Source organism: Leptidea sinapis, chromosome 9 (assembly GCF_905404315.1).
Source record: "Leptidea sinapis chromosome 9, ilLepSina1.1, whole genome shotgun sequence".
Taxonomy (NCBI): domain Eukaryota; kingdom Metazoa; phylum Arthropoda; class Insecta; order Lepidoptera; family Pieridae; genus Leptidea; species Leptidea sinapis.
Genome location: NC_066273.1, coordinates 481,634 through 625,812, shown reverse-complemented (window position 1 = coordinate 625,812; position 144,179 = coordinate 481,634). Strand labels below are relative to the sequence as shown.

Here is a 144,179-nt window from a genome sequence, read left to right as displayed (position 1 = left end):
AAAGTCCACATCAAGCAAAGAGTGGGTCCACATCAAGCAAAGTCCTCAGTGATAAGCAGTACTGTGCCCACTTTCCACTTTCGACTAACTCAAAATCAAATCGTGAATGATGACGCCTACGATAAGAACTCATTTATTAGACGATAAGTACTTATATTTTCTACTCGCTAACTAGTTAATGCATTACCTATATGGAATTATATAAAAATGGCAAATGGTCAAGAGTCTCGCGAGATGGGACGTGTTGAGGAAACCGTCCTTGTCCATAACCCGCAAACCACGCATTTCTTACAAGAAAGGTCCCAGAGTGTTACCACGTAAAACTGCATCAAGTAATTGATTCCACATAGTGGCTATGCGAGGAAAACAATACGAGTGATATTTGCGGTAGAAGATGCAGCGAGAACTCGCATCTCGTCGCAACGAAAAACATCAAGCTGTTCGGATATGCCTTGATTGTGGATTATTCGAGCAGCTCTTCAAATAAAATAATACGTTATAACGAGCAGCTCTTCGTTTTATGCGATTAAATAAAAGAAGATGGTAACGGGGACGCACGCCCAGTGGAAACAGTACCTACTCCATGTGAGGCCGAATTTGCGCCTCATAAATATGTTGTAAGGAATCAATTAATATTCCACTTCTGACAACATGTTTTATTAATAGAAGACTTAGTACATCCAGATACGTGTACCTTACCTACCATGAGCGTTTTATATTTAGAATTATATATGTAATCACCGTGCAAATGTTTTCTTTAAAAAGCCCCGAAGTGTTAATCAAATTCAAATATTTTTATTCAAAATAGGATGTGACATCACTTATTGAAAGTCAAAAACTACCACCAATAGCTACCAGCACAAATATTGTATTAATATCGGCAGCGTTGCCAGTTCTGCTACTGTATATCTATCTCATAACTATTTTATTATTTCATTAACTACTTAAAATAAAAATAAATCAGTAAAAATTCCGCCACACCATATTTGAAGTAGATGAATATAATGCGAAAACAAAAAACAAGTTTAATTACCAATCTCAAAATTATATTTTAGAAAGTATCAAAGCAATAGCCAATGTAGAGGAAAGTATTGTAAAACAAGGTTCATTAAATTTATGAGGTAGTTCGTCTTGTTTCACTGATTGATACATGATGTCGAAAAAAGCCGCTTGTATTTTATTCTTATATATTATAATTTCGCGAAAGAGGTCATTCGTCGAATCCAACTCGGATGGGCAGCGTTCGGGGAGCTCCGTTAAATCTTCTCATCTTGGGATGCCACAGTGCCTGAAGACGAAGGTTTTCAACCAATGTGTGTTGCCAGTGATGACTTACGGTACGCAGACGTGGTCGCTAACTATGGGCCTTATGAGAAAGCTCTTGCTCGGTCAGAGAGCAATGGAGAGGGCTATGCTCGGCGTTTCCCTGCGAAATCGAATCAGAAATGAGGAGATCCGTAGAAGAACCATAGTAACAGACATAGTCCAAATGATTGCCAAACTGAAGTGGCAGTGGACAGGGCATATAGTCAGTCGACGGACAGATGGCAGTAAAGTCCTCGAATGGCGACCACGTACCGGAATACGCAGTGTGGGGGGCCTCCACAAGATAAACCGATGATCTGGTCAAGATCGCCGGAATACGTTGGATGAGGGCAGCGCAGGATTGATCGTTGTGGAAATCCTTAAGGGAGGCTTTGTCCAGCTGGACGTCTTCCGGCTGATTACGGTGATGATGATATTATACAGGTTGTAATCGTTAAGTGTTTTTTTTATGACATTAAGAGACGAGACGAGCTGGACGTTCAGCTGATGGTTATTGATACGTCCTGCCCATTACAATGAAGTACCGCTCAGGATTCTTGAAAAACACAAATATTCTGAGCGGCTCCACAATTGCGCTCGTCACCTTGAGACAAAAGATGTTAAGTCTCATTTTCCCAGTAATTTCACTAGCTTCGGCGCTCTTCAGACTGAAACAATAATGTTTACACATAACTGCTTCACGGCAGAAAAAGGCGCCAATGTGGTGCCCATAATCTAGCTGGCATCCTGAGCAAAGGAGCCACTGGTTATTCCGTAAATATTACAGATATCAAAAAACTTTAAGCTGATAGCGAAAATATGTCAGTTGTTAGTGCCTGCCTTCTGAGCTAGAGGTCCTGGTTTCGAATCCCGAAAGAAGCAAACATTTATCTGATGGATATGGATATTTGTTTCCGAGTCAAGCAGTATGATAAAGTATTATGCCTAGTTTGGGGCAAGATAATTTGTTTTGTTTAATAGTGAGTCTAAGTTAAGTATCTTTTTGTCTTGATGTTACCTATCATTACATTTTTTTTTAATATTTAGATATTATGTATAATTTGCATAATTTTTTATAGTTTTATTTTTTATTTAGATATGACTTAAAAATTAATAACACATAATGTATATATATAAAAAATAATAAAATAAATTCAAATTCAAATATTTTTATTCAAAATAGGATGTGACATCACTTATTGAAAGTCAAAAAACTACCACCCATTCCAAAATGAATGCCTCAGGCCTGAGAAGAATGGGCGCAACAAACTCAGCGGGCTGTTTTTTCATCGAATAAATATGTTTACAAAGAAATATTGTACAATTAAACTTATTATTTAATAGCCTGAGGGCGGTCACTCCATTCCCAATCTGTGGTATCATTAAGAAAGTCATTTATGATAGATAAAGTAACCTTTACCACACAAACGTTTTTTAACAATTCTTTTGAATAACGTTATAATTTTGTTTTGAAGATTTTCTGGGATCTTGTTGTAAAAGCATATACATCGCCCCACAAAAGACTTACTAACTCGACTAAGTCGAGTAGTAGGCATCATAAGTTTATGTCTGTTCCTGGTGTTAACATTATGGTTATGACAGTTTCTGGCAAATTCACTTATGTGCCTATGAACATACATTACATTATGAAGAAACTTACGTTATCTAATAAAATTAATTAACTACATAATCATTACATTGAAAATACTCAGGTCTGTCAAGTAGCGATTTTATTAGCGGCCACTTGTCAATCTAATTATAATTAATTTGTTATGTTCTGAAAGTGATAACCCTTACTTCTAGGAATAATACACAAATAAAATTTAATTTGAAACATAATTTTATGAACGATGCGGTACTCGAACCAACGACCTCTCGCGTTCCGTGCGAGTGCTCTTCCAATTGAGCTAACCGTTCGAGTGACGTAACGTACATTTTAATTATTAATTATTATTATTACTTATCATAGAACACGCGCGAGTTGAATGCAGAGTTCAGGAATGCGATAGTGATGTGACCTAACTATAATTGATGACGATAATTATGAGTGTGTCGATAAATTTAAACAAAGCTTTAAGTTTACCATTTTAAACTAGGTTAAAATGATGAACAAATTATTTAACTAAATTTTTCATCATTCCTATCGATTAAATCTCAAAATTTTGTTTTGCCTTTGTCTACACACATATCTTAAAATATTTCGCCTTTTCTCGTGCTTGGTGATGAATAAAAACTCGTTTCTTGGAACGGACGTTTTCGTTTTGAACGGAACCTGATGGACTTGGATTAGTCGTTATTGAAATTAAATCACGGGATCGCAACTTTAGTATTACCGCGATAACACAGTGAGCAATGACTACGGCACATCATTACACTGCAGGCGCGCGAGGCGAGTCGTGCGGACAGCGGGGGGAGTTGCTCCCACTCTCTACCCCAGGCCCCGACTGCATTCAACTCGTGCGATAATTGTAACTGGTCTATCTATCTATCTATAAGTCACCGTGAGCATCAAGTGTAGTACTTTATTACATAAATTTCTATGAGTACAACCTACATATAAATACGTTGACTAGCGGTTCTATTAATTAGTTCCTACGCTAGAAAAATAATATAATTCCCGCGATGACCATTGCTTATGTTCCATGAAATTCCTAAATAAACACGCAAACGGTACCGTGTGTCACTTTTGCGATTGTATTCTGTGTCGAAACGATTGTTGACGGTCATTAAATTGTGTTGAATGTCAGAAGATATCCAGGAAGGTAGTATAATAGACTTTTATGGCTAAAACTATCTATAAACTATGAACATTATTTTTTATGTTACCCATAACAACTTGAACTTTTTATTTTTTTGGGTTCTGTAAGACGGCAACTACATCAAATATTATAAATAAGCCTTTATGATGATTGATGATAACATATATTTTATAAAGTAGACTCTGTTTCATGAAAGAAGTCCCGTGGGTATGGCGCTAGTGTCGCAAAGTAAAATTTTTAATATTTTTAATATTTTTTTCTATCTTACCTCTTTTTACAGAAACAATATCAGATTTAGATACAAATAATACATATTTAATTGATTTCCTACTATAATAGTCTGCTCCTTCTTTCAATGTTGATTTTTACCTTTTAGTACACTAGGTACTCGCCGCGGGACTACTTTCATGAAACAAAGTCTACTAGCTGGTGCCCGTTGAGCTTCACTTCATTTAAATATATGCATACCAATATACAAAATATCACACAAATTCGAGCTATGGCAATCTATGTTTCAAAAGATAAAAATCACTGCCACCAACGCCACCTATCCGACACTAACATAACTATGTCCGTTGGAGTGGTCACGTCGTCCTTTATTGTGTGCAAAGTGTCGTTTTAAATTCGGGTAACGGTCCTGGAGTTTTAGCCAAATATACACACAAAAATTCAGTAAAAAGTAACTGGAAAGGATGATTTTGTTAGGGGTTCCTTAATTAAATTTTTTTATTGTTTTGTTGATGTTACATTGGCAGTTGGCACTACTGTTTTTCATTGTGGCGCGGAGTTTGAGTTGCATCTTTCAGGAGTAAAACAAGGAAGTGCCAAGCAGGAGCTCAGTGAACCAGGTGACTGGCCCAATGCTACTCCTCAATCAGAAATATTAACGTAAGTATAATTTTAAATAAGTAAATTTATTTATATTTGTCTCTTATTTACTTATTATGTGCTATCAACCATCAATAATTGCTTGCAATAGTATACCTATCTTATTTCTATTATATTTTTAATGCGTGGGGTGCATGGTATCAATCTTATTATATATATTTCTTTTGTGCGTCTGTTGTAACTGAACTCTTCCTAAACGAGTGGACCGATTTTAATTAAACTTTCTGTGTGTCTTCAGGTGGATTCGACAATGGCTTATATTCACAATTGAACTACCTCCTAAACGGCTGGACCGATTTTGAAATTTTTTTTTTGTGTGTTCCAGTGAATTTGAGATTGGCTTAGATTCCCAATGACGTCCATATAATATAATTCTTCTGCGCGTGTGTATGTTAGTGAACTCCTCCTAACGGCTGGACCGATTTCAAATTAAGGACGTGTGTACAGGACAACGTCTGTCGGGACCACTAGTAGTTACAAATATTTTATGAACAGATATGAGTAGAAGGGTTATTTTGATAATACCCTTAAAAGCACACCACGCTTTTTTTTTACTAAAAATCATTTTTTCTTACACTATTTTTAATTCAAATTTATTACGATTTATTTTCTATTTTTTAGTGGGATTTTATATAAAGGCGTATTTTTTTAGTTTTTTAAACTATTATTTATTTTTCATTTTCTTTATATATTATCTATATTAAATTGCATTCGATCCTTAATAAGTATGCTAAATTTCGAGTTAATCCGACGATTTGAAGGGGGTCAAAATGATTTTCAAAGATTCCGTTACATACTAACATATATGTATGAAGCTAATAAAAGCGTATTAAAAACGCACTACATACTTAAAAACAACGCAGGCTATATTGAAATGATTTATAAGGTAATAAAGTGACATATTTTTCACTTAAATACTGCGAGACCAAGCTCTCGTTAAGTTGTATGTTTTAGTTCAATGTAGTGTCGATACCTAAAAGCTTTGATTTTACCCGTAACTCTTAATAGAAGGTGTTGAAAGCTCCTCGCTTGACGTTGTAACCACATTAATAATGCTACGGCTTGTTTGCAGCCACTTTTGCTAGTAAGTACCGAGCACAATGGTCACACGTTAAATTTAAAATCTCTTTCTCATTTTCATTGCTTTCCAAAATCCACTGCAATGATATGGTTATTACACGTACGCTGTGTTCCGATGTGATTCTTCATTAAACTACTTATTTTATTAAACTACTTACTAACAAACATAAATGATATTAAAAATACATCTATTAAAAACATAATTATTAGTATTTTAAGAAACGTATGAGGTACTTATACCTATTAATAAAATGCTATATAACAAAAAGCTTTATTTATGTATTCACATCTATCCAAACTTCAAGTTACAGCATTTGCATTGTGTAAATGTAATAGCTTTTTACTTAAACCGTCGTCGTACTATTTATTGAGTCCATCTATTTTAGGTACATTATTTGATTACTTTTTTTGAAATATCCATGTGTGTAGACAAAACAATATATAAAATACAATGCAATAGATACAATACCACAACCGAACGAGTACAGTACTGAGCGGGCGGAAGAAGTGTCTCGCAGCCGACCTGTGACGTCACGGAGCGGCTACCCCATACCCGTCCTCGCGGCAAAAATTATTCATGAATTTTAAATTTGTGTAAAATCTAAACCATAGGTATTTTGAAACGAAGCAAAGACAAGTGCATTTATATACAGACTTTATTATGAAAAATTTAACATTCTTCATTTCACAACTTCGAGTGCTACTTTTCCACATCAGGCCGTCAGTGTCACTGTCAATATGTTGTGTACCTATACATAAACTCGGAAATTATAATTCGAGATCAAAAATGTAAGCAATAGTGTTGCCAACAACAAATAATAAGCTTTTCCATTGTGCGTATTACAAGACACTAAAATATTATTTTAAAATTATAAATGTAGTAGTAGTAGCTTGAAGACGAATGCGACTTCTCAATGAGCGCTCTACTGATGGACATGGATTTTACACCTTGTGTTACAAAATAGCAATTTTATTACGGATCCCTAATTTTGAAAAAAAACATAGCCTTCCTCGATAAATGGACTACCCAACACTGAAAGAATCATTCAAATCGGACCAGTAGTTCCAGAGATTAGCGCGTTCAAACAAACAAACAAACAAACAAACACTGCAGCTTTATAATATTACTATAGATGCGAGGATAACTTTGTACTAAAACTAAGTTGCCTACCGCAACGGATGAATTGAGGCCTTATCGGCATCGTATCGTACTTTATCTCTTTTTACTAGCTCGTCCATCCTATGTTTTGCTTCTCGTCTCATTTCTATGAAATCCTGTAGCTCATCATCATCTCTATGAGTTAGCAATCGAATCGTGCATTCACTTACTGCAGTCGATAACAAGTAAATGTGAATCGAATAGTTTTTGGTGAAATTTAACATTGATAGGTACAATCACTTGCTAGCGTGAACTCGTTAACAGGTGTAGTTTTCTTGTCGTCATGTTGGTATTAATTAATACCTTAACGACCTTCACGTCTAAAGTAGCCGTTTTGTTCTAACTTGGAACCTTCCTTGCTCACGCTTTTCGTCTTCATTTGATTCCACCGTTAACATATTCCATGCTAAATAACTTCTGCCCGATATTATTTTGAAACAGTATTTCTCGAGAGCATCTAACATAATAAGTTACTCATGGTACCAATTTTCTATAAAAACCGCTGCAGAACATTATTCACTTGCAATAAGATTTCGAAAGGTCTTTTACGTTATGACTCATACTACCAAAATGAGTTCTCCAGGGATAGAGGCGACGTATAATTCTAGATACAAATCTTTACGAAGTTGCTAGGGACTCCTGTTACAGCCAATTAGCAACTGGATCGGTCTCTTACCAGTACTTCTAGACATTTTGCAATATAAGGCAAGTTGAACCTCAACTAGAACAGATTATAAGTTAAAACCGGCATTATCTGTTCTGACGGGCAGGTCCGGTACCCCGACAGGCTCCACTAGCTATTTAATGCAATTTAATGGACCACTCTGTACAAAACCTTGGAACTCTTGACCCGTGAAAGAAGTTCCTTGGTCAGAGATAATGTGCTTGTGTGTACCGAATATGTAAACGAAATTTTGCAATGCTTAGCTAGCGGATCGCGAAGTTAAGTCCTTAGCAGCTGTTAAATAGCAGAATTCTGTGAAAGTATCATTTACGTATTTCTTAGGAAGCCTACCTTGGAAGAGCATACGTCAACTACAGAATGCTTCTCATCTGAGCACGAACTTATCCTGACCGTATGATCAATTATCAACCTTCCTTTATTGTAGTTAACTAGCACAAATCAGCAGTAAGAGAGCGTTATCGCGAGCCCACTATACTCACTCTGATGAAGGACCTCCGAATGGTCTGAAACTAGTCGGTACCCACACCGATAAAACGTGAATAAAATCGTGCTGATAAATAAGGTTATCTCTGTCTCACGAAAGCGTTAATAATTTAATTACCTCTTTGAGATTGAAATAACGAATCTTTACTAAGACCAATACTCAAAACAACAGACAGATGCCCTGGCGCAAAATAGGCATGTCTATTTCTACCTTTTAATTTTTTTCAATTTACTAAACTTTACAAATTCTTTAACAAAATTCATGATTCGATGCGGCACTCAAACTTGCGCCTCTCGAGTAGAATATAATCATGCAGGACATATTACTCTTATATTCTAGAACTCCGACATATATATAATTAAATAGTGCACCACGATTTCTCTTTGTGATATAGCATAAAATAGATCCAAAAATTTTATTGTAAATTTATTGTGCAAACTTTGCTTTGACACTGGCAATAAGATAGAAGCTCTAAACATTTGGCTCGTCTACAGAAGAAAAACGTAAATAATGTTCTATTCTATTCTTCCTACTATGGCTCCTGTATCCTGTATCCTGGAAGGTATACCACAAGTTTGCCAATGACACGTTAAAGTAGACCACCAAGCTTAGAGAATTTTTGTATTCTAATTGGATTGGTAGTGATTGGTGCTAAAGATTGAAACAAGTTTTATTTTCTTATTTTATACATGAAACAAATATACATGTTGTTAGACTAAAAAGGACATACACATATATAATTACATAAATTATAACAAGTACTTAACGATATTTACAACTTAATCTTATTCTTTTTAATATATTTACACAAAATATTTACAAAAGGAGTGAAAACTACGGGGAGGAGACATTTAAAGGAAGTTGTGCGGGGAACTTCAGCAGGTAAAATAATTGTACAGGGAATTGTCTCTAATCCTAAGTTTAGCTAAGAAAACTGGGGTACACACTTGCCATATGTTTCAGAATGGTGCAAAGGTCATGAGAGAAAATTTATGAATATTCAAATTCAAATTCAAATATTTTTATTCAAAATAGGATGTGACATCACTTATTGAAAATCAAAAACTACCACCCATTCCAAAATGAATGGCTCAGACCTGAGAAGAATGGGCGCAACAAACTCAGCGGGCTTTTTTTTTCATCGAATAAATATGTTTACAAAGTAATATTGTACAATTAAACTTATTATTTAATAGCCTGAGGGCAGTCACTCCATTCCCAATCTGTGGTATCATTAAGAAAGTCATTTATGTTATAGTAACCTTTACCACACAAACGTTTATTAACAATTCTTTTGAATAACGTTATACTTTTGTTTTGAACATTTTCTGGGACCTTGTTGTAAAAGCATATACATCGCCCCACAAAAGACTTACCAACTCGACTTAGCCGAGTAGTAGGCATCATAAGTTTATCTCTGTTCCTGGTGTTAACATTATGGTTATGACAGTTTCTGGCAAATTCACTTATGTGCCTATGAACATACATTACATTATCAAGAATATATTGAGAAGCAACAGTCAAGATGTTAATTTCTTTAAATTTTGCTCTCAATTATTCTTTATGACCTAGGTTATAAATAGCGCGAATAGCCCTCTTCTGCAGCACAAATATTGTATTAATATCGGCAGCGTTGCCCCATAGCAATATACCATAGGACATAATACTATAGAAATAACTAAAGTATACTAGTCGCGCCGTATCTATGTCAGTTAATTGTCTAATCTTTTTAACCGCGTATGCTGCAGAACTAAGTCTGTTCGCCAATCCTTCAATATGGGGGCCCCATTGTAATTTGGAATCTAGAGTTATGCCAAGAAATATAGCAGATTCCACCGGTTCTATCACCTCTCCGTTTAACAAAACATTTGCATTTACATTTTTTACATTTGGTACGGTAAATTTAATGTATTTAGTTTTCTTGCTATTGAACAATAAGATATGAGCGCTAAACCAGTACACGATGTCAGATAAAATTTAGGTCACTTCGTCACCACGTGATTCGACACCACGTTTTAGCATGGATTCCAGGTCATTCAGGCATCCTTGGTAATAAAAATTCGGATTTCTGTGCGAGGTCAGCTACTCAAACCGCTTCTATTGAGCAGTGTACTAATTTAAGTAAAGATTTGGAATATTTTCCAAAAAATTAAACAATAATACAATAGGGGACTCCTCTAGCAGTGTAAAAACAAGTAATTTATCATTTATTAGAATAAGTAATAATTGTAAAATTGCAAACCTGATGCACCACAACATGCAAGGATTATTTGGTAAAGAACTTGAACTGGAGTTACTTATGGATCATAAAGATATACATATTTTATGTTTAACAGAGCACTGGCTCAGAAAATATGAGCTCATCTTTAACTTCAGTGGTCATCAGGTGGCAAGTGCGTTTTGCAGAGAAAAGGCTACACGTGGCGGTTCTCTTATACTTGTAAGTAAATTATTTAAATTCAAAGAACGTGAAGATAATGTAGGCCTCACTGTTGAACGTACCATTGAAATAGCCTGTGCAGAGCTTGATCACGCCATTGTTGTCAGTATACAGACCCCCAGATGCAGTATATGAATTATTTGAAAGTGTATTGGAGGAGGTTTTACTAAAACTTTGTAAGTCGAAGAAGTATATCATGATATGTGGTGATTTTAATATTAATTTATTAGAAAAATCCACCACCAGTATTAGATTCAGATCTTTGTTCAAATCATATGATTTAACCAATATTTTCTTAGAGCCCACTAGAGTAACCGGCAAAAGCTGTATTGATAACATATTCTCAAATTATAAACCCATTTCTCAGGCAATAATAAACAAACTGAGTTCAGACCACTTTGGCCAGTTAGCCTCTTTTAATATTGAGGTCAATAAATGTAATAAAATTAAAAAGTTTACGTTTGTTCCTTGTTCCATTTATATAGATAAGGAAGAGGAACGGTCCAAGAATAGACCCTTGTGGTACCTTGTGGTGGTACAAAAGGAAGGCGTCTTATAATATCTCGTATAGGCAGCGAGGACGGTTTTGTAGATGGAGCATTATTAATGACACGGGAGTGGGTCAGGGATTGGAAATAATACTCCGCTTATAGGAACGAGTCTTTATTTTCACTTATTCTGAACTTGCACTTCGCCGGTCTGCCGCTGTTCCTCTTGTGGGCGGCGGTACCTTCAACGCGTCACACCGCACCGAACACTAAGTCTCTTCTATCTTCTTCTTCTTGGAACACTTCCGCTTTTTACTACTTCTTCGTTTCTTCTTCTTCTTGTTTACACTTTCGAGTCAGAACTAGAACTGCCGTAGGCCACGCTTAGTACGGCTTATATACCCCCGGATCCGTTCTATTTTCAAAATGATTCTCCCATTCCATCTTTAAATTTAAATTGTACTAGAAAATTCTTTTAACTATTTTTATCCTGCTTACACATTTTCCATCCTTTTTTTCTGTTCGATTTGATCCTTAACTTACTAGAAATTTCCATTAACTTAACAAAACCCAAAAAATTCCATACACTGGTAGGTGTATCGAACCCGGGTCTACAGCGTCTAAAGTAAACACTTTTCCGCTGAGCTACGAGTTTTGCTGACGGAGCCGTTGAAATTAACAATGTCTTGAAGTTTGACACTCTCGTCATTTACGTTGCAGTGTTGCCACGCAACACTGCCCCCCCCCCCTTCGACATGATCGTTCCGACCATCGTTGCTTCCGTAGTACTTAGCCACCCGATTAACATGTACGATTTTCGGGGGATTTCGAGGGGTACGCTGGATCCTGAGAGTCACATCGTTTATCCTTGTAATTACTTTGTATGGTCCCTCCCAACTTGGTTGGAGTTTCGGAGACTTCCCCTTTTGCCTTACGGGATTGTGTAACCAAATCAGGGTTCCCTCTTGGAAACTAGGACTATTAGCTCTTTGATCGTAGCGGGTCTTCATCCGTTCACTTGCCTTAAGCCCAGTTGTTCTAATTTCCTCGTAGATGTCAACCATCTTGTTCCGTAACTCATCCACATATTCTGTTATACTTTTCGGAGTATGTGGTGGACAGCGTGAGAGTAAATCAGCTGGCAATTTCAATTCCCTTCCAAAATTGTCGTACGCAGGAGTCACCGTAGTCGTCTCGTGTATTGCGGATCTATACGACATTAGAAACAGTGGAATGTACTCATCCCAGTTATCCTGATGACTGTCCACTACTTTTGCCAGATGCCGCTCCAATGTTTGGTTAAACCTCTCCACCATCCCGTCCGACTGTGGATGATATGGCGTAATTCTGGTCTTATGGATTCCCAAGATCTTGCAAACTTCTCGAAATAATTGTGACTCGAAGTTCCGCCCTTGATCACTGTGCATCTCCAAAGGCACACCGAATCTGCAGAAAACTTCATTCACCAGCTTCGTTGTAACGGTGACTGCTTCTTGATTAGGTAGAGCAAATGCTTCCGGCCACTTCGTGAAATAATCCATCACCACCATTATGTAACGGTTTCCAGCTTTGGTGACTGGAAACGGTCCGGCTATATCCAGAGCTACTCTCTCCCATGGAGCCCCAACATTATACAACTTCATAACTCCTCTGTTCCGGGTCTGAGGGCCTTTGACAGATGCACAACTCTTGCATTTACGACACCAGTCTTCCACATCATCACGGCAATGCAACCAGTAAAATCGTTCTTTAATTTTTGTGAGAGTTCTTCTTATTCCCAAATGTCCACCTGAAGAACCATCGTGATAAGCTCTCAGGATCTCGTTCACCTTCTCCCTGGGAACGACCAGTTGCAGATGGCAATCCTTTCCTTGCGGGGTTTCCCATTTACGGCAGAGCAACCCGTCATGCATCACCAAACTGTTCCATTGTGCCCAGAGACTCTTGGTAGCCGTACTGTGTCTACCCACTTCAGACCATTTTGGCTTAAGTGATTTCAAAGTCATACTCTTGAAGTTGCTCAATCCATCTGGCCACTTGTCCTTCCGGATTCTTGAATTCTAGTAACCACTTCAAGGCGGCATGATCAGTCCTTACGAGGAATTTGCGACCCAACAAGTACTTTTTGAAATGTTCTAATGTCTTCACCACGGCCAGTAACTCCCTACGAGTTACACAGTAGTTTCTCTCCGGCTTTGATAAAGATTTGCTAAAGTTTGCAATTACAACTTCTTGATCTCCTCTCTTCTGAGATAGTACTCCACCAATTCCGGTGTTGCTAGCATCAGCATCCACTATGAATCTTCCCTCTGTGTCAGGATATCCGAGGATAGGTGATTCACATAGTCTTTTCTTCAACTCTAAGAAAGCTTGTTCGCATTCTTCATCCCAGGAAAAGGCTCTTTTCTCCTCCGTCAGTCAATGTAAGGGCTTAGCAACATCGGAAAACCCTTTCACAAAGCGTCGATAATAAGAGCATAGTCCTAGAAATGCTCTCACATGTGTCTTTTCTGTCGGCGTCGGCCAGTTTTTGACAGCACTTATCTTGGCAGGATCCGTCGCAACGCCTTGCTCCGAGATAACGTGCCCCAAGTAATTCACCTGACGTTGAAAGAAGGAACATTTCTTTGGACTCAACTTCACTCGACCGTTGACAGTTGTAGTGAAAACACGCGGTCCGTTTTTTTATAAAGTTTATAGTAATTAGTAGTGGAAAATTCTCACCGTAAAAGTGTAAAGTTAGAAAAATAAGTCATAAAAATCAAACAGTACAGTGTTCTCTTAATGAATTTGTGATATGAACTAGATAATTTATGATTTACCTTTGACGCTAACGAACAGCTGATTTGTGCGCAGCCATATTAAACAGCTGATTCAAGTTTCATAATTCATACCTCTGACTTAAAGTGTGTGTATTTTGGTTTACCTCAAACAAAGCACACCTAATTGTGAGTATCTTATAATTAGTCATATCAATTCCTATACATATTATTCTCCAATACTATGACAAATAAGTGTAATTCGTGTGGAAAGTTTGTGTTGTATGGCATAAAATGTAACAAGTGCAATGTCGTTTTACATAAATTATGCAGCAGCCCTGATGCACGTTATAATCCTAAGTGGATGTGCAAAGCATGCAAATCCAAACACGCAAAATCCTCCCCTGCCAAAGATAAGCCGGCGCAAACGCACGATGATAACACAATATATCAGAACGTTGAACAACAGCCGGAACATTCTCTTGTGCACGAAATGAAGATGCTTCGATCCGAACTTTCTAGTTTTCGATTAGAAATGTCCCGCCTGTCAACCCTTGTATCAACCTTAAGCACACGGTTGGATAGCGTAGAGGAGCGAGTGTCACAGTTGGAAGACGCTTCGTGTTCAATACAGGCGGCTAACGAGCAAGTCTTGCAAGATAGAAAAAGCATTGAGGTTTTGCAACAACAAATAAATGTATGCGACCAGGAGAATCTTTTAAATGACGTTGAGATCACCGGTGTAAACGAAAGCAGTGCAGAAAACTTGTTACACGTGACTATTACACTCGCTCAGAAGGTCGGAATTACTATAGACGAACGCGATATTGTCGTCTATATATATAGACATCTATCGTCGAGGAGCGCGACGCCTGACTGAGTCAACCACTGGCGAGCATACCCGAGCGCGGCCGATCGTAGTGCGTCTCACTCGCAGACATCTACGAGACGAACTACTGCATGCTGCTCGGGTGCGACGTGGTGCGGACACCAGTGGTACCGGAGTGGGAGGGGAGTCACGGCGTTTCTACATAAATGAACACCTGTCACACATGAACCGAAATCTTTTTTATTTAGCGCGGGAAAAGCTTGGAAGAAATAAAAACTGGCGTTTCATATGGACCCGGGGAGGACGAATATATGCTAGGCGCGAAAATGGTAATAAAGTAATAAACATTCGTTGTGAAAACGATATCGATAAGGTTTTTTGTATGTAAACAAGTTAAAACTTGTTACTGATCTCTGTAGTATAGCCTTTTCTTGTCTAGCTAATGTTACTATATTATTACCTCATCATTTAGTAGATTTTAACTATTTTTTGTGTATTAGTCGAGTATGTTTATTATTAATGTTATTCGTTAAATATTATTATTGGATACTATTGGATCTATGTAATATAGCCCCTTCGAGTCTCGCTAATGTGACCATATTATTACTTATTAGAAGGATTACCCATCATATAGTAGATATTAACTGTTTTCTGTGTATTAGTCAATAAAGTTTATTTTTAATTTTATTAATTAAATATTATTATTGGAAACCATCCTATATTAATCGGCTTGTTGACAGTACTACCAGGCAAATACTTTATTGCATTAAATTAGATCCTTTTCTCAATGATAACATAAATGATGATTTCTAGAAAAAAATATCTTATAGTTGGTTTCATAAATATATGTTCTCTTGGCACTGGACAAGAAGAACTTCATGTTGCTGTTAATCGTCATGATATTGATGTATTAGGACTAAATGAAACGTGGCTTAAAGACGGAGAAGAGTGTCGCGCGCCTATTTTTCGAATTATCGGCTGGCCCATATTCCACGTTCTCGGCATATCCGCAGCCGCGGAGGTGGAGTCGGGTTCTATATAAAAAATAATTTTAAGACTAGAGTATTAAAACATCCCAGCTGCAATGATATCGAACAAATGTGGATAAGCTTAAGCATTGGCGGAAAAAAGCTTGTAATTGGCACTAGCTACCGTCCACCATGGCAGAACACTGATGTTTTTATTGGAGCGTTGCATGAGTCACTTATTAGTTTCTCTTGGGCTGACAACATAATCCTAGTAGGAGATTTTAATATCAACATTTACAACTTCACCACTTCATCACTTAGACAAAAATTCTTCAGGATACAAGAAGCTGATGGACTTTTTAGTCATCACGAATCTGTCACAACATGTAAACAAGCCGACACACTTTTCAGTCCATGGGGAAACCTTATTGGATTTATTCTGCACCAATATGTCATTAAGGCGTGTTTCAGTGGAACACATTAGTAACCTAAGCGATCACTCTTTTATTTGCGAAGTTAATGTAGCGAAGGAAAGGATCATTCCTAAACACATAATTTATAGACCTATCAAAGACATTGATCCAATCCTATTCTTTTTCAGATGTTGAAAACTTAGACAGCTATGTTTCCAATTTTAATAACACCTTGCTTTCTATATTTGATATACTTGCTCCAGTTAAAATCATTAAAGTTAAAAATCATGACTATCCGTGGATCACGTTCAATATAAAGCAAATGATGAAACGTAGGGATGAAGCTTACCTAAGATCTAAAATATCAAAGAACAATGCACATAAAATATACTATAAGGAATTAAAAAATTGTTTTTGAAGCCATTGAACGTGAAAAAAAATGCTATTTCAGTACCTACGTTAATTCAAATAAGAACAACCCGCGCACTCTATGGAAGACAATAAAAAAAAATATTAAGATACACAGCAAAGGGGAAGATGTACTTCCAGAACACCTGTGTATGGCGGATGAAATTAACAATCATTTCCTGGATGTACCTAGAAATAAAATTGCGCCTGCTTCTGAAATTGATTATTACCTAAATCATAAGAGAGGGGATTTCACGTTCTCCATTACAACTGTGTTAGAAACTGATATTCTTAAACATCTTCGAAGTTTACATTCAAATGCATTGGGGTGTGATGGAATTTCATTAGACATGTTAAAGTTATCTCTACCATACATAAGTAAGATTATTACAGCTATAATCAATCACTCCATTGCATCTTCAACCTTTCCATCTGCTTGGCGTAAATCCCTTATAACTCCGCTGCCAAAAATTACAAATCCTTCTTCCTTTAAGGACCTCAGGCCAATTAGTATTTTGTCATATATGTCGAAAGTCCTAGAAAAAGTAATCTATGAACAGCTCAGAGGATTCTTAGAAAAAAATGACCTACTTCCACAATTACAATCTGGCTTTAGAAAACATAGGAGCACGACTACTGCATTATTAGATGTGGTAGATAATGTTCTTGAAGCCCAGGACAGAGGAGAGTGTACCATTTTGATTTAATTAGACTATTCCTGGGCTTTCGACTCAATTAACCACAAACTACTTTTAGCGAAACTCTCTTTTTACGGTTTCAAATCTGAGACTATTTGCTTGTTTAAAACCTTTATTTGTAATCGTTCACAAGTCGTCAACATTAGGTGTGAAAATGGTCTTAGCACTTGTATCTCTCGTTGCGCCCATGTTTGTAGAGGAGTTCCTCAAGGCTCAATTTTAGGGCCACTTCTGTTTATACTTTACACAGCGGAAATCGCTAACTGTATCAAGAATTGCAAATACCATATCTATGCTGATGATATACAGTTGTACATATCTTTTAAAGTAGGAGATTTGAATTCTGCTCTTGCGAAATTACAGTAAGACCTAAATCGCATTTCTATATGGTCAAAAAATAACTGCCTTGAGTTAAACGCGAAAAAAACAAAATATATGATATTAGGAAGTAACCATAAGTCAACACAACATCAGACCATAAACCCAAAATTTTTGGTGTCGCCAAAAATTGTTTTTATAGGTTAAAGGTATCGTATCAGAAATTCGCTAAGCGTTTGGGTTCGCAAAGAGTTATGTGAATCACTTATTCTCTTCTAATTCTCTCTAAATTTAACTACGCTAATACAGTGATTGGGCCTAGGTTGTTGGTGGCTTCAAAAAAACTTATACAAAGGGTACAAAATGCTTGCACAAGATTTTGTTATGATATTCCTTACCGTGCACACGTAACACCCTTTTTGAACACCAACAACATAATGAAGATGGAATTACGTAGGCAATTTCAGTTTGCCTCGTTACTTTTTAGCGTAGTTAAGTACAGAATACCATTTTACCTATATAAAAGGCTTAGGTGGTTATCGGACTCAAATGAGAGTTATCAGACGCGTCACGGCAAGATTCTCCTTGAAGTGCCTCTACACGATACCTACCGCAGCATTTAGGGGTAGCTTTAAATACAGCGCCTCCAAATGCTTGAATGATTTGCCGCCACCTATTAAAGATCAAAAATTTGTTCTCCTTTAAAAACAAACTGAAATCTTTTCTATTAGAAAAACAAAAATGTTCAGAGGCATAAAATCAAAAATAAACAGCATGAATAAATAAAATAAAAAAATCAAAATATGTCCTATTTAATAAAATTAAAATAAAAATATTTTTAAACTCGCTTTCCAATTCAATCTTTTAGTTTCTTTTATTTTTCTACTATTTTTGGATGGTCACTTTTAAGACCTATAACAAAAGGAACCGTGTTGTGTACAGCTACTGTCAACAAGTCGACTTGGTAGGTACCTACTGAAAATCAGTGTTGGAAATCATTTCCAAAAATACTGAGTGGGTGTCCTTTTCATGACGCCGTATTTTTTATTTGTTAATTTAACTATGTATATGTATTTTGTGATGTCATGAATAAATGCATACTTTACTTTACTTTACTTTACTTCAAGTTGGCACCCTGCAGTTTTGTGAAGACTTTTTCGAGCTTCTTAAGATGATCTTCAAAACTTCGTCCCATAATGATTATGTCATCCAAGTAGACAAGGCAGGTTTCTCCCGACATACCTGCCAGCACATGCTCCATCAACCTTTCGAAAGTAGCTGGGGCGTTGCATGATCCGCAGGGCATTGTTTTGAACTGTCATAACCCTTTTCCGGTTGAAAAAGCCGTCTTCTCCTTGTCTTTAGGGTCCAAATCGACTTGCCAGTAGCCACTTTTCAAATCAAGAAGAACCACGTCATGCCAAAAAGCGAATCTAATGTGTCATCGATTCTTGGCAATGGATGGATGGAACTGTCTTTCTTAGTTACATCATTCAAACGCCGATAGTCCACACAAAATCTAGTTGATCCATCCTTCTTCTTCACCAGAACCACTGGAGAACACCATGGACTCGATGACGGTTCTATCACACCATTTTCTTTCATATCCCGAATCATGTCTTCCACTTCTTTTTCACGTGCAAACGGAATACGTCTTGGTCTTTGCCGTATCGGAACAGTGTCTCCTGTGTCGATCTTGTGTTTCACCAAACCAGTTCTTCCGATGTCCCCGTCGTTCTTCGAGAACATCCCGGCGCAGCGTAGCAGGAAATTTCTCGCTTTTATTAACTGTAGCTTGGTAAGATTGTACTTACAGCCATCCAGAAGTTTCTATATGTTCACATCCTGGCTCGCAGCTACGGTCTTCCTTCCTTCTTCACACTTTCTTAACCAAGCTATCTCCTCACAAGCTCCGATCACTGTTCCCTTCCTAATGATTTGCATGTCCTCATGAGGATTAAACACGGGAACCATCGCAATTTGGGAGTTTCCCACAACAGTCCTGGCTGGGATCCATTTCGTGTCCGATTTCTCTCTTTCTATTAAAGCGCATTGACAAGGTCTTCCTCTGTCATCTCTTGGCAGGACTACCGGGACTGGGGTCTGCGATCTCGGATTTAAAGTAGTGTCCCGTAAGCCCAACACTTTCCCAAAAGTTCCGCCTTTTATAGAAATTTCTTCACCTCCATGCTTCAATACACCATGTTTCATGTTAATCGTACACTGATGATTTCGAAGAAAATCCAACCCAATGATGCAGTCATCTGTGATATCAGCGATTACCTCTTTTTGCCAGTACAACGTATTACCGATTTTCATGGCCACGATCTTCTCTCCCTGGACTGGTATGCGCTGGCCGGTAGCTGTTGTGAGTGTTAAGTTTGCATTTTCTCGCATATGTCGTCTTCCGATGCTCTCTAGTCTTCTTTGGCTAACGATTGTACGTGAGGCTAGGAAAGTGAAAGTGAAATATATATATATTGAAAGTGAAACGGCAAGATTTTCCATTTATCATTCCCTCTATAACTAAAGTGTTTCCGTCACATGTCTGCTTAACGAAGATCCTTGGGGCTTTGCTTCTACCAGCCAGCGCCCACCCCACTGCCCTGACCTTTTCTAGTTTTCCCTGCTGCTCCAGCGGTGATGTTGAGACCGCCGCATCCTTCCTACCTTGCGTTATGCTCTCACGCCTGGGGCAAGTGCTCCTAATGTGTCCTCGCTCCCCACACCCATAGCATACTGGGCTATATGCTTGCCTTCGGCTGGAATCTGCTGGTACAATTTTGCGGAGTCTCAAGGCCCGAGAATCGTGGCGAACCGCTTCCACTTCCAACGCATGTGCCACCGCTTCCTTCAAGCTAGTATGATGACTCAGTCGTACGGCTGCTCTTACTTCGGCGTCCCGTATTCCATCGATGAACACTTGGAGCAACATTTCTTCTATTGCAGCTGGCGACGACTGATATGCCTTACGCACTAGCTTCTCAGATTCGACGGACCACTGCTGCAGAGTTTCGTTGGCCCTTTGACTGCGGTCCTTAAGTTGCGCCCGATACACATGCTCAAGGTGTTTATCGCCATAACGTGCCTCCAACGCGTCAAGAAGGTCCGTATAGGTTACTTCCTCCTTCCCAGCGCCGAGTGCTTCCAATACGGAAAGTGCTTCATCACGGAGCGCTAGTGTGAGGGCAGAGTGTGCTTCTTGGTCACTCCAACCACTTGCTCTTCTGACCGTCTCTAATTATAGCTTGAAGGCGGCCCAGGAAGACTTGCCGTCGTAGGGGGGTACTTTCAAACTTCTGGTCGATGTGATTCCGCAGGTGACTCCTGGGTTGGCTGAAGGACACTCGACCTTCCTATTGAGCTGATGAATGGTTGCTTCCATCTCCCCCATCTTCCTTTCAACAGTGTCAATCCAGGCGATCTCCTTTTCTACAGTGTCAATCCGGGCGATCTCCTTTTCTACAGCGTCAATCCGGGCGGAGTTTTTCTGCACCACTGATAAAATTTCCTTGGAGAGGCCTTCATGCAGACCTCGCAGCTGCTCCTCCTGTCGACGTGCTTGCTCCTCCGGCAAGGCTCGCAGCTGCTCCTCCTGTCGACGCACTTGCTCCTCCTGTCAGCGCGCTTGTTCCTCTTGCAAGCCCCGCAGCTGCTCCTCCTGTCGGCGCGATTGCTCTTGCATCATGGCGGCCATCTGCTGCATGAGCGCACTGATGTCTACGGCAGGAGCCTGCGGTGCTGACACGGTCGCACTGAGTCCAGAGCCGGATGCTTGTTGTGACTCGTCCTCTGCCGCTGCAGCTGCTCCCGCTCGCGTGGTCACTCCCTTCTCGTTCCTGGGCACTAATGGCATCTTTCCAATCCCACTTCTGACACCAATTGACACGGGAGTGGGTCAGGGATTGGAAATAATACTCCGCTTATAAGAACGAGTCTTTATTTGCGTTCACTTAATCTGAACTTGCACTTCGCCGGTCTGCCGCTGTTCCTCTTGTGGGCGGCGGTACCTTCAACGCGTCACACCGCACCGAACACTAAGTCTCTTCTATCTTCTTCTTCTTGGAACACTTCCACTTTTCACTACTTCTTCTTTTCTTCTTCTTGTTTACACTTTCGAGTCAGAACTAGAACTGCCGTAGGCCACGCTTAGTACGGCTTATACACCCCCGGATCCGTTCTATTTTCAAAATGATTCTCCCATTCCATCTTTAAATTTGTAAAAAAATAAAAATTCTTTTAACTATTTTTATCCTGCTTACACATTTTCCATCCTTCTTTTTCTGTTCGATTTGATCCTGAACTTACTAGAAATTTCCATTAACTTAACAAAACCCAACAAATTCCATACACTGGTAGGTGTATCGAACCCGGGTCTACAGCGTCTAAAGTAAAAACTTTTCCGCTGAGCTACGAGTATTGCTGACGGAGCCGTTGAAATTAACAATGTCTTGAAGTTGGACACTCTCGTCATTTACGTTGCAGCGTTGCTACGCAACATTAATGTTCGAATCTAAAAAAAAAAACACTGAAAATTCACTCATTATGAAAAAGGGTTAAAGGGCATACTGCCACAGCTATTTGGCTAAACCAAGTCGGTATTTGTTTTAATATCCCTTACCACTCCTGAAGGTTAGAATCGAACCCCACAACTAGGCGACGGAATTTGCAAATTATTGAATAGCTCATATCCAAAAATATAAATTATGAAGAAAATATGATAAAAGCTCAGTTACTAGAAATCGTAAAAAGAGAAAAATTTAATTATCAAACTTTTTCTGGGGACAAGTTGGCTGCGGAAAATAAAATTTATCATAAAAGTAACCAATTTCGATTCGTCAACATCAACCTCTGCAGATCCCGAATCAGAGAGCGCATATTAATATGAAAATTATTTATTTTATGTTTGGTAACCATTATCAAATAAAGACATTTGTAAATATTTTATATGTATATTTATGTATTAATCAAAATAAGTTCATCATTTTGACAATGACATTTCTTTGTCTACATTTTTGATCTCGAATAAGGTAAATTTCCGACAAGGTAAGGTACATAACATTCCAACTAACAACCAACAGAGTTGAATGAAGTGGTTAAATTCTCTTTGGTTAGAGTTTGTAAACACAGCGGTATTTTTTTGATATATGTTAAATAATACTGTAAGACATAAGAATTAAATATGAGTAGTAAGCCGAACTCAAAACGTACGATTTATGTCGGTGGATTAGCAGAAGAAGTTGATGAGAAAGTTTTACATGCCGCTTTTATACCTTTCGGTGATCTTGTTGATGTACAAATACCGCTAGACTATGAGACGGAAAAACATAGAGGGTTTGCCTTTATTGAGTTTGAAAATGCCGAGGATGCTGCTGCTGCTATTGATAACATGGTAGGTAGTGTATTTTGGTCTCCAGTTATATCCATATATTTAAGATTAGTCTTCACTAATAATACTTTGTTAAGGTTAGGCAAATCAAGTGGCACAGCCATGCCATCCTTTTCTCAAAGCACTTCAGGCCATTATTGACCCCCTATTACTTCGTTGTGGATAAAACTAGAAACCTGAATTTTCAGTAGCCAAGCCGGTATTGTATAAACACAGTATATTTCAAATTTCTTTAAATTTAAACCCTGTTTTAGAATTACAACTAATCAAAGTTTCTTAATTTTGTCAATCACTAACTGACTGATCAATCATCAAAGCTCTAAGACAGAAGCTTAAATATACAATCTAATTAATTAATAATATTTATTAATTGAATGACACATTGTATTTTAATTTAAAGATACATTGTGTCATGTGAGGACCAAGTTAATCTTATGGAGTTAATTAAATATTGATATGGTCACTATAGTTCCAAGTTGCACTATAACTGGCAAGTTTAAAATATTAATTCAAGTTTAATTGTTCCTGAAAAAATAAATTATTTGCTTTAGTTTTAATTTTAGATTTTTTAATTTTTAAATTCACTATTTTTTGTGCTCTGTGCTCATAGAGAATTAATAGTTTGTAAACCTTCATATGATGCTGATAGTAGCACTCTCTGGGTTTCCACGGAAGACCAGCGTTGTGGATTCTTTCGAAACCACAACTATGCTTGAGTTGAGAGAGAATGTATAATGACATCAATAAACATTTTTTCTTTCTTTCTAAAAGATGTTGTTAGGTTAACTGATAATGTTAAGACAGAAGGACTGACTGACTTGGTATCATGTGAATCTCACAACTTTTTATAGTAGAAGAACTGAGTTGCAAGACTTGTTTTTTTTTTTTACAAGTTGTTTGCAATGATCATACAATATCTAGATTAAAATCTTAGTAGCTTGTGTAGCTTCATAATGCTCACAGTCTTTGATCTAGTAAATTTCCTGTTATTTATATGAGGGGTTAAAGTATGAAATTGCAGATTTGTACTGAAAAATTGAAATTCATTTATAACATATCTATTTAATCAAAATAACTACCATTATTATCTATATATTGCTGCCTAAACAACAAATTCATGAAAGCATTTTGTACTGCCTCCTGAGAAGAAAACTTTCAAGTTCCTCATTGATCATAAATTTCGTTTTCAAATTTTATTTGTGTAGCAATTTTAATATGTTCAAATAGTGACTAATCACTACATAATTATGTATTACCAGTAGAAGGCTCTTGCACAGGATATCTGGTAGACGGATACCACTGCCCGTTACTGTTCCTAAACTATCATGTGCAAGCACTTAATATATTTTGGTTTGAATAGTGTCTTAACCTGAGAATTCTGGGCTACTTACTACTGTGCTTTTTGCGCCTTTACTTCTAAGGTTTGAGGATCCTATGTGTGTTTTGAGTTGTAAAAAGACCTGTTAATTATTATACCAATACAAGTGATTGACACATATTTTTAAATTTTCCAGAATGATTCTGAATTGTTTGGCCGCACTATAAGGGTAAATGTTGCTGCACCACAGAGAATAAAGGAAGGATCAACAAGACCTGTTTGGTCGGAAGACAGCTGGCTTCAGAAACATGCGGGTGAAACACTTGGAGTAGCCAAAGATAATGAAGAAAACAATGAGACAAAGGATAAAACTGTTGCAATCAGTGTAAGTTTAGTTAGAATTTAAATTACAAATCCTAGATTGTACTACATTCATATTTCTTTCAAGCTTTAATTACTTTTATTATATTAGTATTTATTTTACTGAACTTATTGTTGGAAATTAAATAAAATTTACAAATGTAATATAATATAATCTTTATATACTATTATCAATCTATATATATATAATGAAAATGGTCTTTATTTGAGGGTCAATTATGACTAAACCACTAATCATATCGACATGAAACTATCACCATTTGATGCGAAATTTATACTAGATAGTTAATGGCTACTTATATTTTTATAGTATTTGTAATAATATGAAGAAAATTTAATTTAAAATAGATAAAAGAAGAAGATTGATAAAATTTAAAATGTACTAATTTAAAATGTGGGAACGGCTAGTGTATAGTACACAGTGTATTGAAATATGTATATATATTGCCTTAACAGCTTTGAAATAATGCTTAGTAGATTAATATTTTTTTTTGTATGAAGATCCATGGTATTAAAATTTTATGAAATTACACACATCAAGTATCAAAGGATTAATAATAATAATACCTAGAGGTAAATAAAAAATATTTCACTGCCCTATTGAAAAATAAAACTAATTAAAAATGCCTTTTAATAGATTGATGAAATTTTTTCTTAAATCCTTACTTTGAAATATGAAAAAAATTATATTAATAGTTATTGGCCAAAAAAAAAATATACTGCACTTCCAAGTAATATATTAACAACAAGTTAGTTACTCAATATGGCTTTATAAAAAACACTTTGCCCAATGGCTACACATATTCATTGTAATGGAGAAAACAGATTTTCTGGTGTATGTGGGATCCATATTTGGCAGAGCTTTTCTTTCAAGTATATCACATGCTGGCTTAAGGGTATTGAAGTCTGCAGATTAAGCAGACCATGGTTGTACCTCAATATTTGCTGCAGCCAGTGTGTTTGCAATAACTCGGAGAGTGTGAATGTGCTTTATTATTCATTAGAAGTGGTCTACAAAAGAATGACAACATCTGACAGTTGCATTTCAGTTTAAGTCTTGTGCATTGGCGTAGTCACTTGTCCAAATCTAAATATAAATTCATAAAATAATTGTTCCACTACTGTATGCATAGAATTTCCTGAATGAAACATTCTTGACATACCAGGTGTCTCCAATATTGGGTATATCTAGTATCTGATCTCATACCAAAGCAAGATTAGTCAGAACAACACATAAAGTGCACTCTGCTTCTGCCCAATTTCTGAACCCTTTAAGAGGGCCCTACCCTGTCCTGTGTATCTTCTAAGTGAACATGGTCAAAGAGCATGTTGTTTCATCCATTACATACCGGCTGTTGACGACAAGCAAGAGAAAATGATAACATTGAACGAAAAATAGTGTTAAACTACTCCCAAAAAATACGTGCTTTTGAGTAATCCTCACAAGAAGAATTTCCATCACTTGCGGGAGGTTTCTATTGCAATGTTTTCTTTACTTTATACTATTTATGAGTACATTATGAGTAGCCTTATAGTTCAGTTAATATTTGTTCTTAAATGCAGATATTTGGGGGGTACTGAATTTGTTTTGAAATATAGATATGTTGCAAAAGTTACATAACAGTGATTTTTTTTAGTAAAAATGCTTTAAAAAGCGACTTGATGAAGGCGATTTCTAGTGATTTGGTCACTTATTAACTTACCTTACTTATGAAGTTTCATAACCAACACTATCGCAGCCATTGTACTATTTCGTCATGCATGCCATTACCGATCTTTTGGGCCTCCGCCTATCAAATTATGCGAGCTCGTTCTCCATGACATTCTGCTGCTCTGCTAATGATGCGGTTACGTGTCCAAAGTCCGTCCATAAGACTGATTAGCTTCCAACCTGATTGCCACAACTTATTTCCCAGAACCATTTTCCGACCGTCCCATGTCATCTTCAATGTATCTATAGTAATGCTATTTTACATTATTTCCACTTACAAGTATGGCAGAAATTTTACAGATTTAGGTCCAAGCCTTTTGCAAGATTATATGGTAATATCTGTCTATTCCAATCGCATATGACCCAACTTACTAAAATAGTCGATAGATGTTAAAAAATATAATTAAAATCCTCATTCATTAAGAGTAAAGAAGTGCGTGATCTTAAGAGAGTAATGATGTTTGTACCTTGATTTTTTTTTGAAAATTATTGGTTATGCACGAATGTTATCCATAAAACTTGTACTGTACGTGTTATTTAAAATTACAGCCGGCTGCCCCTAAACCAACAGAGAAGAGAAACCCGCAAGTGTATTTCGATATTTGCGTGGGTAAGCAAGAAATTGGTAGAATTATAATGATGATCAGAGCAGATATTGTGCCAAAAACAGCAGAAAATTTCAGAGCCTTATGCACTCATGAAAAAGGATTTGGTTACCAAGGAAGTAGTTTTCATCGGATCATTCCAGACTTTGTATCCTTTTTATGTTTAAGTATAGTTATTTTTGAGTCTTACATTCTATGATAAGTCTTACACTGGTGTCTAGAGTCAAGGAAATCTAATAGGATTGAAATTTTTGGCATATATTAATACAGTAAAAAATTCGTCATTTCACTTCACATTTCATATATTCGTCTCATTCCACAATCTTTATAATTGTTGTAAAAAATGAGTATAAATTAGCGCATCACACGGTCAGTTACAACCTCACCCAGAGCTTTCACTAACTTCAACCTGATCACAGTTGAGATACATGCAGAAACACAAAATAATACTCACATAGCCTTCGGATAATGCTTCGGCTGTGATTATTTCTGAAAGAAAGAAAGAAAGAAAGACTCGAAGAAAGAAGAGAAATAATCTTTCTTTCTTTCTGATTATTTCTCTTAAACTATTTAAATATATTACGTAAGGTAGATGATCGTTATTGTCAAATCATGTTATAATTTAATTCTGTAATATTTAACTTTAAGTGGTGTTGTTGTCCCAAATAAAAACTATATTCATCAGTTTGTGGATGCAACTTATTGCATTTCATATATTGTATGCAGCACCTTACAAAATAAAATAAATAATAAAATACTCTTATTTGATTGAAAAGAGTGGCCGTTGAGTTTCTTGTATGTTCTTTTCACGAGATTAACTTTTTCCGCACAAATGATAGATTCAGTAATTTAAAATAAATATTTATAGTAACCATTAAAACTAAGTGCAGTTTAAGCCTAATTGAATAAAGTTTATTTGACTTTGACTATACCTAGGTAACACTCAAAATGTTTAGAAAATGAAAAACGGCTTAATGTAGAAAGTTGCCAATATTTTTATTGTTTTCGAAGTAATCTCCGTTCCTCTCTACACATGAGAAAAGCAGTGGGCCCATTCTTCCTTAGGGGCCTCTTCTATGGCATTTTCGTACGCTTTCACCGTATGTTCAGGGCTCGTAAAGCAAATACCTCGAATTTTATCTTTAGTTCTTGGGAATAAATAAAAGACGCAGGGCGCCAGGTCTGGACTGTATGGCGGATCACTCATTATCTCGACACCTGCCATAGTCTAATATTCAACAGTCCGCTTTGCGGAGTGCGCTTAAGCATTGTCGTGGTGAAGGAGGATCCTGCTTCGAGGGCGCTGCTGTTGAATTTTTTCCAAGACAACAGGCAAACAGCGACTGACATACCAGTCTGCAGTAACTGTCCTTCCATCTTCTAGCAGAACTGTCACGAAATGACCTTTTCATCACCTGTTGCCGTCGCATCGCCGTTGAACTTATCTAATATTGGGCGACACCAGTCCATGCGAAGGTGTTTCTGCTCGTCGGTTAAAGTATGGGGAACCCATCTGGTACAAAGCTTCCTGACGCCTAAATGTTCGTGTTATATTTTTTGAACTTGACTCATACCAATGCCTAGGCTTGCCCATATCTGCTGACAGGTCACTCTCTTATCTTCCTCTATCATGCCTCGCACAGTACTGATGTTATCTTCAGTAGTCGCTGTGATGCGGATCACCATTGAGATTGCTACGTCCACTCTTGAGCTCGTTAAACCAATTGTACATAGTGGCACGAGATGGGGCTTCATTAAGAAATGCTAATCGCAGCCTATCATAGCTTTGTTGTTGAGTAAGCCCACAACGAAAGTCATTCTTCTTCTTCTTCACACGGGCGGTTTCCGCAACTTGACGTCATATGCGCCTATTTTTCGTGCGAGGATGGTAGACGCTACTCCAACCAGCCTAGCTCCTCCAAGATGTCACCCAACTTCCTAACGTTTCCGAAGACTTCCCGAAGGGCGCCTGGTGATCCCAGGTGCTTCGCCCTGTAGTTTGCCACCTCTTTGCACTCCAGCAGAACGTGAGCGGCTGTTTCTTCTGCTTCTTCGTCTGCATAGGGGGCTGTCTGTGAACGAAAGTCATAGTAAATCTTTGATCGAAAATTTTCTCGCGTTAGGTTCATTTTCACGTGTAACAAGAGTTTTAGATTTGCCGCCAATTCACAAAAACAAATGACAAATGAATGCAATATTCTGCTTTAAGTTACCAAAGAGTTCTAGAATAGAAATTCAAAAAAGTTTTCATTAGTAAAGTTTCTAACCGGCCAGTTCAAAACATTTTCAGTGTTACCCACGTAGCTAATGTGTGGGATTTTGTTTTCTTTGATATTTTATTTTTTTCTATCAAAAATAGTCTTAACATAATACAGATGTGTCAAGGCGGTGATTTTACAAATCACAATGGAACGGGAGGTAAATCAATATATGGAAGGAAGTTTGAAGATGAAAATTTCGTATTGAAACATACAGGACCCGGTATTTTAAGTATGGCCAACTCCGGACCGAATACAAATGGATCTCAGTTTTTTCTTTGTACGGCTAAGTAAGTTTCAGTTTGCCCGTAGGGGTTAAGTTACCACCCACATCCACATTATCTTGCAATACCAGAGTAATCACGAGAGCCGTTGCCGGCTTTTAAGGAAGGTGAACATGCTTTTTGAATTTATTTTGATTGAATTTATGTCCTCATATATATTTTTTATTACAACAAATTAAGTTTCCTTATTTGTATGGCCGCTTAACTGTGGCGGCCATACCTACTGCGAAAATCGGCGCATTTCTAAACCACTTCAGGTTGGTAAAATGAATATAATATTTATGTACGACCTGGTTACATTATCTCTGGACCTGACGTCGATGACGTCACATCGTAGCTTTGTTACGGTGTGCAAAACAAACATTACTAGGATATTATTATTAATAAATAAACAACGATGTGTATTTTCAGACTATAGATTGATGTAAAGGTGTTGTGTTGTAATGCTGGTTATTATTATTATAAAATGATGAAAAATCATTAAAAGATTCTGGGTTAGGTAAAGAAGTATTTATTTTCTGATAGAACTATTATAGCGATACAAAACAGCAGAAACTACAGAAATATTAACAACTAAAGTCAAAACGTAACAATGAAACCTTCAATAACAAATCAGTGATAGTACGAAAATATCACGACATGTACCTAACGGTAATGAAACTGCAAACCGTACTGACGCAACAGGACGAGCGTGAGGGTGAAAGGGGAACGGGAGGGGCTTCACGTTCCAGCGACGTGCAGAGATAATGACGCTGTGTAGTAGTTTTTTTTTTAATGAAAATAAGGGACGAGACGAGCTGGACGTTCGGCTGATGTTAATTGATACGCCTTGCCCTTTACAACGCCGCCCAGGATTCTTGAAAAACCCAAAAATTCTGAGCGGAACTGCAACTTCTCTCGTCACCTTGAGACGTAAGATGTTAAGTCTCATTTGTTAGTATTGTTAATCGAAGGCCAATTATTAATTGTATTTTCAGGACAGATTGGCTTGACAATAAGCACGTGGTATTCGGTCACACAATATCGGGGCTGGATGTTATCAAGAAAATGGAGAGATACGGCAGTAAGAGTGGGACAACCTCAGCCAAAGTTACCATAAGCAACTGTGGAGAATTACAGTGATATATCTATTTAATAAATGTTTTTTTTTCGACTGATTGGAAGCTGACATCCCGTGGATAGAAGTACAAGTTTATCAATAAACTACTACAACTTTCACAATAACAATTAATAAGGGCTACAAAAAATCCTTTAATTAATCCAAATAAAATTAAGATTTTTATTTCAAATTTAATTAATTAAAATTGATTTTTGGTACTCTCGACCTAGTTCCTCAACAGTATTTATAGAATATACCTTAGATAATTTATACGTCTAGATACACTGAGACAGCTGTGAAAACGTCGAAAAAATAGTGGCTAACCGTTAACCTCTATTTTCAGTAAACACACGCACAGTGCACACACTAAAACAAAGTGGAGTATCGCGAGTGTAAGACATAGCTGTCATGCATACTAAATATATTATATTTATTATTATCATGGATATTTAGGATTGACGTCACGGTTGTGTCACGGTTCACGTCGGCTCCGCAATTAAAAACGTTTTAAAATTGTATTAAAGTTGGTTCAGATAAATTAACTAGTTTTATAAGTTTGACGAAGTGTGTGACTCATAATAAGTATACTATTTTCAAAGTAAAACGTAAGTGATTACAATTTAAAAAGTTGTTAAGACCTAGAAAAGGCTAAGCGGTTGACAAGTGCTTCGAAATATTTAATTTAATTTAGCTTCTTTGAATTGTGTAAATGTTTGTAATGTGCAGTGTTTAGTGATTCAAAAATTAATCTAGAAAGAGTGGAAAAAGTACTAGGGGCGTATAGCAATCAAACAACAAAGTGAAAGTGTTAAAGCAGTAAACAGTAAGTTCCATACGTCTTAGGCATAATTACTTAACATTTAATTTGCACTAATTGTTGAACTCACGGATCATTTAACTATACAAACACTGATATAAAAAACTGATACCGAAATAAAATACATAATTAGTGTGATAAGTGTAATACATCAAGTGTACAAATAATGCTTTAAAATTGCAATACACCGTCAAAAAATAGAAACTTGTTCAATCTTGTGACATTATTTATAATATCTAATTTACAATTACCTTCAGATCCATTTCCGCTTTCTGCGAATCAGTACTGTTATTTCAACTTAATAGCTATTGTACTGTTGGATAAGTGGTTACGCTGTGCAACACATTGTACCGTAAAATACCGCGAGGTCGTGCGATCGAATCTCAAACGCCAAATTTTTTTTTTCTTCTCTAGCCATAATAAGAAGTATATTTTTTCCACACAAAAAATGTCATCGAAAATTGGTTTAAGCAGTTTAACAAGCAGTGGCCGTAAGAAGGCAGTTCTTGTAGTATGCTATAAATGTAAAAAACATGTAGACATAAAAAGCACTGCATTATGTTCGATCTGTAACAACAGATATGAACCAGATTGTATTGGATATCCTGAAAAAACATATCGCATGATGGATCTGGAATCCAAACAGAAATGGAAATGCATGTCCTGTATTAAAAACAAAAAACAAGTAAAAAGTCATACTTCGAACGTAACACTGAGAAATAAAAAAAAAGATTACAGCTAAAACCTCACCGCCTATAGAAGAATCACAAACCCTAGATTCGCATATACTAACAGACTACAACACATCCTCTGAATCATACAATACATCAGCGAAACTATCAAATAGTTTGGATGGCACATTGTCAGTTCCAATCTCAATCCAATCAGACTTAGTATCTTGGTCGGAGATGAAAGATACCATTTCTCAATTAACCGTTAAGCTTGAGTTCAGGCAAAATGAACTTGATAACAGAATATTGGAAAATATCGATCTTCGAAGTCTAGTACAGAGGTTGACGGATGAAAACAATAAATTAAAATCATCACAACAAACTTCTTCGTCAGTGGAAAATATGTCTAGTAGCAGTATTAAAAATGCACAATGCACAACATCCATCCCTTCTTCGCCCAAAAATTATTCAAACGGCAACCCTATTTACGAAGATAGAACACTGTCCCTGAAAAAACAAATTACAGATCTACAGCAGCAGTTGGATAGCGCTAAAATTGAAATTTCAACTCTAATAAAACAAATAGAGACACTAACACAATACTTGCACAATAAAAGTGGGGACCTCAAATTGACAACGTCTCCTCCACCCGATACATGCACCCTTTCGATCACAACAAGAAAATTCGGGCACGAACCTAAACGAATAATACTTATTGTCAGTCGAGAAGCAATACTAAGTATGAAAAATACAGAGTTTTTGCGGAAACGAAGCCTAACGCGAAATGTTATGACATAGTGAAGAACTGCATAAGAACAGCCTTAAATCCGGACGATAAACTAGTGATATGTATAGGGGAAAATGATAACAATTTAAAGCAAGTCTTATCACAATTAGAATTAATACTACAGTCCTTTTATAACAATAGAATAATTGTATTAAATGCTTATAAAAGTCACTCTTTTAACACTTCAAAATTGAATTACAGTATAGAAAATTTATGTAAATAGTTTAAAAAAAGCTACTTTATTAACAGTCTATATTTTAAGTTTTCAGAGATCTGTAACTCTATAAATTATGTAATAGACTGTAACGACTATGATGAGACCTACTTGTACCCTAAGAATATTAGGGAATTTGTTATGCGTAATGCAACTAGCGGCAACACGACTACGTGTAGAAAGGAGCCTAAAAAAGGCACAATTCCTTTCTATTTCGATGTACAAAACTGTGATAAAAATAAACAAAATGTTAAGCCCACGGCATCTATCGAAAATGTAAGCAAAGGTACGATACCTTACTACTTCCCTGTACAAAAAAATAAAAAAAATCTTTTTCGAGTCTAACACCCGTACATTTCATATTATGCACCAAAATATTCCTAGTATTTTATCAAAACGGGAACTATTAGAAATAACAGTCCAGCAGTTAAAAGCGTCACAGAAAGATCCAGATGTAATATGCCTGTCAGAAACTTTTATAAAAAAAGGATATGAGCATTTTATCAAAATATATAATTATCAAATTGCTGCCAACTTCAGCAGAGAACAGCAAAGAGGAGGTACTTGTATCTTAGTAAAAAACGACATTCCTTTCAAAGATTTACCATACATTAAAAAAATATGCTACCCAAAACACATTTGAAGCCTGTGGCATAGAGATTGAATGTTATAAACTGCTAGTTATTTGCCTATACAGAACACCTAACTCAGATACCACCCAATTCTTATGTAAATTAAACGACCTTTTAAGCTACTCAACTAATAAATATAAATTTAAAATGCGTATACTTATAGCAGGGGACCTTAACATAAACACGTTAAAAAAAGGCAATATTACTAATCATTTACGAGACATAACCTACAATTTTAACATGAAAATTCACATAGACGTACCTACTCGCAAGTCATCTTGCATAGATCATATTCTTAGCAATATTCCAAATGCTAACGCAACAGTCATGCCGCTTTATCTCTCTGACCATGACACAGGCCAAATGTTAAGCTTTTCTGTTAATGAAAAGCCGCAAAGAAGTACTACATATTTTATTTATAAAAGAGATTATAATTTGGACAATATTCGCAAGTTCAGGGAATGCTTAAACAATTTATCCTGGGCGCATATATATATGCAAAATGACGCAAATGCATTCAGTGAGTTTCATGAACTATTATGTCTATTTTACAATCTTTGCTTCCCAAAAGTGAAAGTAAAAATAAATAACAAAAATAAAAATAAACAAAACTGGATAAGTCAAGGCTTAAAAAAAAGTTGTTTGAATAAACGTAAACTAAGATGTAAATACTATAAAAATAAAAATACTAGTAATAAAAATAGATATAAGACATATTCTAATATTCTAAAAAAATGTATTGTGAATTCAAAAAAAAATGAAAACATTAAGTATATAAACAAACATGATAATAAATGTAGAGCCACATGGGCAGTAATTAAAAATGAAATACGAGACACAAACTGCAAAGGAAACATAGAGAAAATTATAGTTAACAACACGACAATAACAAAACCCGTTGATATTGCTACTGCCTTCAACAATCACTACATTAACTTAACACATAAAACAACACAAAAAAGTATTAAAAAATCATATAATATTAGTGCCCATGTAAACTCAATGTTCCTAAAACCCATGACAGAAAATGAGGTTAGACGAGAAATAATGTCTTTAACTAACTCTAATTCTGTAGGTTATGATGAAATCAACACCAAAATTATTAAAGAGTGTGCTAATCAATTAACTGCCATTTTAACACATTTAATAAATACATCGTTTGAGACGGGCACTTTTCCTGACGCCCTGAAATATTCATTGGTTAAGCCATTATTTAAAAAAGGTGAAAAATGTAATATTAATAACTATCGTCCAATAACTTTGATACCCATATTGTCTGAGATATATGAAAAGTGCATGTACAGAAGATTAAGCGACTATTGCGAAAAATTTCATATAATTAGCAACGAACAGTTTGGCTTTCAAAAAAATAAGTCCACTTCATTAGCGGTATTCACTCTTGTAAAGTCTATAGTTACAAGTATCAACAATAGCAATGTAACTACTGCACTATTTTTTGATATCTCGAAAGCCTTCGACTTAGTCTCCCACAATCTGCTACTAGATAAGCTTGAATTAATCGGTATCAGGGGTCCTACACTTCAGTGGATAGCATCATATCTTAGCAACAGGCAACAATGTGTCGTTATTGATAAGATAGATGACAATGGAGATATGGTCCCTTTCTTGTCCGAATACAAGGACAATAAATGTGGCGTTCCACAAGGAAGTGTGCTGGGCCCTATCCTATTCTTATTATATATAAATGATATTATTAACATAACCAAACATCAATGTGTGTTATTTGCTGATGATATCACAATCGTTGTAGCGTCTGAAAAAAATAATAACTGTATCAATAATCATGAGATTGAAATAAATAACACTATAAATAAATTAATACAATGGATTGATATAAATAATTTGAAAATAAATCTTAATAAATCCGTATATATCAATTTCAATAAATGTTATAATCCTAAATACAATATACAACTAAAAATAACGACAATTAAAGAAGAAGCACATACAAAGTTTCTAGGAGTAATAATAGATGAGAACTTCAATTGGAAAGAGCAAGTAGACAATATATGTAAGAGAATAAATAAGTTCGTATATGCGCTTAAGCAAGTCAAAAGAGTAACAAGCTTAAAAACTGCTATAATGATAAGTCATGTATCATCGGTCACGCACATGTAGAATCAGTACTGCGCTACGGGCTTATATTATGGGGACACAGCACAGATATCAAGAGAGCATTTATTGCTCAAAAAAAGTGTGTTAGGGCAATGTACGGGATGCATCCTGAGCAATCGTGTCAACCCATATTTAAAAAACTAGGATTGTTACCTTTGCCGTCGCTTTACATCTTCGAGATATGTATGTTTGTAAAAAAAAATAAAGAATTGTTTAAATCAGCTAATGATCTAAATCCGCGGAAACGACGTGATCCACAAAGACTCATTCTTCATGATGTTCCAAAAATTACCAAATATAATAGAAGTTGTGTATGTAATTGTGTTCGTATTTATAATAAGTTACCGAGTAGCATAAAAAATTTAAATTCTAGATTATTCAAGAATAAGCGATATAGTTGGCTAAATGATTATAATTTTTATAGTATTAAGGAATTTATGGAAATGAAATTCTGATTATATTCATTGTGTTTAAATATTTGCATGCTAGGAATAGTGCTGGCAAAACATGTAAGCTCTTATTATTTATTTAAATTTAAACACCATTGTATATTATGTGTTTTGCAAATAAATATATTATTATTATTATAAAATAATATAATAAACTTGGCCAGTTAACTTACGTTGGCTAATAGTAAGAGACTCATTCTAGACGCATATATTATCTAATAGAAATACCTTAAAAAGCACATTTTAAGTTACTGTATTTGTCCACCACCTCTATATCGAGTAATGTGTCACTTAAAGTTTAAACAGTACTCGCATGATAGTAGAGCTCCATCACACGTTACCCTACTAATATTATAAACGTGGAGTTTTGTAAGAATGTATGGATGTATGTTTACTCTGTCACGCAAAAATTACTGAATAGATTTTGATGAAACTTTACAATACTATTGCTTACACATCAGAATATCACATTGGCTGTAATTTATAAACATAAAGTGTGAATTATCAAAAAGAAAACGATAAGTGCCAAGTAAATATGAAAAAATCTGCCATCTGCGAGTTATTCAGGTGTGCACTGTAAAAACCGAGTTACAAATATGTAATGTACAAGGGAAATGGAAATGACTGTCGTTGCCATAGACAAAGAGCTCTAACGCCGAACTTCCCGCGGTGTCAGAGCTCTATGCCTGAAGTACAGTTCAGACAGAAAACTGTTAGGCGAGCTCTGTTTTCGTTGGACGTCAGGAAGTCGAGCGGGCCGGATGGCATTTCTCCAATCGTGCTTAGAACGTGTGCCCCTGAGTGGACGCCGGTGCTAACGCGTTTATTCCGGCACTCTTATTCCAAAAGGCGTAGTCCCTGACTCATGAAAGCCTTGTCCATGCGATCAAAAAAAGGAGACTGTTCGGATCCTATTACCTCCCTGCTCTCCAAAATCATGGAGAGTATAATTAACCGCCAGCTCGTGGTATACCAGTAGGGGGTCACCAGTTGATCAACGATCTACAGTACGGATTTGGCCATGGTCGGACGGCAGGCGATCTTCGGGTATACCTAAAACATAGATGGGCGGCGGCTATTGAAAGCAAGGGGGAAGGCCTGGCAGTTAGCCTGGATATAGCGAAGGCCTTTGATCGTGTATGGCACAAGGTTCTCCTCATGAAACTTCCAGCATTTGGGCTTCCCGAGAGCTGCAGCTTCCTCACTGGGCGGAGCATACAGGTAGTGGTCGACGGTTATTGCCCGAACCCGAAGCCCGTGAATGCTGGAGTGCCCCAAGGCTGTGTGCTATCTCCCACGCTTCTTCTTTCTTCTGCATATCAATGATATGTTGGACACCTCCAACATACATTGCTATGCAGACGACAGCACTGGTGATGCCGTATACACGGGCCATGCAGGTCTCTTTCGGGAAATCGTCGACCAGTGCCGGGAGAAACTTGTGCCTTCTATCGAGTCCTCTCTTGAGAAGGTCGCGGAATGGGGTGAATTGAAGCCAAATTGGCTTCGCAGAAATCTGGAATGAACTTTCTTGTGCAGTGTTTCCGGGACGATACAACATGGGTACCTTCAAAAAAAGCGCGCACACCGTCCTTAAAGGCCGGCAACGCTCCTGTGATTCCTCTGGTGTTGCAAGAGAATGTGGGCGGCGGTGATCACTTAACACCAGGTGACCCGTACGCTCGTTTGTCCTCCTTTTCCATACTAAAAAAATGTTTATCTTAAATTTTGTTATTAAAAGCCCGCGACAACTGCTAATAATCTTTTGTTAAGTTGATATTATTGTTACTAATGATTTAGAAATGTATTTTATAAAATTTGCACGTCATAAATGTGGCAAACATGTACGTACATTTATGTAACATCAATCTAACATGTTTATGCAAATAAAAACTTTGACTTTGACAGCATCTGTCTATCTTTTATGTGTAAGCCATTTTCCCCAACCATACAATACAATTCACAATTTATTTCTAACGCGCATTTGGTAGTAACAAATTGATGTTTATAACAAAACATATTATACTTTTATCGCATCTGGTATTTTATACAAAATGATAAACTGTTGTCTTTAACTCTACATCATTTGGACAAATATTTAAATAGTTATCACCGTCGTTATCATATCTTCGACGTCGATATGGCCGTGTGTTTCATGTACGTGTACCTACACGTCGTATCGTATATATTTTTTTTTATAGTTTTGAAAACTAAACTCCTTCAAGTTTTTATATTCTATGAAATAAAACCAAAACGGATTTTGTTAAAGCACATTTTAATATAATTCACGAACAAGCTTACATAATATATAAGTAATTGTAAAATTAAATAGAAAATTGTTACAAAATAATAAATATGCCACGCTCTTCTAATAATGAGACATCGACGGTTTAATATTTTTTTTTTGGAGAGGAGGAATAGTAGATTGTTAACCGAGGGTAGAAAGAATCAATTCCCGAGGTATTTAGACGGCTATACCCCGAGTAGGAATTTATTTTTCATTTCTCATACTCGGAAAGTAATGTTATTTTGATCTGATTATTGGGTGGAAAATGCTGCTTCCCTCTATAGAGAGGGAAAAACTCATACAAATTACTTACCACCTAAGGGTCGGAATGAACTTTGAAAACAGAACTGTTGTCAGTTGAACTGTTAACAGTTTTATGTAAAAAAAACTAATTAAAAAAAATTCTGCGGGCGTGTGACTTTCTAAACAGCCAGTGTGAACTTAGCGCAAACTTCTTTGGGCGGAATAAGTCGCAATTACGCGGTGAGTTCCATATTTAAAATTCAAAAAGTCGACATAAATTATTGTCCTAATTTGACAATAAATTTTAAAAAGATATTACTAATATTATTACATATCATCTATGAATAGTTCAGATAAACAAATAGTTTTATTTTCCTCATTTTCGAAATGAAAAGTAGAATGTTTAACACGGGTAAAAAATAGTAGATTGTTAACCTAGGGTCGATAGAATCAATTCCCGAGGTACCTAAATAGGCTCGGGCGGCTATAGTCCGAGTAGGAATTGATTCTTTTACCCGTGTTAAGCACTTTACTTTTCATTTCGAATATGAGGAAGATAAAAGTAGTTGTTTATCTAAACTATTTATTGATAATATATAATAATATTACTAGTACCTATTTAAAATTAGTTGTCAAATTAGGACAATTTATGTCGACTTTTTAAATTTTAAATATGGAATTCACCGCGTAATTGTGGCGGCTTATTCCGCTCAAAGAAGTTTACGCTGTGTTCACACTGGCTGTTTAGAAAGTCACATGGCCACAGCATATTTTTTAATTAGCTTGTATTTACATAAAACTCTTCACAGCTGAAAACAGTTCTATTTTCAAAGTTCATTCCGGCCCTTAGGTGGGAAGTAATTTGTATGAGTTTTTCCCTCTCTACGCAGGGAAGCAGCATTTTCCACCCAATAATCAGAGCAAAACAACATTACTTTTTGAGCATGAGAAATGAAAAATACATTTACGTATTGAAGACCTCGAAACGGGCCTATATGTCGATCTCGGGTGTCCACAACACCCACTACCGACTAAAAACCTCCTGTATGCTTTCAGCCCTCAAGGCTTTTACTGTGACATAGGACGTGGGCCGTGGAGGCCGCAAAGACTACGCAACATCAGCGGGGCGTCTCCTAAGAACCACGGACCGGCTGTTTGCTTGTGGGAAGTATCCACGTCAGGGAGACATAGCCCTTTATATACCTTCACCCTCTCCTCCTTTCACTTTGTACAATATTTTATCGCTGATCGTAATGTTTTCCATTATTTGGGTCAGGAAAAAATGAGAAAAGTTTTCGCCACTGCTTCTTCTGGAATCCCGGAAGTTCCCGTTGGTATTATTCAAAATACGCAAAATACATAACTATGCATTACCTCGGTAGACAGTTGAGTAGATTAGACTTTCTGACGTGGTCGTTCTTGCACTCGATGTTAAACGGGTACAATTGTGTTACTATTACTCTGCATTGACTCCATATGTGTCCGGAATCCGTAAATCACAATGCGAACCTACTATTGAAATCGAACGGCGTAGGTTATCCAAGCCAAAAATATATTTAACGCGAAAGTAGTTCAATGCAACAAAGATACTTCATAATGGCACCCCAGGCGCAATAATTCACTGAACTCAACGTTATAAAAAATTGCTTTGATTCTTTTGCTATCTAGTAAAAATAGTCAAAATGCAAAACCCGTAGTCTTAATAGCCCTTCCGCTGGATTCTGCAGGGACGTGTTTTTTTGATGAAACAAATTTTAAATGAAAGTTTAGGGAGTATGCAATGTATTAGCAATAGGTTTAGCTGGCAACCATGGTTTATCGTAAATAATAAATAAAAAACTTCAATTTTGTATTTAAAATTATAAAAAAAACATATGACTACAAATTAAGTATAATTAAGTAGTTATCGCTAAAAACTTGTCGTGATGGGTGATGGGAAGTGTTACCCATAGAAATCTAAATAAGAAGGTACTAGAAGTGTTATACCCACAAACATGGCGGCTCAAATATGACGTACAGATCACCAGCGACTAAGTAGTGATTTAGTATTAATGTGACCAGCGGGCGTGAATATGGTGTATTTTAGTATAATACCTAAGTGTGGACACTCTGCATAGAACCTGTTTTTTTTTTAAATTAAGTTGCTGGTTTTTATATAAAATTTATAGCGAAACCCAGCTTTTTACTATGAAATTCTAAATTTATTCATCTTGCCGCCATTTTTTATATATAAAACAGCCCGCTGAGTTTTTTGCGCCCGTTTTTCTCAGATCTGAGGCAGTCTATTTTGAAAGGGTGTTAGTTTTTGACGTTCAATAAGTGTTTTTGAATCCTACTTTGAATAAAATTATTTGAATTTGAATTTCAATTATCAACAAAAATGTACCTGGCAACCTTTATGTTGCGGTTGACTGTGAGCTGGAAATGTTATGTTCAACTCTCAGGCTCTCAGGAACTACATTACCCCAATAATTGATAATAATTCAATATATAGATGATTTAAATCATTCGTATAAAATGGATTTTACATAATCGGCATGAGGCTACTTCCTTGACATATCGTCTCTTGCTTTGAACACTAAGATTACTCACATTTATATTCAAATTCAAATTCAAATATTTTTATTCAAAATAGGATTTATAATCACTTATTGAACGTCAAAATCTACCACCCATTCAAAAGAGACTGCCTCAGACCTGAGAAGAATGGGCGCAAGAAACTCAGCGGGCTTTTTTTTTTTATATAAAATATGGATTACAATGTAATATCGTACAATAAACATTAATAATTAAAGAGCCTGAGGGTGTTCGCTTTAATCCCAGTCCGTGGTGTCATTAAGAAAATCGTTTATGCTATAATAACCTTTCCCACACAAACGTTTTTTAACAATTCTTTTAAATTTCGTAACACATTTGTTTTGTACATTTTCTGGGATCATATTGTAGAAGCATATACATCGCCCAACAAGACTTACTAACTCAACCCAACCGAGTAGTAGGCAAAACAAGTTTATGTTTGTTCCTCGTGTTAACATTATGAATGTCACAGTTTCTAGAAACTTCCTCAATGTGCTTATGAACATACAAAACATTATCAAAAATGTATTGAGAAGCAGATATATATTTAATTGCTGCTGTAATTTCTGAAAGTTTTAGCCTTAGATAATTTATACGTCTAGATGGAGTCTCTTGCTGTTAGAAAACCGATAAAAACAGGTCAGGAATAATACTTTAGTGTGCGTGACAAGTATGACACTGTGTTATAATAGTGTGCGTGAATTGCTCAAAAAAGAGGTTAGTGCTAAAGTTTATTTTTTTCAACGTTTTCACAGTTGTCATAGTCGTATCTATACGTATAAATGTTCTAAGGTTTTAGCAATTTTTGATACGTCTGGGTTAGTATTATTTGGCAGTGGTAGGGTGTTTCCAGATATACCAAATTATACAATGCTTCACACACCTCACTTAATGCAATTTTTTTTATTCTTTGGCTCTGGATTATTTAGCTACGTTGTAACAACTTAAAAACTTCAAATTTTATGGAAGTGGAGGACAAAGCGCTTAACGTCACCAGATATTAAGTGATCACCGCCGCCGACTTTCTCCTGCAACACCAGAGGAATCACAAGAGCATTGCTAGCCTGTTAGAGAAGTGTAGGTACACGCTTTTTTGAAAGGTACCCAAATCGAATAAAAATTATTCATGTAGGTCAAGGAAATGACACTTATGAATGTCAAAAGTTTTCCATGTGCAAGTACGTGCAAGTTCCTTAAAACAGCACTTTATTGGAAGCTAGTCCATGCAGATAGTGGGGCTGATATCCAAGTTTGTGGCGTGACGTGCGAAGGTGGAATGCGGCGCCAGGACTTACATAATTATTAAACGCGCCTTATAAACTCATTGACGATAGTTGTGGACTGAATTTATCCGTAAATACAGTAATTCATCCACTTTGGAGTTGCTAATTTTCATGGGTACTAAAGTTGAGACGTACTAGGCAAAATAAGAATTTAGTCAAGGGCCCATGTAATATATGTCGCGGACAGCCGGTCAGCTTTGTTCTGCAGCATAAAGATTCAGTCAATATCTGCGACATTACCTTTTAGTTACTCATGTAGCATTACCGCACAATAATAGGCCATTTATGACATGATGCTGTTTAAGTAACTAAAGTAAACGAGACGTGTGGTTTTCACGGCTGACGACGAATCTTTTAACAGCATATGTTGCAGAACTAAGTCGGTTCGACAACTTGCTTATATGCGGTCTCCATTGATATTACTTATTAATGGTCAGTTTAAGAAGACATCTCTAGAAGAAACAGTAACTATGTTTCCCACGTAAAATGGGCATAGATTTGTGGACAGACAGACTAAAACCCAACATTAAAGCAAAGGTACCAAGTCATTTCGAATGTATTTGTTTTTATCCTGAAATTCAATGAATAAATATCTATCTATACGTTTTATTAAGATTACTATACATCATAAAAATGCATTTTTATTTATAACAGACCTTGTGGTTATCCTACACTGTAATAAACCGGGCAGCACCCCCTACCTTGGAACTCTGATAAAACTTACAACTATCAAAGTTATATCTGCAGAAAATACAAGCGTCTGATCAACGATTGAAATAATAAAAAAAAAGAAATAAAACTACAGAAATGATAGAAAACATCCGACTGCCCTCGTTGTAGGAAAAAGACGATAATCCCGATCTCTAGTCAAAACAGAGCAAAACATTAGCATCGTGTTTGTTGCTTGATTGAAATGTGAGTTGACGGTACTTTAAAATAAAATAAACATTTTAATCATCATGAAACTCACTTTCTCTCAGTATAATTTTGACAGTTGTCTTATACTTTTTGAGAAAATCTAATCAGAAATCTCAAGTGGGCCATTTTATTTGCTGTGTAATTAAAACATACCGGTCTATCGTTTCACATTTTCCGATTCCGCCTACTTCGTAGCATTTAAAGCAACAACTTCAATTCTTTCGTAAACATGTTTCATTGATTATTATTTTATTTGCACAAGAAACTACTGATATTTTCTTGTCAAACATATGTTTGCAATGCAATAAAGGTATACCTTGTCTGTTTATTTTTCGTACATTTAGGTTGGTTTTGTTAACTTTGCAGTTGCATGTGGCATTAACATAATATTTAACCTATACGCGATCGCTAAGGTTGCTAAAATATTGTCTTTATTAAAATGTTTATATTTTTAAATGAGTTTTACAACAGTACTACGGACGATATGTTTTTTAATTGTGTGGAAGCCTTTATAGTTTTTTCATCTTTCTTGGATATTAATTACTAAAGAGTGGCAATGAGTTTCTTGCTACATCTCTTCTTTAGCTCAACCCTTTACGAAGTAGCAGTTAATTCAATATGAAAGTTTTTTTTTGTCATTCATAAGTGTCATTCCGTGACCTACATGAATAAAGTGATTTTGATTTGTTTTGATTTAAATGTCATGCTGAAATTCAGTTTTATACTCGTACAATGCAACTAAACTAAAAGTTAGATCTTATCTGAAAAGGTTATCTAGATCTAGTTCTTACAGAAACAATACTTTACGTACAATAATTGGTACCCACAATAGATTTGGATTTTTTTTTAACACCCCAATAATTCTTAAGGTATTTTCTTTCAATCCCATTAATTGTTGTACAAAAAACAACTAGACTCACAAACACGCTCAAAAACCTACGCGTCTTTTAGACGACAAAGTGTTCAGTGAGAACTGTCCATTTAAAATGATGGATTGTCGTTTTTCAGGTAAGTGCCCCTTTAAATGAACAAAATTATGTAATTAACTTTACGTTTTTTTAATCACTTTTCTAAATTATTACATTTCAATTGCTAAAACAAAATACATCGCTAACGAAATGTGCGAAAGAGACGTCCATTTTGCACCGTGATCAATGAGCTTCTTATGAGCGTACACAATAGATTTTAAACATTACTGCCACGACATAAGTTGTCATATGTTACTTTGAATGAATGTTTTAATGTTCTCTGTATAGGTTCCTACGTGTATAAAACGCCGCTCGAACATTTGTTGTAATAGGCGACTGGATGTATGGATACCTACTTGATTATTGTACGTTAATGCCATATTTTGACACATTTTATCTTCACGATGCCTTAATGATGAGTAAATGAATTATGCGCAAACCTTGAAATACTAAATATTATCTGTGCTATGTCGCTGTTAAGTTGTTTAACTGTTGTAAGTGTCAAAAGTCAAAACATAGTTTAGGCGCTAAGGGTCATACCAGACTCTGCACCACCAATTAGCATCATTTACACAAAATGTAAGCATTAAAAAATTATGTAATTAATATAATATGACCATTTAAATTTGAATAAATAATACAAAACTTGCACATAATAAAATGTAAAAAAAAACGAACTCAACCCTTCTCGTCCCTTCCTATTTTTCAGGCAGCTATTTGCACTGCTTTCTACGCATGAACGATCAACAAAATGACTTAAATTACTTGGTAATAAAAAAATCCTGTTGAGTGATAAATCACACATAATTATATATAAATATTATCATAATAATATTTATTAAGTATGTATATTGTATGGCAAATATATCTTTACAAGTTGAAACGATAATAGCAACGACAGCCTAGAAGGTGTCGTTGAGATTATCGTGAAAGTGACGTTTGGTTATTTGTCAAATTTGAATATTCGTCTCTGACATTTTCAACTAAGAGTAGGGCTAGGACCGATAATATCGAAAAATGTTTCGTTCATTCAATCATCGATTCGACATTGAATACGATGTAACTAAGAGTAGGATTCGACACGACTATTGCCACGATATATCGAATATCGGTTGTAGGAGTAGGCCCCCTGGTCAGGACTGTATGGCGGATGACTCATTATCTCGACACCTGCCATATTCAAATATGCAACAGTACGTTTTGCGGAGTGCGCTGAATTATTGTCGTGGTGAAGGAGGATCCTGCTTCGAGGGCGCTGTTGTCGAATTTTTTTCCAGGACAACAGGCAAACAGCGATTGACATACCATTCTGCAGTAACTGTCCTTCCATCTTCTAGTACAACTGTCGCGAAATGACCTTTCCGACCAAAGAATGAGGCAATCATCTTTTTTCCTTTCTGACTTATTCCTTTCTTTACAGTTGGCCGATCCTCGAAAGGAAACACCCACTGAGCTGATTGCCTTTTGGTTTCGGGTTCGTAGCTATATATCCAGCTTTCATCACCTGTGACGATGTCAAATATATATTTGAGTCACCGCTATTGAGCTTATCTAACATTTGGCGACACCAGTCCATGCGAAGATGTTTCTGGTAGTCGGTTAAGGTATGGGGAATGTTCGTGTAATATTTTTTGAACTTGACTCATACCAATGCCTAGGCTTGCCCGTATCTGCTGATAGGTCACTCTCTTATCTTCCTCTATCATGCATCGCACAGCACTGATATTATCTTCTGTAGTCGCTGATAAAGAACGTTCCTCACGTGGATCATCATTGAGATTGCTCGTTAAACCGATTGTAAATAGCGGCACGAGATGGGGCTTCATTAAGAAATGCAAATTGCAGTAGGCTGCTCATGGGCTTACTCAACAAAAAAGCTATGATAGGTCATAGCTTTTTTATTGAGTAAGCCCACAACGAAAGTCATAATAACTCATTGACCGAAAATTTTCTCGCGTTAGGTTCATTTTCACGTGTAACAAGAGTTTTAGATTTGCCGCCAATTCACAAAAACAAATGACAAATGAATGCAATATACTACATTAGGTTACCAAAGAGTTCTAAAATTGAAATTCAATAAAAGTTTTCATTAGTAATGTTTCCAACTGGCCAGTTCTAAACATTTTCAGTGTTACCCACGTATTGACACAAAAAATAATTTGTCATATTGTCACAAAAATAATAACGCCTAAAGTGAAAATTTGTTTAATAGCAATATCATATTGATGCTAAAGCAAAAATAGAATAACTAAAATTTACTTAAACTTACTTAATTTGTTGATTGTAAACAAAGTCAAAAAGCAAACATTGTCTAAATGAAACACGTTTACAAGTTGTAAATAATAAAATCAATAGATAGTAATCATACACTAATTTTGTGAACACCGGTAATGACAGAACCGATACACGCGAACTTGATGATAAAGTATAGGGTTATAGTCACACGCGGTTCACAATAATTTGTTACTAATCGCTTTACCTATACATTGCTCCTGACCCTTGTGTTTAAATAAGGTTTAGTTCCGTACAAATTGGGTTAATATTTACTTTTGCTTTCATTGTGATCCATGGGCGTACGCCTAAGATATTTACAAAACTGTGAGTTCATTCATTGTAAGTCAGTCGTAGGTAACCATAAGACTATAAATGTATGTTTTAATCGATTTGTGAAGTGTCATATCAAGAATAGGTGAAGATGGGTAGTTTGAAATCTTCCAGCTATCTTCAATCTTATCACCTTTCGATCTTAATCGTCCGACTATGTTCAATCTCATCACTTTTCTTTCTTAATCGTCCGACTATGTTTCATCTCATCACTTTTCGATCTTAATCGTCCGGCTATGTTTCATCTCATCACTTTTCTATCTTAATCGTCCGGCTATGTTTCATTTCATTACTTTTCTATCTTAATCGTCCGGCTATGTTCAATCTCATCACTTTTCAACTTTCATCGTCCGGCTATTTTTCGATCTATCCAGTCTTATGAAAGAACTTAAAAAAATAAATCTTAATATTCTCTCCTATCCTTTAATAAACTATCCTATATATCAAGTTGCATCAAAATGCACAGAGTGTGCGAAATGTGCGACAAACACCGTAAAACGAAATTTTTACATAATTATATAAAGCATTGCGTCACTCGAATACCTACCAATTAGGACGCATTCTGATCGAAATTTGTTTACACTTCTTACGCATCTGACAAACACTTATTTTTTTCTCTTATTGTTAACATCAAGCCATTATTTTAATTTTTCACATCATTTGATGTGGCGGTGTATTATCTTAATGTCTGTACCTATATCTTCATATATATAAATCCTGTGTCCTGATGTTTGTTTCCAGTAGACTTCTTAACTAATGCACAGATTTTAATGGGGATTAGAAAGGAAGAAAAGAAAAGAAAGGAAAAAAAATATTTTGAAACGTATAAGTAAGACATAACATAAAAAATAAATATAAACTTAAGATTGATAAACAAGCAAAAAACAAAAAGACTGAAACATTTCTAATATTTATATACGATTCAAAAAAATTACTTCATGGAGTGCAGTTTAGTGCAACTTGAGAGATATATAGATAGTTTTTATGTCGATTTGAGACCTATAATATTAGTTTTGTATGGAAATAATTATTCGCTATGAGATAATTTATAGACGCGCGGTTTGATAGTTCTGTAGTGAAACAATTTCATTATAACAACAGGGAGCATATTTTACTAAAGAATTCTTGATGTTATGAAATATTATTAACAAATTCATAAAAAAAAACTGTATTTTATATATTATATACAGAACAACATCTGTCGGGTCAGCTAGTCATTAACATCTGATAATCTAAATAAAATAAATTGTTATATTGAACGCTAACTGGACACAGTAGAGAAAGACGCGCAGTGCTGTTATAACTTACTACAAACATAAGTGACGCTGTTCTCGTAACATGTACTGTAAGCGTTTGTTGTAAGTAAAGAACATATTATGACGCATTGGAAATGGAACGGAAAGAAGAACAAAAATATAAGTTTTTGGATACCTGGTAAACGTAAGTGGATATTAAGTTTATTTGTTTATTTATCAAGTGTGTGTGTACGCATGTAAGAAGTTACATATTTCTTTGGTGTAGCAAAACAAAAATACTAAAAACGATAATTCCTCGTACTATTTTACCTTCGTAGAAAGAACAATATTGTAATAAAGAAGGTATTAAATGGAACCGATGAAAATATTAGCTTTTTTTATGACAATAAGGGATAAGACGAGCAGGACGTTCAGCTGATGGTAATTGATATACCCTGCCCATTAGAATGCAGTGTTGCTTAGAATTCTTGAAAAATCCAAAAATTCTGAGTGGCACTACAATTGCGCTCGTCCCGTTAAGTTTTGTTTGCCCAGTAATTTCATACCGCATAATTTGGTCATATACAATAAGAAAGAAATGTTTTTTTTCACAACTTATGCCTTTATTTAATTCCTATCCAATGGTTGTGGGATAGTAGACTCGGTAAAAACTCCGTGAAAGGAAGTTCACAGATTCGTTGAACGTGGTAGAAAATTCCTTGACAACTGTCCTGTGGAAAAACAAACGGTGAGGAAGAGACCTTAGTTTGTACCACGTGGCGTATTGTATCGGCGGCAGGGACAAACAATTCCTGGGAATACTCATGGTGATAAATGCTGTAGAAGACACCCTGGCAACGCATTTCTTGACCCCTGGTGTTGCGGATTTTCATGGTCTTCATGTCAGCCTCTCTCCCGTTTGCCCCTCTTAATACATAGAAAAAAATATATATATTGTACAATTATGGTCACCAAGCGAATTTCCCTTAGTTCGGCTTGAGCTGATTTTACCTGAACGAGGGTCACACCTCATACCATATCCCAGTCTGCCCTGCGCTTCATAAAAAGAATAGGGAAGTCCCAGGCTCAAGGCAGTAATGTGTAAATATTATTGTGTTTCGTCTGAAGGGGGCGGTAGCTAGTTAAATTTATCGGCAAACGAGACTTAACATCTTACGTCTCAAGGGGATGAGCGCAATTGCGATGCCACTCATACTGCATTGTAATAATGGTCAGGGCATATCAATGCAATCAATCTTAACGTCCTCCTCGTTTCGTCCCTTACTGTCATAAGAATATAAAGTTTCCTCTAATAACCACGGATTAAAAAAGTACTTTTCACTTTTAAACTTACACTTAAACAAAGTGACTAACAAATCGCGAGTGTAAGACGTAGTTCTCATGTACACTAAAGTATATGTTATGTTTTTAAAGTAATAACCCTCACTTCTAGGATTAATACACAAATAAAATTTGAAATACAAAATTTTATGAACGATGCGGGTCTCGAACCCACGACCCCCGGCGTTCGAGTAACGGATCGTTATAAAATATTGTTTGCTTTTTTCAACTCTCAGGTTGTGGCTTCATCTACAGGATCTACTTTAGTTATCTACTTAAATCGAATATCGTAATATCTAAACTTATTATTTAATAGCCTGATGGCGGTCATTCCATTCTCATTTTGTGGTATCATTAAGAAAGTCATTCATGTTGTTGTAATGTTTACCACACTAATATTTTTAAGCAATTTTTTTGAATTTCGTAACACATTTGTTTAAAACCATTTTCTGGGATCTTGATGTAAGAAACATCTACTTAGATGTATAAATTATGTAAGGAAGGCTGTATTTACTTATTTGAAATGTTATTTATAGGAAACAAAGTGAACGTAGACGAGCTCAAGAGTTTCAAGTCTCCAGCCACATTCCAACAATCGCTACGAGTGACTGTTATCATTGGACAACTATTCTCACTAATACCTGTTATTGGAGTGTTTAGTACGAAATCGTCTCATGTCAGGTTTGCATACGAGTAGAATCTATATATATATAATGAAAATGGTCTTTGTTTGAGGCTCTTTCTCGCCTAAATCACTGATCGTATCGTGAAACTTTCACCATTCGATGCGAAATTTATCCTAGATGGTTTATGGCTACTTGAAAATTTAATCGATTTCCTTTTAAAATTCGCCAAGCGTAGCGGGCGGGAACAGCGTAAGCTCTATTACGATATATAATATTTTTAGATCAAGACGTTAGTATATACCTCGCATACCTTAATAAACATCGTCTGTCTTAATAATAAAAGGAAAGAAAAGTTACGTCAAGTTTAAAATTACATCTCGCTGTCATGTAGTGACAAAGGTTATCTTATAAAGACAAAAAGTTTTAAACTTGGAATAACTTTACACTGCGTTTATTAATAAGGCAGCGTAAGTTCTTTATTTGAAGAAAATAAAAACAATTATATTCATATATAACCTTATTATTTAAAACACAATACAATAATTTCGAAACAAATTATTAGATACAAGTGGTTAACGATGTTTTGTCATATTAATTAAATACACTGCGCCGGCTCATTGTATGAATTGTCATTGACGGAATTTTTTGTATTGCGAATATAAAGGTATTTCTAAATAAAAAAAAATATTGGTTCACATAAAACCTTCTCCGAAACATGCTGCAATATTCTTATGACATGAGTATTATTCTGATCGGTTCTGTAGTTTTCGCAGTATAAAACTGCTCTGTGCTTCCCCGGGGCGTAAAAAGAATAGGGTAGTCCCAGGCCCTAGGGTGTCGTAAGAGGCGACTAAGGGCTTTTTGAAAGTGGGAAAGTCACGCTACCGTCTTTTGACGTCAGCACAATCGGGCCAGACACGTCTGGGTTACTTACCACACTCGCACAGAATACCGGCGTGAAGTAGCGGCCTGGTGCCGCTATGTTTCGTATAGGTTAGTGTCAAAGACCGGAGGCGATTATTTATGCCTCATGCCCGGGTGTGTGTACACACAGACCGAATAAAATTTTCTGTCGACCGAGACTGCGACAGCAGATATCTGCTGTCGCCGTCTCGGCAATTTTGAGGGTACGGACCTGTCTATTCTCTGGCTCCGCGTAGATTTAGTGGACCGCGTCTGCATCTATGCGTGCGTCTACAGGTCCCATAGTGGTAACGGAGAAACCGATCACCTCATGGGCTGCGTTCAAACGGCAATTGACGACGTGCTTGCACAGATCCCCTCCGCAGAAATCGTAGTCTTGGGTGATTTCAACGGGCACAATGCCGAATGGCTTGGATCACTACGCAGGGCGAGTCTGTGGTACGTCTTGGGGCAAGGTTTGTTTCCCTTCGGATGATCCTAGTGCCTGCGCCGTTGCAGTAGCTGATGTGATACTGCAGGGCATGGATATTTTTATACCAAGCTCTGTAGTAACGATCGGTGGAAGATCACAGCCCTGGTTCGATGCGTCAGTTAAAGCAGCATCTGACTGCAAAAAACACTCGTATCGAACTTGGGTTGCGGCGCTGGGCACAAAGGATCCGAACTGCAAAGTTCTTAAGAGGAAATATAACCGTGCCTCCAGATTTTTTAAGCGGCAAATCGCCCGTGCGAAGTCAAAGCAAGTCGTCAAAATCGGCGAGCAGCTTTCCAGTTACAGGACCGGAACACGCAAGTTCTGGTCGTTGTCGAAAGCTGCTCTCGGTAACTTCAACCATCCGCCCATGACGCCGTTGCACATGAGGAATGACACCCTGGCCCATACGGCAAAAGAGAAAGCCGATCTACTGTGCGCTCTTTTCGCCTCTAACTCGACTCTTGACGACAACGGAAAAACACTGCCGACCATCCCGCGGTGTCAGAGCTCTATGCCTGAAGTACAGTTCAGACAGAAAACTGTTAGGCGAGCTCTGTTTTCGTTGGATGTCAGGAAGTCGAGCGGGCCGGATGGCATTTCTCCAATCGTGCTTAGAACGTGTGCCCCTGAGTTGACGCCGGTGTTAACGCGTTTATTCCGGCACGCTTATTTCAAAGGCGTAGTTCCTGACTCATGGAAGTCAGCCCTTGTCCATCCGATCCAAAAAAAAAAGGAGACAGTTCGGATCCGTCAAACTACAGGCCTATTGCTATAACCTCCCTGCTCTCCAAAATCATGGAGAGCATAATTAGCCGCCAACTTTTGGTATACTTAGAGGGTCACCAGTTGATCAACGATCGACAATACGGCTTTCGCCCTGGTCGGTCGGCAGGTGATCTTCTGGTATACCTAACACATCGATGGGCGGCGGCTATTGAAAGCAAGGGGGAAGGCTTGGCAGTTAGCCTGGATATAGCGAAGGCCTTTGATCCTGTATGGCACAAGGCGCTCTTTTCAAAACTTCCATCATTTGGGCTTCCCGAGAGCTTATGCAAGTGGACCTCCAGCTTCCTCACTGGGCGCAGCATACAAGTCGTTGTCGACGGTTTTTGCTCGAATCCCAAGCCCGTGAACGCTGGAGTGCCCCAAGGCTGTGTGCTATCTCCCACGCTGCTTCTTCTGCATATCAATGATATGTTGGACACCTCCAATATACATTGCTATGCAGACGACATCACTGGTGATGCCGTATACACGGGCCATGCAGATCTCTCTCGGGAAAACGTCGACCAGTGCCGGGAGAAACTTGTGTCTTCTATCGAGTCCTCTCTCGAGAAGGTCGCGGAATAGGTTAAATTGAACCTTGTCCAATTTAACCCCCAGAAGACTCAAGTTTGCGCGTTTACCACTAAAAAAACCCCATTTGTCGTATCACCGCTCTTCGATAACACTTCCCTTAAAGCCTCGCCAAGTATCGGAATACTGGGTCTCGAAATCTCGAGCGATTGCCAATTCCGTGGCCATCTGGAGGGCAAAGCCAAATTGGCTATGAAGAAGCTGGGCGTCATCAATAGAGCACGGCAATACTTCAAGCCGGCCCATATTCTAGCGCTCTACAAAGCGCAGGTCCGGCCACACATGGAGTATTGCTGTCATCTCTGTTCTGGCATACCCCATTATCAGCTCGATCCATTTGACCGCGTGCAACGCAGAGCAGCTCGAATTGTCGGGCACCCAGTGCTCTTTGAACGGCTGGATCACTTGGTGTTGCGTAGAGACGTCGCTACATTGTGTGTCTTCTACCGCATTTATCACGGGGAGTGTTCCGAAGAGCTGTTCAACCTGATTCCTGCCGCCGAATTCCACCTTCGCACGACACGCCACAAGTTAGGATATCATCCACACCATCTGGATGTGTGGCGGTCCTCCACAGTGCGGTTTTCAAGGCGCTTTCTTCCACGCACTACAAAGCTGTGGAATGAGCTTCCTTGTGCGGTGTTTCCGGGACGATACGACATGGGTACCTCCAAAAACAGCGCGTACACCTTCCTTAAAGGCCGGCAACGCTCTTGTGATTCCTCTGGTGTTGCAAGAGAATGTGGGCGGCGGTGATCACTTAACACCAGGTGACCCGTACGCTCATTTTTCCTCCTATTCCATAAAAAAAAATGTCACCATAAAATATCTGAGTTAAATTTAAACTTTGATAACGGGTCTGTAAAGTCGTATTGCGAAATTGCACCTATACCTGTTACCATTACAAATTCGTTAAACTCATCTCCAGACTATGCTTTTTCACTATTGAATGATTATATTTTTGAATATCATAAAATCTTTAAATTTTATCATGTTTCTGGCTCTGATGTTATAAAAGGTTTTAAATCTATTAAATATAAGGCGACAAATGATGTTTGGGGCATATCAGTTAAACTTGTCAAGTCTTTGATTGATATTATTGCGCCAGATTTAGCTATAATATTTAACAATTGTAAAGAATATGGTGAATTTCCTGACCTAATGAAACATTGTAAAGTAGTTCCACTGTTTAAATCAGGTTGTACCAGTAACCCTACTAATTATAGACCAATATCTGTACTACCCACTTTTAGTAAAATTTTTGAAAAGTTAATTTTAAATCAATTGCTTCGTCCTTTTTTCCATAATAATTTTATTGTACTCTAAACAGTTTGGTTTCACCCAGGGTCGTTCAACTACCGATGCTGGTGTTGATTTGATACATCATATATTTGAAGCCTGGGAAGAGTCTCGTGATAATAATAATAATTCTTTTATTTCAGGCCAATTACGTCCCATAGTTAACATCTATTCTTTATTCTAATTAAAAGTGAACTTAAAAACTAGAAAACCATCACTGTTTAAGGATGTGGTGTCCAAAATATAAAAATATAAAGATATAAAAATTCATAATATTAATTACATGTCCAATTTATTTTTTGTTATTCTCCATGTGAACAGATATCCATCGTTTATATATAGGGCTCCTGATATCGTAAGATATAGCCGTGAGGATTTTATTTTTTGAGCTGCGCAATCGACTCCAAAATGTCGCGATTCTCGTTCTTATTACAGCGAAGAAGTCAGGGACCCCACCCTCCACGAAGATGCCTGATGCACTGCAGCATCTCGGAAGATTCATAAGGGCCCTGTATGTATCATTATACTGGGCCCTTATTCTTCTAAATTCTTTGTGTTTAAATGTAACCCACAGCTGACAGGTGTACATGCCTAGGCAGTAAGCTTTGATTAGGGTAGTCTTTACATCCCTACTGCATTTAGCGAATCGTCGCGCAAGCATGTTTCCTCTGACAGCGAGGGCCCTTCGTTCTCGCTCGATATCTTCGTCATCTTGCAGCCTCTCCGTTAGCACGTGACCTGAATATTTGAACTGCTTAACAACACTAATAACCGTTCCGTTTAGTTCCACCTCAGGTACCCTATCCGGACCTCCACCTGCAGGGAACACCATCATTTTGGTTTTGGAAACGTTATATTTCAGACCATGTGCATTAGCATAATGCTCACAGACTGAACAACCACACAGACAGACAGCTTCCTCAACCCCTTGATCGAGGGGCTGAGAAGCACTATATATATATTATACTGACACATATATTTCCTACGTGACAGCCGACTTTGGTGCCTCTGAGCTCCTCGATCAAACAATTCACATACAGGTTAAAAAGATCAGGAGAGGTCACCCCACCTTGACGAACTCCACATTCTAACCTATACAAGCTAGATGTTGCGCCGCCCCATTTTACAGAGTTCGTTTGGCCTCCGTACCAGAATCTCAGCAAATTGGCCACACGCTTGGGCACCTGTGAGGCCAACAACTTCCTCCACAGAATGTTATAATTAACCAAGTCAAAAGCGCTGCTAAGGTCTAAGAAGCAAGCGTATACGGACGTGTGACGAGTTGTGTAGTGACTTACAGCGCTCTTCAGGCTAACAATAGAGGCATCTGTCGAAAGACCGGCACGGAAACCAAATTGAGCATCATCAATCTTAATGTTCTTAAGCAGTACAGGGTGTATAAGACGTTCTAATATTTTACCTATTATAGTGCTTAAGGAGATAGGTCGATAGTTCGTTGTACTACTAAGATCGCCTGTTTTATTCTTGACAATAGGTACAACTAACGTATGCATTAGAGCTTCCGGTAAGTATGCAAATTTGATACAAAGATTAAAAAGACAACTTAAATGATTAAATATTTTATCACTGGCCCAGAGTATATGCTCGATACTGAGCCCATCGTGTCCCGGAGATTTGCCTCTCTTCATACTCATGATGTATTTCGCGATATCTTTGCTTGTGAATTCTATATCATCATCTTTATGATATGTTTTCGGCTCGGGCATATACTCTACAGTCAGAGGGTTAACTTTGACCTTTTTGCAAATACTTCGGCTATATCTGACGGTGTCTGGGCACCCTCTACTGACACAGGTAAGGTTTGTTTATAATTTAGTTTTTTGGTTGAATTCCAAAATTTTACAAAATTCTTATTTCTCTTATGTAAAGCCAATATATTCATTTTAATACTCTCTTCGTTCTTAAGACACCATTTAATTTTATTTTTAAATACAGTACGACTTCTCCGCATGTTATCATATTCTAGTCCGCTGGAAGGCCTGCCTAGCTTTTTGTCTCGTTGGTTTACCTGTCTCCTTCTGTTCACATGGAGAAGAACTTACAATAGCTGCACTCTGCAGTACGTCGACAATGTGCCTGTAATAATTATCTATATATATATATATATATATATATATATATATATATATATATATGTCTATGACTACACATCATAATATTAGTACATACACACACAGGTGGATCACAAAATAAATCTAAATTATTAAAACAAAATTCACGGTAGGCGTTTATTTCGTCACTTGATCTCTCGCCCCATCTTACAAATTTTTGTGTATCGAGTGTACTATAAATGGCACGGTTAGTCGCCACCCTGGTGATATCACACTCGATACTCAATGGGTGATGATCGGACCATCTGACGTCATGAGTGACGTAGGCTCCAACATTGGTATCCCACCCCGATCTGGTCGTAACACAGTGATCCAACCATCTTTTGCTACCGCTCCCAACACATTGAAATGTATACATGTTAGGGTTATCCCCTAAAAGGTTAAGGTCGGCCCATTCCCACATCATATCATCACAAAATTTTGATAACTGCTTATCGAATCAAGCACCTAGATGAGCATTTAAGTCGCCCAGGATATATGCTACCTGGACCTGGACTCCTCTATAATAGCATAAAGATGCCAAACACTCTATAAACTCTTCAACATTCTCACTTTGGTCCGTCGGCATATACACATTCACTAACAGAAATGAACCCGAATGAAGACACACACGCACCACCTGTATCCTTTTATTTATACATTCAACCGGTATTACGTTTGGAAATAAACCCTTGTGCCACATGATGGCGAGCCCTCCAAAAGGACGCCCTCGAAGAAGAACAGAAGAATCTACAGAAGATTTTGCTACACATCCAAACTGGCTATTAATACTATGGACGAAATTCAACTCATGTTCCAATAGCCACGTCTCTTGCAGCACTATAAGTTGCGAGGTGTCAGTTAAATATTTTATAGTCATTAAAGATTTCTTAATATTCTTACAGTTAAAAGATGATATTTTTATTCTTGTGGTTGTGATATCCATATTGTAGTAAATTTTAGGACGGTTTATTTCCTCTCGCCGTGTGCTCACGGTACAATCTAGTTTTACGCCCTCAGGCCAAAAGACATTACTCAAGAATGTATTTAATTTGCGCCTTGGTACAGTTAATTTATATGAACAAAAATCGGTGTCATGTCTCTGTGTCAATAACTCAATTTTAAGACATTCTTCACCATTCTCCATGATATAATCTCTCACATCATCAGCTGTCGTGGTTTTTCTTAATCAAGATACGTACACAGCAGATGTTAAATCAGCAGTTTGTAATTTAGTAGAACACCGTGCGGTGCCGGTCAAATTATTATTTAACTTTCTACGTTTTTTACGTTCAACAATTATAAAACTGTCATCATGTCGCATAGCATGACGTTCTTGCATTGTTGAAGTGTTTGAATTAAGAATAACATCGCGATAAGACGGTACATGCACTCGTGTAGATTTGTCAAACGGCCGCTGCCTTCCTCTTGGTGAAATATTATGCATTATCGAATGCGTGTTATGTGTTATATTGGATGCGCAGGCGACTGTTTCGTGTAATAACTGTTTTGATACATTCTTACCTATAGCATCACGCGTCTGTGATGCGCTTGGCGTCTTTTGTGACTTATTGAAGGCGTTCGATTGTGTTGCACACGAAACATTAGTCAGAAAACTTCACCATCACGGTATTAAAAATTAAACATTGGAATTAATGACATCCCATTTAAATTGTAGACTACAAAAGGTGGGTGTCAATGGAAAGCGGTCCTCTTGATCAGTAGTTAAAATGGGGGTTCCACAGAACAATTCAATAAGAATAATATTTTTTTACATTTATAAGTGTCATTTCCGTGACCTACATGAATAAAGTGATTTTGATTTGATTTAACCGAAGGAAAAAACGGTTCTCCATTTATTAGTATGCCGAATGAAATGAAGTCGGTGCCAAGCCAAATAGCAGGTACTAGCACTCGCCACGCGTGACTTTATGCGAGATAGCTTCGTCTTTAACCAAACAACCCAAGTGGGCATGCACGGACTCAAAACCCTATCAATAGGTAGCACATAGAAATAATAGTATTTTATTAATATTATAGGTATGAGATTTGCATAAGAGGTGTATTAAATTGAATCTCTTAAGTTATTTTATACTTTTGAGTTTTTAAAGTAGGTTTTTTACAAAAGTCTAATAGTTTATTTTAAGGGTTATTATCTAACGTCCACTGCTGGACAAAGGCCTGCCCTCATTTAACGTATTCCTGCGATCTTGACCAGATCTTCGGACCATCTTGTGGGTGCCTACCAACACTACGTCTTCCGACTTTTCTGCCCCAACGGCTATCTTTCCGTCGAGCTATGTGCCCTGCCCACTGCCACTTCAGTTTTGCAATCATTGGACTTTATCAATGACCTTCTGATTCGATCTCGCAGAATGGAGAATTCATTCCTAATAAAAATCTTGTCTCAATAATATTTGAGGCTTTTTACAGATTTAACTATACTTACATCCCTAATTTAAATATATTTCAGATTTAGATGGTCTTCTTGGAAATGTGTTTACTTACTTTTCTCTCTCAGTGGACAAATATTTATTACAATAATGTGTATATACAACGTTGTGCGATCTAAGACTTCTTTAAATGCTACAAGTAAGTATTAATTATTAATTGCAATAATAAAATAATTTGGGCACTGTGAAGTGCGCTGGTGTGACTCGCGACTTGCGTCGACACTCTGGCTCCTTCTCATGTCCAAGTTACTTCAGTTGGTGCTGGGGCTGATGCTTCGACTTCGGTCTTAGTGAGTCTTACATCTTTGTGCCGTTGGATGTCCAGATGGCAGAGGCGCGGCGAATACACAGTATTATCTACTCGCCTCAATAGGGCTACTGGAAACCTAAGCGCTAAATGTTGCCAATATTTTTGGTACACTTCCGCGTAATGATAGTTTTAATTTAATGTTATGATAGTATTGTAAATATAATTAAATAAGATGATGATATTTTTATGGATCTCCCAATAGATACAATATTATGTACACATAACAAACGTATACGTAATAAACTTGGCCTGTTGCTATGCGTTGCCTAACACCAAGAGGCTCTATCTAGACGTATAATAGTATATATAGTATAAATGATCTAAGGCCTTAGATCATTTTTACGTCTCGATAGACTATGATAATTTTTAACACATCGAAAAAATAGCGGCGCACTGTTAACCTTTATTTTCAGCTGTACACGCACACTAATACAAGGTGACTGACGTATCATGAGTATAAGATGTAGCTGTCAAGAACACTAAAGTAATAAACCTGGCCTGTGTTATTCTCTATCTAGACGTATAACTAATCAAAGATTCAGGCATTTAAAAGAATTGTATATTTTAGCACCGGTTATATTTTATGGTACAGCCTGCCTGACTATGTTAATGTTTCTGAAGATTGCACGTAAATGGCCAGAGCTGGTGAAGCATATTTCCCGTGTCGAAGATCTGGATCCCAACTATAACACTCAACTTACTTATAAATGTAATCTGACTTGCGTGGTCGTGTTAGCTTTGGCAACATGTGAGTATTTTTTGCGCATAAGACTATTATAGCCTACACAAATGGTTGCATTTGGTACGCGCGATATTTACAAAAACGCGGTTGGTTTATGGTGATGAACTGATGACGTCAATTGGTCATGCAAACAAATGCTCTGAAATCATAATAAGATACGAAATCAACCTGAACATTCATTGTGAACTTAGATATCAACTAGACACTTCTATGTCTACATGACCTGGTGACCTGTTATTTTACCGGCAACTATTTCGCGTATAATTTATAAAATTAATTTATTGTTATCATACAGGATGTACACCAGATAACCTCCGATGACATAAAGGGTTCCTTAGAACTTCCTGTATCTGAATCATAGCAATTAGCATTTTAACGTTCTGTATTTCAATATTTTCATAAGACTATATTAAAAACTATGAAGACAGTTTTTTTTAACTTAAAAGATTTTTTTCCACACTACTTCAAAAGACTTTAGACTTAAGTATATTGTTTTAACTTCAACGCGATACCCTCACACGTTCACGAGATAAAGGGTCTTGACAGACAGACGCACAGCAAACCGCACGTGCGCTAGAGATGACATAATGCTTCCTTCTTTTTCACTCACATACAATACAATGAGTACGTTCATTATGTCAACTAGCTTTCAGCTGACTTTTAAATTATATCAATTATATTATGTAATCGTGAAATCATATATATACTATATATTGAATTCCTTCCTTTTTATTATTTATGTTTATTTTTATTATTATTTTTAAATAGAATCTATATATTTTCCGATTGATTATTTCCTCGATTATTTTTAAATGTTTTTCTTCATACAAACTAAAGTAATAAAAATAAAAGATATTAAGTAAAATATAAAAAATATTCAGTAAAGTACCCTTAAGTTAAGTAATACATATATTAAAAAAATATTAAGTAATCAAATGTATAATTATTTTCAGTTGAACACATCCTGTCATTGTTGTCAGCATTCGTGGACGCGATGGCTCCAGAAAACTCACACTATGAAGGCTTTGCCAGAAATTTTTACCCGTGGGTTTTTAAGTATATACCATATTCTCCTATTTTGGGAGTGCTAACTCAGGTAAGTTTAATAATAAGTTTTTAAAATAAAATCTAAGAACTGAGGCATTATTGCGGAAATAAAAAACTATTTAAGAGTTATGAATAAATATATTAAGGTGTTAATACACGCCAGTTACCTTGTTTATACGGTGAGGGTGAAAGAGTCGTATTTAAAGGTTAAATAACCATTAATGAATCTTAGATCATTTATACGTCTAGATAGACTAAACAGCTGTGAAAACGTCGAAAAAATAAAGTTTAGAACTAACCAGTGTGTCATATGAATCCCCAGTGTAAGACGTAGCTTGTCACGCGGGATGATTCATGCAATTGCATCCAAATATCGGGATCAAATAAATAATAGTAGATTGTTGACAAATCCTACTCGGACTATAGCCGCCCTAGCGATTCTTTCGAACCGTGTTAAACACGCTACTTTTCATTTCTAATATGAGGAAAATAAAACTAGTTGTTTATCTAAACTATTTATTGATAATATATACTTAATAATATTAGTAGTACCTATTTAAAATTAATTGTCAAAGGTACAATTTGTGAAATTAAAAGTTACATTTTTGTTTGGAATGTTTATGCTGTTAGATATATTATAACAAATTTGGCTGTTCTGGATATTTGTAAAAATAGGAGATTCTGCGATTTCATCAGACGATGGATTCCATGGCGGATACTCCTTGGATGTTGTCGGCTGAGGTGAATTGGGGCGTATGTTTATAGTTTCAGTTAATTTGGTTGAAATTTTAGCTATATTTTGGACTGGATCCTCAATGTAGCCATCGGCGACTGTGCAGAATTTCCAGCCTCTTTACATAAAACTCTGCACAGATGACAGCAGTTCTATTTTTAAAGTTCATTCCGGCCCTTGGGTGGGAAGTAATTTGTATGAGTTTTTCCCTCTCTACTGAGGAAAGCAGCATTTTCCACCCATAATCAGATCAAAACAACATAACTTTCCGGGTATGAGAAATGAAAAATATATTTATCATGAGTAGGTACGTCACTACTTACCATGTAAAAGTTCCGCGACGATAGAAGTTTACAAACTCATATTATGTTTGTTGAAATTTATGTATTTATTTCAGTTCCTTCATTTCCAATCGACTTTTATTTGGAATTTTTCTGACTTGTTTGTGATATGTATGAGTTACTATTTGACTTCAAGGCTGCAATATGTAAATAAAAAATTACTGGCAGCTCAAGGAAAGGTGAGTGTTACAAGCAGGTCTATTATATTATTATAAATTATTTACCGTATTTTTTTCATTATTCACCAGAATATTTACTTTGATTCGAGGATTTTCAGTTCTTCGATATTTATGCATAATTTCCAAAGTTATGCTCCAGGGTTATTATTGCTAATAGTAATAAAAATATGAAAGTTTAAAAGTGTTTTCTCTGATTACGTTAGTCCGCCTGAATAGATCACGACACATTAAAATAATATTGAAATTGTAACTTACGCAAAAACCTAATGTAAAGAAAGATACAGTGAAACGTCTTTTAATCTTTTGAAAAGTATTTTATTTGAATGATACTTTCAAATGTTTTATCCATAGTACTTTCTTTAATGGTCATTGAATGTAATCAGAACCCACTTATTTATTAAAATTATTCACGAAATATATGCCCGTCTACATCCGGAATGGTATGCAAATCATAAAAAATGGAAGCCATATTTATTTATCTGTTCGGAAACCCAACAATCGCACAATAATAAATAAACTCCTTACAAAAAATGAAAATCTACATAATATTATACTAGTGGATCCGACAGACGTTGTCCTGTACACACGTCTTAAATTTGAAAAATCAGTCCAGCCGTTAGGAGGAGTTCACTAACATACACATGAGCATCAGAATTTATATTATATGGATGGAATTGAGAATCTAAACCAATCTCGAATTCACTGGAACACACAAAAATATCATCAAAATCGGTCCAGCCGCTTAGGAGGTACCTAGTTCAATTGTGAATCTAAACCATTCTCGAATCCACCTGAAAGAAATTTTAGACACACCGAAATTTTCATTAAAATCGATCCAGTTGTTTAGGAGGAGTTCAGTTACATCGGACACACAAAAGAAATAAATATATTAAGATGATGAAAATGGTCTTTGTTTGATTATCTTTCACACCTTTACCACTTATCGTATCGACATGAAACTACCACAATTCGATGCGAAATTTATCCTAGATGGTTTATGGCTACTTTTTTATTGTATTTGTAAAAAGAAGAATAATAGTTAGTTTATTTCATTTTAAAATTCGCCCAGTGAAGCGGGCGGGAACAGATAGTGTATATATAAATGTAGATAACCTATAGGGTTAACCTTCGTATAAAACATGGAAGCATTTCTGCCGCTTTAAAAAAGCGCAACTAAAACTATACCGTTAGTGGGCAGATATGATGGCCTGACGATCTGGTCAAGATTGCCAGAATACGTTGGATGGGGGCAGCGCAGGTCCGATCATCGTGGAGAGCTCTTGGGGAGGCCTTGGTCCAGCAGTGGACGGCTTCTGGCTGATGATGATGATGAAATATTATTAAATATTCCAGTATCTACCTGAAGTATTTTGGCGCACCAGTCGCGAGGAGTACGGCCGGGCGGTACAACTAGTGAGGAAGGTAGATGACGTCATCAGCGGAATCGTATTCATTTCATTTGCAAATAATCTTTTCTTTATTTGCCTCCAGTTATTTAATACATTGGAGTAAGTGTTTTTTGGTTTATTTGAAATACTTCGCAAGATATCTGTTTATAGAAATTTCTTTATTTATTTGATCTATACAAATAAATGCAGAGCCGTTTTTTCCATGCCAAAATTGAACAGGTGACAGTTTGTGTATCTGGGTTCAAAATATACAAGAGATGAAAAGTATCAGAGTGATATTGAAAGAAGAGTGAATGCAGGAAACATTGTGAATGGAGCTTTGCAATCCTTTATGAACAGGCAGAAGGTATCAAACAAGGCTCGTTTGGCTGTGCATGTGGGGGTGTTGGTTCCAACACTCATTTGCCCTGTGCTGCCCCGGGGCGTAAAAAGAATAGGGTAGTCCCAGGTCCAAGGGTGTCGTAAGAGGCGACTACAGGCTTTTTGAAAGTGGGAGAGTCACGCTGCTGTCTCATGACGTCAGCACAATCGGGCCAGACTCGTCCGGGTTACTTACCACACTCGCACAGAATACCGGCGTGAAGTAGCGGCCTAGTGCCGCTATGTTTCGCATAGGTTAGTGTCGAGGATCGGAGGCCATTCCCCCCCGTCCTCCCCCCCCCCCAACAAAATATGAGAGCGGTATTTAAAAAGAAATTACCCCAGGAGGGTACCGGCTCTTGTAGAGCCAGAGAATCCCTCCCCGAGCATTCGCGCTCGGGCTGCCCTTCGTATTCTGGGGAGGGCACAGTACCGTGTATGTCACAGGACAAACAGGGCAGCCACACCACGGCACCCCGCTCCACGCTTAATGTGGACTTTTGTAACATCCGGGGAATTCACTCCAACTTAAACGCCGTCCACCACCACCTTGAGACGTCGCAGCCGGCCTTGTGTTTCCTTACGGAGACGCAGATATCTCGACCTAGCGATACGTCATATTTAACGTACCCCGGGTACAAAATTGAGCATAATTTCATGCCTCATGCCGGGGTATGTGTGTACGTTAGGGAGGATATCTGCTGTCGCCGTCTCGGCAATTTTGAGGGTAGGGGCCTGTCTACTCTCTGGCTCCGCGTAGATTTAGAGGACCGCGTCCGCATCTATGTGTGTGTCTACAGGTCCCATAGTGGTAACGCAGAAACGGATCACCTCATGGGCTGCGTTCAAGCGGCATTTGATGACGTGCTTGCTCAAATCCCCTCCGCTGAAATCGTAGTCTTGGGTGATTTCAACGGGCACAATGCCGAATGGCTTGGATCACGTACCACAGACTACGCAGGGCGATCTGTGCATAATTTTGCATTGGCGTATGGTCTGTCCCAATTGGTTGAGTCGCCGACGCGGCTCCCGGATGTGGATAGCCACATGCCGTCCTTATTAGATCTTCTGCTGACTACACATCCCGATGGTTACCAGGTCTCTGTCGACGCCCCTCTTGGAACGTCCGACCATTGCCTGGTCAGGAGTGTAGTGCCTATCCGACGCCAACGTCGCAGACCACCAGCGACCCGCCGCGTTTGGCACTACAAGTCAGCAGATTGGGTAAGGATGCGTTCCTTTTTTGCATCCTACCCTTGGGGCAGGGTTTGTTTCCCTTCGGATGATCCTAGTGCCTGCGCCGTTGCAGTAGCCGATGTGATACTGCAGGGCATGGATATTTTTATACCAAGCTCTGTAGTACCGATCGGTGGCAGATCACAGCCCTGGTTCGATGCGTCAGTTAAAGCAGCATCTGACTGCAAAAAACAGGCGTATCGAACTTGGGTTGCGGCGCTGGGCTCAAAGGATCCGAACTGCAAAGTTCTGAAGAGGAAATATAACCGTGCCTCCAGATTTTTTAAGCGGCAAATCGCCCGTGCAAAATCGAAGCACGTCGTCAAAATTGGCGAGCAGCTTTCCAGATACCCGACCGGAACACGCAAGTTCTGGTCGTTGTCGAAAGCTGCTCTTGGTAACTTCAACCAGCCGTCCATGCCGCCGTTGCACATGAGGAATGACACCCTGGCCCATACGGCAAAAGAGAAAGCCGATCTCCTGTGCACTCTTTTTGCCTCCAACTCGACTCTTGACGACAACGGAAAAACACCGCCGACCATCCCGCGGTGTCAGAGCTCCATGCCTGAAGTACAGTTCCGACAGAAAACTGTTAGGCGAGCTCTGTTTTCGTTGGACGTCAGGAAGTCGAGCGGGCCGGATGGCATTTCTCCAATCGTGCTTAGAACGTGTGCCCCTGAGTTGACGCCGGTGCTAACGCGTTTATTCCGGCACTCTTATTCAAAAGGCGTAGTCCCTGATTCATGGAAGTCAGCCCTTGTCCATCCGATCCCAAAAAAAGGAGACAGTTCGGATCCGGAAAACTACAGGCCTATTGCGATTACCTCCCTACTCTCCAAAATCATGGAGAGCATAATTAACCGCCAGCTCTTGGTATACCTTGAGGGTCACCAGTTGATCAACGACCGGCAGTACGGCTTTCGCAATGGTCGGTCGACTGGCGATCTTCTGGTATACCTAACACATAGATGGGCGGCGGCTATTGAAAGCAAGGGGGAAGGCCTGGCAGTTGGTCTGGATATAGCGAAGGCCTTTGATCGTGTATGGCACAAGGCGCTCCTCGCAAAACTTCCATCATTTGGGCTTCCCGAGAGCTTATGCAAGTGGACCTCCAGCTTCCTCACTGGGCGCAGCATACAAGTCGTTATCGACGGTTATTGCTCGAATCCCAAGTCCGTGAACGCTGGAGTGCCCCAAGGCTGTGTGCTATCTCCCACGCTGTTTCTTCTGCATATCAATGATATGTTGGACACCGCCAACATGCATTGCTATGCAGACGACAGCACTGGTGATGCCGTATACACGGGCCATGCAGGTCTCTCTCGGGAAAACGTCGACCAGTGCCGGGAGAAACTTGTGTCTTCTATCGAGTCCTCTCTCGAGAAGGTCGCGGAATGGGGTAAGTTGAACCTTGTCCAATTTAACCCCCAGAAGACTCAAGTTTGCGCGTTTACCACTAAAAAAACCCCATTTGCCGTATCACCGCTCTTCGAGAACACTTCCCTTAAAGCCTCGCCTAGTATCGGAATACTGGGTCTCGAAATCTCGAGCAATTGCCAATTCCGTGGCCATCTGGAGGGCAAAGCCAAACTGGCTTCAAAGAAACTGGGCGTCATAAATAGAGCACGGCAATACTTCAAGCCGGCCCACATTCTAGCGCTCTACAAAGCGCAGGTCCGGCCTCACATGGAGTATTGCTGTCATCTCTGGTCTGGCGCACCCCAGTTTCAGCTCGATCCATTTGACCGCGTGCAACGCAGAGCAGCTCGAATTGTCGGGAACCCAGTACTCTGTGAACGGCTGGATCATTTGGCGTTGCGTAGAGACGTCGCTTCATTGTGTGTTTTCTACCGCATCTTTCACGGGGAGTGTTCCGAAGAGCTGTTCAACCTGATTCCTGCCGCCGAATTCCACCTTCGCACGACACGCCACAAGTTAGGATTTCATCCCCACCATCTGGATGTGTGGCGGTCCTCCACAGTGCGGTTTTCAAGGAGCTTTCTTCCTCGTACCACGAAGCTGTGGAATGAGCTTCCGAGTGCGGTGTTTCCGGGACGATACGACATGGGTACCTTCAAGAAAAGCGCGTACACCTTCCTTAAAGGCCGGCAACGCTCTTGTGATTCCTCTGGTGTTGCAGGAGAGTGTGGGCGGCGGTGATCACTTAACACCAGGTGACCCGTACGCTCGTTTGTCCTCCTATTCCTTAAAAAAAAAAAAAAATGTACGGAAGTGAAAGTTGGGTATGGCAGAAGAAACGTGAAAGCGGAATAAATGCAGTTGAGATGAGAGCGTTGAGATGTATGATAGGAGTTAAACTGAGTGACAGGATAAGAAATAGTGAGATTAGGAAATGTTGTGGTCTGAAAGAAGATGTTGTGACAACAATTGAGAAAGATGTTCTGAGATGGTTTGGCCATGTCGAGAGAATGAATGAAGAACGATTGACGAGAATAGTGTATAAGGCCAGTGTGAATGAAAGTGTTGGAAGGGGTAGACCTAGGCGGACGTTTTGAGACCAAATCAGGGACGTCTTGAAAAAAGGCTAGTTCAAGAGTAGCCTAAACCGAAGAGCATGTATGAAAGGATAATGAAAGTGGACGAAGCGAAACAAGTATGTAAGGATCGTACCCCTACGGGAAAGAGGCGTGATTATACGTATGTTTGTTTTTTCCTTCGGTAGTACTGCGAACACTACTGAACCGATCGGAATAATACTTATATATTATCTCGTTTGTCCAAATTCAGTGCTATTTGGGAGAAGTATTTTTAGGACTTGATGAATTTGTTGACAAAATATCACTGGAATTAAAAATGTTATTGTACCTAAATAAGATTATTAATCTTTTTAAATGTTTAATTTTCAGAAATGGCATCAAGGGTGCAGTTTCATGCAGAAGCGGAAAGCAAGGGTTTGTATTCATTTTAAACCCTCAAATACATTGCTTGGAAAGAGAGAATAAAATATTACATTTTTTAAGGGAGAAATTAGAAGAGATTGAGAGTCCCAAATTGTTTAAATAAACTTTATTCCAATTGGCTTAAACAAAGCGTCGCCTATACTAATTTGCCTGTATTTTATTTTAGTATAGTTAATTTTTTTATATTAATTGCAACTATATATGTTTTTTTTATTAATTTTACTTCATTTTAAAGGAGATTATATAAAGAATTGAAAAAAAATGGTTTCCAGCTCTCAGTCAGCAGCAACATTAGGCTTGTCACGGCTTGTTACGGTTAACAGTTTAAGCATTTTTTGCGTAACCGGTACATTAACTAGTTTGTTATTGCTAAACTAAGTTGTGCATCAACTAACCCAGCCTTAGAGTATTTTAACAGTTGTCAAAAACTTTGTATATTATTATTTACGCACGTCTAAAGAACAAATTTTTGCTTGATTTTCTTTAAAAGCGTGTATAAATAATAGTTAGTTTTTTTAAACTATTATTTATAAATAACATTATTTAATTTAAAATATATTTTGTAACAGGTCCACCATACTCGGAGGCTACGAAGCAGCAGTGTACTTTCTGTTCTCGCTCATATATCTAATATCTCGTTCTGTGGCCGTATCACTGATCGCCTCTCAAGTCAACAGTGCTTCCACTGTGCCTGCGTCTGTCCTGTATGACGTACCATCTCCAGTTTACTGCTTGGAGGTACGACATTGTAAATAAAGATCACGATCACACAATTTATTTCAATCTATATATGTGTCATAGTCAAGAATGTCGAGTATAAGAAACGAGTACGAAGATGAAGAAGATATTGGTCTTATCTCTCGGGTGTAATTTGCTTTACAGTACTGATACAGTCTCGCATTCTAATTACTTTATTTATTATTATATGATTTATTTATAATTAATTTATAGTAGAAATAGCAGTCGAAATAAGGATGTGGGCAATATTATCATATTTTTTAGAATAGAAGATATATGTATTCAATAATTTCACTATGACCACTACTATATACATAGTAACACTAAATGATATATACTACTAGGGCAGTCGGATGACCAGCAGCCAGCACGTCCACCACTTTGACTGCCCCAACAAGAAGTGACCAATAGCTGAGAGCAATTCCTGACAGTTACAATACTAACAACTTAATAACACGAAGCTACCAACTTCATAATAAAGTGACATCACTAAGATTTTTCATGTGATTCTATAATATTACAATTACTAAAAATATACTAAATGTAATAATTAAAACAATATTAACAGGTTACAAATTATTCTATTAATTTCAGTACCTGGGCGCGCGAGCCTTGCTCGGATTTTTAAGAAGATACAAAACTTGAACAAAAAAAAAATACTAATAGGACATCTGGATTCGAACCGGGATCTTCTGCTTTCCGGATCACCCAATGTCCCATCTGAGCTATTATATTTTTGTATAAAGTGAAAAATATCGATTTCTCGCCCCCGAAACTACATGTATACTAAATTTCATTTAAATCAGAAATAAGATTCAGATTTTATATATATATATAGATATATATTTATACACAAGAATTGCTCGTTTAAAGATATAAGATTATAACTTAATGTTGGTACTACATGTAATGTCAAATAACCATAACATTATATTGCCAGGTTCAAAGATTCTTAGAGCAAGTAAATGGTGAGAAAATAGCATTGAGTGGTCTACAATTCTTCAGTGTAACAAGAAGTCTACTTTTAACGGTATGTATTACTGTTTATTTTCAGTGAAAGGGCAGCAAACTTATGTTTCATAATTATAGTAAAATTGACTTCACATTAGTCAGTTATGGAATTTTTATACCTTCTAACATAGAATAATAACGCTTAGAACGTGAGTAGGCCTAAGCGAATTAAAGCACTTTTAATGTGGACGTCTATGACCACATACGTTTCCCGCCGCGTCAGTGTTATTCTGCCAACTTCCATGACAAACAGCGCGCCAAATTTAATTTAAAAATGACTTACTGTGCAGTGAAAGGGTGTCACAACGCATCTCAAAATAAATATAAGAAAATCACATTTCACACCTAAATACTATTTCACAACTTTTAATTTAAGCTAATACATTCGTCAAAACAGCAAAATATTTTGTAAACAAAACAGACGCCATTAAAAAAATATGTTGCCAGCTATGAATGTACTATATACCCCGAGTTCGTCCGCTGGGATAGTTTTTTGTGTTTATTCGTAGATATTGATAGGAGGCTATAATGTACGACGCCACATGATGTTATATGCATTCAAAGTCAAATAATCTTAATTCTATCTTTAAATTAGGCTTAAACTAAGCGCTTTGAAAAGTTACTATAAATATATTATCTTTTAAATTACAAAATGTACCATATTATGTTCGGAAAAAATTGAGCTCGTGAGAACATTAACGGCCACTCTTTTTAACCGACTTCGAAAAAGGAGGAGGTTTTCAATAGGTCGGTATGTTTTTGAAGAGTTACTTCTTTATCGACGTATGAGAGAAATTTTATAGCAATTCGTCATGATTTTCGGTTACGCGCCATTTTTTTTAAATCCAAGAAGGCCGCGCGCCTAATTATGATTTCAATAATAATATCGTATCCAAGGTTCTTGAGGGTGCAGTGAACAAATTAGGGATCATTTTTGAAATCCAAGATGGTCGCCGCGCAAATTTATGATTTCAACAATATTGATATCGAATCAAAAATCAATATTGATATCGAAAAAAAAAATATCGGTTCTCAAGGGTGCAGAGAACGAATTTGGCATCATATTTGAAATCCAAGATGGCTGCCGCGCAAATGTATGATTATAACGATTTTATTTCCATATGGCACAACAATTTCCGAAAGATGCCTATAAGTTGTTTGGCATTAGGGTTATCATTATAACCACGACGCATACGCATAGCCCCAAAATAATTTTTCACCGCAGCCATCTTCGATTTAAAAAATGATCCCAAATTCGTTGTTTGCACCCTCGTGAACCTCGGATACGATATCTATATTGTTCAAATCATAATTTTGCACGGCTCCCACCTTAGATTTCAAAAATGATCCCAAATTCGTCATCTGCACCCTCGAGAACCTCGGATACGATATCCATATTGTTGAAATCATAATTTTGCATGGTGGCCATCTTGGATTTCAAAAATGATCCCAAATTCGACCTCTGCACTCTCGAGAACCTCGGATACGATATCCATATTGTTGAAATCATAATTTTGGATGGCGGCCATCTTGGATTTCAAAAATTATCCCAAATTCGATTTATGCACCCTCGAGAACCTCGGATACGATATCCATATTGTTGAAATCATAAATTTGCGCGGCGGCAATCTTGGATTTAAAAAATGATCGGAAATTCGTTCTCTGCACCCTCAAGAACCTCGGTTACGATATCAATATTGTTGAAATCATAATTTTGCGTGGCAGCCATCTTGAATTACGAAAATGATCCCAAAATCGTTCTCTGCACCCTCGAGAACCTCGGATAGGATATCCATATAATTGTTGAAATCATAATTTGGCGCGTCGGCTTGAATAATAGTTTTATTAATAATAGCTGGCAAGAGCTCTATCGTCTCGCTTTTTCGTTTCATCGAGTTTCAAATCACAACAATTCTAAACAAGTTTCAATTCAATAAAATAATACATATAATGCAATACATTTATAATTATAGATTAATATAAAATAATATGTAATGTTATTGTCACTCCCTTTAATAAATAAATTTATTTCTATTACTACGTGTTGTTTTTATTAAATTATAATTTTATATTTTGTTTCTTCTCTCTTATTACATAGGATCTAGTATTGCTCACAATTTACCGATTTGGGGAAACGTCTATTCACTTGCAACATTATTTGGCTGTATGTGTGCGTGTTGGCGAATGTAAGTACGTGACGCTCACGCACACATTAATCATAATGTTACTTCTTTAAGGACAGGAACTATGAATGAAACTATCGTTCTGAGCGTTATTATTCTATGCCTTCTAAGATAAATCAAATCAAAATCATTGTAGGTCAAGGAAATGACACTTATGAATGTCCAAAGTTTTATTTTCTTTTATATCTACCACCTCTTCGGAAAATTAAGCTTTACTGAGAAGAAGCGAGAAACTCATTGCCACTCTTTCAATCAAATCAACATTATTTTAATTACAATATATGTGAAGTGTTGTAACAAAAATACTCGAACGTCAAATACTCAATGCCTTACACGAGTAAGGCCAACTTCACAATCATACCAATGTATTTCTACACAAACAGTAGATGCATCAATCCACACATAATATCTGAATCTCAAAGAGGGTGTAAATTATACTATGCAATAAGAGGGGGGACTGCTTAACTAAAAATTAAAATTTAGTTTAGTATGAAACGTGCAGTCATCTGACATAAGTTTGAAATAGTAATTACAATATTATGGCGCCGAAGTATAATCCGGCTAAGTTTGAAAGTGAACAGTTGCTTAAAACATAGCGGATTTCGACTATCTCCGTTTTTTACAAGATTATAGCCGTCATCTATCAATCTATCAATGACTGCACGTTGAAACGTGCAGTCATTGATAGATTGATTGTATGAATACAATCGACTAAATCGCTTCTTTCTTAGAAACTGCTGAAACTGAGCACAAAATGATATAAAGTAAATCACATAACCCCTGATGAATCAAACAGGGCAACTACCTTGTCATAATAACTTTTCCGTGACATTAGTCCTCAGTTGGCAAGCGGTACTATTGTAACAGTGGTTTTTAAAGTTTTTGTCTGCACCTGACGTCCCATAGATGGCGGCCTGTCCCTGTCTCAAATTGCGCAATACATTTTTTTCTGTTTAAAGTCTGTTTACAATACAAGTTCGACACGATATATTTTTAGTTATAGTCGGGTAGAGGAATTACGAGAGAAAAATATATATATCATTTGATTTTGAATTCTACTTGTATTTGCTGATGACATCATTATAACCTTTGCTGAGAATAAATTAGAGATAATTTAATATTATTAATTTATTTAAACTTATTTCCAGGTTGCCGGAACTATAGTGACTTATGAGCTGGTTATGTTCCAGTTTAAGTCACCGGATCAGTAATATATATACAACTATAAATAGATGTGTGTGTCTCTATATTTCACTATGCAGCTGAAACTGCACGTCGCAGACCCATAGTTACAAGACTCCCATCGTGCACTAAAGTGGTTGATAGTTGATACCTATAAGGGTGTAGAAGATAGGGTGGTTGAAAGATAAGATTTAAAAAAATGGGTGACTATTATTAATCTAAAATGAGTTGGATTCTTCTGGAAAATTCTAGAATGATGTAGAGATTTATAGAATTGTTTGGAAAGTTTTCAAATGTAAGCCTTTATTTTAATCAATTGCAAATGTTTTTAGATGGATCTATAATTTTTTTATATGAAAAAATTGTGAAGTAGGTTGTGATAGATTATTAATATTAACAAATAACTATACAACTAAAAATGACCCAGCGAAGAGGGTCACAACTAGTATTATAATATTATTTAAGAGTATCTTGTCGTTTGTTTTTCTGTGTTATAAATAAAATATTTATATATCTGACAGTGCGTCTGTATTATTCCTGTGGTTATCATAATAAAAGATCGCACCTCCAATTTTTTTTTAGACTTTGACATACTACGAAGTCCAGAACGCAAAAAAGAGGAAATTTTTTTTAAAGAAAACGCATTACTCTCGCTATTTATTTATTTTTATGTTCTATGTAATTAATCTACCATTTAATAATTTAAAAATACCTGACAAAATGTCTGACATGTCGATAAAAGTCCGGACTTTTAGTCTGATCTCGTTTAAATTTCGTTTCTCGTAAACATTTAAGACTTATGTGATATTAGTTAATATGTAATTTTATTATTATATTCCATCTAAATAAAAATAAAATACGGACTAGAGTCTAAAGTCCGGACGTGTCTCGTTTTATCCGGACCGTGGATGGTAATCCTGATGGTAACCCTATATGCAATCGTTTATGTTTACATGACAATAAATTATACTAAAAGGGTTTCAGTGAAATGTTGATAGTAAAAGTTGTTCCTATTTATTACCACTTTTTATTCATCGCCAAGCACGAAAATGGGAGAAATTGCAAAAATGTTTTAGACATGTGTGTTGAAGAAAGGCACAACTAAAATTTGCGATTTCATTATTAGATTAAAATGATGAAGAACCTTATAAAATATTTTTTTCAAAATTTTAACCTAGTGTAAAATGGTAAAATTAAAGCATTAATTAAATTTATCGACACACTCATGATTATCGTCATCAATTATAATTAGGTCACATCACTATCGCAATCCGGGAACTCTGCATTCAACTCGCGAGTAATCTGTAGCTGACACCCCCACAGGCCAAATAGACAACCGACTGAAATACATTAAGAAACAAAATATGAACATCTGAAATAAACGTCTTTTTATTCTATTGCAGAGAAAATTGAATTATTTTCTTTGAAGTATTATTTCCTTACGTAACTCATTCACGTTTCTGGACAATTTCACACGGATCCTTTTATTGTTCCAAATGAGTAAAGAGAAAAATATGTATTTCGTTTCTCCACATTTGAAATAAAATTGCAAATCAGGGTTATTATTCTTCGCATGCTTGGCGAAATTTTATTTACTTAATATTTAATTACCTCTCTCATTTACCTGACTCTGACAAAACATGGATTACTATATACTTATTACAAACGTATTTAATAAAATTAATCTATTTATTTGAACTGTTTTTGAGCTGCTGTAATTTAGATATATTATGTATTACAGAACTTTGGCGTAAAAGCTCCAGTTTAGTTTTAGAGAACATAAAGTAGTCAGTTTGTAGATTTTGATAAAAATGTAAAGAGAATTTGAAGAGATATTGTTAACCTCTCTATAGAAAAACTAATTGAGGTAGCTTATACAGAATTTGAGCAATTTATTATTGTAATCCCCTTATTCATAATAGTCTGCTAACTTAAAGCTTTGCTAATTCTCCCTCTGATTTCTTCTATTGACCTAAGTCAGAATGAGAAAAAACACTCCTTAGCGGCTGTTTTAAGTTAGCGGGCCATTATGAATAAAGTGTAAGTGTATACCGCCCCCCCCCACTGCATCATATGAACGATTCCAACATAGAATAAAGGAGGTACTATCAAAACTTAGCAAAACAAGCAAGACAATTATAGTGTGTGGAGATTGTAACTTGCTTGAACCTTCTGTCAATTGCAAACATTAAAAATTTTTTCAAAGTTTTAATTTTTTCAATGTTTTTTGGGAACCTACTAGTAGAATCACTTCTACAACAGCAACCTGTTTAGATAATATTTTTATAAATATTACAATTACTAGTGAACTTATACTAAATTACTTATATTACTATTATTATATTACTCCAGTAACGGTGACAGTAAACAAAAAACATTGTTTTAATGATTGGGCAACAATGGGTATCCACAAAAGTCCTAAACGCTTAAATAACCTTTATTATGAGAAATATTACAATAAAATTGAAGTAAAGTAAAAAATACTCCAAGCTCTTTAAAGTAGTTTGTCATGAAGCGAAAACACGTTTCATTGCAGATAAAATTAAAAACAGTAATAATAAAGTAAAAGCAACTTGGAATGTAATTAACTATGAAACTGGTAGATCGAATTGTTATTAAATCACGTTATAAATTCGGAAATAAAAATGGGGCCATTCGACTTAAATTGTAAAATACAAACTTGACATTCTTGCACCTGAATTAGCAATAATATTTAACGAATGCATAGATGAGGGGTGTGTTCCCTGACCTCATGAAATACAACTAAGTTATACCTTTGTTTAAATCTTGCAGTTCTTTTGACCCTGCTAATTTCAGACCTATTTCGGTGCTGCCTGTTTTTAGTAAAATTTTTAAAAAACTTTTGCTTCAACAGCTTCAAATTGATTTTTGTAAATTAATGTACAAAATTAAATTTCGTTTCACTAGGGGCTTATCAACAATTAATGCGGGTACTAGACTCATTGAGTACATCTTTGACGCCTGGGAAGAGTCACAGGATGCATTGGGCATTTTTTGTGTTTGTCCAAAGCATTTGACTGCGTTCACCACGAAACTTTACTCTTAAACTAAAGCATTATGGAGTGGACTGAGTGAGTGTAACTCTTTTTTATTATTTTAGGTGTAGCAAAAGAATCCTTATAGTAAGGATAATTTCATGTATAATGTATATATACTAGCATAAAGCTATCGAAAGAAGCTATAAGATCATGCATAAATTATTCATATTATTTTACACACACGACAGACAGTTTAAAAACCGTTATATTTTAGAATAAATGAGTATTTTCAATGAAAACAATTGGTTTTATTTATAAGTGTTTTTGGATTTATAATTAACTTTATATGTTCTTTCTAAAACAAAACTGAAACATACATGCTTTCATAGTAATAATTTATTCGAGATATTCATTCCGAAAGAATTGATTGCCCTTGAACGACCTTGGAGTGCGAGATCGCTTGTGTATGATATAAAATGTAACTATGCTATATTTGGACAAATGACTAATGAAATATATTTTACGATAGTTTGTCAAGTAAAGTAAACATATTTCAACAATTCCAAACTAAATAAATAGTAAAAAACAGACAAAGGAAACGACGCTTCAAAGCCCTTATTAAATTTAAATGGACGCTATTTTAACTCGAATATATATCAACAAAAACTAGTCAAACTATTATTATAATTATTCTTATCTCTTGGAAATATAGTCTTGAATCTAGATGTACCTATTATAAAAATAGCATTTTACCAAATATTGGGTAAAGCTAAGAAAAAAAAAATTTTTTCCCCGAACACACTAAGTGACATACAAATCGTTTGTGTAAGACGTAATTTGTACTAAAGTAATAAATCCCGCCTGTTTTCTTCGGTTGTCTAGCAGAAAGATGCTCTATCTAGATGTTATAAGTTATCTAAGTAAGTAAGTCTGTAGGTATATAATAATTGTCTATTGACACTTCATAGATTGACATGTAATAATATTACATAATGATAAAGACAAATCATTTTAAATTAATTAATTAGAGGTCCGTATAAGGAACTTAAAAACAGCTTAAAAGTAAGCCATTTAGAATAATTCTTAATTCGGTCTAAAACTTCGTTCTCAAATGGCATTATTATACCAATGTGGATTATTTCGATAGCTATTGCAAAAGTAAAACGCATTAAAAAGTTAAATTCGTTCTCGCGTTCAATCAAATACTTTCACAAGTTGAACAGTCTTAATGAATTCCATTAACTCATAATACATAGCTTGCCTAATAATTCTTATTCTTGATTGCTTTGCCGAGAGGAAATTGAACTAATGAAAATTTTGAAAGAAACAGTTAAAATCATAATGGACTTAATGGAGTCAAGACAAAATTTATATACATGGTGTAAGAAATATTTAAGGTAATTTTGAAAATGAATATGAAAAAAAAAAAATATAATTATGTAAACTCATAAAAGCATTTGTAAATAGTCATAAAATGTTTACAAAAAAAGTGCGCTATTAAGTAATTAACATAAGTAATTAAAAATACGTGGGTAAGTAGTGGATGCTACGGGGTCGCAGAGACTCGCGATATTTTTATTTTATTTTATTTGGAAAACTTACAGTGTGAAGGAAACCGGAGGGGGTGAAGGGGAATGGAATTCAGTACTACACTAAAACTATACTACCACAGGTTCGCTTTGGGTAGAACGTCGATTTATTGGATATTTAATTAAGTACTAACACATTTGCATTAAATACTAATAGCGTGTTTTAAAACTATTGTACAACAGTACTAGAGCCATCTAGTCATGGCTATGGGAAGTAATATTTAATTGCGGTTACATAAATGAATGGTTAAATACAACGTTAACATACCGCCTACCAAGGGCAAAGTAGACTTTGTCCCTTTACTAGTGTGAGTGTGTGTTTAAAAGTGAACATACATGCCGCCCACCATGACCTAGCTTATTTCTTATTCAACTACTTATTACACAGTTGATTACATAAGACATCTTAAATCAAAATTTTACATAAAATAGTTGAACTTAAAAACACATAGCAATCTACAAATATAAACATTATAGGAACCCTTAAAATTTTAAAACATATATCTTTAAAATTACAATTTTCTTAAACTTAATATTATATTATATTACTTATCGACAGGTAAAATACACAATTTTGAGACAGGCTTTTTAAGAATGCCATTTTTCGTTTGGAGAGTAACTACTCGAACAATATTGTCTTCACCGGGATGGGTAGCAATTATTCGTCCGTACAACCATTTACATGGAGGTAAATTGTCCTCCTTAATCACTACTACATTCCCGAGATTCACTTGTAAGTCTTGATGAGTCCATTTATGCCTAATTAATAATTTATTGCAAACCGTTTATCAATCTTATCAAAATGTGCTTTTACCACTTCCAGATCTTCTACGTTTTTTGGTTTTCGTCTCATTTCAGCTATGTCTTTTGAAGCTGTTACTTCTGAGTTCACCACTCCAGATAATATCCAGCCCAGATTGGTTGCTTGCGCCACAAGCGTACCAACTGGCCCTTTTTTCACTCCATCCCGAAGTATTTGACAATACACTTCTGCGCCTAACAAAAGGTCAATACGGTTAGGTGTATTGAAATCTGGATCAGCCAGCTTCAAATTCTGAAGTTCTTCCCAATCCAAGGCTTCCACTCTTCTTGTTGGAAGAAGAGAGGTTATGTTTTTTAAAACGTAAGCCTTCACCGGCATGATTATGTTGGAATCAATCCGGGACTGTATGTCGATGCTAACCATTGCCTTTGACATTACATTTCTGTTTCCTCCTAGGCCGGTTATTTTGCTCCTTATTGGCATTTTCTTTAAGCCTAGGCACTGCATTGTTGATTCAGTTACGAACGAACATTGTGATCCTTGATCTAAAAGTGCACGAACATCATGACTGCCTCCGTGTCGGGACATAGCCTTCACAATCGCCGTGGCGAGTAAGACTTGTTGTTGTACCTTGTCCGTAGAAAAACAGGAGACCACTTGCGTAGAGTCGGTTGTATTCACTTCTGAAACAGTGGCAACACACCCACTCGTTTCATTCTTATTTATATTGGGATTGTTACATCCCGTGGGATGTAATATCGCGTGGTGCCTTCGCTTACATATGCGACATTTAATATTTGAGCGACAGTGTTTGGCCGAATGGTTGCTACCCATACAATTAAAACAAATATTATTTTGTAAAACAAATTTGCGACGAGAGTCTACTGGTAGATTTTGGAATTTTTTACATAATAGTAATTTGTGATCAGACTTACAGAATGGGCAAATCGACATCACGTCATATGCAGCGATTTTACCTTAGCTAATTGGCTATGCCCTGAAATTGGCGTGGTACCTAAAAATTCAAGCGCTTTAAATCTATTAGTTAAAAACTATTTAAATTCTTTATAGGTAGGCAAATCATTAGTCAGTTTAGTTACATTGAATTCCCACTGACGCCTTGACTCTGTGTCCAATTTTAATGTTAAGATATGTATAATTATAATATCCCAACTGGATGTATCAATGCCTATATTATTAAGGGATGCCAAACAATCGTTTGTGGTATTTATTAAATCTTTTAGCCCATTTGCAGACTCCACTAATAAATTCTTTTGGCTAAACAATCGTTTCAACATGTGGTGAGAAATATGTCTTTTGTTGTTGTACCTCTCAACCAACAATTCCCAACACCTTTCAAAATTACATTCCTGTATAGGAATGTGCCTTACCAATTGTTCAGCTTCGCCGAGCAACGAACTTTTTAGGTAGTGCAATTTTTGAACATTGCTTAATGAACAGTTATTAATAATAAGTGAACTGAACAAATCTTGGAAAGAAGACCATTCAGAGTAGGTTCCAGAAAAAGTAGGGATATTAATTTTTGGCAATTTTACAAAACTTTGATTTTTACTAGAGCTAGAATTACATTTAGATTCTTCGATTTGTGTATTAAAGCCTGAAAGTGTTTGTTTTAAATCACTTTTGTATTCTATAAACACGTCTTCTGTCTTATCGTATACATCATCCGGATTATAATTTTTAAGTTTTAACTCTTTTGAATTATATTTAGAGATCAATTCATTATGACCTTCTTCGAACTTTAACCATAGTGAATTTAAAGCTTCTAATCTCCCTTCAAGGTATTCCTTAGATATCCAATCTTTAGGAGATTTTTTAAAGTTACTGTGAGCCCTATATACTCTTGATTGTAAATCTATTTGTAAATTAATTGTAGATTCCATTGTACACAAAAAATTAAAAAGTTAAAAATTCAAAAAAATATTCTACGTTTCAAATAAAATTGATGAAATTTTTCTAAGTGTTTGAACACTCTTTAACCGAAGAAAAATCGGGCATAGGTTCCCCGTATCATCAGATTTTACAAAATTATTCTAAGTCTAAACTAACATGCAATTAAAATTAACTAAGTCCTTATTGCTAAAACTTAAAGTTCCAAATTGGTCCCAGAACACAAAGTAAATTTTCAAAACAAATAATTCTTAGTTCAAACACGATGTAAGAATAGTTAAAGTTCCAGAACGATAAGATTTAAAGATCAATATTGCAAAGCAAATAATATTCTTTCAACTTTTCACTTCACTAGTAGTGTAAATATAGCTTTTTACTCAGGATTTCACCACACCACTTATCTCGTGATCTTCCAAGAGTAACTTTCTTCTCGGATCCTAACGTTGCTGCAATTCCACCACGTCCCTTCCATCCAGACACGAACGCTCCCGGCTGCTTGCTCACCTGACAGTCTCCTCCCACGAGGATACTGGCGGACACTTAGCCGGATGGCTAGGCTCTCACTTGTGATTGCGGCAGCAACCCACTGCCCGCAAGAATCTCACAAAAAGCTGGCTCCGTCTATATGCAGATCCGGCTCGAAGCACCATGAAGGAAGCCGGAGGGGGTGAAGGGGAATGGAATTCAGTTCTACACTAAAATTATACCACCACAGGTTCGCTTTAGGTAGAACGTCGATTTATAGGTTTTTTTTTTTTTTTTTTTGCGCCCAAGCAAGGGAATGGGCTACCCTCCGGGATAACGACGGGAGGGAGGTGGTGAATGCTCATGCATACCAACGCAGCCTAAGTCTGCGTTGGTTATGTGGGACTCACGTGAAAACCTAGGTGCCTACCCACTAAACACCACCTGCAGTTGGCTTTGGGCAGGTGCCCTCTAAGCCTACATCGAAGGCGACCTTCTCATGGGGAGAGAGAGGCGCAAGCGGCACTCCCTATGGAGTTTCCGCTGGGATATTGCACAGAGGGTGCTATCTAATTGGGACTAGTCACATCAGAAGGATGATCACAAAATAGAGGTGAATCTAAATGCGTCTGATTGTCCCCGGATGCCAAGAGGCGTTCCAGGTCAGACGAGAGTTTGTTAGGGGGATCGGAGAGGGCGTGTCTGGGCCTCCTGACTTGATAACGTGAAGGAGGGGAGGCGGTATAATCCGCTGCCTCCTTAATCAGGGGATTTGGGTGATTGTCTGAGGACTTAAAGAAAGTTTCAGACAAGCACTTAAGGTGTTGTTGGATGGTGGGGAGCTCTAAGTCCCGGTGAAGGTCTGCGTTTCTAACACACCAGTGGGCATTGACAGCCTTACGGCAGAAAATGGATTGAACTGTTTGTAGTTTGTCTATAATATTGGGTTTCGCATTAGCGAAAACTGGAGCGGCGTAAGTCATAACCGGTCGAATGCAAACCTTGAAGAGTGTTCGCTTGTTCCTAATAGACATTTTACTGTGCCTACCTAACATACTGTTTAGGTGGTACAGATAGAAGCGGGCGGTTCCGGTCACCTTCTTGACGTGAGGCCTGAAGGTGAGTTGGGAGTCGAGGGTCACACCCAAGTACTTGGTTGTGGACCTGAAGGGGATAGGGGAGCCTAATAGATGAATGGGTCGATCCCGGCAGAAGCGTCTGCGCTTAAAATCAAAACGGACTGCGGAGCTTTTATCCGGGTTGACCTCAATACGCCATTTCCTAAACCAGTCACCTAGCTCATTAACTGAGCGTTGGAGCCTGGAGAGGACTGAAGATATCTGTTGGGACTGGTCCCAACAGATATCTTCAGTCCTCTCGTATCGTAGAGAGCGGTATCGTCAGCGAAAAGAGAGAGTTGGACTCCATTTCTAGGGATGGGAATATCGTTGGTATACGATATGTATAGAAGTGGTGAGAGCACTGAGCCCTGTGGTACCCCAGCCGTGAGCAGGCGAGGGGAGGAGAGGACACCTTCGTGTCTGAAACGAAAGGTACGTTTATGAAGATAAGAAGCTACTATGAGGACTAATCGGGATGGGAGGCCTAGAGCGTGGAGTTTATATATTAGGCCTTCGTGCCAGACTTTGTCAAAAGCCTTGGCGACGTCGAAGAAGACAGCGATTGTCTTCTTACGTTTGGGATAGAACCCGCTGTAGATGTACTCTACAATGCGGTGGACTTGCTGAGGACAAGAGTGTTTAGCACGAAAGCCGAATTGTTGATTTATTATTAAGGGAGGGCCGTCTGTTGGAAAGAGATGCTTTCTCATACGGAACAGAATAACCCGTTCAAAGACTTTCCCCATAGCCTTGAGGAGGCTGATGGGGCGATGGTTGGAGGGGATATTGAGGGGTTTTCCTGGTTTAGGGATCCCTATAACTATGGCCTCTTTCCAAGCGGTTGGAAAGAAGCAGTGGTCGAGGCAGGCGTTGAAGAGGAGGACAAGAAAGAAGATCACCTGCTCGGGGAAGTGTTTGAGCGCCAGGTTGGAAATACCGTCGGCTCCTGGAGCTTTGCGAGGTTTTAATCCACGGATGATGGATTTAACCTCCTCTACAGAAGTTGAAATGGGATCGTCGGTGAGAGGCATTGAGTTCAGACGGCTGACCTCATTCTCCACCGACGCTACGTGGAGGGGTTCAAAAGAAGAAGTGCTGGGTGAGCATTGTGAAGCAATGCTTTCAGCAAAACACTCCGCTTTATCCCTGTCCTCGAAAGCTGTACTGCCGTCGGGGCGTATCAAAGGCGGAGTGTGGAATATTGCGTCAGTACGAAGGGCTTTCGCCACTTTGTAATACGCCTGGTGTGAAGGAGATATGTTCTCCATGAGTGAATCCCAATTGGAATTCCTCGATTCGGAGAGACGTAACCTAACTTGGCTCTGAAGGAAGTTAGCGCGTGACCGTTGACACGTTGGGCGTTGGGTACTTGGCGGCTCTTCTGAGAGCTGCATTCTTGGCTCTAATGAGGTTCATGACATCAAGCGGGAGCTTATGGCTGTTAACCTTAACCACCCGCTCGTTGTCATGGAGAGCGGACTGCACTGTTTGAGTAAGTGCTTTTACCGTGATGTCAATCTTATCCGTACTATCGAAATAGTTGGACGAGATTGCATACGGTGAATTGTGGGCATCAAGTTGATGCAAGAGATTCCCTATAACCCTCCCAGTTGGTGAGGGTTTTAGGGTGTGTGGTGGTAGGGGTGGGGGCATGGGGCCCGAGCTTGAGGGAGACTGGACGATGGTCGGAGCCCAGGTCATCGAGTGGTTCAATCGCCCTTAAATTAAGAGCGACACCCTTGACCAAGGCGATGTCTAAAATATCGGGAGAGTGTGCTACGTTATCCGGGTAGTGTGTTGGAGAGGTGGGACTTAGGACGTCTAAGTCCATAGACCTAATTAGACGGCGGAGCTTGATGCCATTCCCGTTTGTGGATAGGCACTTCCAGTCAGCGTGTTTGGAGTTGAAATCCCCAAACAAGATGACCGAGTCACCTAGAGAGAGGAGAGTCTCAAGGTCGCTCTGGAGAGGGATCTTGAGAGTAGGGAGGTAGATTGAGGCTATGATCAGAGACGGATGACCTGACATGCCCAACTGACAGACGGTTGCTTCCATGTTGGTAAGCACTGGAGTAGCGATTTGCGAGCAATGAAGGGATCTCTTGTAGTAAATGGCTGTGCCTCCGCCACGACGGTCGTCGGCTCTGCCATTGTGTACAAGAGAATAGGAAGGGATCGATAATCCCTTTGAAGCGTCGGGTTTAAGGAATGTTTCTTGGATAAGCAATAGGTCGATGTCCTTATTGCGAACAAATTCCTTAATCTCTGGGAGGTTGGTGCGCAGGCCGCGCGTATTGAATGAGACAAGTGATAAGCCCTGAGGCTTCACTCGCCCCATGTTTTGTGATGAAGCGTTACGCGATTGGGACATTAATACATAGAATTCACCAGGTCTTGGTGCTCTATCATCGCAATAAGGCGCTCATGTGGAGACCTAGCTGATTTGAATTTGTTGGCGAGAATGTTGAATTCTTTAATATCGAATTCTCCATTCTTCAAGAAACTCAGGGGGTTTTGCACTCCTGAGTCTGGTTGAGTAGGTGTTGCCCATCTGCGGCCACTCGGGGTGACTTGCACGGGGCGGGAATTGACATTGGATGTCTGGGAGACCGGGGCTGCTTGTCTCCAAGAAGTGGAGAGTAAAGGCCCGGTTGGCCTGTTCCTCAGTAGAGGGAAGTTCGTGCCAGTGGCCGGAGGTGGCCCTGGTTTTGAAGACTGCTTCTTAGCAGGCTTCGATGTTGAGGGACGAGGGGCGCGGGGACATCCGCGGTAGTTCGCGGGATGTCCTTCCTGCCCACAAAGGACGCAAGCGGGAGGAGTCTCCGCATCGCGGGTGCGTTTGCACTCCTTGGTTGTATGAGGCTCTAGGCACTTGACGCACCTAGGCGGGGCTGAGCAGTTTGCAGCTGCGTGGCCATAAAGCTGGCAGCGATGGCACTGCCCTGGGAAGCCCCGTCTGTGTGGAGCTTCTACACGGATGTTAGAGAGCCCACATACGATGAGCTCTCTCTTGAAGATTTCCCTCGACTCGGGGACATTGGTAAGGATAACCAGAGCCAGTGGGTATTTCCTGCCGGAACGGCTGTACATTTTGTGTACAGCCTCGGCCTTGAACCCTTGCTTGGTCAGGTCCTCTAGGATGACCTCACTGGGGAGCTCATACGGGACGCCACGTAGAATGGCTTTCACTTTGCGCTCTTCCGGGAGCGCATAGGTGTGGTAAGCAACACTCTTATGAGTGAGGAGGCGAGTGAGGACTCGGAAGTCCTCCGTAGTCGGGACGACTACGCGGATGGCTTCACCCGTGTTTGTAGCTCGGGTGTATTGCACCTTTTTGTCGGCGCAGAGCTGTGCAACATAAGTCCACTTTGCCTTGTCTCGTATGAAGATAGGCGGTGGGGGCTTATTTGCAGGGAGGACAGGCGTGCAGCGCGTGGCTGGCTTCATAGATGAGGTGACAGAGACCTCGGGCAAGCTAATGTCGAGAGACATTAGCTTGCCCGAGGTCTCTGAGGAGAGAGTCCTCAGAGGAGGACTGGACTGGCCGCTTTCGGCCGCAGGAGGTGGAGTCGGAGAACTCCATGTCCTCGGAAGTAGATTTGTGAGCGGAGGGCTCATCGGGGGACGCGGGGGAGTCAGCAAGGGGCCGACTTTGAGTGTTGACCGCGGAGGAGTTGAAGCTATTGACTAGTGTGTGGTCGACGTGGATATTTGCGGCATTAAGCGAAGCCACAAACTGGGCTATAAGGGCGTTAAGAAGGTCCGCTGATGGAGCCATACTGATGAAGCCTCCCCGCCGAGGGCAGGGAGCAACGAGGGTTGGAAGTGGCGCGGCTATCCCTAATGGTTATAGCCGCGAACCGTCACCCTTGGGAAAGCCCAAGTGCAATGGGATCGGGTCGTCCGGTTTCTCTCAGGTCAGGAGGCCTGAGAAACGCACCGGGTCAACGTTAGCCGAGTTAGTTGTCACCGTTAGGTATCCTTCAGCTCAACCGCGATGGCACGCAACTCACTTACTACAATAAAAATTGCTGTAAAAAAGCTGCGGGCCGGAACGAATTCGACGTAACCAGTCGAACTTGGCGTAGTATACCTCGTACCACACGTAGCGGAGCTGCGTAGCGTAGCGGAGCGTGAGCACAGGCGCGTGTAGTAGTCTGCTCGGCGCGAGGGCCGAGACAAGAATCTTGATTTATTGGATATTTAATTAAATACTAACACATTTGCATTAAATACTAATAGCGTGTTTTAAAACAATTGTACAACAGTACTAGAGCCATCTAGTCATGGCTATGGGAAGTAATATTTAATTGCGGTTACATAAATGAATGGTTAAATTCAACGTTAACAAAGTGTTACACTAACTTGATTACTATACAATAGTGTGAACATTTTACACTATTTAAAAGTTTTCGCATATTGATTCTAATAACACATAGCATAATACAGGTACAAATTTTTTAATTTTTTATTTATACAAGTATTATTTAAAATATGTTGAGGTTACATTTATTATGTTGAACGAAAATTTAAACACTACGTTAAATTGTTTATAGTAACAGTTAGGGAAACACATTAAACCAGTTTTTAGTAATTTTTGATCTGATAGAATTTGTGGATGCATTAAACAAATCAAAATCAGGAAAGCCTTTTAAGATTTTAAAATTATTTGGGTAGTGAGATGCTCTTGAGAAGAATGAGTTTTGTCTGGAATTTGTCGCACAATGGGGTATATGTAAATATTTAGGATGTCTTGCGGAGATTCTGGGAATATTAAGAGTTATTTGAGAGAAGATGGGGAGCGTCAACGTGACATTGTGCAATCTTTGTTGAGAATAGAATATCAGCTATTTTGCGTCGCTCACGGAGTGATAATATATGATGTCTCTTGCATCTTGACAACATATGCAAGGAATCGTATGCCAAACTTCTTCATCCTCAATATAATAATAATAAAGCCTCATTTTGATCCATAACTTGTTGCTTATGCTTTTTTTTTATATGAGAGGGGGCAAATGGGCAAGAGGCTCACGGGATGGGGAGAGGTGAGGCAACCACCCATGGACATCCGCAACAACAGGTGTGTCAAGAAATGCGTTGCCGGCCTTTAAGGTGGGAGTATGCTTTTTTCTTGAAGGTCCCTAAGTCGTATCTGTTCGCGAAGACCGCTGCCGGTAGTTGATTCCACAAAGTGGCTTTGCGAGGCAAGAAATTTCGAACAAAACGCGCGGTTGTAGAATGCCAGACGTCTACGTGATGCGGATGGTACTTTGCACGTAATGTCCGATGGTGGAATTCGGCCGCTGGAATTAACCCGAACAGCTCCTCTGAGCACTCCCCGTGATAAATGCGGTAGAAGATGCAGAGAGAACCCACATCTCTACGCAATGCTAGAGAATCAAGCCGATCGGAGATGACTTGATCGTCGATGATTCGAGCCGCTCTTCGTTGTATGCGGTCAAATGGAAGAAGCTGGTACTGGGGAGCACCCGCCCAGAGGTGAGAACAGTACTCCATGTGAGGCCGAATTTGCGCCTTATAAAGTTGCAGGCGGTGGCTTTTAGTGAAGTACTGTCTCGCCGTACTGAGTACACCAAGCTTTTTAGAGGCCAGTTTGGCCTTCTCTTCCAAGTGACCACGGAACTGAACGTCGCTCGATATATCGACGCCAAGTATGCCAATACAGGCTGTGGCAGTTAGAGGAGTGATCTCGAATCGAGGGGATACGACAAAGGGAGACTTTTTAGTGGTGAACGCACAAACTTGTGTCTTCTTGGGGTTGATTTGGATTAAATTTTGTCGGCCCCATTCCGAGACTTTGCAAAGCATAGTCTCGATTTCAGACACAAGTTTAATCCGGTTCTCGTCGACGCTATCCCGGGACATGTTGACACGGCCGGTGTAGGAAACATACCCCTCGCTGTCGTCCGCATAGCAATGAATATTGCTGATTTGCAGCATATCATTGATATGCAGAAGAAACAGCGTGGGGGATAGCACACAGCCTTGCGGGACACCAGAGTTTATGGGTTTTAAGTCGGAGCATGCACCGTTGATAACAACCTTGATGCTCCGATCAGCCAAAAAGCTAGTGACCCATTTGCACAACTTCTCGGGAAGCCCATAGGATGGCAGTTTCGCTATAAGCGCTTTATGCCACACCCGATCAAAGGCCTTCGCTATGTCCAAACTCACCGCCAACGCCTCTCCCTTCGACTCAACCGCTTGCGCCCATTTATGGGTGAGGTATGCAAGAAGATCACCAGCTGAGCGACCCTGACGGAAACCGAACTGGCAGTCGCTGATCAGCTGGTGCCCCTCTAGGTATCCCAAGAGCTGGTGGTTGATGATCGACTCCATTACTTTGGAGAAAATGGAGCTAATGGCAATGGAGCGGTAGTTGGACGGATCTGAGCGTACACCTTTCTTAGGGATCGGGTGCACTAAAGCCGCCTTCCATAATTTCGGGACTACGCCTGATGAGTAGGAGAGCCGGAAAAGACGGGTAAGGACCGGCGCCAGTTCCGGAGCACATGTCCGCAGCACTATCGGGGGAATGCCATCGGGCCCGCTCGATTTGTGAATGTCCAAGGTGAGAAGCGCCTTAAGCACGGCACTATGCCGGATTTTTACCTCCGGCATATATGAATCGCACCGCGGAATATGCGGTGTCGGTGCACCTTGGTCATCCAGAGTCGAGTTGGACGCGAGCCCAGGAGATCAGCTTTCTCTTTCGCGTCATGGGCCAACGAGTCATCATCCCTGTGCAGTGGCGGAATGGCTGGCTGGCAGAAGTTTCCTTGGACAGCCTTGGCGAGCGACCAGAACGCACGAGTTCCCGAGGGAAGGCGTGCAAGTCTCTCGACAATTCTGCCAATGTGCTTCGACTTCACGTCAGCAATAACTCTTTTGAAGGACCTGGAGGCATGATTGAAGTGTTTTTTAAGTTCGCTGGAATTCACACCCTTAGATACCACCGCATTGACCCAAGCCTGATAGCACTCCTGCTTTCGGCGAGAGGCCATTTTGCAGGAGCGGTCAAACCATGGTTGGGACCTGCCACCGATAGGCACAGAGGAGGATGGAATGAAGAGTTCCATACCTTGCAGTACCACATCAGCAACAGCGTCAGCAGCGGCATCTGGATCTCCCAGCGAAAAACAGATCTGCCTCCACGGGTAGGATGCAAAAAAGCACCGCATCTCGTCCCATTCTGCTGACCTATAGTGCCACACGCGGCGACAGCCTAAGAAGCGGGGCCGTGTTAGGCGCAAGATTGGCACGATGCTCCGGATCAGGCAGTGGTCCGACGATCCCAGAGGAGGGTCAACGGAAACTAGGTAGCCGTCCGGATGTGAGGTCAACAGAAGGTCCAACAGTGAAGGTGTATGATCTTGCACATCTGGGATTCGCGTTGGCGCAATAACCAGTTGCGTCAGACCATATGCTAAGGCGAAGTCGTGAACAGATCTCCCTGCATGATCGGTGGTACGTGAGCCTAGCCATTCGGCGTAGTGGGCGTTAAAATCACCTAGAAACACGATCTCTGCAGTGGGGATCTGCTCTAATACGGAATCTTTAGCCATTTGGATGTGTTCGAGGAGCCAAAAATCCTGAGCCTTCTATTTCTTTGAGTTGTGGATCTCGTTAAAGTAACGGCCTCCACCAGTTTTTTCCATAGTATTCTATTTTTGTTTTTATGCATATTTCCTACTAATCTCTTATATGTCATCAGTCCACCGTCTGGTTGGTCTGCCGACTCTTAATGAAGAGTGTGCAAATGTGCCTTATGTTGGTCCATTTCATGTGTATCGTGAAATATGTCCTGCCCATTGCCACTTAAGCTTCAGGGCTCGTGTCAGTGCATCTGAAGCTTTTGTTTTCTGTAGTATGGACTCATTTTTAATTTAGTGTTTTCTGTTTATTTTCAGAATGCACCTTCCATTACTCTGTGTACAATGTATCATCTGTCATCCTCATCCTCAATATAGGCTCTTTAATATTATAATAACCCCTTGCAATCAAAACAATTCTTACATGTGTCTTGAATCTTTTGTCAGGCAATTCTGTTCTGATCGTGGGAAGTTTATATAGAATCTAACAGAATCTCCCAAAATTTACTTAATTGCGTAACTAACTAGTTCTAAAATTGGGTGCAAAGAGGATGTAAATACTATGTAATAAAAGGCGGGACTGCCTAAGTAAAAATTGAAATTTTGTTAAGTATGAAACGTGCAGTCATTTGACATATGTTTGAAACAGTAATTACAATATGGCAACGAAGTATAATCCGGCTAAGTGTGAATGCGAACAGTTGCTTGAAACGTAGTGGGTTTCGGCTATCTCCGTTTCTTACAAGATTACAGCCGTCACCTGTCAATCTATCAATGACTGCACGTTTCATACAATCGAGTGAATCGCTTTTTTTTAGAGAGTTTCGCTAGGCTAGCTTGGTATGGCAATTTTATGTTTATATCTAGTCTTAAAGTTTATACAGTTCACACTTTTTAATTTTATAATACATTTTAAAATTAGAACTCACACGGATGTATTGTGATAGAAAAAAAGTTTAAATTTTTCTTATAATAGTTTTTAATAGGGTGATCTACATAGTAGGAGTAAGTTTGTTATAATCCATCACATTCCCGAATTAAGGAACTTTTAATCTGTTAGAATTAATGGTGTTACATTAATTAAGTTATATTAAGTCAGTACATTCAAAAAATCACTTCAAAGCTGACAAATGTCCGGATTTCTTAAATAAATCGATAAAATGCTAAGCACGATATTTGAGAGTTTGTGAACTCAGGGGTGTACTTATTTAGTAACTAGTTTGTCAGTGACTCATCCCACTATATATTAGTCAAACACTGTATGTGGGATCAGAAAAAAATTATAATATTAGGCATCGTGTGCCGGGTCGTCTCCTTCTCTCAAAAATGTACGAAGGGGACGGTGGATGGTTCATGCGTCAATTCGTGAACGGGTGCTGCTTGTGGTGCCAGGTAGACTTGTTATGACAGTTTTAGAAGTGGGAGAGTCACGCTGCCGTCTAATGACGTCAGCACAATCAGGCCAGACTGGTCCGGGTTAATTACCACACTCGCACAGAATACTGGCGTGAAGTAGCTGCCTAGTGCCGCTATGTTTCGCATAGTTCGTGTCGTTCGTGTTAGTTAGTGTCGAGGACCGGAGGCCATCCCTTCCTCCCCCCCCCTCCCCCGCCAACAAAATATGAAAGCGGTCCGTAAAAAGATATTACCCCAGGAGGGTACCGGCTCTACCAGAGCCGGAGAATCCCGTTCCGAAGAGCTGTTCAACCTGATTCCTGCCGCCGAATTCCACCTTCGCACGACACGCCACAAGTTAGGATATCATCCCCACCATCTGGATGTGTGGCGGTCCTCCACAGTGCGGTTTTCAAGGAGCTTTCTCCCTCGTACTACAAAGCTGTGGAATGAGCTTCCTTGTGCGGTGTTTCCGAGACGATACGACATGGGTACCTTCAAAAAAAGCGCGTACACCTTCCTTAAAGACCGGCAACGCTCTTGTGATTCCTCTGGTGTTGCAAGAGAATGTGGGCGGCGGTGATCACTTAACACCAGGTGACCCGTACGCTCGTTTGTCCTCCTATTCCAGAAAAAAAAAGTAATCACGATTCACGAAGCATCCTTACATACAAAATGAATTCAAGCTCTAAAGGTTAAAGCCAATATATGATTATTTATTCTACAGTTTATTATTTATTACTTTTTATGAAATATATGATATTATTTAAATACAATTCATATATTAGATGCAGCACCTAACCAATTAGTTATATATATTACAGCCTTGTTAAATGCTCTATCTGATTGAAAAGAGGGGCCGTTGAGTTTTTTGTATGTTCTTCTCACGAGCTCTACTTATCCCGAATAATATGGTAAATTCAGTAATTTAAAATAAATATTTATAGGGACAGTTCAAAAGGGCTTAGTTAAAGCCTAATTGAAAAAGGTATATTTGAATTTGTATATAAGTGGGAATAGAGTTCTCAGGTATTAACAAAATACATACACTTAACAATTCCGGCACTCCTTTTATGAAGTACTAGCTGATGCCCGCGACTTCGTCCGCGTAGATTTATCTAATTGAAATGATGATAAATGATTTATTTAATAACCCTTTAGGGTTATTAATAATAATACGCAAGTTTGGGAGTGAAGATTACCCCATGTACTATTCCAGTTCCGGTTCCCGTTTTCGCTCCCATTCCCAACATATTATATGAATCTTATTTAGAGGAAGATTGCTACGGCAAACTAAGCCTACTATTGGAATAGTTATAGCTCATCGACGTGAATTTCAGTTTTTCACAAATCCCGCGGAAACAATGGATTTTTCCGGGAGAAAATGTAGCCTATGTCCATTCGAAAACTCTAGTCTATCGCTGTACCAAATTTTACCAAAATCGATTTAGTAGCTCCGGCGTAAAAGCGTAACATACCAACTTACATTCACATTAATTATATAAGGGATATTAATAGAGATGGTGAAATTTGAATAAATGAACTCGCTACGAAGATATACATAAGAATATTCTCATAAATTATTTTTATCTCATTAAGTTTCACGCGCTATTTGTCTCTATATGGTGAATTTATTAGCAAAAACCTTATTTTCCGTTTTTCATAAGCTTTAGCGCTATCTTCACTCTCTTTTTCACTTTACTTTCACATTTATTGGATCCTATATCTACGGAGTAAAAATTATTTGAATTTTTTGTTTATTAAGAAATTAAAAATAGGGTTTATGTTAATGTTAAAAATATCTTAAGAATTTTTAGTATAAAACAACATCAAAAGCCAGTTTCAATAATAGTAGGCTTGATTTAAGATATTTAATATTATGTTGGTTTAGTGGATTCGTTTGCAAACATTCAAGTAGTTATAATATAGGATAAGTACAAGTACAAGTACCGTACCGTACTGGCAAACGTTGTTTTGCCATATAAATGTACGTTACGCCCGCTCATTGTATGAATAGTCTGAATTATTTGTATTTTGAATGTAGAGGTATTTATAGTCAAAAAAATATAGGCTTGGGATAAGTAATCATCTTAAATTATATACAATAATAAATTATATTATTCCATTCTGTTCTCCATTTATTAGTATGAACATTTTATTATCCCGGTGTTCCTGGTTAGATACTTTTATCTAATGACCTTAGAATATTGCCCTTTGCCAAATTACGAAAAATATAGTGTTGACATTCGTGCGGAAATCTTCAAGTAAAAACAATAATAAAATTGATGTCTTTGCATTGACTAAAATCGGGTTCAAAGATTTCAGTACAGTGTAGAGCTACAATGGCCACATTAAATAAATGGCTATATTCATGCCAATTTTTGTAATACCGCACGGTGTCACAGACCAATGCGCGAATATAGGAAGGCTCACCGGAATCATAAAAAATACATAATTCACCTAAATAAATCAATTCGGAGCAAGTAAGTAATCTAGTAGCCACGCGCTAGCGTAGGCACTAATACCTACTACGCCAAGCCGTAGTACGCGCTGACTGCTACATTGCACCCCGTAGTAGGCGCTGTCACCTGCTACGCTGCGCCGCAGCCGTTTAGAAGGTAGGTGAATAAGTAGTAGCAGCTCTTATAAGGATGATTTAAATTTGGTTTTTAAAACCCATGCTTTAAATCCTCTATTAAAGATTCTGAAATAGTAAGCTTATTGCCAACATTAAACCACCCAATGTCCTAATAACCATTACACATCCAAAACGAGTGTTGTAATGTTGTACTGAATTTCAAAACATCACTCCTTTGATTTTTTTATCGATCCCTTCATGCGCCAAGAGTTTCAACAGACAGCCACATTCTTATTGCTCGATGCGTGGTATCTGTATGAATTAAAAAAAAAAGAAATTTTCGTTTTTCCACACTAGCAGAACGTCGCGCGCTCTAAAAATAGTAGGTTATTAGGTTACTACTAGGACTGGCTGTTTTAATGTTAGCGGTACGCTAAGTGTTTCAGAATCTTTTAGAGGATTCCAATTCTGGGGGTAGATAAACTCTTGTATGCAACAGCAAAATTCTGGTATTAAAACACTAATGTGATACTATTTTCATAAACCCACATTCGTGTTTTAATACACCTTATTACACAACAGTTGTATAAATAACTATTAATTTGTTTATTTGAAAATTTGAATTAGAAACTTAAATTTTTAGATTTATTCTTGATATTCTTTAATGATTACGGTTAAGTAGCTTCTACCCATGTGTTCATTTAACATGTCTTTAGTTTAAAATGACATCATCTTGTTTCAATCTCATTAATATTATCCATTCAATTTATTTTAATGTAATTAGGTAATGGGGATTTTATAGAAATTTGGCGTCATCATGAATGAGTAAATGGAATTCATTAAGACGAGAATTTGACTGAACGCGAAAACGAATTAAACTTTGTAATGACTTTAACTTTTGCGGTGGATATAATAGAAATATTCTTGAGAGAGACTAATTTTATGAAAAGGGAGAGGTTCGTTTTAGTAACGGTAGTTTTGATTTATATATCGTGTTCGTACTAGTATAGTTTATGTCTAGACTAGGCCAGTGACATAATAGCTGTAGTAGCAATCTATTGTACATCATCATCATCATCATTTCAGCCGGAAGACGTCTACTGCTAGACAAAGGCCTCCCCCAAATATGACCATGACGATTGGTCCTACGCTGCCCTCATCCAACCTACTCCGACGATCTTGACCAGATCGTCGGTCTTTCTTGTGGGGGGCCTACCGGCACGTGGTTGCGATTCGAGGACCTTACTGCCCCAACGGCCATCTGCCCACTGCCACTTCAGTTTCGCAATCATTTGCACTATGTCGGTTACTTTGGTTCTCCTACCGATCTCCTCATTTCTGATTCGATCTCGTAGGGAAACGAGATCGACTTAAAAATATAATAACATACTTTAAAAAAATGATAATTGCGTATATACTTACAGGCAATGAGACATGCATGAAAAAATAATTTTGTGACGTTTTTTGTTGGCTATAAAGTAATAGCCAGTTATATAAATCTTAAGCATATTATGCAACTACTTCTACACCAATAAATAGAAAAATATATTTAAAACAAACACATTAAATATGAAACAAATTTTAATTAAATAATTATTTCAAAATTTACAAAATATTAAATCAAATAATTTTCTTAAAAATGTTTCTATTAATTTTTAGATTATTATAATAATCGTAATAATAAGTACAATTTTTAAATTCCTTACTTAAGTTCAATTTACCGTTAGTTAATTAAAATTATTAGTAAATCATCTAAATTTTTTAATCTATTCAATTATTCTTTAATAATCCTTTTTTGTTTATAATTTTTCCTTTTTGGGTTTCTACTAATTAGTATAAATGGGCAATGCCGTGCTAATTGGACAATAAATAAAAAAAATAAAGAATCTAAGGGAAATAATTGCATTTCCTATTGAAATATTTTTATTTGACATAGGATCTTAAATCACTTACATGATTACTTGCCCTTTCAAAAATGTATGGCTTCAGACCTGTGAAGAACAGGTGCAGGGAACTCAGCGGATTTAAAAAAAAATAATATTTTGTTACACTAAAATTTATTATTTAAATAACCTAAGGGCGGTCGCTCCATTCCTAATCTGTTGTGTCTGTGTTACTATACTATAAAACTATTTTCACAATTCCATTTAATTTCGTACCAAATGAGGTACATTTGTTTTGTATTTTCATCATCAGGGATCATTTTATAAAAGCATATACATCACCTAACAACAGACTTAATAACTCGACTTAACCGAGTAGCAGACATAACAAGTTGTATGTGTTACTGGTATTAACATTATGATTTTCACAGTGTCTTGAAAATTCGATTATATTCATATGTATATTCACTCATAAAATAGAATATATCGAGAGGCAACAGCTATATATTTATTTCTTTAAATGTTCTCTCAATGATTACTTAGGTTATAAACAGCGCAAAAAACCCTCTTCTGCAGCACAAAGATTGTATTAATATCGGCTGCATTTCCCTAAAGTAATAATTGGGGTTTTTAGGGGGAAAGGGCGCCGGTGTCGGACGCAACTTACGTCGACACTCTGGCTCCTTCTCATATCTAAGTTAAAACCATTGTTTTATTTAAATAAATTCTTGACCAAATTGAATAAATCTGATTTGATTTGAATATTATATTTAAAATAATAGACAAAAAACTATGGCATTAGAATACCATACTAATTTAAAAACTTATTTCATTTATGAAGACGTTACCAATTTTCCCCACTTTTTGGGTAACGGGTGATCTTACAGCGACAATACACTTAAACAGCTTTTGTTACTTAAATGTACTATGTTACAATCTTACCTCACCATTCACTTTCTCAGCATGAATGTCTTTATTCCGTCTGTAATCCATGTTTTTACTCTGATAGCTTGCATATTCATGTAAAGGTATTATATTTCGCCGCTTTTCTCCGCAATTCTCACACTCAAAACAATATACCCCGAATATTTGGAAATAAAGCAATATTAGATACATTTCACGCTATCGAAGTAATGGCTTTCAATACTTCAATTTTATTATCTATAAAGTTTTATGACGTGCATATGGGTTTTCACATTTGATGCTAGGGATGTAATAGTCCATTGTGGATACTATTCACAAAATTACTCTATCGTCTATCAGCTCTGACATATATCATCTCTGAAACTCTACTTTTATTTCGCTATTTTCTTTTTGATTTTTAATGATCATTAGAATATTGCTATATCATCTTTTATATGTATCTAATTAATTATATTTGAATTAACACTACGAGTTACTCTGACAAGATTCTACTGATTTACATTGTTAAATGATATATTAACATATTATATATATATAAACACTTTAACAAATAAATGATTAGAATAATATATATATTTATGCAATGCAAAGACACAGAGAATATTAGTAAAATTTTATGAGAGGTATGCTTATCATTATCGAAATTTTTACCCATTTTGTTAATTAAATATAAAATAAACAATAATTCTCTTGCCTTAGTTGTTACAAGGCAAAGATGTTCTGCTTAACTTTAAATATATTTCATTTATATATTAATACGCATAGTGAAAACTTTGTACCCCTATTTAAAAAATAGATAGAACTGATGAACGTGAAATTTAATACAGTTAGTTTGTACGGAGGAGAAGTTTTTTTATTATCAAATGCATTTTAAATACATTAAATTAATTAAAATACATATCACACACACTACCGCTTGAATGACATACGACGTACACACACTTATATTAAAGAGAACTTTGACAAATAAACCCTTTGAACACTTTCGCACTACAATCGATTCGTATCCGTGAAAACATGGTCCGAAGTAGTCTTAGAACTATTTCTATGGTAGTTTACGCACTAGACCCGGCTTCCGTCATCCGATATCTTTCAGTCAATCGTTAGTAATAGTACAACGGACCGTTTTTCACAGATTTGGCTCGGACGTAGTGTCAAAGCGCTCAATAGTGTATAAACTTAAAAATGAAATGAATTACGGTCGAATCTCGACCTCTAGGAGACAAACTAGTATATATTTTGTAATGAGGCACAACTTTAAATTTGACCAAAATTAATTTTCATTAAAATGTAATGATATAAATTGTAAATTTCCTTAAATTTGAGTTGTATAATACAGCACAGTTGCTTCAAACAAGATGTGTATCTACACTTTTTGTGGTCAGTGTACATGCTAAGAAACATATAGACTTAATTGGAAAACTTTTAATTAAGACATAAAGTATCCTCAGGTTTCGATAGCAAACACAAACCTGAACAAATCCTTCTTCAGAAGTACGTCAGTTAATTTAACTCAGCGTACTGAATTGCTTTAGATTAATCATTTAAAACTAAAACGTATTTACTTCAGCTCCAATTGCTTAAGTTTAATCGGTTCTCTATTCATGGGATATGATTTACAAACAGTTTTAATTTACTAACTGACTTATGCTCAATGTCTCAAACTTTAAAAAAAAACATGTGTGCTGTGCAATTCACACGTGGTAGAAGTAAAACCTTCAAAAATTTTGGCTTCAAGATGGTCAGCACTTGTACAATCATTTTAAGATGTGCATTGTTCCTCTTAACTGCATATGAAGTCCTGGTACATGTTATCATCCTAACACATGATTTCAACCGCTATGAAATATATTATTATTACCGCTACCATATTTATGTTCTCCTGGTGTCTAAGTAGCAATACGTCGTGCGCATGACGTCAGAATATATTATGGTATACTCGTGTCGTACGTAAGCCAATCTCTTCTTCAACTATGATCGCCTGGTACCAAAACACTAATGCTTCCTATCTCATTCTCCCGCCAGCTGAATCCTATACATTTTTACCTGTTTGTGTCTCTTTTGTTTCACCAAGTTTCAAAATCACAAAGACTTAGAAGTTTCACACCAAAAAGTAATTTCTTACTAAATAGCCTAAGCACATGGTCGTACTCGGTACGGTCCGGACTTATACCGAATTATGTGCGATGAACAATGCGAAATACCATAGAATATGCTCACCCTAATTTACAATAACTACAGGATTATCTATATATATAAAAATGAATTGCTGTTCGTTATTCTCACTAAAACTCGAGAACGGCTGGACCGATTTGGCTTATTTTGGTCTTGAATTATTTGTGGAAGTCCAGAGAAGGTTTAAAAGGTGAATGAATATAAAAATGCTTGGAATTAAATAAAACCAACAATTTTGTTCTTCCTTTGATGTGCCTCCCGTCGTTCAGAAATCAAATCGTCGTCGCTCGTCTCGTCCCTTTTTTTGTGTATTTAAAATAGAACGTAGATTTATTAAACAATTGGCATAAAGTATACTTTGCTCTTCAAACATCGGCTGGGATGAACCATGTGAAGAACTGTAAAATACGAAAATTATTGAAAGTTTTGCGGCTATGATATTTTTTTTTATTGAAAAGGAGGACAAACCTCGTTACCTGGTTTTAAGTGATCACCGCCGCCCACAATTACTTGCAACACCAGAGGAATCACAGGAGCATTCACCTTTAAGGAAGGTGTACGCGTTTTTTTGAAAGTACGATGACGAATCGTCCCGGAAACACCGCACAAGGACGCTCAAGCTTGGTTGTACGTGGAAGAAAGTTCTTGGAAAACAGTACTGTGGAGGAACGCCGCACATCCAGATGGTGGCGATGATATCCTAATTTGTGGCGTGATGAGCTAAGCTGGAATAAACTAATAATTAAAGTAGAAAACTAAATATAATTCTATTTTTGTACAATTTAAAATAAAAATACTGCTGCACCTATATTTTCGCGGCAGATTAATCGTCTAGCGTGACACAGGTTAACAAAAAACAAATAGTCAGTCTTGTATCTGCTGTATATCATACAAACTGGTTCCTTGTCATCTGTGGGATCCAAACACACTCGGCTACATTGTTTGTCACCATTTAGACTTCTTGATACTTTAAGTTAATTACTAGTTTTTTTGGAAAACGACGTGGTTTCATGGAGCACACAGAAAACTGAAAATGAATATAAAATAAACAATATACATAATTAAATCAATTATGTCTTATTGAATTTTTTGGAGCGTTTTCAAACATCAACCCTGTGGATAAATTGGGCATTTTCGTATCGCAGCGGACACTAATATTAGCTTAGCAAATATAACTCTTACTTAGAACAGTGCATATAAAGTAATTATATAAATCTTAAGCATATTATGCAACTACTTCTAAACCAATAAATAGAAAAATATATTTAAAACAAACACATTAAATATGAAACAAATTTAAATTAAATAATTATTTCAAAAATTACAAAATATTAACTCAAATAATTTTCTTAAAAATGTTTCTATTAATTTTTAGATTATTATAATAATCGTAATAATAAGTACAATTTTTAAATTCCTTACTTAAGTTCAATTTACCGTTAGTTAATTAAAATTATTAGTAAATCATCTAAATTGTTTAATCTATTCAATTATTCTTTAATAATCCTTTTTTGTTTATAATTTTTCCTTTTTGGGTTTCTACTAATTAGTATAAATGGGCATTGCCGTGCTAATTGGACAATAAATAAAAAAATAAAGAATCTAAGGGAAATAATTGCATTTCCTATTGAAATATTTTTATTTGACATAGGATCATAAATCACTTACATGATTACTTGCCCTTTCAAAAATGTATGGCTTCAGACCTGTGAAGAACAGGAGCAACGAACTCAGCGCATTTAAAAAAAAAAAATGTTACACTAAAATTTATTATTTAAATAACCTAAGGGCGGTCGCTCCATTCCTAATCTGTTGTGTCTGTGTTACTATACTGTGAAACTAGTTTCACAATTCCATATAAATAAACAATTCAATATAAAATAAACTATATACATAATTAAATCAATTATGTCTTATTGAATTTTTGTAGCGTTTGCAAACATCAACCCTGTGGATAAAGTGGGCATTTTCGTATCGCAGCGGACACTAATATTAGCTTAGCAAATATAACTCTTACTTAGAACAGTGCATATAAATCTTTGAGTCATAAATTATTATCGTTTTGATGAAATAAGGCTTAAGGCTAAAAAACCAACAGTTTGTTCGGCCAACAATACAATTTGTAAAAAAATAATATGCAATATATAGAAAATAACAATATATTTTATGGATTTCATTGATAAGAAAAAACTTATTACTCACAACACTATAAATATCTAAAATTGATAAAGGCACTTACTTGTTCACTGAAATTAAAATATTTGGCCAAACATGTATTTTCTCCAGAAACATGGTGAAATAATATTTATAAGAATGATGGGGCAGGTATCTGTTGGGTTATTAAGTTAGACGTTGTGTTATAATTGTTTGGATATTTCAAATTAATTTAGTTCGCGTGTTATTTAATTAACCTGTTCGTATTAGGTAGGAATTCATAATATGTGCTTGTTCTTCAGTAAGTAGTGATGCAAATAAATTCAGTTTACCGAAATGCATAAAAGTTATGCTTCTGATGTTAATTTTAACATCATTGTCATCAGCCGGAAGACGTCCACAGCTGGACAAAGGCCTCCCCAAAGATCACCATGACGAGCTATGTGCCCTGGCCATTGCCATTTCAGTCTTGCAATCAAGTATGTCGGTGACTGGTTCTCCTAACATGATAACATTTTAACGTAACAACTAATAAATGTTATTTTATTATTCGGGTCTCCGTTTATTATGTTATTATTGTTTGTTATGAATAAAGTTGACAATGAACAATTTTTTGTTGATTAGCTTATCTAATAATTATTCCCGATATTTTTGCCCTGTTTCAAGTATAATGGATGTTGTAAGTGTAGTCACATCTTGCACCTAACTAAAAACATTATAAATTAACCTTGGAATATGTACTTTAAACTGTTATCTTAATATTTTTTAGTCATCAATTATTATTTTTAATTGTTATTTTAACCATTAAATATGACTTGTCTGGCTACGCGCCCTCGCCCTATGCGCAAAATTTTGCATCGAAACGATAAAGTTTAGCTCAATTGTGGAGCGGATTAAATTTACAGAATTTCTCTTTGAAGCGTTCTTCCTCACGTAACTCATTATTACGTTTCCGAACATTTCGTACGACTCCATTTATTATTCCGCATGAGTCACATGAAACGTTCTGATGATTTCACATTTCAATGGTATGAACATCAGAATATTTTTATTCGAAGATTGTTATGACAGGGTTTTTTACATAAATTGATTTTAAGATCTACAGATCTATTACTGTCACTCAAATTTAACGGTTTATCGTTATTAAATAAATACTTTCCCATCCACACCATTAACTTTACTAGAATAAAATTATATTCGAATTATAATACATAGAATTATACATTCATGTACTGAATATAATAATAATACAATAAATATTTATTTATTTTCTCCTCACAAAGATCTTAAAGCTAAAACAGTTCAGTAGCGTTATATTTTATAACAGCTAGTATTTTGTGAGGAGCTGGTGTCTGAAGTAGGTTGAGCCTGTATTTTTTTTAGTGTTACAGATCACCAGGACCTCACCCCTATATTATTTAAGGATCACAATTATTAAAAAAGTATACATTATATTTGTAGTTTGATTTTTATAAAACGTTTTTGTGGCAAAGATTACTATAGTATAAGAACTTAAAAAATTATAAGTATATTTTTGTGTAAAGTGCCGTGGCTTTTTAATGAATAAATTAAAGTGTTAGGCAATTTTATTCATAAAATTATATTAAATAGTTTTTTTTTCACTCAGCATCAAATTAAGGGCAAAAGTCATTTTAACCGACTTCAAAAAAGGAGGAGGTTCTCAATTCATCGGTATTTTTTTATGTTTGTTACCTCAAAACTTTCGACTGGGTGAACCGATTTTGATAATTCTTTTTTTATTTGGAAGACCATATGGGAAGCACCAGGCTTCCCGTGTGGTAGATTTATTAATTAGATTGTATAAAACTACGCAATTATTTTTGTTCTTTTTAGTGCATATTATATCCATTGTTTTGGAATAGTGTTTTTAAAGTCGGTGATTTTTTTGTTATATTTGTTCGATATTACTTTTTATAAAGTTTTGAGATTTTTGAATAGCTTTCTATCTTAAGAACTAGTTTAGTTTGTACAAATTATTCTTGTAACCAAAATTTATGAACGATACCGGACTCGATCCCGCAACCTCTCGGGTTCCGTCCGAGCGCTCTTACCAACTGACGAAACCGTTCGAGAGACGCATGGATCGTAAATCTTTTTATGACTTGTTCAACTCTCAGGTTATGGCGCTATCTACAGACGTTCTAAGTTTTAACTATCATTGCATATGCATAGCATTGCATATGCTTAAGGCAGGCATGCATACACAGGCAGGAAATCATCACTCGGGTGTAGATAAATGTATTTTTGTCGATGGCAAATGACGCACTTTGAACTGTAGCATTATGCAAATGAAAGTAATTGTTTCATATTGGTTCGATCTCTGTATTATATTGAAATACAAGACTGTGACTCATAGTCAGTTAATTTTAACGTTTGCAGTTTATTAACAGTTCTATTGATTAACATATAACTAGAATTGCAATGCAAGATTCAAAGTAATTTATTGTTATTGTTGTTCAATATGAATATAGAGAACTGCTAGATAGGAAGCTGTTTTACTTATATTACTTTTGAATATGTATGTAAAGTAAATTCTGGGTTATATTGGTATTAATACATTTACTTGCGGACCCGAAAGATGCTATTGACAGAACAAAAACCATCGGAAATATGAAATCAAAGTTAATGAGTTAAAAATGAAACGAACACCTATTTCTGAATGATTTTAAAATATTTATTTACAAAATAAAAAGGATAAATATTGTATTTGAGTAAACAGCTTTTACATTAGCGATTTATAATTGCCAATTTTTTAAAGTATTAAAATGGATATAGTATGTTTTCATTCAGAGATAGACATATGCCATCGCGGACTTTTCCGCAGGCCTATATAAGATACACAATTCCACCATACATTATTTTGTTACATCTCTAAGGCTTTAGACAGCGTTTTTCTTGAAAGCTCGCCGGCGGCTTATTTTTTAAGACACCTCCAACAAATATCGTTAATATATACAAACCTTAAGAAATGACATACTAAAACTTTCCTCGAGAACCACGCTACCCATTGGAGAATTCAATATGAAAATCGGTGCAGTAGCTTATGAGTTTGTCGTGAACAGACAGACAGACACCCTTGATCACTGTGCATCTCCAAAGGCACACCGAATCTGCAGAAAACTTCATTCACCAGCTTCGTCGCAACGGAGACTGCTTCTTGATTCGGTAGAGCAAATGCTTTCGGCCACTTCGTGAAATAATCCATCACCACCATTATGTAACGGTTTCCATATTTAGTGACTGGGGACGGGCCGGCCATATCCAGGGCTACTCTTTACCACGGAGTCTAAACATTTTACAACTTCATAGCTCCTCTGCGGGTCTGAGGTCCTTTGACAGCTGCACAACTCTTGCATTCGCACTCATGCACTCGGCACCAGTCTTCCACATCAATACGGCAATGCAACCAGTAAAATCGTTCCTTAATTTTTGTGAGAGTTCTTCTTATTCCCAAATGTCCACCTGAAGTACCACCGTGATAAGCTCTCAGGATCTCGTTCACCTTCTCCCTGGGAACGACCAGTTGCAGATGGCAATCCTTTCCTTGTGGGGTTTTCCATTTCCGGCAGAGCAACCCGTCATGCATCACCAAACTGTTCCATAGTGCCCAGAGACTCTTGGTAGCCATACTATGTCTAGCGACTTCAGACCATTTTGGTTTAAGTGATCCACTTGCTAGCCAATGTAAAATTGGTTGAAGATCCTCATTACATCCTTGCTCCAGTTCTCGTCGATTGAATCTGTTCTGATCAGCCGGATCATAAAATTCTCTTTCTCCTCCTGACGAATGCAATGTTTGCATTCCATCGGACAAGGTCTTCTAGATAACGCATCTGCATTTCCATGACTTTTTCCTCCTCGATGCTCAATTTCAATGTCATACTCTTGAAGTTGCCATCTGGCCACTTGTCCTTCCGGATTCTTGAATTCTAGTAACCACTTCAAGGCGGCATGATCAGTCCTTACAAGGAATTTGCGACCCAACAAGTACTTTTTGAAATGTTGTAATGTCTTTACCACGGCCAGTAACTCCCTACGAGTTACACAGTAGTTTCTCTCCGGCTTCGATAAGGATAGGTGATTCACATACGTCTTTCCTTCAACTCTAAGAAAGCTAGTTCACATTCTTTATCCCAGGAAAAGGCGCTTTTCTCCTCCGTCAGTCGATGTAAGGGCTTAGCAACATCGGAAAACCCTTTCACAAAGCGTCGATAATAAGAGAATAGTCCTAGAAATGCTCTCACATTTCTTTGGCCTCAACTTCAAGTTGGCACCCTGCAGTTTTGCGAAGACTTTTTCGAGCTTCTTAAGATGATCTTCAAAACTTCGTCCCATAATGATTATGTCATCCAAGTAGACAAGGCAGGTTTCTCCCAACATACCTGCCAGCACATGCTCCATCAACCTTTCGAAAGTAGCTGGGGTGTTGCATAATCCGAAGGGCATTGTTTTGAACTGCCATAACCCTTTTCCGGTTGAAAAAGCCGTCTTCTCCTTGTCTTTAGGGTCCAGTTCGACTTGCCAGTAGCCACTTTTCAAATCCAGAGTAGAGAACAACGTCATGCCACAAAGTGAATCTAAGGTGTCATCGATTCTTGGCAATGGATAACTGTCTTTCTTAGTTACATCGTTCAAACGCCGATAGTCTACACAAAATCAAGTTGATCCATCCTTCTTCTTCACCAGAACCACTGGAGAACACCATGGACTCGATGACGGTTCTATGACACCATTTTCTTTCATATCCCGAATCATGTCTTCCACTTCTTGTTCGCGTGCAAACGGAATACGTCTTGGTCTTTGCCGTATCGGAACAGTGTCTCCTGTGTCGATCTTGTGTTTCACTAAACCATTTTTTCCGATGTCCCCGTCGTTCTTCGAGAACATCCTGGCGTAGCGTAGGAGGAAATTTCTCGCTTTTATTAACTGTAGCTTGGTAAGATTGTCCTTACAGCTATCCAGAAGTTTCTGTATGTTCACATCCTGGCTTGCAGCTACGGTCTTCCTCCCTTCTTCACACTTTCTTAACCAAGCTATCTCCTCACAAGCTCCGATCACTGTTTCCTTCCTAATGATTTGCTTGTCCTCATGAGGATTAAACATGGGAACCATCGCAATTTGGGAGTTTCCCACAACAGACCTGGCTGGGATCCATTTCGTGTCCGATGTCTCTCTTTCTATTATAGCGCATTTACAAGGTCTTCTTCTGTCGTTCCTTGGTAGGACTACCGGGACTAGGGTCTGCGATCTCGGATTTAAAGTAGTGTCTATTAAGCACAACACTTTCCCAAAAGTTCTGCCTTTTATTAGAATTTCTTTACCTCCATGCTTCAATACACCATGTTTAATGTTAATGGTACAATGATGATTTCGAAGAAAATCCAACCCAATGATGCAGTCACCTGTGATATCCGCGATTACTACTTTTTGCCAGTACAACGTATCTCCGAGTCGAGAAGTTCTAAGTCGGTCAGCTATACACGACTGCAAGGGCACCTATTCCAAACAAGGCTGAAAACCCAAGAGCCAAACTAACCCGACACTATACCGAAGATATCCCAGACGTCAGCATGTACGAGATTTGTATGGCCCTAAAACAGCCTAAAAACAAAACAAGGCGCCGGGTGATGATAGAATTACGGCCGAGCTTCTGAGTGCTGGTAGTACACCTGTGTGAAGATCTTCTAGTAGCTATTCAATTCCGTCATCCTCGAGGGCAAAACTCTGCAAGCATGGCACAGTGGTAGTGGCGCTATTCTTCAAAAAGGGCGATGAAACGTTTTTAAAGAACTATAGGCCCATATCACTTCTGTAAATAAGCACTAATACACCATGTGAATAAGCTGTTTTCTAGGGTTATCACGAATCGTCTTGTGCACAGGTTCGACTACTTCCAGCCTCCCGAACAAGGCGTATTCCGTAAAAGTCTTAGAGACCTTCAACAAAAGAGCATACGCCACCTTAAAGGACGGCTTTTTTTTTTTGAGAGGAGGAAATACTGTTACGGACTCGAGTGTCCGCGTAAGCGGACGCCCCATACCGACTAAAACCTCCTCTGTGCTGTTAGCAGCCCTGGCTTTCACAGCGAAGTAGGACGTGGGCCGTGGAGGCCGCAAAGACTACGCAACAACAGTCGCGGGGCGTCTCCTAAGAAGACTCGAACCTCAGACCGGCTGTGTGCTTGTGGGAAGGAGAGAGAATGAAAATGAAAATGAAGATGAAATGAAGATGAAAAGATGAGAAGAACACACTCGCCGGCGAGTGTGGTGATGTTTAGTGTAATGTATGTAAGTGTGTGTGTATGTGTTTATGATTGTATGTATGTATGTTTGTATGTGTGTAAGTAGTGTAAATGTTAGTGTGCATGTATGTTTGTGTTTGTTTGTGGAGTGTGTTTGTGGTTGTGTAAGAGGTGTATGTCAGTCCGTCAGTCAGTCCGTGCGTTAGTGAGTGTAGTGAAACGATTACAGGACGAGGACTAAGGTCTCGTCGGGTATCAAAACAATGTGTGGTGTATCTAGGGTGCGGGCCGCTGGCCATCGTCAGAGTGACGAGTGCCAGTGGTTTGCGGTGGTTGACCGCGCCTACGCCTGCGAAGGCGGTGTGTGCGTGTCTGTGTCGGTGTTTGTGTGGGTGTCGCGTTCGCGATGGTGATGTCGTCATCCGGGTCTACCTTTACGTGTCTGGGACGTCTTATTGGGTTGAGACTATGGTGAAGGGGGGTGTACCCGCATGCCTTCCTAACCAAGATGTTGGGATGGTTAGGCGCCTTGTCAAAGAAGCGTCGCGAGATCTCTTTAAAGTGTTGACCTATCGTCGGAAGCTCTAGGTCGCGGTGAAGGTCAACGTTTCGGATGAACCACGGGGCTCCGGTTGTCATAAATTCACGCGCATGCCATGCGCGTGAATTTATTTTGAACTACTTGCAAACGACGTAAGTAGCTCGGTCGGGTGTGCGCGAAAACGACGCTTGCGTTTGACAGTATGGGCCGTACGATGGTTTTGTACAGCGTCACTTTGTGTTTGAGCGGAAGTTTGCTTCGCCCACACACAAGTGGATAAAGGCGATTGAGGAAAAATCGGGCTCTATTGCATACCGTATCAATATGTTTCTTGAAGTTCATATTGCCGTTGAACGTGACTCCTAAGTATTTGTAATCCTTCACCCACGGTATGGGTGTTTCATACAATTTAATGACGTCGGTCGGTCGTTTTTTAGCGCGGATGCTATTCGCGTTACCGAAGAGTACCGCTGCACTCTTGGTGGGGTTCACTTCAATCCGCCATTTTCTGAACCAGTTGCCTAGTTCATCGACGGTGGCTTGAAGTACTTTAATGTTCCTGCTCAAGGTTGAGTGGTTCAATAGAGCGGAGCCAAAGTAGAGTGCCGTATCGTCAGCGTACTGAGCGAGCTGGACACTCGGAAACTTGGGAATGTCGCTCGTGAAGAGCGAGAAAAGAGTGGGAGAGAGGACTGAACCCTGTGGTACGCCAGACCTGATGGGTCTGGGTGAGGATAGGGTGCCCTCTACTCGATATCGGAAGGAGCGATCAGTAAGGTAGGCTCGTATGATGCGCACGAGCTTGTCTGGCACTCCCAGTTGATACAGCTTGAATACTAAGCCGTTGTGCCATACCTTGTCGAATGCCTTCGCGACATCGAAAAACACGGCTGCCGTGGTAGCGTGAAGTTGACGCCGTACGAGAATGTACTCGGTGAGTCGGTGAGCCTGCTGGGGACACGAGTGAGCGGTTCTGAATCCGAACTGTATGTCGGGTATCAGGTTGAGCTCCGCCATGTAATGATTAAGACGCGCGAGAATTAATCTTTCGTAAAGTTTCCCGATCGAGTTAATTAAGCTAATTGGCCTATAGCTACTCGGATTAGCTTTAGGTTTATTGGGTTTTGGGATACCGATAACAATGGAATCTTTCCATTGTTCGGGGAACGCGCTATTAGACAATAGAATATTAAAAATGGTAACCAATAAAGTAATAAGAGTCGAGGGTAGGATTTTAAGAACCCTATTGTTTATAGTGTCGGGCCCCGGGGCCTTCTTGGAGTGAAGCTCCTTAATGCTTAGCTTCACCTCTTCGTAAGAGGTGGGTTTTATTACATCGCCTGAAGGGCTCAGAGCGGAGCGACGTTCAACTTCACGATCAACTTCGTCAACGTGTGTCGGGTCGGCTGCTGCATTTGGAGAGCACTGACTCTCGAGACTATCGGCGAGGCATTCAGCCTTCTCATCGTCATCGAGCATCGGCTGCAGTCCCGGTCTGTCAAAAGGAGGCATGACAGTGGGCGGCTCCTGTTTGAACGCGCGAGGCAGCTTCCAGAAAGCCACATGTGATGGCTTAAGGTTGCCGAGCAAGCGGTCCCAACGTTCGCCGCGGAGTTCCGCGATAGCGGAGGTGGCGCCTATTCTCGACCGACGGATACCTGTCGTAAAGTCTAGTGGCTCTGTGCTTCTGTGTGAATAAGTTCCTGACCTCTGGAGGCAGGTTTAGGCGATGCGGTTGCATCGTCGGAACCTGCCTGGAGCAGGCCTTGATCCTATTCTGTATATGTGACGTCACATGAGAGATAGCACTGTGAGCCGTGTCGACCGAGTCGATGACGTCCGGTATAAGGTCAAGGTCGTTGGACTTGATAGACTCGAAATCCTTTTCCAGCCGTTACCAGTCGATCACTGTTTTCGTCGGTGGTTGAAAGTTAACCGGTGGGCCTAGATTTAGGACGACGGGCCGGTGGTCTGACTCTAATTCGTGAAAAACCTCGATTGAATTTACATTGAGCGTTACGTTCTTAAGTAACGCAACGTCTAGAATGTCGGGTCGGTGCGCGACGTTATCCGGATAACGTGTTGGTTCGTCGGGTGCTATTACTGAAAAGTTCAGCGTGTCTGTCAGAGAATCTAATAAGATTCCGTTTCTATTTGTGGCTCTACTGTTCCAGCTGGAGTGTTTGGCGTTAAGATCGCCGCCCACTATGACTGCGGCCCCGTGGCCGAGTAATGCTTCTATATCTGTGTATAATCTGTGTAAACTTTTTTGTTGGGCGGAAGATAAGCTGAAATAACAGTGATTGGCTGGTGATTCGCCATACTGACCCGGATGGCAGAGGCCTCGATGTTAGTGAGGACCGGAGGATCTATAGCTTAAAGGTCGGCAACGCATCTCTTATATAAAAAGTAGCATTTATGTGGTTAAATACAATATTAATTTATTGCGCTATCGTACACAAAAATGACAATTTTTGTATTATATACAAAATATAACACTTCAGAACTATTACAGTTATTTTACATTAAAAAGTTTATGTCTCAGAAAAATCAACTTTCATCCATAATAAACAGTGACAATATGACTCGACTTCACGGTGTTTCGGCTTCGCAATCACAATGTTTCAACAACTGGTCAAATGACCGTATGATCATTAAGTTGAAATAGCTGAATATAATTAGTTAGAAGTATAACTCTGTCATCCATAATTTTAACGACTGTCTTACCAATTTTAGGTCAGGTCGCGTGTCCTGACGCAAGTTTAACATTTTATGCCCATCCCAAGAAAAGTGCTCAACGCCGCCAAAGAAGTTTTCACTTCAAAAATCGTATTCCAAGAGGTCATTAAACTGTCGCTCTATCGAGTATCTATCACAATTGTTAATCCTAACATTGTTGAGTGCAACTCTCCAAAGCTGAAAAGCGACTTTTGCTCTCATTGTTGAGCTCAATAGACAGCCCTCGTGAAAATTTAATTCAAACATTTTTGAAGAGTTATTTATTTCAACAGTTGCAACAGCTCGCTAGCCTGTGAAGCCTTGAATATTGAATAAAAATGAATATACCAATGTTGTTTTACAATTCCCTGCTTTTATAGAACATTATTTTGTATCTTTTTTATGAAATTAGGGGACGAGACGAGCAGGACGGTGATGGTAATTAATACGCCCTACCCATTATAATGCAGCGCCGTTCAAGAGGACCGGAGGCCATTCCCCTCCCACTCTACCCGAATATGACAGTGGATCTAAAATAGATTTTAACCCAACAGGGTACCGGCTCTAACAGAGTCGGAGAATCCCTCCCAGAGCACTCTCGCTCAGGCTGCCCGTCGTATTCTGGGGAGGGCACAGAACCGCGCATAACCGATGACAAACAAGGCAGTGACACCACGGCATCCCGCTCCACGCTCAACGTGGACATTTGCAATATCAGGGGATTTCACCCCAATTTAAACGCCCTCCACCACCACCTTGAGACGGCGCAGCCGGATTTGTGTTTCCTAACGCAAACGCAGATATCTCGACCTAGCGATACGTCATATTTAACGTTCGCCGAGTATAACGGTGGTAACGCAGAAACGGATCACCTCATGGGCTGCGTTCAAGCGGCAATAATTGACAACGTGCTTGCACAGATCTCGCTGAAATCGTTGTCTTGGGTGATTTCAACAGGCACAATTACGAATGGCTTGGATCACGTACCACAGACTACGCAGGGCGATCTGTGCATAATTTTGCATTGGCGTATGGTCTGTCCCAATTGGTTGAGTCCCCAACGCGGCTCCCGGATGTAGATAGCCACAAGCAGTCATTATTAGATCTTCTGCTGACTACACAACCTGATGGTGGTAACCATCATAAGGTCTCTGTCAACGCCCCTCTCGGAACGTCCGACCATTGCCTGCTCAGGAGAGGTGCCAACGTCGCAAACCACGAGCGACCCGCCGCGTATGGCACTACAAGTCAGCAGATTGGGATAGGATGCGTTCCTTTTTTGCATCCTACCTTTAGGGCAAGGTTTGTTTCCCTTCGGATGATCCTAGTGCCTGCGCCGTTGCAGTAGCAGATGTGATACTACAGGGCATGGATATTTTTATACCAAGCTCTGTAGTGTGTAGCGACCATCCCGCGGTGTCAGAGCTCTATGACTGAAGTACAGTTCAGACAAAAAACTGTTAGGCGAGCTCTGTTTTCGTTGGACGTCAGGAAGTCAAGCAGGCTGAATGGCATTTCTCCAATAGTGCTTAGAACGCGTGCTCCTGAGTTGACGCCAGTGCAAACGCGTTTATTCCGGCACTCATATACAAAAGGCGTAGTCCCTGACTCATGGAAGTCAGGCCTTGTCCATCCGATCCAAAAAAAGGTGACAGTTCGGATCCGGTAAACTACAGGCCTATGGCTATTACCTCCCTGCTGTCCAAAATCACGGAGTGCATAATTAACCGTCAGCTCTTAGTATACTTAGAGGGTCACCAGTTGATCAACGACCAACGACGTGGTGGCTGGATGGTCTTGTTATCGGGAGCTTGATGTGTTTTTTATTATTATTATTTTCTTTAAAGTTAAAGTTATTATATATTTTATTCTATGATTAGCTCACATAATACCTCCATTTATTTACGGTATGCGTGGATTGATGCATCTACTATACTCAATAACTCTTGTGTTTATAAGTATTAATTTTATTTTTTTTTCTTTTTTGACTTGCTCGTGTAAGCCTTTAAGTTTTTGACATTTGAGTATTTTTGTTGCGTCACTTTGCATATATTGTAATTGAAATGATTTGTAAAACAAAATGTAAATCTTGACTTAAAAGGGTGGCAATGAGTTTCTTGCTACTTCTTCTCATTAGCTCAACCCTTTACGAAGTAGCGGTAAATTCAATATGAAACAATATTTTTATTTTTTTTTGACATTCATAAGTGTCATTTTCGTAACCTACATGAATAAAGTATTTTTGAATTTGAATTTGAATTTGACCGACAGTACGGCTTTCGCCATGGTCGATCGGCAGGTGATCTTCTGGTATACCTAACACATAGATGGGCGGCGGCTACCGAAAGCAAGCGGTTCCGAAGAGCTGTTTCATCTGATTCCTGCTGCCGAATTCCACCTTCGCACGACACGCCACAAGTTAGGATATCATCCCCACCATCTGGATGTGTGGCGGTCCTCAAGTTCCACAGTTCGGTTTTCAAGGAGCTTTCTTTCACGTACTACAAAGCTGTGGAATGATATGGGTTCCTTCAAAAAAAGCACGTACACCTTCCTTCAAGGCTCCAGTGATTCCTCTGGTATTGTAAGGGAATGTGGGCGGCGGTGATCACTTAACACCAGGTGACCCGTACACTCGTTTGTCTTCCTTTTCCATAAAAAAATACACGAGTCCCCTGGTGGTATTTAGTCATCTGCCCCGTACACTCTTGTAACACCAGAGGAATCAGATGTCTTGCTGACGACCTTATATAGAGTCGAGTAAACATTCATATGAGTTCAAAAACCGAAATAACAATGGTACGTAGCAAGGTTTGAACAGATGGGGTTGTGGTGAGTCTCTTTTAAAAAAAACTCAAGGCCAAGCTGTTTACTGCCATTTCACTTCATTAGTTCTCCTTCACGCGAGTTGAATGCAGAGCTCAGGAATGCGATAGTGATGTGACTTAATTAAAATTGATGACTAGAATAATGAGTGAGTCGATAAATTTAAACAATGTTTTAAGCTTACCATCTTACATGAGATTAAAATGACAAAAAATGTTTTATACTTTTTTTTATCATTTTAACCTAATAATTAAATTTCAAATTTTTGTTCTGCCTTTCTTCAACACATGTGTCTTTAACATTTCTCGTGCTTGACGATGAATAAAAACTCATTTTTTGAAGCGGAACGTGATGGACTCAGATCAGTCATTATTAAAATAAAAAAATAACACGGGATCGCAACTTCACTAATACCATAGTAAGCATACGATAACTGTCACAGCACTACACTGCAGGCGCGCGAGGCGAGGATTGCAGAAAGAGAGGGGAGATGCTCCCGCTCTTTACCTCAGGCCCCGACTGCGTTCAACTCGCGCGATATTTGAAAATAATGCACTTAGATCCCCAGCTGTTGATGTAATTCTCTCTGTTTATAAACTATAAAGAAGTATATACCTGAATGTGACAAGCGATTAATAATTCCGCGCAGGAAAGAGATCACAACATACAAAAACATTGTTAAAGTTTATGTTATGTTTGTTAAGCCGCGACTTTCACTTGCTACAAGCACGTTTAGGAAGGATTAACTTTGGCTTCTAAATGGGAGGGATTAACTTCTGCGAGAGGTATTATGTTATTTCGCCCTTTCAAAAGTATGTTCTCATGTTTATGAAATGTGATTTTTGCTTTGGACATTTTTATCAGAGGTACAGCAAGATAAAAAAGGAAAAAAAATCTATTATATACTGTTCATCTACAGCTTAAATGTTTATATTTGAAAGAGCGACTACTTAAGTTAATTCCTAATATGCATATATTGGGGTTGAGCCGGTTATCAATCAACACTAAAATAAATGACTGAAATGATGAAGCCACAACCTGAGAGTTGAACAAAACACAAGATTTATCAACGATACGTCACTCGATCGGTGGAAAGAGCGCTTGGATGGAAAGCGAGATGTCTCGGGTTCGAGTTAAAAAAAATTGTTTTCAAATTTAATTTGTGTAATTAATCACAGAAGTGAGGGTTAGCTCTTTAAAAATAACATATTGTTTACTAAGATTTCTCTCATTTTATTATGTTATTGTTACCGCCTTTGGTAAATAAATATATTTCCATTGTATTCTATTCAAACGTGTGAACAAAAAAAAATGCGTAAATCAAATATAATCTTATTTTATTCTATACAAAATAAAAACATACGCATTAATCAATTTTGCATATTTATTTCCCTTGGCTCTTTCGAACATTCAGTGAATTGAAATTATTCTAGAACTTGTAACGCCAAGGTGACGTCACACGTTATGGATCGGTTACTTTATATTGATGAAACAAAACAGACGTGTGTCACTCGGGGACTGCCGCGGTAAAGTTATTGCATAGCATTTTTTATCAACTTATGCAATTATAATTATTTATTCTTTGATAATAATTCAAGTTTTTTCTTTGGTACTAATACAAGTTACACTTTTTGAGCGTGGTGACCGATAAGAAAACATTTTTTTTTCTTTTATTGAATAAATGAGAAGTTACTTAATATCGTTTAAAATATTTTTATTATCATACAATACATGTAGGTTATTCAGGAATTTTTATCATTGAAACTATAGGTTTATGGTAACTGAAATAAGAAATATAAGTTTGAGACTCCATATCCTCTAAATATCTAGAAAATACCGCGTCAATGGTGGTCCCATATTTTGTTGTGGATTCTTGTAGCAGTTAGTTATTATTAATTACATTAATAAATAATCTACCTACATAGGTTTTTCGTATTTATGAATCAGTTACTGGGTGATCTGGTCACTAGGCTTGGCTAGAGGTCCTAGGCCTATGTGTTGAATTTAAATAGACATCTATCAGTGAATTTTACTTGATATTTAAACAGGCTTAGGACTGTCTACAGTGTCTTCGATCAAAATTGTCCCATTTAGCAGCAAAACGTCGTCATTCCGCCATAATTATAAATAAAAGCTTTTTCTACAGTTATTTGAATATTTTGAAGTTTTTGTACACTGTGATCACTAATTACTAACACTAATCAACTAGAAATAAGAATTTAATTTAATAACCAAAATGTACCTAAGAACCAAAAAGCAAAAATATTTCCGAACCAATAACGTTCGCTCGACTTGTCACGGCACTGCTATGCAAAAATTATGAAAATTAAGACTAGGTTATTGAGATTTGAGGAATACTGAACACAGAAAAAAGACATTCGATTTAATTTCAGAATGTATCTACTAAAGCAAGAGCCCATGAACCCAGACCTACGTCATTTAATAAAAGTTGATAGTTTGTCAGCGCATGCTCCCAAAACAGGTAAGAACGAAGGTCCATTATGGAGATTGGGTTGCAGTGGAATTGTCAGGTAAACGGTACTAACGGTGTGTAAAATACCGATCTATCAAAGAATGAAGTGCGATTTTTCGGTATTACCTTCATAATATTATTAAAATCACGTTATTCCTTGTCAGACACTTACCATCGTGGCAACCCCTTGCCAGACACCCTTAATGGTCACAAAATTATAATTTTACTCCAAGTTGAATTTAAAAATAAATAGTGTTAGCTTATGCGACATCTAGTGTCACTTTCATAAACTATTTCATATGTCCAAATCGAACGTTGAATCTATCGAGTGTAATACTACATCAAAGTTTCCGATAGATGGCGCTGATCAGGACACACTGGGTACGGTGTCAGGTTTTATTTTCGTTACGGAATTTTTTGATTCGGTCGCTGCGCTCAAAGCCAAATAAAAGCTATGCAATGGCTTAATATAATATGAAGAGATAGTAATGTGATTAAATATTGATGATACATAAACAGATATAGATAGTGTAAATGATACATCTCATTTGGAAGATTTTACGGTAATGGTGTACACAGTGACATGGTATAAAAAAAACCTTTTGTAGCGAAGAAAATGTAAATACTACGTAATAAGAGGCGGGACTGCCTCAGTAAAAATTTAAATTTAGTTTAGTGTGAAACGTGCAGTCATTTGACATAATAAGTTTCAAATAGTAATTACAATATGGCGACGAAGTATAATCCGGCTAAGTTTGAAAGCGAACAGTTGCTTATAACGTAGTGAATTTCGGCTATCTCTGTTTTTTAAAAGATTATAGCCGTCATCGCACAATCTATCATTGATTGCACGTTTCATACAATTGAGTGAATCGATTTTTACTTAGAGAGTTTCGCTAGGCTCTTTAGTAGTTCCTTCCATTATTGTGCATATTCTGTGGGGTTTTCCTTGTGAATCTTGCTAACGTAATATCTTGTATCTATGAGAAAATATTGATTAGTCCATAAAAATTGTTGTGTTATGAAATAAGTTTCTCATGAGAAACAGAAGCAATTTATTTCAACGTAAGTCAATAATGGTGTTAATTTGGCAAACTTTCGAGGTATTACCAAATAATTATATTATTTACTCCTGTGTCTTCAAAGTAAGTTCAATGTTATTCATTTATGCTAAATAATTACCAAACCGAGTCCCAGCTATAATTAGGTCTTATATGCTTATAAGATAAAATGATTGAAATTATTGTGTGTGTGTAAAATTATCTAAATTAAAGTAAATAATTGAGGAATATGTTTAGGCATAGTCAAAGAGAAACTAATAATCATAATTGCTTTTTGCACATAGGTCGTTTATATAAAGTGGCAATATAGTCGCCTTTGAGCTATATTGCTACCATATTGCAACCATATTGCTACCATATTGTTACCATATTGCTACCATATTGCAACCATATTGCTACCATATTGCAACCATATTGCTACCATATTGCTACTATGTTGCTACCATACTGCTACCATATTGCTACCATATTGCTACCATATTGCTCACATATTCCTACCATATTGCTACCATATTGCTACCATGTTGCTACCATATTTCTACACGGTCACATTATCTCTGGACGCAGCCCGTTCCCCTTTCAACCCCTCGCGCTCGTCCTGTTGCGTCAGTATTGCATGCAGATTCATTATCGTTACGTACATGTCGTGATATTTGATTTGTTTTGAAATTTTCATTATTACGTTTTGACTTTTGTTGTTAATATTTCTGTAGTTTCTGCTTTTCTGTATTGCTATAAATAGATCTAATAGAAAATAAAAATATTTTTTTACCTAACCCAGGTTCTTTCATTGTTTTTTCATCTTTATCATAAAAATAATCAGCATCACAACTCAACATCTTAACATCAATCAACAGAAAGAATATATATATATATATATATATTTTAAATTTAAATTATTAATAACAAGCTGACCTAACAGACGCTGTTCAATCAATCAATAGAAAAAAATGATGTAAGTATTTGGGAATAATGCAATCTAAAATCATCGGAAATTAATGATTTTATAATATATAGTAATTAATAAACTGATAAGGATAAATATCGTATTTGTGTTAACAGCTTTTACATTTTTTTTAACACAATTTTTTTAAGTATTAAAATGGATAAAGTTTGTAAGTACGTTTTACGTCTACATGGACTGTGACAGCTATGAAACCGTCGAAAAAAATTGAGGTTGAGAGTTAACCTTTATTCTATCTCTATGAGCAATCTTATAAACCTGGCCCGTTTTCATCGGTTGTCTAGCAGCAAGAGGCTCTATCTAGACGTATGCATTATCTAAGCTCATGTGTTTTTTTTTGTTTTTTCACGTACTTGAAGACGTAGTGTTGGTAGGCCCCTCACAAGATGATAGACGATCTGGTTAAGATCCCCTGAATACGTTGGATGAGGCAGCTCAGGACCGATTGTCGTGGAAATCTTTGGGTGGCCCTAGTCCAGCAGTAGACATCTTTTGGCTGATGATGATGATGATTTTGACGAACTTTATCACGAACTGTTCGGTCACTACCAATGTTCTTTGACCCAAATGACGTCATTACAATTTGGAACAATATCCAATATCCAGCAGTGACGATCGAAACAACCACCATATTACGAAAACCAAATTATTTTGGGATATGACGTTAGCAAAATCGAAATGTGTGCTGGGTCACATACTAGTAGTGAAACTTTAACGGACAAAGTTCATAAACAAATATTCCAAAGAAATATATTTATAAAAATATTTCCAAAAAAGCATCCCATAAAATTTTGTTCAAAAAATATATCCAAAAAAGTTTTGAAAAAAAAACAAAAATATATGCTGTAAAAATAAGCAAAAAATTTGAGGCGATGTAATAAAAGTTTCACTTAAAAAAAGGTTTTATTTCGTAAAACAAAATATTTTACATATTATTTGCTCACAATAATAGTATGTATATTTAAATGGATCAATTGAAAAACTAACACTGCTTTAATTAAGATATAAATTCCTTAGTTAGGGACTATGGATGAAAAGGACTTGACATATTGCGTAAAACACCCAAGCATTCTGGCAATTAATTAGCTATTCGTTTGGACCAACTGTACTCTGTAGTCAGCAACAGCTGACTTTCATCGGCATCGGTAATAAACGTTGTGGCTACAAAACAAGAGTTTATAATAGTGGATGTATCTTTCTAGTACGATATACGATCGACTATGACTGACTGATCCGTTGCTTTTGAAATGTGTTGAAAGTGAGATACGACTCCATACCCACCTTGTGCAAGGCAAATCACTACAATTCCATCTCAGAAACACTCCATGCCATTGGTGTGATTTAAACCTTAAAATGGAGGTTAAAAAACAACGAAAACATTTATTTATTTACCACAAACAGCAACACTCATTACAGGTATTACCTGATGCGACAGTTACAAACACAAGAATAACATATATACAAACAACAAACAAATCAATCCAAAACTAATCATACAATAGCAATAATTAATTAAAAAAGCGCGTACACCTTCCTTAAAGGCCGGCAACGCTCCTGTGATTCCTCTGGTGTTGCAAGAGATTGTGGGCGGCGGTGATCACTTAACAACAGGTGACCCGTACGCTCGTTTGTCCTCCTATTCCATAAAAAAAAAACAAACATTATATTAGCAAAAATACATAAAAACACCAGAAAATACAAAAAACTTGAACATACAACTATTTATCATAACATACTACATATAACAATGGCCCTTGCGAGTTCACTCCACACATATGTGAATTGGGATGAAACGATCGAAGTTTCATAAATAATAAACGCATTTGAAACTTGAATAAGATAATAAAGTTATATTTTTTATGTTGTATCAAAATCTATGTAGACAGAGAAATTAGAATATCATGCTCGTTTCTAGGAATGGCGCAGAAAGAATTTGTTTTTTTTTTTTAATATAAGAGAGGGCAAATCGGCAAGAGGCTAACGTGATGGGGAGTGGTGAGGCAAGCGCCCATGGATATCCGCAAATCAAGGGATCAAGAGATTCTCGCCTTTAAGGTGGGAGTGTGCTCTTTTCTTGAAGGACCCTAATTCGTTATCGGTTCGAAAAAACAGAAGCTGGTATTTGATTCCACCAAGTGGCTGTACGAGGCAAGACATTTATTGAAAACGCGCGGTTGTGGTGGTTTATTATATTGTGAAACCCAAATAACGTATTTATTTAAATTATTATTTTGGATCATAATTATTAAATCTAAAGCAATAAATAATAATTTTGTGGCCCCACTTGAGGTTTCATTATAACAGTTTCTTTAATAATCTTTCTATCGTATAATATAACTTTATAAAGCACTATCTTACTGCCTAGTGTGTGACTTTTATTATTATCAGGAATCTGATTCAAAGTGAAATTCTTGTAACACATAATATAACTAAAATAATACTTTATTTATCATGAATAAGGAAGGGAATAGTAATAATATACTTAACACATGATCGGATTTGGTACGGCCGGTCCATCACATCGGACGGTCTGGTGGGCGCTTTGCACCATTTGGTCCGGCGTCGTACTCTGTACGGTCCGGACGGTACCTATTTATTATAATAAATATGTAAGATGAACAATGTGACATACCATCGAACATGTTCCGCTAGCAGACCGAGTCAGATGGTTCGACCGGACCAAATCCGATCATGTATTTATAGCTTTAGGCCTTATGCTGTAGTGTTTCCATTACCAGTGGGAGGCTCCTTTGCACAGGATGCCGGCTGGATTATGGGTACCGCAAGAAGCGCCTTTTTATGCCTTGAAGCAGTAATGTGTAAGCATTATTGTATTTCGGTCTGAAGGGCACCGCAACTAGGGAAATTACTCTGTAAATGAGACTTAACTTCTTATGTCTCAAGGTGACGAGTGCAATCGTAGTGCCGCTCAGAATTTTGGGTTATTCAAGAATCCTGAGCAGTACTGCATTGTATTAAGCAGGGCGTATCAATTACTATCAGCTGAACGTCCTACTCATCTCGTCCCTTATTGTCATAAAAAACAGAATCGTAAAGGAATACGTTAATCAAGCACCCAGTTAATTGTTCAAAAACACTTGAAAACCTATTATCTGTACTGAAACAAGTAGAACTAACGAATAAATAACAGTCGTAGATATTTGAGTACTCTTGATACACAATACAAGTCCCGGTATTCGGCACGAAAACATAACGAGTTTTAACCTAGCTGAACAACCTTTCGCTCGCCTTAATCAAAGTGAAATTTTAATTAAAGGTCATGATCGTTACCAATCTGTGATACTAGTAGTGCAAAATGGCATATTTTGAGGGCTATTTTTGTTATTAAGGAAATAAACAAACTTCTATGATACCGAATAATTGGTGGTTTTTAAGAAGGCCCTTCCTGGTCCTGTCTAGCGTCAAAGCTTGGTCGAAAAGCATTACAACGATAACCAGTGGGAGGTTCCTTTGCACAGGATGCCGGATAAATTGTGGGAAGCACAACATAACATCTTATATCTCAAGGTGACGAGCGCAATTGTAGTGCCGCTCAGAATATTTGTTTTTTTTAAGAATTCTGAGCGGCTCTGCATTGTAATGGGCAGGGCGTATTAATTACAATCAGCTGAACTCGTACCTTATTGTGATATAAAGAAACATAAAATGGAGCCATCGAATGTCATAAATAAAAAAAAATAAACAATAATAACATTTAACGAAAAGTTGTGTGCAGAAAATCCATAAAACTTCTTCAAGGAAATATGTGTTTTTGAGTTATCCTTACAAATTGGCGAAATACATGTGAGAGTAAAGAATCTCCATCACAAGCGGGAGGTTTCTTTCGCAATATTTTCTTTACTTTTACAATAATTTATGAGTACATTATGAACGGCCAAGTTTCACGTAAAATTTGTACAAAAAAGCAGATATGTTGCGGGTTATACTACCCTACATAATCCTAGATATAATGCACAAGATATCTAATAGTAAATTTGTTTCAGAAAGATGCGTTAATATGCCATAATCACGTACGAGCCTTTGTATAAAAATATGACGGAGTGGCCGCAAATAAGAGCGGCGGCACAGCATGAATGTATCATACATAAATCACGTTATCTAGCAACCCGTAACATAAACCGCATAATGACTTCGAGTATTAACGCGTACACCTTCCTTAAAGGCCGGCAACGCTTTCTCTGGTGTTGCAAGATAATGTGAGCGGCGGTGATCACTTCACACCAGGTGACCTGTAAGTTCGTTTGTCCTCCTTTTTCATAAAAAAATAACACAAGTGGGTATCAAGTTTCAAGTGGCCGCGCCGAGCTTGGCACCAAAACAGCTCAGCAAGTGGCGTCTGTGGGCACGCGGGACGTATTGGCATATCGGAAGATAAGTTACATTGGGGCTCTTTTATTGAAAAAATTTATGCAAAAGTAAAAATATTTAAATATTGGTATTATTTCTTCTTAAATCTATCTCGATATATAAATTTTTACAAAGTTAATGCCGAACATAGATCGTGACACGAGATTTTTATGTAAACTTCATTGACTTATATTACAATTGTCAGCATTCATATTATGGAGATTTATTTAATTATTATCTGTAGTTTTTTAAGCTTTAATTTATTATTTTTATATAAGTTTATAATAGCTGTTACCAACGTGTTTGTCTTTACAGGTTTATAAAAGCCACATCTTTTCATTAAAGCGCAACTTATCTCAAATGATCGAAATGGTAAAATGTACAAGCTTGGACATTCAGTAGTGTCATTTATTTCACGTAAATGAAGGAATTAGTATTGATTTTTCTATTTGAAGATGTTATATGAGACAGTTTTAGCCTTACAAAGAAATTGGTATAAAGTTATAACTGAGAATAACCCAAGAGTATGCAAAGTATTTACAAGTAAACATTTTATTATGGGCTTAGACTTATGATTGGTTTAACCGGACGTACAACGTTTCCCGCGTTTGTTGCTTGACATTTGGTAAATCATCATCAATTCAGAATAATCATTGTATTGACAGTGTTGTCATCCTAATAGTCAACATTTTGGATATTCTGGGTTGTTCGCAGTTATATCTTTATACCAAGATTATTTGTAAGGCCGTCCAGGTTTTGTAATACAATATACCTAGTATTCACTGAAATACCAAGTTGAAATTCAGCCAAGGAAACGGTAGATTTTAATTGGAGTGGCTAGCAACTCACGGCATATTAAATAAAACTCTAATTTTACAATTCAGAGTTGAACCTGAGAAACCCTTGTTTACTGCTTGTAATTTTAGGAAATCTCGTGCGGTATTATGTGTATTATTACTTATGAAATACTATGGAATGAAATGGGGAGAGCATTATCCGAAAGAGGACCCAATAATACTATCCAAAATAATAACTTAAAATAAATACAACCACTATCTAACATATAACTTACCTTCAATGTTTAATTTTTATAATATTAGGCATATGATAAGTTAAGATTATTTTTACAATGCAGAGCTGCTCAGCATTCTTGGAAAACCCAATAATTCTGTGCGACACTACTATTACGCTGATCACCTTGAAACATATATAGTATTTCTCATTTGCCCAATAATTTCATTTGATACGACGCCCTTCAGACCGAAACACAATAATGCTTACACATTACTGCTTCACGGCATAAAAGGAGCCGTTGTATACCCATACTTTAGTCGCCATCCTATGCAAACGAGCCTCCCAATGATATTTTTTTTCAATTTCTTACCCTTGGGCTCTTTTCTTTTTATTCCCCGGGGAAGCACAGGGCTAACAAATAGCTATAACTTTGCGTATTTAGTCAGATATTTTAAGGACAGGCTTAAAAGAATTTTAAAGGAAAGGTTTGGGAATGTTATGCTTTTATTTTTTTTTACAATTTGTTTAAGAACCCCGTATTGAACAGTTTACCATACCCTGAAAAACACATTTTTTATGACAGTAAGGGATGAGACGAGCAGGACATTCAGCTGATGGTAATTGAAACGACCTGTCCATTACAATGCAGTGCCCCTCGGGATTCTTGAAAAACCCAAAAACTCTGAGACATAAGATATTAAGTCTCATTTGCCCAGAAATTTCACTAGCTACGGCGCCCTTCTGACCGAAACACAATTATGCTTACACATTACTGTTTCACGGCAGAAATATGCACCGTTGTAGTATCCATAATCTAGCCGGCATCCTGTGCAAAGGAGCCTGGTTATTTACCAGTGTGAGGCTCAGAGTGTAGTAAATTGTGAAACTAACATGTACTAAATGCAAAGAACACAAGGACATAGAGTCTTCCCCTTAATACAGACAATAAGAATAGTGCTAATGGACTCTTTGTTTTATTCTACTTAGGAGCTGTTTAACAATGTCCAAATAAAGTTCCTGATAGGCTACTTGCTACTTACCTATCGAATAAAGACATAATTTGGGTTTCACAATGTATACATAGTGTTATCTAGCTGGTAAGGGCCATTTAAATTAAAGGATGGATGTAGTAGCAGATATTATAGTCATAAGTCAGAGTCACAAGCATTTGAAAAAATAATGCCACTTTGTGTAATGGTAGGGGAGCCCAAGAGACTAAATAGGGATTTACTCCAGCGTCGTGGGCACCTATGTGATTGTGTAGGTTATATGCTAAAAAGAAAAAAGTTAATAATGTACTCGTATTACCTGTCAGTGGTGGGGGGAGTGTGTATAACAATGTAAAAAAGCAGTAAATTAAATTAGTAAATGAAGTTAAAATTAAATTGCTTACTAGCCTGAAGCTAGATTGAAATCAAAATGATAAAATTTACTTTTTTTCTGCCCTGTACTTTCTCCGGGGCGTAAAAAGAATAGGGGAGTCCCAGGCCCATGGGTGTCGTAAGAGGCGACTAAGGGCTTTTTAGAAGTGGGAGAGTCACGCTGCCGTCTTATGACGTCAGCACAATCGGGCCAGACTCGTCCGGGTTAATTACCACACTCGCACAGAATACCGGCGTGAAGTAGCGGCCTAGTGCCGCTATGTTTCGCATAGGTTAGTGTCGAGGACCGGAGGCCATCCCTTCCCCCCCCACACAAATTATGAGAGCGGTCCGTAAAAAGATATTACCCCAGGAGGGTACCAGCTCTACCAGAGCCGGAGAATCCCTCCCCGAGCACTCTCGCTCGGGCCGCCCTTCGTATTCTGGGGTGGGCACTGAACCGCGCATGACCGAGGACAAACGAGGCAGTAACACCACGGCACCCCGCTCCACGCTCAACGTGGACTTTTGCAATATCAGGGGAATTCACTCCAATTTAATCGCCGTCCACCACCACCTTGAGACGGCGCAGCCGGCCTTGTGTTTCCTTACGGAGACGCAGATATCTCGACCTAGCGATACGTCATATTTAACGTACCCCGGGTACAAAATTGAGCACAACTTTTTGCCTCATGCCGGGGTATGTGTGTACGTTAGGGAGGATATCTGCTGTCGCCGTCTCGGCAATTTTGAGGGTAGGGACCTGTCTACTCTCTGGCTCCGCGTAGATTTAGACGACCGCGTCCGTATCTATGCGTGTGTCTACAGGTCCCATAGTGGTAACGCAGAAACCGATCATCTCATGGGCTGCGTTCAAGCTGCAATTGACGTCGTGCTTGCACAGATCCCCTCCGCTGAAATCGTGGTCTTGGGTGATTTCAACGGGCACAATGCCGAATGGCTTGGATCACGTACCACAGACTACGCAGGGCGATCTGTGCATAATTTTGCATTGGCGTATGGTCTGTCCCAATTGGTTGAGTCGCCAACGCGGCTCCCGGATGTGGATAGCCACATGCCGTCCTTATTAGATCTTCTGCTGACTACACATCCCGATGGTTACCAGGTCTTTGTCGACGCCCCTCTTGGAACGTCCGACCATTGCCTGGTCAGGAGTGTAGTGCCTATCCGACGCCAACGTCGCAGACCACCAGCGACCCGCCGCGTTTGGCACTACAAGTCAGCAGATTGGGATAGGATGCGTTCCTTTTTTGCATCCTACCCTTGGGGCAAGGTTTGTTTCTCTTCGGATGATCCTAGTGCCTGCGCCATTGCAGTAGGCGATGTGATACTGCAGGGCATGGATATTTTTATACCAAGCTCTGTAGTACCGATCGGTGGCAGATCACAGCCCTGGTTCGATGCGTCAGTTAAAGCAGCATCTGACTGCAAAAAACAGGCGTATCGAACTTGGGTTGCGGCGCTGGGCACAAAGGATCCGAACTGCAAAGTTCTTAAGAGGAAATATAACCGTGCCTCCAGATTTTTTAAGCGGCAAATCGCCCGTGCGAAGTCTAAGCACGTCGTCAAAATCGGCGAGCAGCTTTCCAGTTACCCGACCGGAACACGCAAGTTCTGGTCGTTGTCGAAAGCTGCTCTTGGTAACTTCAACCAGCCGTCCATGCCGCCGTTGCACATGAGGAATGACACCCTGGCCCATACGGCAAAAGAGAAAGCCGAGCTCCTGTGCGCTCTTTTTGCCTCCAACTCGACTCTTGACGACAACGGAAAAACACCGCCGACCATCCCGCGGTGTCAGAGCTCTATGCCTGAAGTACAGTTCAGACAGAAAACTGTTAGGCGAGCTCTGTTTTCGTTGGACGTCAGGAAGTCGAGCGGGCCGGATGGCATTTCTCCAATCGTGCTTAGAACGTGTGCCCCTGAGTTGACGCCGGTGCTAACGCGTTTATTCCGGCACTCTTATTCCAAAGGCGTAGTCCCTGACTCATGGAAGTCAGCCCTTGTCCATCCGATCCAAAAAAAAGGAGACAGTTCGGATCCGGCGAACTACAGGCCTATTGCTATCACCTCCCTGCTCTCCAAAATCATGGAGAGCATAATTAGCCACCAGCTTTTAGTATACCTAGAGGGTCACCAGTTGATCAACGACCGACAGTACGGGTTTCGCCATGGACGGTCGGCAGGTGATCTTCTGGTATACCTAACACATAGATGGGCGGCGGCTATTGAAAGCAAGGGGGAAGGCCTGGCAGTTAGCCTGGACATAGCGAAGGCCTTTGATCGTGTATGGCACAAGGCGCTCCTCTCAAAACTTCCATCATTTGGGCTTCCCGAGAGCTTGTGCAAGTGGACCTCCAGCTTCCTCACTGGGCGTAGCATACAGGTCGTTGTCGACGGATATTGCTCGAACCCGAAGCCCGTGAATGCTGGAGTGCCCCAAGGCTGTGTGCTATCTCCTACGCTGTTTCTTCTGCATATCAATGATATGTTGGACACCTCCAACATGCATTGCTATGCAGATGACAGCACTGGTGATGCCGTATACACAGGCCATGCAGGTCTCTCTCGGGAAATCGTCGACCAGTGCCGGGAGAAACTTGCGTCTTCTATCGAGTCCTCTCTCGAGAAGGTCGCGAAATGGGGTAAATTGAACCTTGTCCAATTTAACCCCCAGAAGACTCAAGTTTGCGCGTTTACCACTAAAAAAACCCCATTTGTCGTATCACCGCTCTTCGAGAACACTTCTCTTAAAGCCGCGCCTAGTATCGGAATACTGGGTCTCGAAATCTCGAGCGATTGCCAATTCCGTGGCCATCTGGAGGGCAAAGCCAAATTGGCTTCGAAGAAGCTGGGCGTCATCAATAGAGCACGGCAATACTTCAAGCCGGCCCACATTCTAGCGCTCTACAAAGCGCAGGTCCGGCCACACATGGAGTATTGCTGTCATCTCTGGTCTGGTGCACCCCAGTATCTGCTCGATCCATTTGACCGCGTGCAACGTAGAGCAGCTCAAATTGTCGGGGACTCAGTGCTCTGTGAACGGCTGGATTACTTGGCGTTGCGTAGAGACGTCGCTTCATTGTGTGTCTTCTACCGCATTTATCACGGGGAGTGTTCCGAAGAGCTGTTTAACCTGATTCCTGCCGCCGAATTTCACCATCGCACGACACGCCACAAGTTAGGATATCATCCCCACCATCTGGATGTGTGGCGGTCCTCCACAGTGCGGTTTTCAAGAAGCTTTCTCCCTCGTACTACAAAGCTGTGGAATGAGCTTCCTTGTGCGGTGTTTCGGGGACGATACGACATGGTTACCTTCAAAAAAAGCGCGTACACCTTCCTTAAAGGCCGGCAACGCTCTTGTGATTCCTCTGGTGTTGCAAGAGAATGTTGGCGGCGGTGATCACTTAACACCAGGTGACCCGTATGCTCGTTTGTCCTCCTATTCCATAAAAAAAAAAAAAAATTTAGGTTTTATCATTAAAGAAAAAAAATAATGATCTACAAAAACTTTTTCATGAAGATATTCTGTCACTGTACATAATTAATTTTTTGTTCATAAAAAGGAAAAGTATACATACAGCTGATCTATATATTTCAGCCTTATTACAATATATTCCTGCGATTATCTCCACATTGACTAACCCTACGTAATTGGATTCACATCCTATATTTACCTTCACTCATCATTATTGCCTGTCTACTTGTAACTTATTGGATGGCTCATTTTGTGTTTTTTTTTATCACAGTAAGAGAAAAGACGAGCAGGACGTTCAGTTAATTGATACACCCTGCCCATTACAATGCAGTGCCGCTCAAGATTCTTAAAAAATCCAACAATTCAGAGTGGCACTACAATCAAGCTCGACACCTTGAGACATTATATATTAAATCTCATTTGCATCATCCTCATTTCTCTAGCTGCGGCACCCTTCAGACCGAAACACAATAATGCTTACACATTTAATGTCTCAAGGTGACGAGCTCAATTGTAGTGCCGCTCAGAATTGTTGGGTTTTTCAAGAATCTTGAGCGGCACTGCATTGTAATGGGCAGGGTGTATCAATTACCATTAACTGAACGTCCTGTTCGTATTTTCTCTTACTGTGATAAAAAAAAACACAAAATGAGCCATCCAATTAGTTACAAGTAGACAGGCAATAATTATGAGTGAAGGTAAATACAGTATGAGAATCCTGCTTGAACGGGAGCTTTGAAGCGAAAGGTTTGAAAGTGAATGCAAGAAAAACGAAAGCGATGGTATTTGAGAAGGATGAAAGGTTATTATTATTATTTATTTATACTATTAATCATTTACAGAAAGAATCTTAAAAGCTAACATAGTCCTGCAAAACTGTTTGGACAGTTTATCTGCAGGATCAAGTCTCTTGTAATACATTAATGCTTATTAGAACATTGATTTGATACAAGTGTAATTAACAAATATTGATAAAAATATAATAAAAAAATCTAATTTTAATTTTAAGGCAGTGTTGACAATAAATATTTCTTAAGTTTAGTTTTAAATTTTCTTTTACTGGTTTCTAGTCGGATGTCCTCAGGCAAGCTGTTTAATAGATAAGGTAGGCGTTTTTTTATAGTTCTGTCTCCGTAGTATTTATTGATTCTAGGAACCTTGAACTTACCAGCGGACATCAACCGAGTATCGTGGTTGTGCATAATTGGTAATACTTTATATATTTTAAATAATTTTCTATAATCGTTTTTACAATTATTTTTAACTTTTTTGGTGACAAGAAATTTTAAAAATCGCATTTGAAGTGATTCGAGACTATCGATATATGTTTTAAAAGTAAGCCCATAGCTATCAAGCGCATAATCAATTATGGATTCCACTAAAGAAAAGTATAAGCACTTTAGGGTACTAATGGATATTCTAAAACAAAGGTGGTAAAATGTTCCTAGTAGAATTCTTAATTTGCTACAAATAAAGTCAACATGGTGGAAACAGGAGAAATTAGTATCTACATTAACACCTAAGTATGTTACAAAATCAACTTTTTCTATACGATTACATAGGCAATTACTTATATTATTATGAAAGCAGTTAAAACTGTGTGCATACAAGGGAGGCGGTGAACCTGTAGAACGAAGATAGAGAGAAGGCGAGCCAATAACTAGAAGTTTTGTTTTATCTGCATTTAACATAATACCATTGTCGTGTGACCATTTGATTACGAAGTCAATATCCTGTTGAACCAAGTGACACGTCTCAGCGAGGTCGGTGCCGGCACGAAGAGTACATAGGCCATCCGCGAACATGTATGCTGAAGAGTGGCCTAGTGCACCACAGAGGCTATTAACGTACATGAGATAGCATACTGGCCCACACCCCGAACCCTGAGGTACACCATTCTGTACCATCACCTCCTCACTGAGCGAATCGAGCGTTGACTGAGTGTAATATTACGATTGAAGATGAAAGGGTAGAACAAGTTACAGAATTCGTATATTTGGGTAGCATGTTTACAAGAGACGGAAGATATGAAGGTGATATTGAAAGGAGAGTGACTGCGGGAAACTGTGTAAATGGAGCGCTGCATGCCTTTATAAACGGCCAGACTGTGCCAATAGAAGCGCGAATGGCTGTACATAATGGAGTGCTTGTCGCCACGTTAATGTATGGAAGTGAGAGTTGTGTATGGCAAAAGAAGCATAAAAGCAGAATTAACTCAGTTAAGATGCAATCACTGCGTAGTATGTGTGGGGTAAGGCTGACTGATAGAATTCCGAATACGGTAATACGAGCGCGCTATGGTTTGAAAGAGGATGTTGTGACAAGGACTGAAAAAGGAATGCTGAAATGGTTTGGACACGTGGAGCGAATGAGTGAAGAAAGAATGACGCATCAAATATATAAGGCAATTGTTTATGGGCAAGTCAGTCGCGGGAAACCTCGTAGAACATTCGTCGACCAAATTGGGGACGTTTTGAGAAAGGGAAAGAAAGAAGAAACGAAATTTTAACTAAGTATTCGAAAACTCAATTTATTCATCAAAATACTCTTTACTTAGAGATTTACGACTAAAATATAATTTACCTTACCTTTGTCATTCAATAATGCAGCCATGTCGTCTGATGGGAGTGTAGTTTAAAATACCCCTGCGGCGTCGCTCATCATCATTATTTCATCATTTCAGTCGAAAGACGTCCACTGCTGGTGGACGCTTCCCCAAAGATCTCCACAACGATCAGTCCTGCGCTACCCTCATCCAACCTACTCCGGCGATCTTGACCAGAACGTAGGTCCATCTTGTGTGCGGCCTACCAACACTGCGTCTTCCGGTACGTGGTCACCATTTGAGGACTTAACAGCCCCAACGGCCATCTATCCGTTGAGCTATGTGCCCTGCCCATTGCCACTTCAGTTTCACAATCATCTGCGCTATGTCGGTGACTTTGGTTCTCCTACGAATCTCCTCATTTTAATATATAACTTGGTATGGGAAAACTAAATATATATATCAAAAATACTCTGTATTTAGAAATTTAAGACGAAAATATAATTTCCCTTATCTCTTGTCACCCAATAATGGAGAAATGTTTTAAATAAAGCGATGAATCAGCTATAAAATGATGACGTTGCTAAAAATATAGAAAGGTATTTATGCTCGTAAAAGTAACTTACACGCTGCCAATAATATAAGTGAAACTTTTAAATTAATTAAAGTTAAAATTACACGAGTGTTAATCTTATAAAAAATGTTATTTAAAGTCGTAACCCACGCGTTAGTCAAAGACTAGAGGTAAAATACACGGGAATCAGCCTGGTGCTTCCCAGGGGCATAAAAAGAAACAAAAGAGTAGGAAAGTCCCCTGGCCTGAGGATCTCAAAAGGCTACTTAGTGCCTTTGGAACAGTGAGAGGCATCTTTGCTGAGGATTCCGGCTAGGTTATGAGTCTCACCACAACACAACGGCGTCTTTTTCTGCCGTGAAGTAGTAATGTGTAAGCATTATTGTGTTTCGGTCTGAAGGGAAAGGCCGTAGCTAGTGAAATTACTGGGCAAATGAGACTTAACATCTTATGTGTAAAGGTGACGTGCGCAATTGTAGTGCCCCTCAGAATTTTCGGGTCTTACAAGAATCCTGAGCGGCACTGTATTGTAATGGGCAGGGCGTATTAATTACCATAAGCTGAGCGTCCTGCTCGTCTCCAATGCTTTGCTTGAAATTTTGGTTGTTTTTTTTTTGTTGATTTCTGAGAGATGACGTTATATCAGCCACCATGCAACCTACGTGCATTTTCGCGCATAGATCAAAGAAGATTCATAAAATATTTTAATTTGCATAACATATTAGTTTATTTCAATTTAAATCTTTTTAATCAAATTTCAATTCAGTTTATTTAAAAAAATATTGCTGAAATAAAGAGTTTTTCGAAGCTAATAATAGACATGCAATGACAGAATAGATTATTGTCACCCTTAATGGTAAATAAATATATTTCTATTATATATCTATATGAGTGAGGGAATTCATTCCTCTGTTTTAACAGAACAAAATATTACATAGATTTGAAGGAACAAGATCGCATATCAAGTTACTTTGTTAAGTTATTCTTTCAAAAAAGACCTGGATTTTATTAAAAATCATTTAATTTTTTAAGCTTTAGATATTATGTTTTATCCGTTTTGAAACTTTTAATCGAGTTATAACTGCAGTATCCTCAAGTGGCGTAAGTTCAACGATAAGTAAGGCTTAAGTTACTCGTAACTTCCAAGTCATACGGGCTTGGCAAAAGTTGTGCCACCCATATTGTGATATTAAGACTTATCAAATCATTTTATTTCATTATTTCTTTTTATCTGTAGTTAGAAAGTTTAATCATAATTGTTTTAACACATACCATTTATTTATTCACCCATAATTTTTTTCATACCTAATATTTATCATTCATCATATTATGTAAATCTGTTAATAAATCCGTAATGGAAAAAGAGGCGAAATATTAGAAAATTATTAGAATTTGACGCTATTTTGTAGAAGTTACTTAAAACTTAGATAACTTATACGTCTTCATAGAGCCTCTTGCTGAAATGCAAAGAATGATAACAGGCTAGGTTTATTACTTTAGTGTGCATGACAACTACGTTATATACTCGCGATATATCAGTCACTTTGTTTTAGTGTACGTGCTTCCTGAATATAGATGCTATAAGTTTCCCGTTCTTTTTTCGCTGATGTCACATTCTATTAAGATGTATTAATTATCTAAGGTCCATTGCTATTTAAAATGTTAATAGTACCTTGACGACCGAGCATTGCTCGGATAATTAAGAAGGTTCAAAACTTGAACAAAAAAAAATAATAGGACATCTGGATTCGAACCGATTCCGAATCACCCAATGTCCCATCTGAGCTATTAAAGTCTTGTATATAGTGGCGCAATTACCTTTGTATTCTAATGTTATTGTAGCAGTTTCTCATTAATGCACGGATAAAACTGCTTTTTTTTTAAATTTAAACCTAGCTAGATCGATTTCTCGCCCTCGAAACTATCTGTATACTAAATTTCATTAAAATCGTTGGAGCCGTTTCCGACATTCAGATTATATATATTTATATACGAGAATTGCTCGTTTAAAGATATAAGAAAAATGATGATCTAATGTGTTGATTTGGAAACGAATGTCACTCTCTTTCAGGCGTTTGAGTTCAAGTCATCGGCACCTTAAAATGCTCCGTGAAAGATTTAAAATATGTTGAAATTATTTTGTGAAACTTAGCAAGATTGTCGCTAAATGCTATCATTTTTAACAGATAAAATATTGATTTAAAGTCATTGTTGACACTTCAAAGGTTGGATTGCATCAACTAACTTTAACAATAACAAACATATTAAAGTACCGGTTTAGCAAAAATATGTGTTGCACCATTTGATAATTTTTAGATGACGTCATAAACTTGACTGTTAACCGTAACCGTCCAATATTTGCCGGTTAAAGCTGTTGTTTATATAATGTGTTTCTTAGATAAAACTAATTTAAAATGGCCATTTTTAACATGGTTATATAATGTAACGTAAATAGTAAATATAAAAGTTCAATTTTGTATTAAAAGTAAAAAAAATATAGGTGACTGTAAATAATCAACAATTATAATAGGTATACCTGGAAATAATATTCTTTTTTAATTCCTTACATAATTTCCTTTAAAATTACGTAAATTTTATTTAAATAACATATAATAATAATTGTAATTGCGGCATTTTTTATAGGCATCCTATCGCTAATACAAGGCATACTCCCTCAACGTTCATTTAAAATGAATTAGTTTTATCGAAATAACACATACCTGCAAAATCGAGCAGTGGGATCCTGCACTATGATATGTAAATTTTTAACTTTAACTATGCCAAGGAATACGATGGTACACTACATTATGCAGTCTATGTTAAAGTCAGCGTTACTGTGAACGTTAAAGTTTTTAACCTTACCTATAGCAGCTTAAATGATTGAACCCAGCCTAAGAAATAGTGAACGCAATTACATTAATTAAGTAAAAAAAAATCTCATCAACTTTTACTACATACATATATCACATAACACACTCGTATTATCTTAATAACGATGTTTTTCTTTGTACAAATTAAAAGAATATAATAACATCGTAAGTTCTAAAGGGCACATGAAACAAAATGGAGTTATAAGTTATAGTAGCCTCAGCAGATATTACGTGTTGCGACTTGAATACTAATCGAGATTGGATTATTATTTATTTTTATTTCCACACACTAGCCATTTAGGTTTAGATGCATTTGCTGTTGAAGATTTTTTCTGCAAAATTAACTACTCGTTGAAATATTAATTGAAAACACCCAAATGTAGATATTATATTCAATGACTGTACGGTACTTGCTGATTTTTATTAGGAATCATGAGGGTAGTTGTACGTGCTCCAATATCCGATGACACAAGTCGCGCTTGGGTTGACAAGCGGACAGAGACAATTGATCTTTGCTCGGGCGTGGTCGATAGCACTACATATGTAAACCGTGTTTACCCTGAGTAACCAGTGATCATCAAGTCTAGTGTTGACGTTCAATACTAGTGTCTACATATAAAACTTTGTAAGCTTGCGATCGCCAGTGACGTTCACCTGGAACACCAGAGTCAGGACCGTTGGAGCTGCTGCGCCGCCGCCACCTGAGTGACGTGGGAGTGTTCAAAGGTTAGTGGATTGCATTTACTTCTTTCCTCATGATTCTTGGTTGATTGCAAGTGCCTACATAAATTCATTTATTTAAAGAGCCAAAACCGGCGATTATAGGAAACCTTAATACAGTCCCAGCTATTATTCCTGAGCCCGAACATTGGCCTTCGGAGCCGGATATTGGCCTACGTAGTCGGATTTTGGTCATTTCATTCTTATAGGTCCTTCGAATACTTTGATTTAACTTTAATATTACTATTTAATCGGTCTAGTTACAGATAAATCTTAATTCTTTTGTTACAAGTACATACTTTAGTCTACCTACACATACGTAATTCATTTCGTTGATAAACTTACTTATTTGTAACATTAATACTTAGCAAAATCCTTAATAATTAATACTTATACTAAATAATATTAACTTGGTACCTACGTAATATTGTAACTGCGTCGCTTAAAATGGCGACCCGCAGGAAAGTTGAAGTCGAAGGAGACGAACAAGATATTCGTCACAGAGTTTGTACTCATAATGCAGTTAAGCAAAGACTATTCTCTCAGGTTCAAAAACTATACGATACTTCTTTGAAAATATGTTCGAATCCTGAATCTGTAGACATCGACATGTTTTTACTTCGTGCCTCTGAAATTAATTCTATTCGCGAGAAATATGAAAAGGTTACAATTAATATATTTGAACTAGAAGTTTTGTTAAATCCTAAAATACAGTTTAATTCTAGTGAATTAGATAGTTTTGATGATTTATTCTTCCAAATCAAAAGTTGTGTTAAAAACCTTGACTCAAAAACAGAAAATAACTCGTCAGATAATTCATCTAAAACCGAAATAAATAGTCGTCCTAGGTTACCTAAACTTGAGTTAATCTCCTTTGACGGAAACATAGAAAACTTCACAACCTTTTATGAGACATTTTGCTCCTTAGTTCATAACCAAAAAGGCATATCAAACATTGATAAGTTTCACTATTTGTTGTCATGTGTTAAGGGTTCTGCCCTCAGTGTTATTAAAAGTGTACCAATTACATCATCGAACTATGATGTGGTATGGAAAGCCCTACTTGATAAGTACCAAGATCAACGTATGCTGGCTAGTAAATACCTTGATAAAATGTTAACTTTTCCACCCATTTTAAAAGAATCTCCTTTAAGTCTAAATAATTTTATTGAAATCTTTGAAAATTCCTACAAGGCAATTTGTTCACTTAATATACCTAACCTTCATAGTTACGTCATCTGCCATATTGCGTTAAAATCACTTGATCAAAATACTCGCAAATTATTTGAGCAAAGCATTGATCAAACAACAATTCCTTGTTATGAAAACTTAATATCCTTTGTGCAAAATCATGTTAAAGTATTGGAACATTCACAAACGTATACTTCAAATATAATTATACAAAATAATGGCACACAACGTAACAAACAACATTTGAATTTAAACACTAATAATAATAAAAACTTAACTTCACGTAAGAATTATACTCAAACAACGAACAACAAAAACAAATTGAATAATTATGCATGTCTTCACTGTAACGAAAATCATATGATTTTTAGGTGTACAAAGTTTCGTAAACTGACACCAACACAGCGTATTAGCCGTGCTAATACTTTAGGGATCTGTCATAATTGTTTAAAACTAAATCATACAGCTGATGAGTGCCGCAGCGAGTTTCGATGTTACACTTGCGGACAAACGCACCATGCTTTGTTACATGTCGACTATAACAGCAGTGCACCCGCGGCCGCCGGCCGGCACCCTCTCCCTGCGCCGCCCGCGCCTGTTGACGCGTCAATCATGCACTCGCGAAATGACAACTGCTACTCATCGTTATCAGATAGCAAACAATATTCCGTTATATTAGGTACGGCTATAGTTAACGTTGTTGATGTTTTCGGTAAGGAGCAGCCGTGTCGTGTGTTAATCGACTCAGGCGCACAATCTAACTTTATTACTATAAATTGTTTAGAACGGTTAGGTTTAAGACGTTATAAATGTCCTTACAATATTTATGGCTTATCGGGTGAAAATGTAAAAACGTATGGTATGACGACATGTACACTAAAACCTAGGTATAACTGTGATCCGGTATTCACAATAGATGCCGTAATCCTTTCAAAAATAACTTCTGATTTACCCACTTCTAATATTTCAGAAAATATTGTTAAAAAATATAATAATTTAGTTTTAGCGGATCCTTTCTTTTACAGACGTTCTGTAATTGATATTATTTTATCGGGAGACGTTTTTCCACACATTTATGATGGAAATCGAATCGTATTCGGTCCCTCCCTTCCGTGTGCGTTGAGTAGCGTATTCGGGTACGTAATTACAGGGAGACTTGAAGTACCGTGTGCTTCAAATAATTTAAGCGTTTCTATGACTTCAAACTTAGTGTCGTACACTAAGGACGATGACGTCATCGATACTTGTCTTCGGCGATTCTGGGAGATTGAAGCCTCACCGTGTGAGGTACCTCCAGATCCCCTAGAACAAGAAGCGGAAAATATATATTCATCGCGTACGTATCGCGACGCAACTGGCAGGTACGTGTGCCCGCTGTTGCTGCGTGAGAGCCGCGCGCCGCTGGGAGACTCCCGCGCCGCCGCCGAGCGCCGCCTGCTGCAGCTGGAGCGCCGCCTCGCCCGGGACGATGGTCTCCGCGACCAGTACGTAGCCTTCATGCGCGAGTACCAGCAGCTGGGTCACATGGAGCCTTACACCGGGGACGAGCCCAGTCAATACCTTATTCCGCATCATCCAGTGGTTCGCACCGCCAGCACAACTACACCGGTTCGAGTCGTTTTCGATGGCTCAGCTCAAACTTCGAATGGAGTTTCGTTAAATGACAACCTTTTAATCGGCAAAAAATTACAGCAAGATCTTTTAAAAATAATAATCAATTTTAGACTTTATGACATTTGTTTTACGGCTGATATTACAAAAATGTACAGATGCGTTCTAACAGACCCCTCTGAGCGTAAATACCAACACATTTTATGGAGGGAGTCACCTAATGAGCCCATACAAATATTTGAATTAAAAACAAATACATACGGTTTACGTAGTGCACCGTTCATAGCTGTGCGTACGTTACGTCAGCTGGCACACGACGAGGCGAAGCGACACCCGCGAGCAGCGAGCTTGCTGCTGCACGGGTTTTACGTCGACGATCTTCTGGGATCTACACCCACGCTGCAAGACGCTTACACGTTGCAAGATGACGTTATCGACATATTGCAGCGCGGTGGGTTCACACTCCGGAAGTGGGCGAGCAACTCACCTGAGCTTCTCGCTCGGGTTGGAGTTGACCAGTGCGCGTCTATAAACTTTGATGAGGATTCTGCGTCTTCTTTAAAAATCCTTGGATTAAAGTGGGATCCAAAAGACGATTGTTTCTCGTTTCAATATAATTTAAAAGATAATATTTTCACTAAACGTTCAGTATTAAAATTATTAGCAAGCATTTTTGACCCTGTAGGTTTTCTAGCACCGTGTGTTTTCTTGGCTAAATGCCTCCTGCAGGATATATGGAAACTTAGCAAAGGCTGGGATGAACCCCTGCCGTCTGATCTTTGTGAGAGATGGAAAACGTTTATTTCATCTTTGTCAACCTTGTCTGAGCTCCGCATTGAGCGTCATTTATTAATAACGGACTTTTCTGACGTTCAGATAGTTGCGTTTTGTGATGCCTCGACGCGCGGGTATGCGGCTTGTCTGTACGTTCGTAGCGTAGACAAGAATAACGCTGTTAAAACTAGGCTGCTCACTTGTAAAACTAAGGTAGCTCCAATTAAACCTCTTTCAATCCCACGATTAGAGTTGATGGGATGTGTTTTATTATCAAAATTAATATTATTTTTAAAACAAAACCATAACAATTTTAATTACAAAATCATAGCTCTGACAGACTCTAGTGTCGTACTTGCATGGTTGCAAACGCCACCTTACAAATTAAAAACGTTTGTTAGCAATCGTGTTGCCCAAATAATCGAAGCAGTGCCGTCAAACTGTTGGTATCACGTTAGTAGCGACGAGAATGTGGCGGACGTGTGCTCGCGCGGTACAGCACCCGCGGCCCTCCTCGCCGACCAACAGCTCTGGCTGCATGGACCAGAATGGCTCACGAGAGACTTTCAACAGTGGCCGATTACCACATTTTATGTTAGGGACGACACTGATATTTTAGAGTTAAAATCAAATACGGAGAGTTTTAATTTGTTGAGTAATAAAGAACCGTCGGATCATGAATTGTCTTTAAAATTTTCAACTTTTAATAAATTGCAGCGCGTCACCGCTTGGTGCTTGCGATTCATTAACAACTCACGTAATAAAAATTGTGATAGATATTTTAAAACTTTGACAACTATTGAATTAAATTCTGCACATAACCTTATAATTAAATTAACTCAAAAACAATTTTATTCCAACGAAATTAATTCACTTAAAAATAATACGTTAATAATTCAAACCTTGAAAAGTTTATCTCCATTCTTGGACGAAGCAGGGTTCCTCAGGGTGGGGGGTAGAATCTCACAGGCAAGTCTACCTTTTAGTCGTAAACATCCCTTGCTTTTACCTAAACGTAGTCACATTACAACTTTGATTATTGAACATTTCCATCGTAATTATTTACATGTAGGGCCTCGTACGTTACAAGGTATAATTAGTCAGAGGTACTGGATCGTATCCGCTCGTAGTGTCATACGCTCCGTTCTCTCACGTTGCGTCACGTGCTTCAAGTGTAGTCCACGGTTGGCTCAGCCGAGTATGGGGACATTACCTAAGCCTCGGTTAGAACCCAATAAGGTTTTTCATCACGTTGGTGTTGACCTTGGTGGACCCTTTAACGTAAAAGAGCACAAGAGGCGTAACGCTAAGTTATACAAAGTATATCTTTGTTTGTTCGTCTGCTTTTCCACAAAAGCAGTACACCTTGAGGTCCTCACTGATCTGTCATCGGATTGCTTCTTAGCCTGTCTAGACAGGTTTACCGCTCGTCGTGGCTTGTGCTCAAGTTTATACTCAGATTGCGGTACAAATTTTGTAGCAGCAAACAAGCACTTACAAGACGTCGTTAAATTTCTTAGTAATAACGGAGTAAAAACTTCTATTTCTGATGGCTGTTCAGCTCGAGGTATTACATGGAAGTTCAACCCTCCAAGCGCCCCCAGTATGGGAGGTCTTTGGGAAGCCGGCATAAAGTCGGCGAAATATCATTTATTGCGTGTCGCAGGTGACAAGTCCCTCACTTTTGAGGAATTGTCAACACTTTTTTGCAAAGTTGAAGCCGTGATGAATTCACGACCGCTTTGCTCTCTTTCAGATAACCCAAACGAGTTTGAAGTTTTAACAGCTGGACATTTTTTGATTGGCCAGAGCCTGCTCGCAGTGCCTGAGCACAATTTAGAGGATGTTCCTATGAATTTATTGTCTAGGTGGCAATATGTTCAAAAATGTTCACAATCATTTTGGAAACTTTGGTCACATGATTACTTACACACATTACAACAACGGTCAAAATGGCATGTATCCCCACCTAATTTGAAGGTTGGTGACCTTGTTTTAATTAAATCGGATTTAACTCGCCCTTTGCAATGGCCATTAGGTAGAGTCATTGAAACGTTTCCTGGTCCTGACGGCGACGTTCGCGTAGTCAGTGTTCGGACAGTTAATCGTTGTTTTAAGCGGCCAGTTAATAAGTTATGTCCGTTACCATTTCGTCATTAAATATTTAAACTTAACATTTGTAATGTTAGGTATTGTTGTTACATAAATAGGTTAAGTTTATTAGGTATCCATAGTCATAATTTACTTTTTATAATTCTTATTATCTTACTAATTACATAAGTTTTTTTTATACTTTTTTATATAGAGTTAGATGACTCTAATTTTTATTAAATACATAAATAAACACTTTAATTTTCCTTTACCTGGAAATCATTACAATGATTTCGGTGGGGGGTATGTACGGTACTTGCTGATTTTTATTAGGAATCATGAGGGTAGTTGTACGTGCTCCAATATCCGATGACACAAGTCGCGCTTGGGTTGACAAGCGGACAGAGACAATTGATCTTTGCTCGGGCGTGGTCGATAGCACTACATATGTAAACCGTGTTTACCCTGAGTAACCAGTGATCATCAAGTCTAGTGTTGACGTTCAATACTAGTGTCTACATATAAAACTTTGTAAGCTTGCGATCGCCAGTGACGTTCACCTGGAACACCAGAGTCAGGACCGTTGGAGCTGCTGCGCCGCCGCCACCTGAGTGACGTGGGAGTGTTCAAAGGTTAGTGGATTGCATTTACTTCTTTCCTCATGATTCTTGGTTGATTGCAAGTGCCTACATAAATTCATTTATTTAAAGAGCCAAAACCGGCGATTATAGGAAACCTTAATACAGTCCCAGCTATTATTCCTGAGCCCGAACAATGACTCTCAGGGCTCCCATAAGAATAAAATACTAACATGCTTTTAAGTCATACTATAAACTAACTGTAAACCTCGTAATTAAAAAAAAATACCTTTAAAAAATCGACTTCAAAAACTGAAATGTATCAAATAACTAAAAATATACCTTTGGTTTTTATTACATGCTATTACTTTTATGTGCTACCTATTGATAGGTTTAAAGTCGGTACCAAGCCCTAAACAATATAAAACTTAATATTATAAACAGCTTACTTACTGTAATTATTAAGGTTGTCTGGCCATGCTTGCCTGTCCGCCTGGGTTGTTTTGTTCTAGACGAAGCTATCCCGCTCAAAGTCACGCGCGGCGAGTGTAGGTACTTACTATTACATTTTACTTGGCACCGACTTCAAAGCTATCAATATGTAGCATATACAAATAATATTTTATTTTTATTTTTTATTATTATTATTGAACCAACAGCACACAAAAATTAAAATAATAACAAAAATATTATGCGATGGCCGACTGCCAATTACAGGTTCACACTATTTATGGTATAACATTTAACGCTCTAATTAAACTATGATTAAATCAAAAAAAAAACTAATAAATAGAAAGGTGTGTATGAGTGTATGTGCGTATGTCTTAAGTCGTTTTCAACTCCTCGATTACAGTATACTTAAAATGATTTCCTTTTTGAAAGAGCTTTAAGTATGGACGAATATATCTGTTGGTAAGAAATGTTTATTATAGGAGCTAAGGATACGGCAGACCACCAAATTCTGTGCATAAATAGAGTGAGTAATTGGGACATTTAAAAAGGGTGGTATGCCTTGTACGCTTATTCGGGATTCTAAATTGCATGAATGAAAATGTAAGTTCGGGGCAGTCAATTTTGTTGTTGCACACGTCATACAGAAATAACATATCGAGTAAAGTTCGCCGGTCTTTTAATTGCATTAATTTATGGTGGCTATAGGATTCCTCATAACTAGAACCATAATGCTGAAGGCGATATTCTAATAGCTTTACAAATTTTGATTGTATATTCTCTATTTCATCGATATATATCCTATCATATGGGTTCCAGATATTACAGCAGTATTCTAAGACGCTAGGAACATATGAGAAATAAAGAACTTTTATACACTCTAAACCTGAAAAAGGTTGACTTACACGTATAACGAAACCTAGATTCCTGTCAGCTTTTCAGATATTGCAGCAATGTGATCTGACGTTGACATTTTTGTATCAAACACTATTCCTAAGTCCCTAATGCTATTCGTTCGTGTTAAAGGAACATCAAGTAATGTGTATTGGTATTCTAATTTATTTCTTTTTCGCGTAACGGTGATTTGAAAACATTTAGTTACACTGACTCCATTACGGTTGTCATGATAATAGTCACACAGTCTGTTTAAATCGCTCTGAAGGTTTATTGAATCTATTTCAGTCCTAATGCGAGCGTAAATTTTAGTGTCGTCAGCATACATAAGAAACATAGCAAACTGGAAACAGTCGCCAATATCATATAAATAAGATAAATATAGTAATGGTCCCAAACTTGACCCTTGCGGAACTCTAGAAGGAACATCCATAAGGTCAGAACGATGCCCAGCCAAGACCACAGCTTGCGAACGATTGTAGAGTTAAGACTCCATCCAACGAAGAAGATCACCACGAATCCCCTAGTTCCTGCAACTTGCGTAAAAGTATAATATGGTCGACTCGATCAAACGCCTTCTCAAAATCAGTATAAATTACGTCAATTTGATAACCATCATCCATTCCACGCTGAACGTAATTAGTAAAAACAGCAAGATTGGTATTAGTGGAGCGACCATGTATGAAACCATGTTGCTCTAGAGGTAAGTGACGGATGATTATGGGGTACAGGTAATTGTGTGCTACCCTTTCCATTAATTTACCTAACGTATTAAGTATTGATATAGGCCTATAATTTTCAACAGACGCTTTAGACCCTTTTTTATGTATTGGTACAATATTAGCAGTTTTCCATATTTTTGGGAAATATCCTTCAAGAAAGCAGCGATTTTAAATTAATGTTATGTAAAGTATTGCCAGTAAGCTTAAAACATAAGTAATTATTAGCCATTAACCATCATGGCAACCAAGAACATAACCCAATTATGAACAAACACGATACTCGGTTGATGTCCGCTGGTAAGTTCGAGGTTCCTAGAATCAATAACTACTACGGAGATAGGACTTTGAAAAAACGCCTAACTTATCTATTAAACAGCTTGCCTGAGGACATCCGACTAGAAACCAGTAAAAGAAAATTTAAAACTAAACTTAAGAAATATTTATTGTCAACACTGCCTTAAAATTAAAATTAGATTTTTTTATTATATTTTTTATCAATATTTGTTAATTACACTTGTATAAAATCAATGTTCTAATAAGCATTAATGTATAACAAGACACTTGATCCTGCAGACAAACTGTCCAAACAGTTTTGCAGGACTATGTTAGCTTTTAAGATTCTTTCTGTAAATGATTAATAGCATAAATAAATAAAATAATAATAGGCGCTGATAGTGATGCAGAACAAGCGACCACAAAGCTTGGTGGAATTTTATCACAACCCGGGCCTTTTGATGTATCAAGAGTTTTTAGTAATTTTTTTACCTCATCAATCGTAAGTTGGATATTGCTGATTGTATCATGATAAATAGACCGTTCCTCTGAAAAAACTTTATATTGCGATGCAGGTGAAATAAAATTTTTGCAGAAGAAATTATTAAAAGCATTACAAATATCATATTGATTTGAGATAGTCTCATCTTTATATAGCATCACGCCAGGGTAAGCAGATTTATTATTTCTTTTGGATTTAACATA

At 37.8% G+C, this 144,179-nt stretch overlaps 3 protein-coding genes and 1 long non-coding RNA gene across 5 annotated transcripts; 3 read left to right on the top strand and 1 right to left on the bottom strand.

The window, feature by feature from the left end:
- The first annotated feature begins 22,757 nt into the window (after positions 1-22,757).
- On the top strand, positions 22,758-30,766 carry LOC126965866 (peptidyl-prolyl cis-trans isomerase). The gene is made up of 5 exons (XM_050809637.1): positions 22,758-23,073; positions 24,585-24,773; positions 27,030-27,233; positions 29,461-29,633; positions 30,605-30,766. The coding sequence occupies exons 1-5, from the start codon at positions 22,864-22,866 to the stop codon at positions 30,747-30,749; spliced, it is 921 nt and encodes a 306-aa protein (XP_050665594.1). The 5' UTR covers positions 22,758-22,863; the 3' UTR covers positions 30,750-30,766.
- Positions 30,767-62,346: 31,580 nt separating this feature from the next.
- Positions 62,347-73,783, top strand: LOC126965877 (gustatory receptor for sugar taste 64f-like). The gene is made up of 6 exons (XM_050809650.1): positions 62,347-62,484; positions 63,838-63,992; positions 68,357-68,401; positions 68,980-69,148; positions 70,089-70,178; positions 73,491-73,783. Exons 1-6 carry the CDS (start codon positions 62,347-62,349, stop codon positions 73,551-73,553), a joined length of 660 nt encoding a protein of 219 aa, XP_050665607.1. The 3' UTR covers positions 73,554-73,783.
- Positions 66,667-128,176, top strand: LOC126965867 (uncharacterized). Its single transcript, XM_050809638.1, has 2 exons — positions 66,667-67,663; positions 128,121-128,176. The coding sequence occupies exon 1, from the start codon at positions 66,732-66,734 to the stop codon at positions 67,647-67,649; it is 918 nt and encodes a 305-aa protein (XP_050665595.1). The 5' UTR covers positions 66,667-66,731; the 3' UTR covers positions 67,650-67,663; positions 128,121-128,176.
- On the bottom strand, positions 97,995-101,042 carry LOC126965893 (uncharacterized). 2 transcript variants are annotated; one of them, XR_007729624.1, is made up of 4 exons: positions 100,609-101,042; positions 99,746-99,967; positions 99,417-99,675; positions 97,995-99,338 (listed from the first exon to the last, which is right to left on the bottom strand). It is a non-coding gene; the product is annotated as an uncharacterized LOC126965893 (long non-coding RNA). The 2 variants fall into 2 exon arrangements; XR_007729623.1 differs by having other exon boundaries at positions 99,417-99,665.
- Positions 128,177-144,179: the final 16,003 nt, after the last annotated feature.

Coding starts and splice junctions, on each gene's coding strand:
- LOC126965867 (XM_050809638.1), top strand. CDS start 66,732: ATGTTGGACACCGCCAACATGCATTGCTATGCAGACGACAGCACTGGT.
- LOC126965877 (XM_050809650.1), top strand. CDS start 62,347: ATGTATTTATTTCAGTTCCTTCATTTCCAATCGACTTTTATTTGGAAT. Junction 68,402..68,979: donor TGCAGAAGCGGAAAGCAAGG/GTTTGTATTCAT, acceptor ATTTTGTAACAG/GTCCACCATACTCGGAGGCT. Junction 70,179..73,490: donor CAAGAAGTCTACTTTTAACG/GTATGTATTACT, acceptor ACTTATTTCCAG/GTTGCCGGAACTATAGTGAC.
- LOC126965866 (XM_050809637.1), top strand. CDS start 22,864: ATGAGTAGTAAGCCGAACTCAAAACGTACGATTTATGTCGGTGGATTA. Junction 23,074..24,584: donor CTGCTGCTATTGATAACATG/GTAGGTAGTGTA, acceptor TAAATTTTCCAG/AATGATTCTGAATTGTTTGG. Junction 27,234..29,460: donor ATCGGATCATTCCAGACTTT/GTATCCTTTTTA, acceptor AACATAATACAG/ATGTGTCAAGGCGGTGATTT.